The following is a 139,421-nucleotide window of genomic DNA, read 5'->3' as shown; positions in this document are numbered from 1 at the left end:
CGTAAAAAATAAAACTAATTTGACGAAAATAAATTTGTAAACTCGTGGACCCAATTTTTAGTTATTGTTATTGCACTTGACACGAACAGTTAAGCCAAACAAACAAAATAAAAATGACTTAGTACTATGATCTAGTAGTATTTATTTTCACTTGAAAATGAGATGTCTGATGTTCGAATCTCGTGAATGATGAATTCGACATCAAATTAGGCTACTCATTGTGTTGTTTAGTCGAACTATCTCTTCCTTTAGTATAAAAATATCAACGTACTTAAAAAAAAATTAAAAAAAAAAAAAAAACTAACAAAATAAGAAAGCGAAAAGTCGTTCCTTTTTGCCAACTTTTTATTTGCTGAAATCATCATCCCAGCAAAGAGGGCCAGAAATACAAAAATTAATTAGTTGACATGCTAGCAATAGTTTGAGTAAAGCAAGACTAATTTGATCCAGGCCATACCCTAATTTCTTAACCAAACTTAATCCAACTCGCACTGTGTATTAAGCAATAAGAACAAAGTAAAACATGGGAAATATTTTTGATTTCCTACCAAATTAATCCAATTTAATCCAACTAGCAGAGTTTAATACGCGATAACACGAAGTAAACTGGAAATTTTTTATTTCGGTAAAACAGTCGATGCAAGTGCTTCCTATCAACCATACAACTTAATTTATAGGATCCAAATATGATATCTCTTTGTAATAAATGGGGATTATGTCCTTCAGCTCATCCCATCCACCAGTCATTTTCAGGGTTAAGAAACAAAACCAGCTCTTTGTATGCATGCCGCAAGCAAGTTCAATGATTAAAGGAAGAGGCTTGAATCCCGGAAAAATTAACAAGAACTTAGCTGGCTCGAAAGTCAAGGAATAGACGCAGTTTCTGCACAAGAAGTTCGCGTGGTCCGAAAGGAGGCTTGCTGTTAATGATCCAATCCTTGTCGCCCTTTTTAGCACTGCTTGCCATCTGATCATGGAAAGCAGACACAATCTGGTAGATCGAGTTCCTCAGAACATCAGCAACAGCATATGCTTTTGAATGAAGCGGGCCGGCTCTCTTTTTGCTTGTGCCAGTATTAGCCATGCTCGAGTTTCTCAATTTAAAACCAGTTGACCCCATGAACTGATTAGCAGACTGCAAAGTGGTCTTCTTCCCCATGTATGTTTCAACAGCAAGAAGGCAAGAAATCAGTGTGGACATTACAGCAGCATTACTACCAGAGATCTGGGCAACCCCATATCTGTCCTCTTTGTGTGAGCATGCAGTCAGTGAGGCAGCTGTCCACGCACACCATGCATATAGCTGCATTAAAATATATATATATATATTAGGCTTTTTAGGCGACAACGTCCACTGTACCAATCTAAGAGCTATTGCCCTGGTCCATAACCAGAGAACAATACTAAAATGAATTGTTAGAATTTCAGATAGAAGTACTACTGGACAATGGTAGATTAATATTACTCCATAGATGATATGTTAGTTCACAGTTCGTCTAAACGAAGTAGTAAGACACACACAGACAGGTAAGATATATCCACGAGTATGGTTAAGAATTGATCTGTTTACCTGGAAGTTATTCAAAGCTTCAGAGTATTTTGAGTCTAGTCGGTTGTCAGTTGGGGACAGTAACTGATTGGATATTTGGGAGCCGTTTTCAATGGAACTTTCCAAGCCTTCACCTAGCTTTGATGCAAGCTGCTCCAGAGGCCGCAAGCATACAGATATAACTCTTTTGTACGTTTCACCAGTTTCCTCAAAAAATGCAGCTCTTCTCCAAGCATCCACATTATTCTCGCAAACCATACAGAGATCAAGATATGCAAGATACTGAAGAAGAGAATTAGGACTGCTCTCCTCCAGAGCTGCAAGGAGAATCTCACTTGGATTTGTTTCTGCTGCTGCTGATCCTTTAGGTGGCGCAAATATGAATCTCTTTGTGTGAAGCACCTACATTACAACACAATTTCAAACAATACAGATTTCAAATTAGATGGTTAACTATAAAAGGAAGGGGCATAGAATATGAACATGAAAACTGACTCAATTGATACAGAAATTTGTTATAGCAAACAAATAGCACCAAGTATTCAGATTCTTTAAAAAGAGATCAAGCTGTGCGGTTTATAAGTATGCCATATAGCATGGTATATGACCAAGTTGTAAGTTTTCTAGTGTCATTAAGCAGTTAAGTTCACATCCGAAAAGAAGAAAAAGTAGCTAAGTTGTATTAAATTCCATCAAATGCTACTAGCATTAAATACTCAAGCTGGCTATTAGGTTTAAATTGTATACAAAGCTTCTGCGACTGGTTCTAACATTTGGAAGAAATATTCTGCATCATTGAGCAGGTCCATGCTGCATGAGGCTCTAGTTTATTCCACTCATGACTTCTGGTACTTCTATGTTACATTCACTCTTATAACTGTACGGGGAGGGGAACCAATGAAGAGCACTTGAAGGGGTTACAAAACATTCACAAAAGTTCCACATACCAGGCACTCATTCAAATAATCATAAAGATAAGCTCACATGTACTATTGATGAAAAGGAGTGGGCATTTGATATCGCCAAGAACCGGCAAGAAAATGAACATTCAAATAGGTATTTTAGTTGATCTGCAAATGCAATGCTTCTTTCAACAACATGCAGTAGTATTAACAAAAATGAAAATTAACAACCATGTTAATATGTTTAAAGAACCAACCCGATGTAAATGGTGACTTAGTTCCCAGCAGAGAAACACTAAGAAACTCCCAATGTAAAACCTGATCTGCTCGGCAATAAACTTTCCAGTTGTAGTCTGGTTCTGAATGTGGTGGGGCAGAAACACTAGCAGTGCAGCTGAAAACAGGTACGCAACAAAGGAAAGCTGAAAGGATCGTGTGATAGCTGAAGGAAGCCCCATTTTGAAGCTGAAAAAAGGAGGACGCTGTTGACATAAACAATTAGAGTCAGAGCCATGATTTGTGTAAGCAGAAAGCAAAAGGCAACATGAGAATATCCAAACAAGGCAAACAATTTCTTATGAGAAAACTTAGTAAATGAGTGCAAACAGCAGTCTCGAATCTCCACCGGTGACATGCTTACACACAAAATGTATTGCAAACCAGCAAAAAAGAAGTAGAGAGAATTGGGCCAGGACCCTGATTCAAGATAACACGAATTATGATGAACAATTAACCCACCGTGGTGATTGGATCTCCTAAACAAAGAAGATGAATTCTATACACACACATACACATGCCCCGCTCACACCATATACACCATAAATGGAAAAACCAGAGAGCTCCAAGGACACAATGACAGACAGGGATTCATCATACTTCAACAGCGCTATTGACACGATTTAGAACTTATAGGAAAACTTCAATAGTTTCTTTTTCTTTTCTTTTCACCACCTTTGAGCTCTACATTTCAGAAACATCTGACTAATACCGTAACCAGCCTAGATGTCTAGGGTAGAACATAATCTATCGAAATATGATTGAACACTCGTGCGTAAAAGCAAAAACTGTACTTTCAATCAATTGACGAGGGGTTTCCTTCATTTGTAGGCTCCTACATATTTCAGCAATGCATTTCTCTTTTGCTAACACACAATACACATCATGTAACATCAAATTACACAGAGAAAGATTCAAACTTTGTACAAAGGTAGCCAAAAACTGACCTGAATAATGGGAAACTCCAAGACCCACCTGCGATTATACACATAGTACAGCCCAAAAAGCAAACCCATCATAAAACCCCTAAACCCTACTCTCCCAATCGCAGAAACCCCATCGCCAAACCCCCCACACAACGACGCCACCGAAACAAACCCCGACACCGCCGCCGCGCCCAAAAACATCAGGAAACGCACCGAAAGCTTAGCCCGGGCACGGGAATCGGCCGTCTCCGACGAATCGGAGCCACCCGGTACAAAAAGGAAGCGAACGAGCCCGAGAACGAGCTGGAGAAGAGAGGCGGGGCGGTGGGGGTGTGGCGAGGCGACGAGAGAGAGTGAGAAGGAGAAGAGGAGCTGGGAGAGGTGGAAGGTCAAAAACGTAATAAGGGCAAATATCGATGGGGCGAACGGGAATGTGAAAGGGGGCTTGTCGGTGGAGGGGGAAGCGGAGGAGACGACTGATGAGAGGGTTTTGAAGAGGAAGAAGATGACGGTGGAGGGGATGGATTGCCATATGAGGAACCCTAAGAAGCGGTTGTGGAGCGCCATCTCCGGCGGCGTCGCCGAAGCTGGAGGCGGCATTGATTAGTTGGCGGAGGGTTTCAGGTGGGTTTTTGGAGGTTCAGACAAAGGGAGGGGATTTGAAATGTTTCATGGGAGGGTTTTGGGGTTTTTGGTCTGAGGCGCCAACTGAGAACTACGAAGTTATGAACTGAGAGCAGAGCAATTTTCTGAGTCTGCCTTGCTTTTTTACTTTTATTTTCAAATTATATTTGATTTTTTTTCTCCCCATTGGGTTTTTTTTTTTTTTTTAATTTTTTTTTCTCAGTAATTTTCTATCAAAACAAATAATTGGTTAGTGGGAAGCGAATCCTCCCCATTGGAGTTCGAATTCAAGTTTGAACTTTTACTGATGTACTTTTTAGGGTCACCAGCTCTGTTTTGGCGTACCGTTTAATCAGAGACTAAAGTACGCTGCTGCCTCATGTGATATCAAATAAGGTACAAGCGGACTCTAAATTACATATTATTTAACAAATTTAACTTTTTGTTTTTTATTTCAATTAAATTTTAACCAACATCAAAGCTCCAAATTTGTTTGGAAAATGTATGAAAACACAAACAACTTGAGTCCGATTCTTCCACTAAACTTTCTGGTTTTCTAATGAGTCAATGAAAACAATAAGTTTTAGAGAGAGTAGGAATATTTGGGATTTTGGGTTCAAAAGAGAAGCGAAAAAGGAAGCGACAGAAAAAAAATGAGAATCTTTAAATCGGGTAACAAGTAGTAGACAAAAATATACTTGCGCTATATTTCTAAACTCATATCAAAAAGACTCTTTTCTTAAAGTTTCACCATTTTCAGTTAATTGTTAATAAACAAAAAGTAAGTCAATTGGAAGCAACATTGCATTAATAAACAAGGAAGAGCATGCATAGTTTGCAGAGTGGTAAATAAATAGGAAACAACAATTTAACAGATTAATTCATGAAATCCAAAGGACGAGACGGATCATCCGCAGTGCATACATATCTGCAATGTTCCTAATCACATGTTATATAAACAGATGACACTCCAAACCCAAACTAAATCACTTCTAACTGCACAAGACTGTCACACATTAGGCGAACGAGGCTGTTCTCGAAACACTAGATTGAGCGTCTTCAAATTGATCATCGTCTATCTTCTCGGAGCTCAGGCTTGGCGGGATGAAAGCTCTGTAAACTTGCTCCATGTTCGGAATTTCCTTGAGTTCGTGTGCAGCTACTTCAAGCGCGGTGTGTTGGAAAAAGCGGTAGAATTTCTTGCTGCAGATGAAACTGAAAAGCAAGGACATGATAGGAAGTGGAATTAAGAATGGTGCATAGTAGAATCTCTTCACCCCAAAGTAACCAAACATGGTAACTTGGTACAATATCAGAGATGCAATGATTCGAATTTGCATGTGCGGCCACATCCTTCCATAGCTTTCGTATGCTGGAATATAAACTTTGAGTGCCTGCTCAATGAAACAACAAAACCTTTAGTTTTCGATCGCATATGTTTACTTTGAGTCAGTAAAGTTTTTCGACTAGAAACTGGCAAGCTCGAAAAAGACTGGAGGATACCTGATTTCGAAGGATAAGCCATCCAAGACCAAAGTACAGCACACCAAATGGAAGAATCAGTGGAGCAATAACAGAGTAGCAGAGGACAATCGTAATGATGAGCAGATCACTAGGTACTCTAGTCCCGTATCCAAGATCACTGGGAAGCCAAGCTGCTTTCACCTCAGCTTCGGTCTTACAGAGGTACTTCCTCTTTATATGGAAAATGATCAGAGGAACTAGTCGGGACAGTTCAAGACCATATCCAACGAAAAACCTGTCATCAACGCGTATCACAAAAATCAGTTCAATAATAAAGACATGATTTAGATCGTGTGGACAAACGGTAAAGTATTTTGCAATCTTGTTTCGGTTCTTGGTAGGAAATGAAGAGCTAGAAGATGCAAACTGTTACTTACTTTAGGGCCACAAAGGTGAGGAAGTAAGTTGCATTGGCGGGGAGGCTAGTTGCGAGTAAGTCAACAAGAGAGTTAGGATCCTTCTCGATGGTCTTGAATGTACTGAATAAGGTTCCACCTACCGTAACTCCAAGAAAAACATTGAAGATAGTGAAGTAGAAGTATTTCCCGGAAGCAGCCCTTATTGCATGGCTCTGGGAAGGAATTCCCTCAGCCTTGGACAAAAACAGAAGGAACTTTGGCAACATAGCCAGAAAGACTATGAGTGCAATTTGAGGTAGATAAGCCTCCAGCACTGTCCTAATCGCATCTTGCTTCAAAATTGGCTTTAGAAATGGAAGAAGTTTCTTCAGGTTGTCCAGAGTTGTGAATGCAGAGATGGCAGCAATTGGAATCATATAAAACACTACAGTCAGAGCCACGATGATATACACAACATTCTGCCGCACCTGTCTCTGAAAAAACTTGATTTTGAGATTAGGCCAAAGTACTTGACGAGGCTCAGGAGCATCGGTGACTGTCCATGTGTCAACAAGTTGGGCATGTAGAGTCTGAGCTGCAGCAGCTGCAGTCACCCTACTGGTGAAAAAAACCAGAGCGGCATTTTGCTGCTTCTCTCTGAGAGTGGCTTTCTGTTCAGCCTCCAGTTTCGGGGTTAATTCATTAATCTTCTCAGTGTAGTACTCAATACTGTCTACTTTTGCCCCACAAAGACCAAGGAAACCGGTTTTGTTAGTGGGTCTTATTCCTTCTGAGTTGCCAGTTTTCTTCGATAATGCATAGACTGCTTCAGCGCGTACAAGCTTCTTCTTAAACCCTTCTAACTCTTCCCAAATTTTGTCCACCTATAAGAATTAACTTAACATGATTGGCAGATAAATAGAAATACTAAAAAAAAAGAAACACGCCGTCAAACAATCATATTACCTAAACAACGATTCCCTGTATACGTTAACAGTTAACAAGGGCACAAAATGTGGAGAAATGGGCGAAAAAACCATACCTCTTTGTTGTCTGTGACAACCAATGATCTGTAAAATGTATCAGGGTAGACGGTCTTGAAATAAGAATCGACCTGTTCCTTCCTAATTTGACCTTCGAGGGAGTTAGGTATGTCTCTCACAAGAATGGCAAATTGTTCAGGCTTCGCTTGAGGAGACATTAAAGCAGTGGCTCTCAGGTTGGAGGCATGTTTATATGCCTTCCACAGCAAGAAATACGTGACGAAAGAAACCCAGTAGACACCCAAGAGAAATGCCCACAACCTAGGACTCTTCTCCTGTACATACAGAAAGACAACACAAACGCAATCAGCACTCAGAAGACAATTCATTTGAGAGGATTATACGAAAAACCGCGGCAGCCACAGATCCATGGGAAAAGAAGAACAAAACCAAGACGCTTCATGAAAATGTTTCACAGCTTACCTTGAGATGTCCCATGGATAACTTGTCAAGGTCACTGAAAGTGCCATTGCTTATGGTTGCGTTGGTTAACTTCTGCCCGACTTCGGTGGCAGCAACTGGCAGAAGAATCGGTAGCAGAACAAGGCTAGACAAAACCAATATACCCAACACTGCCACATCAAATAGGAAAGTTAGAACCTCGAGGTTTCTGACTTTATAAATTAGGCCAAGCATTGCATACTGTTATACCAGAACAAGGAAACAAGATCATCACAAGAAGTAAAACTGGTAACACAGTCCTCGTTAAGATAAGTATTATTCGAAACGTCGAAATCATCCTAAAATCTCCAGAAATTCACTTCTCAAAGCTAGAAAGAAATTAACTTTTCCAATCCAATCTCAAGAAATTCCAACTATCCAAATTTACAGCAGTAAAAACTTAGAGATCTGAGAGTAGACTTCAAAATCGGACCATCCAGCAAAAACAACCACAAAGCTCTACCAATTCCGAACTTTTCAGCAAACAGAACAAACCCCAGAAACAGTAACATGGTAAAAAACAAAAGAGACAAAAATACCAAAAAGTAAACTCGAGAACAGTCAAAAAGCTAAAAGGACAGAGAGACAAACAAACCAGTGCTCAAGAACACGAAGTACACAGCAGTGTCGACCCCTGACATGGATATAACTTCCTGTTCAGTGGAAGACAGAGCTTCCTTGATCCAAGCAAACGGGTTCCGGGTCATGGACCCGCCCTCCCATGGATCCAACCCTCTCAAGATGCGATTCGGATAGTAAATCACAGTGTTTCCAGGCTTTCTCGAAAGCCATGAGAACAAAAGCATCAGAGCCACAAATATGAGGAAGGAGGTCCCCAAGGACGTCAAGAACGAAGCGAGATCCATCTGGGGTTTTCTCTAAACTCCCAAAGATTCAAGCTTTTTCTCTCTCTAAGCACTTTGGAGTGAAAGTTCTAGCGAGAGAGCATGCACTGATGCACAGAAGTAGTGGAAAATCAGATAGGAATGGAAATAAAACGAGAGAAAACGGAGGGTTAGAGAGAGAGAGAGAGCCGTTAGAGGGACATTGAATGGGAGGAAGGGGAAAGTAACCGTTGAAGGAGGAGGGAGAGAATTAAAGGAAGGAAGGCTGGTAGCTTTTGGTGGTTGTGAAGTTAACAGTCCATGACAAGTAATGCAAATGCCAAACCCAAATGAATGACAGAGGAAATGAAAATATCTGGAAGCATGATTAGCAAGTTTGTGTTTGTCACCCTTTTTTGATGGGTTGGCAGTTGGCACTTTGTTTTTGGGGACAAGGAGTTGGAGTGTTTCAGACAAAAAATAGACTGCATCACTGTCACGGTATTAATGTTCAATAAATTGGTATGGCTCTATCTTCTCTGAGTCCTGTCGGTAAAACAGTTATCGCGCCACTTATGTTGTTATTAACAACGTTACTAATATTATCGATGTAATTTGTTAAGCGCAACGATATCGACATAAAAAACGGATTGTCAGTTTTAGAGACAAACGCAAACTGTATACATGTATGTAATTATGTAGAGTAATTTCTCTTTGAATACGAGAGATTGGGAGACTGTTATTTCCAAAAGATGAAAATGTTGCTTGCAGGAAACATAAATGTGGTAAAATATGGAAAATGGCAAACGTGTGAAGGTTCAGTCATGGGATCCCATTTGATCGGATGTCCCAAGAAGGAAAGTCATGAGATCGCTTTAAATAGGAAAAAGAGAAAGTCAGTTATGTACTGACATGAACGTTTTTTAAAGTTGGAAAGTTAAATCGTCCATTGAAGGCAGCAAATAAAGAAGAATTGGCGGTTTCAAAAATTGTCATTAGTCTCGCTTTACTATTTAAAATTAGTTTGTCTCATTTTGTTCAATGAAAATTGTCATTTTCGTCTATTTCGTCAGATAAATGTTAAACTAAAGGTAATATAGACATTTTATTTTTAACATAATTCTTTGTATCCAACTTATCTGCTAAAACAATTCATATTCTATTTTTGATAACTCGGATTCATACCTCTCTCTTGCATATTGTTATGGAGTTTTAGTTGTAGCTGTTGGCAAAAGCAAACAATGAGCTATTGGCAAAAACGAACAATGAGTTCTGTTTTAAAAGTAAATAATGGGTTGTGCTTCAAAATCTAATTCAAGCCACTCGCTGAATCTCACGGCTGCAATTACATATACGCATCAATACACAATTGTTTTAGCAAGCAAAAATTGTGTGAAGAATAAAATGTCGATACTACCCTTAATCTAAATGAGACCAAAATGGCCAAAAATGACAATTTCATAGGACAAAGTGAGTTAAAACTAATTTCAGGAGGTAAAGTGATACTAAATGATAGTTTTATGGGCAAATTAATCAATATCAAATTACTTGTAGAACTCTGTTTGGCTCTTAAAACAAGAGGAAATTTTTGTTATGCAATAAACAGAAACTTAAAGCATACACTCAATTGACTTACAAGCCAAGTATTTTTCTTATTTCAATGTGCATTAGAGTTGAGATTTTAGCTAAATTATTTGGTAAGTAATTATATTACGATATCAAACTCGTCGGTCATAAGAATCAAATATGAAACTGTTCACTTATGAATAATAAATAAAAGATTATAAAGAGTTTTTGGTGAGTGATGTTGACCAAGCATTTTTTACTTAAAACACAATCTTTTGTGATTCTGTTTAACAATTATAGTAGTGAGATTTTCTTCATCAAAGTTTCACCAATAATTATTTGCTATTTTAAGTTATCTTTGACATTAAGGAAAACATGCACTCTTGTCACTACTGGCATTCATTCCCAATAAGATTAAATTATGTCAAATAGCTTTTGAACATGTATGTTTTGGGTTTATTTTAATCAAAGTTGTAAAGATTGGAAAGCCAAGTATATTTGTATTTCTTGGAAAAAAAGAAAAGCATAATGTTTGTGATCAAATCAACATATGCCTTATGGTACCCTTAATTTCACTCATTGAATATCTCTTACATTTATCAAGCAGGTCTTGGTTTTGTCAATTTAAATATTCCTCCTTGATGGATTAAAGCATCCTTTCATCAAATGCAAGTAGAGTTTAGGTTTTTTAGCCAAAATAGTCTATGAGATTGGCAAAACTCTTTACTTTGGTTGAAATTCGATAGAAACGGCTCCTGAGTTTGTCCACCGTCACTCATTTTAGTCATTTCCTGAGTTTGTCCAATCAACCCCTTCACTTGCTTTCTATTTAACAGAGATTTTTCACTGAATGACTTGACGGTGAACAAATTCAAGGATCACCTCTATCAATTTTCAATCTTAAGAAGCCTGAAATTTATCAAATGCAAATAATCAAAAGGTTGTTAATTGTTCCTTTTTATTGCACCGTTTCTTAGTTTTCTTTTTAAGAAAGGAAAAAAAAAAAAAAAAGATTGGGGATAACTAATTTTGGGGTGTCTAGAAAAGTACCCTTAACTCTAAATATGAAAGGGAAGAGATATAGGGAAATGTTATTGGTACTTTAAGAATCTTATTTTACATTCATCATAAGTGTATTTTTCTTTCAAAATATAGAAAATTTGGAATGTAAAATGAGATTTTTGAAGTGTCAATAATAATAATTCCCGAGATATATATGATTTGCAAAAGATCTTCTTTTCCCAATAATTTAGAGCCTGTTTGGTATCCTATTTGAAAATTTTTATCATTTCTCAAAACATTTTTTAAGAACATTTATTGAAAACAATTTTTTTTAAAACTCAAAAACTTGGTTGGTTTGTAATTTAAAATTTTTAAATCTTATTACTTAAAGTAGAACAAAGAGATCTAAAAAGCAGAGGGGTTGCAAGAGAGGTAGAAAGAGAAGAGATGAGGAAATAAAGTAAGAGATGATTGAAGGAAAAAGAAAGAAGAAAGGATCAGACGATATAGAGAGGAAGATCAGTGAAAAAAAGAACCTAAAGAATAAAGAGAGCGGATTGGAAGAGAGACGAAAAAGGTCAAAAAAAAAAAAAAAAAGAGAAAGAAGAAAAGAGAGATAGATTTGGAGTGAGAATGAACGAGGGAGAGAAAATAAATGAGTGAGTTTAAGTTTAAAAACTCTAAAAACTCACTTTTTATGTTTACAGGTAATAGACTATATTTTTGAGTTAGTCTTGAGTTCAGTTTTTAAAAATAATCCTACCAAACAAGTTTTTAAGATCTAAAACTTGAAAATTGTTTTTAAGTTTAAAAAGTTAGATTCAAAGTTACCAAACAGATCTTATATTTCTTTGCTAAATTAAACCAATTTATCCAGATTCTCCAATATCTTATAAAGCTGCGATTCAGAGGTAGGCCAGGAAATGTTAAAGTTGTCAAAGTCATAGCTTTATTGGGCTCTCCAACTTTGGTACTATACGCATCATCCTCTCAGGAAATGAAAACTGTTTTAGTGCCTGCCGACATTTGGACAATTCTCTTTTCCATTTGTAATTTCGACTTCGTTTTGTTCGGCTTATGGTTGTTTGAATTCGATTAGATTATTAGGGTTTTGTAAATTTTTGAATTTAGAGGTGTTTTAGTTAGTTACATGGACGGAGGCAATGAAGGTTCATTGGGGGCAAATGCTTTCACTCAAGTAATTCGTTTGTTTAGTTGTAAACTACAATTATATAATATACACAGTTATCTTTAAAGAAAATATACGTATATAATATTTAACATACATTCATTGTACTTACACTCTATATCAAATATTATATGAGCAATAGTGCTTTTGTTCTGTCATTCAAACCGAAAAAACCCTCTCCCACCTATCATGTACTTATATTTTTCTCATCACTTTGCGACTTTCCACTACTATATTGATATTTTTGTAACATTAAAATTGTGATATATCATCATTTGAAATCATCATTAATATCATATTGCGTATAACCATACTATAATAAGGTTTTCTTAGTTATTTTCGGTTGCCCCTCACTAGAAGAAATTTCTAGCTCTATCCCTGATCAGTTAGGGGCATTTTTATAGAAACTTTTGCAGATCGTTGATTCGATTATTAGGGTTTTGTAAATTTTCTAATTTTCGAATTTTAGAAATTTGATTGGAATTTCTGTTTTTTTTTTTTTTTTTTTTGGCTGTTGTAATTATGCTGTGGCTGATTGCATTTTCAACTAAAAGATGGTGTTTTTCGGTTCGAATATGAAAGTTGGTTTTTGATGGGGGGGACACGTGTCAGACATCCGGGCTGCCGGCTATCAGTGTACGTTGATTTTTGAGCGTTTGGGCGTTGGTATGGCAATCCATTGCAACGGCCCCAACTGACGTGGTAGGGCCCCATCCCGATAAGTTGGTTTATTGCCACTTTTGTCCGATACGAGTCAGTGTTGTTTTCGCGTTTAGTCCGATTTTGAAGGGCTTAAAGCCTTGTGATTGGAGGCCAGTGAGACTCGTGGGGCCATACACGTGGGAGCAGGCTGGAGGTTTGGAAAGAGCTTCTGTGTGAGAAGGACTGGACTGAAGCAGTGGGGACCCACGTATGACGTGGCCGCTTTTAATCTTATCGACACCAAAAAAAAGCTATGGACGAAATTCTTTCAAGATATTAAGAGAAGTTTAACAAAAATTTCAGTATTATTCACTTTAATTAAAAATCATATTGTTACATTAAAAAGCTGTTAAAACTCAAAGTTTTAAACCTTTTTCATTAGTTTTCCTAGATTCCTTATTTTTTTAGCTTTGGTTAAAAACAGTACAATATTATAGAGACCAATTTTCAACCGTAGCAACATACGAAAGTCACCTTATTGTGTTTTACAGAAAGTTGATCATGCGAGCGGCAGACGACTTTATTATGTTGCTACGGTTGGAATCACCAGCAAATCCTTCACCACATTAACGGTTCAACTCAATCGTTTTTGCATGCACTTAAATGGCTGTACTTAGCTAGTAGCCAAGTTTCCTTTTTCATATAGGATAATCACTATTTGGCTGATTTATTGCTTCCTCGAGGGTTAGCAAGCGGAATGGAAAAAGCTTTCCAATTATGATCCGACAGAACTCAATCAACACTGTGATTGCTTCATCTCAGATTATGTAAGCTCTTCTTCGTGGCTCAAACGATGACACACCTGGAAAACAAAAAAAAGTCGATGTCAAGCCTACAAGACTGTCATATTTGTAAGGGTTGAGGCAAACACCTATATACGCAGTTTTATCCTTATCTTGCATAGAAGTTTTTACAACTTGAACTTATAACTTTTTCGTCGAGCAACTTTTTCGATGTGCCTAAACTCCCCCTCAACACACTTGGAAACCATTCACATATATATATATATATATAGGCCCTTTATACAAAGAGATTCCCATTTTTTGAAAAAAATGGGGCTAAGGTGTGGGGTTCACTTCATATTGAATTTCAACGATCCGAACCGTCTATTTTGTAAGTCTCGATTCATAGATCATCCTTGCAAAAATTCAATTCAATCTCAAACCATTTGCCTATTTAATTATCAAGATCAAATTTCATCGTTTCTTATATAACAAAGTATTCGTTCATTTCTTTAAACCCAATTAGATGTCTTAAATATTTCCGATTTGGCTAATATTTTGCAAGAATGATTTATAAGGTACAACTTGAAAAATAGACGGTTCGGATCGTTAAAGTTTGATGTGATGTGGACCCAACAATTAATCCTCATTTTTATAAAAATAAAAAATAGAAATATCTTCCCATAAAAGCTTCCTAGATATGCATATGTATATATATTCTACTTTTTGAATGGTTTTCCCTTGATAAACTCTGTCGCATGACATCCATATGAAATTGGAGAAAGCCGTGTTCCAACAAAACCTGCAGATTTTGCTAGGTTATCAAATTCAACTGCTGTTCGCTCCTTTCCACCACTCAACAGACAACACGGCCATCATCGTTATGTCTAAATACGAGTGTCTTCCTTGTTTCCGGTGTATTTTCTAGTACTTCAGGTACTACAAATTCCGCAACTACCACCTTCCCAGTTTCCGGTAACGCATTCCAACAGTTTTTCAATAACTTAACGCACACATCATTGTTCCAACGCCCGGAATAGTATTTTTGATAAAGAGTAATGCTAGGGAGATGAAAACCGCATTGTGCTACTTTTCTAATACATGTAGAGTCTATCTCCTTCAACATTATCGACTGAGCAGGTGCCGTATGGTGCCACGGTGTACGGTGACGACTAATTTGATGATCAAGATAGGAGGTGCAATTGCTCAACCACAAATGTATAAGACATTGTAAATCTTCTGTTAAATCTCAAGATAACGAGCATAATGTACAATCAATGTCATGGTGGTGGGGAGAATTTGTCAAGCATCCCCATTTTACAACACAATCTATACTACTCTTCGATGATTCATTTTGACAGAAACCATTTCTCGCGATTCATAGTTAGGAGCTTGTACTTTCCATCGAAACTAATAGACAAGAATCGGCACAAGCGTGAGGATACCAGAAAGAAGGGTGAAGTACATTGCCTGGTGTCATCTGAAGTTACAGCATCGAGCTTGACCTCTAGCCAACTTGTCCCAAAGACAGATCATTTGCCTTGGAGATTGGTAATGTGCGGTGAAATAGTTATCCATGCACCCGTACTGACAAAACTTCCAGTTATGGGAGTATTGGACGACCGCTGTGGTACTGTTGAATTGCTCAACCCACATTCCCATGCTCACATCTTCCATCTTGAAGAGCTGCAACCAAATACACAGTATCTTTCAACAACCACATATATTATAACTTTTCTTTCGGCCAATGCATATTAATTTTGAACCGGAACTGAAGGAAAAAGAAAGAAACCATTCTCCGAAGAGAGGTAATAAGTCGGACAATTATTAACTTACCCTTAGGCTACGACTAACGTGCTGAGAAATGATGAATTTAGCAATGTCAATGGAAATTACATATCCAGGGCCATTGGCATATGGAGGATAAACTTCTTCTGGCCACTCCTGTCACAGTAGACAATAATGCTTCAGAGGTAGAGAGAGAGAAGAGTAGAAGAAAAAACCACAAACGTAAAGGGATTAACATGCATCCTCTTTGAAAACTTTTAATCCTCTCTGGAAAAATCAAAACAAATTAAAATTAGAAAACAGCGACAACGGTAGGTAAATCAGGAGCCGTATGCAGTGAAATTATTTCTTGTCCACCATATGATTCTAGCAGTACCATGGAGCTCCAATTGACAGGGGTCCAACCACTATATCCAATTTTCAGAATATACAATTAAGAAAAGTAGCTCCTAATAAACAGACGGATCGTTCATGACATTCCAAAAACCCACAAGACAGCTTATCAAAAGCAACTCTTAACAAAAACAGATAAATGGACGACTTGAAAACTAAGTAGAGATGCACGCAAACTTGCATACCTCATAGGTTACAGCCCATTTTCCACTTCTGAGAGGGCGATGCAAGAGGTTAAGATTGCCCATATAAAGGGATTTTTTAGAAGGGATGCCCTCAATTTCCTTTAAGACGGTGTCCACTCTAATAAATGTGTCATCGTCACATTTCATGATGTACGCAGCTGTCACGTTCTGAGCCTGCATTAATATGTTAAAGCTTTTAAGTACAAGAAGTACAAACTCGACAAAGACCCAGTTGAATGGTTTATCAAACTACAGATACACACAAACCTTTGATTTATAATAATATTCATATGTAATATATTAACTCAATGGAGAAATACTGGAGAATAAACTGAACTCACCCCAAACTCACAAATAGAAATGGTTTTCAGAACAACAAGCTCGTAGTGATCCATAAAGGGCAAAATAACAATATCACCAAAGTAAGCAGCCTCTTTCTTCAGCATTTGATTTACCTCCTTCCTTGGATTCTGCAAAACTTAATAATTAATATAACCAAATATTGAAGGAAGAGATTCATATAAAACAGAAACAGTTTCAAAGTTCAAACTAAGATTAAACTCATCAATCTACAAGTAACTGAGTTGCATAATTCAAATTCTTTTCTTTTCATTGCTAGGCAAATTTCAAAGGTTACAACCCTAACGCTAAAAATCCAGTCAATTCCCACTGAAGGGTGGGTCGCACTATCACTGTACTGCCCCTGAAGGAACTTTTTTCTAAAATAAATATTCGAAAATGATCCGGGTACTTTTCTTTCAGTCATTCCAAGCCAGCGTCCATTTAGAGCGAGTACTTTTCTTTCATCCAATCAATTTTACTAGGTACATGCCATATCAGGTAATTGAGCCCATACAATTCAAACACATATCTACATCAGCATCTACGCAATAAAATATAAACATCAATCTGGCCTGTCTGACATTATGGAAGGGAAACAGAATCAATCGAGAATTACTTTCTCTTTCAGTCAAAGATTCTTTTAACACAAACAAAATCCAAGCTAGGAAGGGGCAGATAAATTAGTACAAGCATAAACAGGGATTTACAATTGGAGCTAGAACTTCAAAATAAAAAACATACAGAAAACTTGAAGGACTGAATCACACACTTATGACCAATTAGAGCCACACTTATATCTTCTAACCAATTAGAGCCACACTTATATCTTCTCATGCAAGATTAGATATAACTACTCAAGGACGTTATACTTTAAAAAAAAAAAAAAAAAAAAAAAAAATATTTGTTCTCAAGCCTTATAAACGGAGAGGACTTCTTCTGTTCTGGCAATAGAAAGGACATAATCATGGAAAATATCTGCACACCAGATCCTTGGATCTGACTGCTCAACTCTTGATAAATCAATTATTGAATGACTAAAAGCAATAAACTTACCAATGCAACAAAGAAACGGACTACCACGTTGGAGGACTTAATTGATGATGATTGCATCCAAGTTTTTCTCACTGCCATGCGCTCTGCAAAGTGATTTGTAGCAGAAAGAACCCCAATAAACAGTCGAATAGGACTCTTGGGTAAAGGACGTGCTTTCCACTTCTCTGCCATCTCCAGTACTCTTTGAGGTGAGAAACTTGGATGAGAAGTGGGAAGAGAAGTAGCATAAACAGAATGAGCATCAACATCTCCTTTAATTGCTAATCCAGTTGCATCTTGAAGTGTAAAACCCTAAAATTAAAGCATAAAACTAATTATAAAAAAGTGCATTGTTATTGATAAGGAAGGAATTGGAAAACAATACAAGGAATAAAACTGAAATGACACAACCAGATGCTTAGGAACAGATATGATCAGTAATCATAATTATGGCCTTAGCATATTCGTCCAATGTCAGAGGCAAACATATGCAATATAAGTAAATTACCCATTTATGCAACATACCATTCGATATGGAAATGAAGTCAAATGCCTGCCCCCGACACTAACATGGAATCCATCCACACCAGCACGTATGGTCAGGATAAACAATCTACCCTCTGTAAAGGGAAATGGCCAGGTTACTTCTGGCTTCTGCTCGCGCCCTATGAATCGTTTGAACCATGAGGTAGTCTTGGTCTTGGACTCCTTTGAGTCTGCCATATCATTCCGCATCCACTTTTCACATCTCCCAAATCCATCAACTGCCACATATGTGCATTAACATTATATTACAACCCAAAAGGTATACCCAAAGGTTTATATCAACTGCAAGACAATAGAAAGAAGGTGGAAATTGGAGTCTAATAGCCTGGGAAGCATAAGAAAGTTCTGTATCCTTTCCTTCGAAATAACAACATGACTACATGATGGTCAGGACTGCTCAGGAAGAGCCAGCAAGTATAAGGAACCCACATAGTAAACAGCTAAGTTTACATATAATCCACATAACAAACAGCTACAGAATAGATAGAAGGGGAAATGAATTTTTACGATCTGAAAATGCAAACAAAATATCTACATCCCTAATCCTCATAATATACTTCCTATTTTGCACTATAAACAAACTTGTCCTTTTTAAGGGACTTATCCTTATAAAAAGCATTAGTATTGTTCACACAGAGGTATACACATGTTTTTTCTTTTATTTTTTACTTTCAGGAATCTTCATACAATTTTACAGATATCATGGCTGTAGAAATACCAGGGAAGGACTTTATCTTCTAAATCAACGGAATTTTTTTACCTAGCATGTCTTCATTGCTCTTATATGGTAAGCCGTCACACCTTTGAGCTGTTCCCCATTGCATCCTGTAACAGGTGTTGTGCTCAATGACTGGCCGCTGACTCCAATCACCTTTTAATCGTGGATTCAAGTGCAAAATCTTTGGCGGGTCCTCCCCATCTACGGATTTCAACCCTTGCAACTCAACCATGAACTGTGAGACCATAACTGTTCCATCACCTCTCCTCAACTTTGCAAGTTGGGGCACATACTCCTTATGAGCATAATGGGGTGTTCCCACCACCGTAATAGAAGAACCTGCAGCAAGCCCACAAGGAAGAAACATCAACTTATCTCCTGTTGCCAAGTCTTCCCCACTCATTGATAACCATGAAGGACATGACTCAGGTTTTCCCTCAATTATAGAACTCTCTCCAATCTCCTTCCCATCAAGTTGACGCACTTCTTCCCAAGCATTTAAACCCAATGTCCAAGCCTCATCTGCCATCCTCTCAAGCACCGAAAGTTCATTTGTTCTATTCCTTCGCCTCATAATCTCACCAGTAATCCGACCATATTGATGCTGTAGTGGCTTTATAGGCTTAGATCCACCTTTACTCTCTTCCAAAGGTTCCTTACTAGGCCTCACAGGCGCATCTTGGTTTTGGTCTTCCAGTTTGCGATGAAACGTATCCTTATAAGCAGAACTAAATAATGGTTTACTCAAATCCACATCTTCGACCAGTTTCAACCCAACATAACCATCATCACCACTCAACGTGTTTGCTATCTCCAGAAACTGGGGAAACTTAAAGGATATGAAGACCAAGTACAATGCCGCTATACCAAACAACAAATGCTGCAATTTGAACCTCCTCGCAACCGAAGGTTCAACTTTCAGCCTCTTCATCTTTACGAAACCAATACACAGACTACAATATACTCTACAACAACAACCACCAAACAGTTCCTCCAATACCCATTTCTTCAATCACCAAAAGAAACCCAATTCAAGCTCCAAACCCAAAAAAACACTCCCAAACCAAACCTTTCCCAAATCCGCAAGAAAAAACCCACATTCAAAATATACAATCCAAATCAACAGTGGCAAGAAATACAAAGCAACATACAGTAATGGGTTCAGAAAGATCGAGTTCAAGAATCCAATCAACGTCACAATTCAGCAACACAATGCAGAAAAAAGTAGAAAACCCATCAAAATTTCAACGCATAAAGGCTTCAAAACTCAACGTCTCACCGGCGTTCTGCAGAGAGTTCGATCCCGACCCAGATGAACAGAGCCCGCAGTGGAAATGCAGATGGGATTGGATTGGGAGATGGAGTTGGGCGAGAACCCTAATGCAGATTGCAAGATTGCAGAGCGGAGGAGCATAGGGAGGGAGGAAGTAGGGAGGTAAAGTTGTATAAAGATGGAAAATTTATTGGGAAAAGTTAAGAAGATATTTGACTGAAACGTGAAACCACAGAGAGAATAAGCGATGGGTGATTTCATTCCCCATTTCTTTTGGGTTTTTATTTTCTCTTGTCCCCCATTTCGTACAGGACGAAGGGTCAGGTGCCTTTTTTTTTGCTCCTTCTGCACTTTAAATCCTTTTTTTTTTTTAATTTAACAAATTCATCAAGTTGGACTCAAAGAAATAGTGGTTGCTCACCACCCACTACCCACGTCTAATGATACGAGAAATAATTTTGAGTCAATTTCAGTTTATTATTTTTAAATTTTGTAATTTTTAATATTTAATATATGAAGTCTTTTTTGTTCAGTGTTATGCTTAAATTATTAATTTTGGGACAATCTCATACATCCGTTAATCAAACTGTTAAGTCTTCCGTTAATTAATGATGTGATTGGGATTTATGTGGATATTAAGAAATTAAAAAAATTCTAAAACAATAAATAAATAAAATAAGGGCATATTTATCCCTCACCTCACCCACCCTAACCTTCCCCTTCCCCTTCCCTAATACCCACCTCGCCATCAAGCTTATTCCCCATCCCCTCAACTCAACCCCTTCCCCAAAATTCCTCCCTCCCGCCCACCCAACCCCCTCTCCCGCCCACTCAACCCTCCCTCCCTATTAAACTTGGATCCAATCTATATTTGAATGATTGATCTGCTGCAATTGCAGCAGAGTTTTTATACACAGTTTACTACATACGCATGCAAATAAACAAAGCAGCTGGAATAAGCATCCTTGCTGTCTATGATGCATCAGTCAGTATACACATGTAGTGGCCTTGCTATCCACTATGCATAATTATACATCCTTAACGTGGGAACCATATTCCAATCTGTAAAGCATAGCTTGAATCTGTAAAGCACAGTGCACTGCATGTGGAGCATCTTTGAATCTGTAAAGCACAGTGCACTGCATGTGGAGCATCTTTAACACTCCCCCTCAAGTCGGAGCGTGAATGTCAATGACGCCTAACTTGCCTAGATGCGTTTGAAAAATAGGCGCACGCAGTGGCTTAGTAAACAAGTCTGCGACTTGTTCTCCCGTTCCGACATAGGAAGTTTTAATTTCTCCCCTTTCAACCCTCTCACGAACAGTGTGGCAATCGATCTCAATATGCTTTGTGCGTTCATGATATACAGGATTTGCAGCTATGTGTAAAGCCGCTTGGTTGTCACAAAATAACTTTGCCGGTTGGGAATGCTCAACACGTAAATCTTTCAACAAATATTGTAGCCAACTTAATTCACAAGTAGCTGCAGCCATGGATCGATACTCCGCTTCAGCAGAGGAACGAGCTATTGTAACTTGTTTCTTGCTTTTCCAGAACACAAGTGACTTTCCAAGGAAGATACAATAACCTGTCACTGATCAACGGGTAATGGGGCAACGTGCCCAATCTGCATCACAGTAACCGATTAAATGTAATTCACTTTGGGAAGAGAACATTAAGCCTTGTCCGGGTGCTTCTTTCAGATATTGGAGAAGGCGATGTGCTGCCTTAAGATGGTGAAGTTTGGGTTCTTGCATGAACTGACTGAGATTATTTACTACATACGTAACGTCTGGCCTTGTAATGGTGAGATAGATCAGTTTACCAACCAAACATCGATATCGAGTCGGGTCCTTGAGAGCATCACTACCTGTTGCTGTCAACACTAAATCAGGTTCCATGGGTACCTTGTCAGGTCTTACTCCAAGCAAACCAGCTTCCTCCAATATATCCAAGGTATATTTACGTTGGCAAATGGAGATCCCAGCCTTGGACCGTGCAACTTCGACACCAAGAAAATATTTTAATGGTCCGAGATCTTTAATTCGGAAACAACCACTAAGAAACTTCTTGAGTCGACTAATGGCTTCCTCATCATTTCCTGCAATGATCATGTCATCAACGTAGAGTAATACCACAGTAATAGATTGTCCACAGACCTGAGTGAATAACGAGTAATCCGCACGGGACTGTTGGAAGCCAATTTCTTGAATGGCAGATGAAAAACGTTGGAACCAGCTGCGAGAAGCTTGCTTGAGTCCGTATAACGATTTGTGGAGTCGACAAACCATGGTCTCCCCCTGTCGATGATATCCAGGAGGCGGTATCATATAGACTTCTTCATGCAATGCACCGTGAAGGAAACCATTTTGGACATCCATTTGATGAAGAGACCAGCTGCGAACAGCAGCAACAGTCAAGAGACAGCGGACAGTAATGAGTTTAGCAACTGGAGCAAACGTCTCTTTGTAATCAATCCCTTCGCGCTGCGTGAACCCTTTGGCGACAAGGCGGGCCTTGTAGCGTTCGATGGTACCATCAGAATGGTACTTGATTGTGAAGACCCATTTACAGCCAATGGGTCGTTGGTGAGGAGGGAGGGGAACCATAGTCCAAGTGTGATTGGCTTCAAGGGCTTCAATCTCAGAGTTCATGGCTGCAAGCCAGTGAGGGTCATGACGGGCCTGCTCATAAGAGGCTGGTTCAACCAAGTGAGAGATGTTGTGGACAAAAAAGCAGTGAGCAGGAGAGAGATGAGAGTAAGAAACATACCGTTCAAGGGGATATCGGGTGCCGGACATGGTGGAAGGGATGACGCTGCGCTGAAGCAAAGCAGCATGATGTGTTTGGTAGTCACGAAGATGGGCAGGTGGGTGTTTAATGCGGTCGGAGCGGCAAAGAGAAGGAGGTTGCGAAGGTGAAGGAGCAGATGCTGGCGAGGGAGGGATGTCTGGCGAGGGAGGGATGTCTGGGGGTGAAGGAGTGATATCGGCAGTGAGAGGGAGGTCAGGAGTTGGATCGTCATGAGGGATAGGTAAGACAGGGAAGTCGAGGTCTTTTTCTGGTGGTGAGGTAGCAAGGGGGAAAATATGCTCATGAAAGATGACATCACGAGAGGAAAAAACGCGTTTGCTATCAAGGTCATAAACACGGTAGCCCTTTTGGCCAAGGGGATAACCCAGGAAGAGGCAGCGACGAGCACGAGCATTAAATTTGTGGGAGGGGGTAAGGTTGGTGGCATAGCATAAACACCCAAAAACCCGGAGATGAGAGTATGTAGGTAGTGTCCCATGCAAGAGTTCATAGGGAGATTTGTGGGAAAGTAAGGGTGCTGGAAGGCGATTGATAAGGTAACATGCAGTTTGTATACTCTCCCCCCAGAATTTTAAAGGTAGGTTAGCTTGAAATCGTAAGGCACGGGCAACGTTCAAAAGATGGCGATGTTTGCGTTCAACTACCCCGTTTTGTTGAGGGGTGTGTGCACAGGTGTGTTGAAAAAGGGTGCCATGAGTGTCTAAAAACGAACGCATAGATACAAATTCTCCCCCATTGTCTGCACGAAGGGTTTTAATGTCACGATGAAACTGGGTTTTGACCCAAGAAAAGAACGAGTGCAACAAGGTTTGTGTATCTGATTTAAATCGCATAAGATGAACCCATATGAAACGGGTAAAGTCATCTACAATGGTGAGGAAGTAACGTGCCCCAGAGTGTGTATGGATTTTATGTGGCCCCCAAATATCACAGTGGATCAAATCAAAAGGAGTAACTGATTTTATTGAACTGGAAACAAAGGATGAACGAGTTTGTTTTGCTAAAGGACAAACATCACAAACATGTGTAGAATCAAAGATAATTTCTGGGATAGTCTGGGATAAAGAGTGAATGGGAGCCGAGGATGGGTGCCCAAGACGTTGATGCCAAAGTGCCGAGGTACGTTTGACATGGTGAGAGAGATGGGGGTTTTGTGTTGGAGTGAGGTAGTAAAGTCCATCAAACTGCTTGCCCAGGCCAATCATCCTCTTCGTAGCCATGTCCTGCACAACACAAAAACCCGGGTAAAATATCACAATGCACTTCAATGCCCAGGTCAACTTACTCACAGATAACAAATTCACATGAAATTGTGGCACATGTAAAACTCCATCAAGAGTTATCTCGGGGGACAATTTAATGGACCCAATGGTTTCAATCGCAGCCTATCCGCCATTTGGTAAACCAACAAAATCATGTTGGGTTTTAGTGTGATTATGGCTGGGTGATAAGTGAGAAACATGATATGTGGCCCCGCTATCCACGATCCAATACAATGTTGGATCATAATGTGCAAAATTGTAGTTGGGTGTATAGATACCTGTTGCATGTGCAAGGGGCAGATCGGTACCATTCTTATTGCGAAGAAGAACCATGAGTTGGTTGTACTCCTCGGTTATGAACGTTGCATCAAATTTGTTGGAGGTTGTTGCTTTGGTAGCTGGCGACGGTAATGCTTCAACATTGTTGGAAGTTGGAGGTGCACGTCTATTTCTGGGCTGCACATTCTTCCCGTGCCATTTGTGTCCTTCAGGGAATCCAATAAGGAAAAAACAACGTTCGACTGGATGTCCTCCGTCACAGTAGCTGCATTTGAATATCTTCCGTGAATTAGGGTTGTTGGCACCATAACCTCGTTTTGGTGCTGTCGAATGACTGGTTTGCATTGCATGGGCGATAGGTTCACGTCGATTTACCACATCCAATTGGCGTTCATGTTGAAGAACAAATCCATGGACTCGTCGTGTATCTGGAAGTGGGCTCATCATCAAGATAGAACCTCGTATGATTGAGTAACTCTCGTTCAGACCCATTAAGAATTGCATGACTTTCTCTTTTTCTTCCCTGTCTGCATGTGCCTTGGATCCCTCGCATTCACAGGCAATGGGCCCATGATATGATGCTAATTCATCCCAGAGAGCTTTCAATTTTGTGTAATAATCTGAAACAGATAGTTGTCCTTGTCGGTGTTCGGCAATTTCTTGTCGAATTTGATAGATCCTGGAATCGTTTCCTTGCGAGAAACGATCCTCAAGATCTCTCCATGCTGCTGATGCAGTTTTGCAGTAGAGTATACTGTGGGCAATGTTGCCCTGCACGGATTGCCAAATCCAAGACAAGACCATGTCATTGCATCTCTGCCAAATTGGATACTTGGCATCAGTGGTTGCGGGATTCTTGATTGATCCATCAATGAACCCTAGTTTGTTTTTGGCGCTGAGGGCGATTCGCATAGAATGGCTCCACTGTCCATAGTTGTGTTCATCAAGAAGTTGTGAGACTAAGACAAGGCTTGGTGAGTCTGAATGATGTAGAATGAGAGGATCAGATACATGGGGTATCGTCTCAGTTGGTCTTTCGTCGCCCATGGTGGCTGTGTTTAATGAAGATGGACTGGTTGTGTTTGTGGCGGAAGCAGAATGAGCTTTCTAGAGTCACCAAGATCGGTGCTCTGATACCATATTAAACTTGGATCCAATCTATATTTGAATGATTGATCTGCTGCAATTGCAGCAGAGTTTTTATACACAGTTTACTACATACGCATGCAAATAAACAAAGCAGCTGGAATAAGCATCCTTGCTGTCTATGATGCATCAGTCAATATACACATGTAGTGGCCTTGCTGTCCACTATGCATAATCATACATCCTTAACGTGGGAACCATATTCCAATCTGTAAAGCATAGCTTGAATCTATAAAGCACAATGCACTGCATGTGGAGCATCTTTGAATCTGTAAAGCACAGTGCACTGCATGTGGAGCATCTTTAACACTCCCTTCTCTCTCTATGGCCGCCGCTCAGAATGCGAACCCGGATCGGGAAACCCGATATGCTGCAAGCTTTTGTTTGAGCCACCACTTGCGCTGTAGGTCTCTCCGGAGAAGATGACCGTGTTTCTTGGTATGGATGAGACCTCAGGCCAACCTGCAACCGGAGAAATTTGATTTCATAGTGCGGTCGAGGATCGACGGAACCGAGATGAATTTTTATGTTCGTAAGCGTCCCTAAGTGGACGAGTTGTTGGGGAAGTTAGGGATGAAGGGTGGGCGTAGAGGAGAGAAGAAAGGAAGGGAATTTTGGGGTTTTAGGGATGGGGAATAAGCTTGGTGGCGGAGTGGGTATCAGGGAAGAGGAAGGTGGGGTGGGTGAGGGGCGGGATAGATAGGCCTAGATTTTATTTTTAATTTCTTAATATCCACGTGGCTTCCAGTTCAAGTGTCACATTACTAGTTAACATCTGATTTAACAGCAATTTTTACGGATGTATGAAAAAAATTATGATTTTAGATACTACTTTGGGATAAAAAATATTCATGTACCAAATGCTGAAAAACCAATAAATTTTAAGGTAACAAACTGAGATTAGCCTCACAATATATTAGTAATAATGTGATTCAAATTTGTTTTTGACGATAATTGAACCTAAAATCTCTCACTTATAAGTGAAGATGAATATCACTAGACCATAATAATAAATGACTGAAGAATTATTTTTTAGATACCAAGGCTTTCATCACATCATTTGTAAAACATTTAAGTATTTGATTTTCGAAATTTTCATTACTACTCTCTCTACCGTCTCAGTTAAGACGAGAGTTGATTTATTAGTTAATTTTATTTAAGATCAAACAATAGGTTGAAAGTTTGTCCATTTGTTATAATGAAAGGCGAGGATGAAACTTTTAATTTGTTAAGACGAAAGTTGTTTAATTAGTTAATTTTATTCAAGATCACATAATAAGTTTGTCATTTGTTAAAATAAAAGGCGAGCATGAAACTATTAATTTGTTACAACTATTTACAAATGTTTTTATTGATCGTATTTGTGGTTTTTTTTTAATTTGTCAATTATTTCAAACAAAGTTTAACCGTTTAGACTCATTTTATATAACATCATATAATTAGAGTATTACATTTTTAAAATGAGCAATAAAGATTGAATAATAACACTATTACATTTGCAAAACTTTTGTTCCAAATTTAATCATCAAATAATGTTCCAGCATTTATGTTTTATTTTCCTACTTGTTTGGAAAGTAACGTTTAAAGTTAATTTAGTTATGTTCTCATTTTTGAAGTTAAAGTAGTTAAATAAACAAATGTAAAGCCCCTTGTCCAATTTTCCAAAAAGAAAACTAATAAAAATGGTTTAAAAATTTCGAATTTTAACGATAAATACAAAATAAAAAATAAAATAAATGATATCAGATTTGATTTTTTTAATGTAAAAATGTAATTTTTCAGCGCTGTCGGATTTTTGTTAAAACACCAATATTCCAAATCCCTCAGTCCCCCCCTCCCTCGGACTTTTGTTAAAACACCAATATTCCAAAACCCTCAGTCCCCCCCTCCCTCCTCGCTTCCCACTCTCGAGCCGGGTGACCCCAGAACCGAAAGCTCCGAACTTTAATCCCCAGCAGCAATTCAAACCTCCATATCCACCGAAAAGCAGGCCTACCCAGCGGCTGAACCAGCTCAGGAACTCCCTTTCCAACTCCAGTCTTCAAAATTTGGAAAATATAAAGGTTCATTTCATACCTTCAACCTTCAGTTTTACTGTTTTTCCAACTTTACGTTTTCTTTTGGTTGCAAATTGATTTTTACAGTGCAAGATTAGAACTTTTCAGTTTCTTTGCAATCACAACAGTTAGTAGTAAAATCTGCTCAATACCCAAATCGGGTTTTTTGTTTTTAACAAATAATGTTTGGTTTGGTTCCTATTTTTTTTCTTCAGACTTTGGTGATATTTATGCTGAGTTAAAAGTGAAATGGCATCTCTACCAGGAACTTGGCTGTATCAAGGTGTGCCCATTTGAGCTTATCTAATAACAAAGATAATTTCGAGTACAAGTTTTCGTTTTTTCAGTCTTTGGTGTGCTTGTGGTAGATAGAGGATTGGTAGGTACAGTCTCAGCACAGAGCCATGCTTCTGGGAACCCATGTTTCAATCATTTCAAGGTTTATCATCTTTCCAATTTTTTTCATTTTTACACACATATATATATACACATATGTATGTATTTATGCCTATCCAGTTGTTTTGGAATTTTCTTCTGTTTATTTTATTTTATTAGTTGTATTCCTTGAATTTGAGGCTTTCGTTATTCAAGTCTCTAGTTCTGTGTGAAGTGATTTCTGTAGTAATTAAACATGGGTGATTTTTTTGGTTGAATTTTTGTTTGGTTGTGGTAACAATGCCGGGACTAAACGGGCCATCCGCCTAAGTTGAGACTTGAGACGAGAACTTTTAGTTGGGGAATTTTGTAAAATTGTTTTGCAACTGGAACTTATAAGCATAGTTGTTTTGTTGCGTGGGGAAAGTGTTGAGTTTGGGCTGATGTTGTTTGAACCTAAGCATTAAAGCATGTCTATAGGTTGTAGTTTTCTGGAATCAACTGCATCCTTGCACACACATGCATGTCTATATGTCATGGACAGCTTTTTGGTGCTTCTGTTTTTTGTGTTACTATATTTGTTGACCTGGTTTTAAATTCCCGGCTCTGGTAATATAAATGACACTTCATTGCCACTAAACTTTTCCTTCTTAGTTTCATTGTTTTTTAGCCATTTATCGTTGTGCTAACTTAATCATATATAATTTTATGTGAATCGTACAGGCATCAACTGTAAGTTCATTTCCAGTTGGATTATTCCAAGTTAGAGTTGGCTCGAATGTATTACCACAGAGGGCACCTTTACTTCCTTGTATAAAGTGTGAGAAGGATGATGAGTCCTCCAAAGAGGTCTCTATTGAGCGTCCACCCTACGATAGTTATATGGACTCAACATCTGGGCAGCTTGAACCTGCATCTGGTGCTCGTGCCAGCATTCCAGGGCAGGATTATTGGCCTGAAGGCACAGCTAGTCGAGTTAGAGCTGCCAGGGCTCCTGAGCCCACTGGTAAATCAGTTGGATCACCATCTTATGGTAAAAATCCTGGAAGTAGGAGGAGGAAGAATAAAACATCAGTTGCTGCCGGTGAATCTATTGAACCAAGTGCAGAGTCAAGTGATACAGTGGCAGTGGAACTGCTGGAACCAGAAACTTCAGAGGACACACTAGAGGATCCTAAAGATTCCGCATCTGAATATGTTGTCTATCAGACTGAAGCTGAAAAAGAAGAAGAAACAGGATTTGACCTGGACAAGAAACTCGGACGTCCCCATCCCTTTATTGATCCAGAAACAAAGAAGCCATTAGGTGAGCCACTCACAAGTGATGAACTATGGTGGAACTGGAGAAAACCAGAGAAATAAAATTGGTCCAGATGGCAAAGGAGACAACCAGATTCTGAAACGGTTAGTGCTTTCGCATATATAATGGAGAAATATGAATATGTTGTATTTAATTTGAAAATTATGATTTGAGGCTCACAGCCATATACAAGGGATCTGTAAACAATTTTTTTGATGTCTAGGTGTTTTGAACCGTGCATTTCATTTTGGTGATATCAACATTTGGATCTTGGTTACATGGTTGGCATAAAAAGCAATGCTGCTTGTATTATATGTACGGATGAGATCAATGTACGCTCATTCCTTGTTAGAGCGCCCATGCAATTAATCCATAAACGAACTGTGGAACTGGAGTATAAGATGGAAAATGGTCGTTGACTTTGACTTTGATATTGTCTTTCAACTTCTTAAGGTTTTTCTCAAAGCAATGGCAGAGACTGGGCAGGTAAAGCTTTATGGTGAAAATCCAACATTGACTGAAACTTCACTTTACAGAGCAAGACAACATCTTTTCAAGGAAGAAAGGTACAATGGATGAGTAACGTAGTAATCTTTGGTTTAGGGTGAAAATCCAACATTGCCTTGTGACCTCTGACTATTCATTAAAAAGTTTTATGGAATTTTTTTTTTTCCTTACATGGATTTTCAAGTAACTGCTGATTTTGTAGGCTTCAAGCGGAACAAGAGAGACTGGATAGAACAGGTCCACTTGCATACCATTCAGAATGGGTTAAGGCTTGGAAAAGAGACACTTCTTGAGAAGCTGTTCTGAAACATTTTGAAGAGACTGGTGAAAATGAAACCACCCAACTAATAGAAATGTTTTCTCATCAAACTGATCGAGAGTATCGTATAATGATGGGGACTGATATCCGAATACGTAGGGATCCCTTAGCGATGCGTATGCAAGAGGATCAAATAAAGCAAAGTACTCACTCAAAAGCTGATAATCTTGTGCGTTATTTTCATGGATTACGTTCTTTATATCATTATTATTAATCATTCAACCCCTGAAAGAGTTCAGTTCATTTAAAAAAAAGTTTTTAAAATTCAGTTTATTTTAAATGGATAAGTGATGCATTCTTGTGCAGTTTTGATTCAGTACTTTAGGTTGCCATTGGTTATTTAATGATCTTGGTGCAATAACATCAGTATGAGTCATTTCCTCCTTCTAACTATTGGATCTTGAAGATGTGTCAATGTTGTTTTCGTAAAGAAAGAAATACAAAGTGCAGTTTAGTTTGTTGACTACTTTATTTGGCCTTTGCAGTATGGGGTGGAGATCCTGTTTACCCTACTGTGAACTATATTCAAGATCCAGATGAAGTGATCGATTACAGAGGCGCAGATTTTCATGAACCGACACCAGATATGCTGTCTTTTCTGAAGGAGGTCAGCACTTTGCACATTCCCCTCCCTTTTTCTTTTCCGGAACATTACTTTATAAGAATTTACGGTTATCATTATGAATTTTTTCATTTTACATTGCTCTGGTACCTGCTATATCAATTTTTCCTTTTTACTTAAGTTCTTACTTTCCTGCTTTCTGATCAGCACAAAAAAATCATATCAAGGGAGGAGCTTGAGAAAATTCTGTCAAAAGAGAAGACTCAAGAGCTTCAGGTAATCATTTAATGTGTACAATTTAGTTAGATGGATGGATTTTCTAGTCTAGCAGCTCGAATAACATAGAATATGCACACGGTTAACTATTTTTCATTAGCATATGAACACACTCTCTCGATTCTGCTCCATTGTTATACGAAGCTTTATTAGTTTTCTCCAAGTTGAGTTATCAATTTTCCAGAAGTTTGCTCTTCTCCTAGAGTGATATCATGGTTCCTCGATTTGACTTGCTTGGACAACTAATGCAAAAGTTCTTTTCAAGAGTGCATATTCCCTGAGTGGCAAACTCCCAGTAAGGGGCTGTGCAAGAACGGCTCATGCATGGTTGAACGGAATTAGGCACATTGATTGAACGGAATTAAAAGTTCAGCATCCATATGATATACCTATCCGGATTTCGGACAATGCCTTTCCTAATTTGTGTCAACCATTATCGTATCTAACCGCTATAGTGTAAAGAGCATATCATATGTGAGATCCTGTCATTTTCGTTAAAGCCTTGCCGCATAATCTGGTTACAACCCTTAGTAAAATGTAAACTTTATTTGGCGGGTACATTTGAATCATGGTAGAATGTGTGGGAACAAAACATCTAATCGACCTGCTCTTTGTTTAACTTAACTTGTTCTTTAAAGCAGGCACCTGATATAGAAGAAGCTATGGCACAAGCTGTTGACATCGGTGAAGATGTAAGTTTGATTGCTTCAGATACATTAGTTCCATAATTGCATGCTTGTTCGCTAAGACTGATGCGGCTTGGATGTAGCTATCCAACATCTAAATTTCTAATCCAGTTATGGTTGTTACGTATGAAATCTCATTTGACACTGTTTATAATAGGATGAAGGAGACGATAGTGAAACCGAGGTTGATGAACAAGGAGAGAAAATCACACGCAATTGGAGTGTTTTGAAAACTACTCCTGAGCTTATCAAGTCAAAGGTGATTCTCATTTCTCAGTATTCCGGCATGTTTTCGTTTTAATATTTGGTTGTTTGACATATCCAAATGTCTGGTTGCCCTACTATATTATTTCAATATCGGGTTTTATGATGTATGACGTACTTGACTTGTGGTAGATGATCTCGGGTCTGTTCACAGCAGCAAACGATTATCGAATGCTAGCTAGTTGAACTTGCATCACACAAGTTTGAATGCTTACCTCTATCCATTTCAAACAAATGCATTTTTAGCGTTTGTTCCTCTCTCAACCCTGCAGGGTAACCCGAAAAAGAACGACGGCATGTCCTTGGAAGAGGCTGTAGACAATGCAGAGAACTTAACTGATTTTCTGATGGACTTTGAGGAAGACGTGTAAATATTATTCTTAGGAAGATTTTCGTCTTTTGAGATTCACATAGAAATAGGCGATGAAGTGGAAGGTTGGTCACGAAGAATTGTGCTCGGAACTCTAAAAAAGTCATCGTGCATTTCTCAAAGTGAAACTTCTCTAACGCGATTTTACAATGAAAATGATTTTCTCAACCACTTTATTTCTCGCTGCGTACCCGTGTTTCTTGCATTTTTGGAATTAAACTCCTCTAATACTGTTTATAAGTGAAGTGATTTTTACACGCTCCTTTTCTTTCTCTTCGCATATGAAAAGTACGATTATTAATGCATGTGTTATAATATGAGCGGGTGGAAAACTCTTCTATTAGATTAAAAGTTCTCATAAAACAGGGGCTAATTGCATTTTTGGGGCCGAATACAAGTGCGGGCCTTACGAGATCCAACGGGGCCCCACATGCAAGTGGAACGTCCAACATTGTATAGAAAAGCCACCGATCGGGAAGAATCAGTTCATAATTTTGAGTAACAAAAACCAGAAAATCTTCAACAATTCCGTGCAAGAAGCACATAGAAAGATAAGGAGGAGAAACTTTTGACTAGCTTCGTAATGCTACTAATTGTTATTAATTCACGTATTATAATATGATACTACATTATAAATTAGTAACATACGAATGTTTGTGTTACGGCGTAAATGGACAAATAATAATGGTAGATTACTCTAGTTATTAGGGCTTTTCTCTTTCAATTTACTGTGTTTTATATTCAAACTCTCCGCCTCTCTATAAATTAGTTTAAAATAAAGATATTTAAAAAAGAGGTGGATCCGTGTCACCACTTTTTTATACAATTTTTTATACAAGTCCTTTTAGGCTTACTTTGTAAGATATTTTTTAACGATTTGAACCGTTTATCGTTTTGAACATTATTTATAGGTCATCCTTGCAAAAAATTAGACAAATCTAAAACCACTAAGACATTTATTAATAGTGAAAACATGGGCAAAACGTTTCTATAAAGAAACCCTAAACCCTAACCCAACAGTCATATGGTTTAGATTTAGATGATTTTTTAGGGAATACCTAAAAAAACGGTTAAAGTCGTTGAAATACATTACAAAGTAGACCTCACAAAACTTGTACTAAATTTTCGTAAAAGAAGTGATGTCACATATCCATCGCCATTTAAAAAATTAAAATATAGCGGAAGCCCTTTTGGGTTTTAACCTCAAGTAATATTCTTTTGTGTAAGCAAATTGCCCCACTTATTCGAAAAATTGAAAATGAGCAGAGACTTTCTTTTTGGAGCTTAGTGACTTCCAGAACACATTAAGTATTTGCTAATCAAGATGCCCAGGTGATTAGCTAACCTTAATTAATTAATTGATTTCCCTCTGGCCTACACTATCTGTCTGATGCCTCTGCAAGATCTTAAAAGTGCCTTTGATTATATTGTCCTATTGCTTCACATTAATACTTATCTTAAACTCACATTCATTATACCTTAAATATAAGATCCCATTATTCTGTTTAGGTTCAGCCATCAATATAAAAAGCCAAAGATTAAAGCTTTAAAATAAATTAATTAAAACCTAATCATGATTTTGTTCAAAGTTGATGGGTTTATGAAGTGGACCCTTTTAGTTATAAGCACAAATTCTTAGTTGGACCTCAAATTATCAAATATGTTAATAAATCATATATATATATAGATACATATGCTTTTTATAAACACTTCTTAATCCAATTTCCATGCAGAATTATTTAAAAAAAAATTATGTTTTTCAAAGTTTTGGCTTGCATAGACAGTAGTGAGAGCCAGCTTAAGGTCGATGGTTATTTATGACCCCAACAACTTCTTGACCCCATGTATATTTGTTTGTAGATTTATCGTTGACCCTAATTAAAGAGAGAGTGAACAACGTTGAATTACAACCTATTGTTGCTCCTTCCTTTCTCCAATCCTCTCCTCTCTTTTTTCCCGTGTCTTCCTTCTCCTTTTTCTTCTGTGCAACGCGATGGTACGCATCACATGCTCGACATAATGCTTCACTCAAAAGTCTTGGAAGGCAGGTCTTGACAATCTGCTAGCTTGTGCACACCTTGACAGACGTAGATGCTAAAATAACACAACCGCTATCAATAGATGTCATCACAAGCTTTTGTCAAATGTTCGGAAATTTTAATAGGTGCCCACCAGATGCTCGACGGAATGGTGCAATAAAAAAAAATTGGTCAAAATCATGACTTCATTAGTATAAAACCCTGGCTCCATCACTGTGCAGAGATAACTTATAATATTTGTGTTCAATTTAATTTCTAATTAAGAGTAACTCATATTGTGATCAAGTCTAATCTTTACCTTCCATTATTATTATTATTATTATTTATTTGTTACAACATGGAATGTTCATAATATTATTGTATTATATATGTTCATAAGGGCAAGGAATCAAACACAGTGGTCCATAATACAACTGAATATAAACCCTAAATCAATGATCACCCTTTATGCAGACATTAATCCTAAAAAGAAGGTACATTATCATAAGGGTTCTGCTTATGTCCCCAATTAGATTTGACTATTTGGGACACAAACCTTGATTACTGTAGATGATTATATATTTTGACTTGAAATTAAGAGATGATGGGGAAATGATTAGGAGTGCTGCTGGCAGCAAAACATCACAACTAATCAAAACAAATATTACTAATTAGGACAGTTTATGTCACCCAAAACATGGTCAAGAAAAAATCTCAAGTAATGCTGCCTTGCTTTCTTGCCTTGTATGCTGTTTATTTTAATTTGGTCAAATATGTTTGATTCTGTGTTTGTGTTTTCCCAGCATTGTATGCTGTTTGGATGGGATCATTTTTTCAGAAGGGTCACTACTCACTAGTGGCTCTAATCATTTTTAATTATGCTAATCGCCGTCGTTAATTAAGTGTCATTTCGATCTTTCATTTTCGTTAAGTAGTGTTTTGTTCTTAAAACCCACACTTAATCATGATTAACAGATGGGCTCCATGCTAATCATTTTCGTTAAGTAGTGTTTGCCTGTCCAGTAGCACGATATGCTCTTTATGTACTTTGTTCATATTCTTCATCTGCTTAGTGGAAACTTGAGTCTTGATTAGTTGTCCAAATAGGACCATATGCTCGGTAGTTTAATTGTGTCTTTTTTTATTTTTTTATTTTTATTTTATTTTTATTTTTTTGAAACAAGTAGTTTAATTGTGTCTTGTCTTTATTTCGTCGTGTCAGATTAAAGGCGTACTCAAACTCAACACAAATTCATCAGCTCGAAGTTGACTAATATATGCTTGACATGAAGTTGTAAATGACACAACTTTTTTGAACTAAAAACAATAAACAAATTAGGTCAATATGATATGGGAACAAGTAAAGGAGATTCCAATATATAGATGGATGAATGTTTCTTATTAGTGAAGAAATTAGGGATTTGAACCACCACATGTTGGCTCAGTGGTCAGGGATAATTCAAGTTCGTATTGTACACTGAACATCATGGGTTCGATTTCTGGTGCTCGTGATGGTGAATCACACGATGGTAGCCAATAAGAGGCTCGTGGGATTGACGTGAGGGGGTAGGGATGGTTATATTTCTAGGAGCGAACTCCAAGCGAATAGGAAGCGCATGGATACAAGTTATGCCTTGAAATGAAAGACAATTCTGAATCTGTTTTGTCTACGAACAAAGAAGCTATAAGTAATGCAACTATGAATCTCATGAAGAGTTTGATCATGGTTCAGGATGAACGTTGGCAGCATGCTTAACACATGCAAGTCGAACGGTTACCAAATTGACATTGTGCTTATCCCCAATTCACCACAAAATGTTTGGGCTTGATCAGTTGAGTCATCTCAATCCCAAATCTATTCGAGCATGGGCTATACTTTTTTTCAACATCAGGATTATTAGTCCAAAATCCATTTCCAGAAATAAGATTTGCATGCACACAAATGCCTTTTCTATTTTAGTTTAGAATTAGAATTGTGTAAGAAATTTGAGATGAAATTTTACCTTAATTATAAAGAAACAAAACAAGACTGCTTTAAAGGTCTCTCTACTAAATACTTGTTTCTTTGAGTATCCAATGAAGAAAGTTGCGGTTCCATTGTAAAACTAATTGACAGTATAGAAAGTAGTCCAACCTTTTATAAACTCTTGTAAGGTTTTCCTTTCATCGATGTGAGACTCTTTTACCTTTATATCTTCACAATATGCATCACATTTTTTTTTCTTTATGTCAATTTAAATATTCTTTATCTAATATCCATAGCATTCTCATGATGTAGAACTGCAACAACAAAACCGGCTTGGATTGCCCTTACTTAATACTACAGTATAGTAGTATCATATTCACTTATAAGTGAGAGATCTTAAGTTCGACTCATATTCTTTAGTGTAAATAATATTGTTTATGAAGGCAGATTGTCTGCCCTCCTGTTACCTTGCCCTTCTCATCCTCTTCTATTTGTGCGATCACGGTTAAGCCATGTCAACATTTTATATTTCTATTATTTTTTGTCTTATTATCTCTATTAAAAAATTAATATAAAATATTGACATAATTTAACCGTGATCGCACAAATAGAAGAAAATGAAAAAGGCACGGTAACATGAGGACAGACAATCTGCCTCCATTGTTTATATTCAAAAACCGGCTTAGATTGCAATGACATTCCACCACTCACGCTTTTGTATCCGAAGTGCTCCTTCCACAATATTAACACTCGGCTAGGTGCCTAGGTGCCTAGGAGATGATAGTCCTTCCCTCGTTTGAGATGACTGCCACTCGTTCATCAATATTCAGGAGCATACCATACCAGTACTCAATAAAAGGACGTCCAACCACTTGAAATCTACTATTTTTTTCAACTTGGAATATGAGGTCCTTTTCATGTTGTGCCTATCTTCATGTGTCTTGAGATAGCCCACATATTCTACAAAAATTATTATATCTTTTTTCTTTGAAAAATGATTAGTAATTTTGTTACGACAATCCATATTTTTGAAAGCCGAAAAGGTTTATAGAGGCATTTGAGTTTCCTTTTCCTGACCATTGTAGTATGATTCACATGTACTTGAAATCGAATTTATGACGTGCCTTGTAAAATAGAGCTTGGCATTCATTCGCAGGCACTGGGTCACTCCGTAATGGTTAATTTAATAAGGTATCTTATTTTGGTGAAAAGAGAATTTATTAAGGTAGGGGAGGAGGGAGAGGGGAATAATGCATATAATAATATAGATTAGCATGAATCATAGTACATTATGAATTATGATCGTGTGGGCACACGCGCGCGTGTGGGAGCCCAGCCCATATTCCAATCCAATGTCAAAAAGGTAAACGAGGAAATCTAGAGAGCGGAATTGCGCGGGACCCACAAATCTAAGAGGTGAGCTGTTGCTTTGACACCTATCGCTTTCGTCCTTTCCCCGCAATCACTCACTTTCCCCAAAGAGAGAGAGGGAGAGAGAGAGAGAGGGGCTGCTGGCATGATACTCTTTCACTCAAATATATATATATTTTTTAATTTTTTTGGAGGAAAATAATTTTTAGTTTATTATTTATTAACTTATTTTATACAAAGCAAGTGTTTTATTTTTTATTTTTTTGACAAAAAAGAGGTGTTTTATTTTTTACTTGTAAATAGTATGGGGACTGTGGAGGTATGACAACGTGACATGGTTATCTTTCCATTCAATTATGGCTTCGAAGAGAAGCAAAAAGTGCAATCGCAGGTAGACTCATTTTTTTAACCAAATTTGTAAATTAAATGATGTGGTTGTAGGTAATTAGATTATTAATTAAATATCGATTAATATGTTTGTTTCTTATTGGTGGCACGTCATTTGGTTTAAAAAATTTGATCTCCCTGGCATTACTCTATTTTTGTTATTCTCAGCAGAATTTCAAGATATTATGCTTTGAAATTTTTGGAATCATTTATCTATAAAGTATATGTTGTATATAACCACTGAATGTGAGATGAAGAATCAAAGGAAATCAAGCGAGTGTATATGAGTCACTTAAAAAACAATACATACTGTGTAACTGTAGGTAGGAAGATATACAAAAGACGGACTCGTTATGCTTTCCAGCGAATTATAGCAAGTTTCTTTCAATTTTGATTCCGCTGCTTTCCGGATTCTAACCCTAATTTCGAAAAAAAAATAACTGCTCTAATATTATCATAAAAGAGTCAGGACCCACGAATTTGTTGGGGTGTGATCTACCTGCAGGACACCTTTGGATCTTAAAATTTTGCAACTCTGGCCATACAATTTGGTCGTTAATTCGGCTGACTCAAAGGGACCCTACTGAAATCGTATCTATCGACCTCCATATTCTGGAGAAAAAGATCGATTGCATGTTTATATACAATGCAGTTGATAAGTAACATGAGTCGGTGGTGCTCCTGTTGTCCAAAATTTTTATAACTTCTCGTACTCATGATTTGACTGTTAGATAGGTGGGTGGTACTTAGGTTTTCAGATTGATGGCAACTAGTATGGTGCTTTGCTTCAAATTCTACACCATTATTCAATACAATCATAGTGTTAGGTTTTGAAATTCTTTTTATTAGTTTCGCTTTCAAGTAAGAGGGTTGTTTTCTTTGATAAATCAATACTTAGTTTGAATCCTGATACTTGCAATTTTTGTTGAACGGTCTGTAAAAATATAAAAAAAGTGGCTTCTTTATAAGTCCTCAAAGAAGACTTGTGGTATACTCTAGCACTGAAATGTGGAAGCCTCCCCTCTCTCTAAACTTTTTGTAATAAAAAGAAAAGAATAATTAATAAATTAAAAAACACCTCAACAATTTTAGGTTTTTTAAAATAAAATAAAAACACACTTTAAGAGATCAATCTAATAGTAATGCTGTAATCAATTCTCAGTTGCAAAAATCAAATGAATTAAAAAAAACTCGATAGCAAAAAATTAACAAAGATGTGTAGAAAGTAAAAATAGGTCTATGAATAGTACTATGAAAAAGATATGAGAAGGTAAACCAAAGTTTATGCCTTTAGCCTTGTGTAAGTGTAACTAAAGTTGAATGAGTTCTAAATATAATATACGAGCCATATTGATATTTGTATCTTGTTACATTTTGACTTTGATCATTATATCATACTAGCCTCTATACATGCACTAACATAAATGCGAGATGCTTTTTTTTAATTACGAGTGCTACGTGCGGTGAAGATGAGTTGCATAGATTGTTTGTCATTGCTATTTCTTAAGAGAGTGTTTTAACTAAAGAACAAACCAGTTTGGATAAGAGTTTTGAGTGGTGTAACCAAACGCAAACTGCAAGATTTTTTTGAACAAATCTCTTACTTTCAGAATAAAAGCGAGAAGAAACCCAAGCTCCAACAAATTACGCTCAAAAAGAGAGAATCAATCTCGAGATTTTGATTGTATCATGCAAGTTGAGGATGTCCTTAAACTTAAAAGTCCTGAGAAGAAAAATGAAAATTGAATCAAAACTAAGGAAAAGTAGTAAGACATACACTGGAAACCAACGCGCATTAACTCCATCAAAGTAAAAAAAAATTAACACCAAAATCAACTTCCCAATTTGATCGCAAAGGATATGATGGAGCACGTAAAAATTAAAACATTTGAATTGTATGTGGGAAGTAACCGCTTGGTAGTGGGCGATGAAATTAGAAGAATTTTTAAGAACAAACTCACTACTAATTAAGTTCCTTAATTTTTCTTATTGCTAATAATTTGAGAGGATGAAACAAAAAGAAAAACTTGAGATTCTGGTTTTGTTAATTAGCGTGTGTAATTGGTTTAATGGATATTAAAAGCTAAACAAGCTTTGATTAGGAATATGATTAAAGCTTGAAAGGGACGGTAATATTCTCCACTTGGACTTTTGGTCTTCAGATAGAATTCAAATTCGTATCACTTAATTTAAATGTTAGTGATTTGGTCTAAACCTTTGTGTTTATTACCTATTAGGCTGTACTACCATCTCTTTTAAGCAAATGCGCTCTCTTCTGAGATTCCTTTCTCGCTTTTGTGAATCACAAATAATAATATTTAATTCAATTTTTATTATTAAAATAATAATTAATAATAAGGGTTAAGTACGGATAGTTACCCAACATTTAGATGTGATTCCAAATTACTCTAAGCCTTTTAAACCATTTCAATTAACTACCTAACGTTTTAAAAATTAGATAGCCATTAGGTCCGCCTTTAAGTGATGATTTTACCAGCATTAAGTGACGATGTTTTTAGCATTAAATGATAAGGTGGACAAATACTAAAGTTAGTCTCTATTTTGTCGTCTTTGGAGCTCTAATTCCCTAAATCGACTCTTTTTAACCAAATTAAACCATAAATTTGTTTACCTAAACAACTTCAATTTAGAGATTCAAAGCTCCATAGGTGTGGTATACAGACCTGAGATATTTCATATTTATTGGTTACTGCTAGCTATACGACTTATCAGTCAATAAGGTTGCTAATGTACAACTACCTATGTGCCAAACTGAAAATGATGGGAATTAAATTTAAAATATGAGGTGCCAACTTATTGAGGGACGTCGTAAGTGGTCTTTTACTATAGTAGTGGAAAGGTATTAAGTCATTGCATGATTGAGTGGGTTTAAACTCTATCAGTGACTAATTTAACATTTAATTAAACAAAATTTATCATTTGACAAAAAAAAAAAAAAAAAAAGAAGAAACTTATTGATGGATGCCGGACATTAAACCTTTTTCTTTCAATACATACATAAATAAATAAAATACTAAAATATTTTGGTATATGAAGTGTGTGTGTATATATACCGGCCATTTATCCAAAGGGATCCTTATTTTTAGGTAAAAATGGAGACTAGTTGTAGTGCCCGCTTCACGTCGAATTTCAACTATCCGAATTGTATATTTTAGAAGTCTCGATTCATAGATCATCCTTGCAAAAATTCAATTAATCTGAAACCATTTTCTCATTCAATTATCACGTTTTCATTGTTTCTTAGAGAACAAAGTATTCATCAATTTCTTTGAACTCATTTAAATGCTTTAAATATTTTCGATTTGGCTATTTTGCAAGGACGATCTATGATGTGCAACTCGAAAAATAGACCGTTCAAATCGTTAAAGTTTGATGTTGTGTGGGTCCAACAACTATAAAAATGGGGATCCCTTCCCTTAAAAGCTTCGTATACATACATACATACATACATACATACATACATATATATATAGGAATACATATTGATAATTTCAAATCTAGATTCGGATATTTGTCCTAATATAAACAATAGTGGCACTATGTGTATTCGCACTTGCATGATTGGGATACATAATCATGAATATTACTACCACATGCAACCTTCATTTACAGAAACTAATCACGTTTTATACATGCAATTAGAAACTTTAGTGCAGCGAAGAACGCAGCCCATGTTCAGTGAATATGAAGCTCTCCCAATGTGCTTACCAAAATTGCATATATATAGCTGATATTTAGCTTTGGATTTATACCAAAACTAGAACAGTGGGTATTTGAGTTATAACTGAAAACGAAAGAATTAAAGGTGTTTCTTTTCTTTTCTATGAAGCTCGATCCACATGCACTAAGAATTTGGAGTTTCTTGAAGATGATGTATCCATCTCATATACATCTTTTGTTTTTCGTTCACATGGGAAGTCGATGGGAAATTTTGGTTGGTATATAACACTTATTTTTAGTAAATTATGATGTCACCTCTTTTGTTCATTTTATATGTCGTTTTTATTTTATTTTTTTGACAAATTTATTCAGCACTGGATCGATCACTAACTCGAAAACTAATTTACATGCATAATTGTTGTGTGAAATACGTACCGTGATAATGATTTCCTTCATGCATATAGGTTAATCATATGTATATTTTTGGTATTGCAACTCTGACAAGCAAGTCTTCCGTTTTCTGTATAGATGCATGGGTTTTCATCCTTTTCATGATCCAATTGGCTGCTGAATTACTGCAACATTATGGAAGAGTGTGAAATAATAGCTAACCCGTTTGCTTTTACACCATGGGTAAGAAAGGTAAAATAAATAGGAGAATTTTCAAGAGGGAGTAAATCCGCATTCATGGAGGGACGAGTTCAATGAAAAGGGTGGGCAGCTATTCACCCAGACTTCGAATGATCTCCTTACCGACAAGATTTGCCCACAATTGAGAATGGTGGGGTGGTGTGGGGATCAAATCTCCTTTTCTACTCAAAATCATCAATCATTATTTGCTTTTCTCATCCATTTCTCCCAAAATCAATCATTTTACTCAATTTCTCCATCCGGACTTCTCTCTTCAATCCTTTCAGTGCCACTATCGCTAAGATCCATCACTAAGCTACTACATAATAACTACCATGTTTTGACTGAATTTTATGGACTCTCAAACTAAAAATCCAAATTATAACCAAAACTAGAATATTGATCAATTCATACACACGTACAGGAGATGTATTAATACATGTAAAGATTTCAGTTTATTATATCAAGTTGCTTCGAAGTAGTTAGATTACATTTGTTTTATGGTACTCCATCAACAAGAAAAATATATACTTCTCTTCTACTATACCTTTGAAATCTAAAACAAGAAATGAGAATTCAATCTCGACGACCAAACGAAGTGAAGGGGAAGAGAGTGACGACCAATCAATTGCATGGTAAAGGTCCCCTCCATCTATCCAAGGGATGGAAACCAGAGGTTTTTAATTGTTGTCTCCTCCAGTCAACAATTTGGGTCTCACATCATTAACCAATATGTTTTCCTCTCATGTTTTACTTAGTTCGTAGTTCAATATTCTGGTTTTCTAGACGTAGAGGAACCACAACATGAATATATATATATATATATATATATATATTTCTCTACTACTATAACTTTGAAATCCAAAACTAGAGATGAGAATTCAATCTCGACCGACCAAAAGAAATGAAGGAAAACAGTGACGACCAGTTCCATTGCATGGTGAAGGTATTACATATATGCCATTGACGTCGCTTGTTCTCGTAAACTTGTAGTAATAATAACGTGTGGGGGTAATGTACTGTGTGCGGTATAGTTCAGGGTACCGTTGACAGCGACCAATAGGAAGGGCAATAATGTTTTAGGTCATGTCACGTCCTAATCCCTTGAAACCCATTTTTCTCCTAACTCCTCAGCGAAAGGTTAGGATTCGTCCTTTTGTCTCGGTTGGTGTTTGTCTCCATACTTCTCTATATATTGTTCCGTACAATGGCCAGATTGCGTTAATGGTGGTGGAGTCAAGTTTTATGTGAGGAAGGGTTCTTTCATATGTGTATGGACTCGGATCACTTTGGTTCCTTAATAGTTCCGCTCTTATGTGTTATTATATCATTTGTGTTGAAGTGCAATGTTGATTAAGAAAAAAATTGAAAAAAAAAAAAAAGTTTCGGTGCAAGCAATATAGAAGGGAAAGGAATTGTATACGGTATTAGTGTAAAAAGAATTGGTCTTACCAAATATCTTAGAAAGTAAAAAAAAGAAAAAGAAAAAAAGGTTAAAATCGACTCTAACTATTTACTATTTTTTCTATAAAATGAATTCTTATTTCCCATTATTGCAAGCATTTTGTTTTGCATTCCTCCCTCCCTTCTCCTTATTTGCGATGGTTTAAGGTTGCCTATATTTTTTTTTAAGGCAACTTTTTAAAAATGAAGTTTTAATAAAAAAATCCGTTTTATTATTCACTTTAATGAAAAACTATATTTTTGCACTAAAAAGTCAAACTTGGTACTATTCATTTTATCCTTATCGTTAAAACTCAAAGTTTTCAAGTCTTTTTCATTAGCTTTTCTTTTAAAAAAAAAAATTTGAACTAAAATTGAAAAAAAAAGTTTTTTTTATCTTCAAAATCATGGATGCAAAATAAAAGCAAAAGCAACTTTACACATGCTTCTCTAAAAAGTATTTATTATATAGGGGCGTGGGTGAATAGTACCAATTAATGAAATTTTTTTATTACCAATTGTGACGACATGTCTCAAATTATTATATATTTTTCTCCCCGAGTGTGTAAAGTGACGAATATGCCCTCATTGGCTTGGTAACGTGGATGCACATATGTAGTTTTAAATTATTTTCTCGCCATCATAATTAAATCGTACTTGGCGTCACGAGCGCGTTAACACGAGTTAGGGTCGAGTCGGTTTTCTAACGAAAAAGTTATGACGATTAAAGAACGAGAATGGGTAGAATTATATTTTAGGGTGGATTATATCTATTCTTGTCCACCAATCACCTTAATTCCTACTTTTTTGGGTTTGATTTCACTTTTCTTTGGGCCACTTAACATAACTCTCTTTCCCTTTCTCACGGAACCCCAATCAGGGCCATGATATTTTTCTTTATGGCTAATCCCGTACACGCGCGCACACACACGTACGCATACCCTTACCCTCTCACCTCTTCTTGATCCTTCTCATTCGTCCGTACACCCGAGAGCATTCCCACACTCAAACTATACCAAAACTTCACATATCGACTTTACTGAGGCTACCATCACGCTTCTCTTGACTTCATAAACCTAACCCTACCCTTAGTTTATAGAACGGAAGTCGGAAACATGAAGAACCAGAGCTCCGATGAAGAGCTGATTTCCTCTGACGCGATCGTGGGCATTTCACAGGGTTTTAAGGTTTAAGTAAGCCTCTAATCGACTCCATAGAGACCTGAGAGTAGGTTTAGGGTGGAGTTGTCATCGAGAAAAGAGGATTCACATAGTTGTAGACTTAGTTGAAGGTTTCGAAGGTTTTTCTGACCACTTTCCATTGGTTTTTGGACCTCTAATAAGTATGGTTGTGTTCTACTCTTTAAGAGCTTCAAATCCGTATAAATTTTATGGATTTTGGTTGAGAAATGAAGAGGATATTAAACTTTGAAATTTTTCTAGAGACCGGCGAGTATAGATAGCGGCCGGTGGTGGATTCTGGCAAGTCACCGGAGAAGAAGGGGCATATTTCGTTAACTTTAACGGAATCTTCTAACGGTGTCGGTTAATTTTAACGGAATATTCCCTAACATCGTTAGGGGTTCCATCAGTGTGCCAGGCATATGCCTGCGTGTGGTCGGCGCGTGAGGGCGTGTGTGACATCCAAAAATTATTCTAAAAATATGGGTGTGTTCGTGTTGTCGAGGAGATCATTTTGGTATATTCAAATACCCTATTTCGAGCAACGTATGAGAAGTTATTCCTCGGGTTTTTGTATGTGCTTTAAAATTAACGAAAAATTAGTTATTTCGCATATAGGTGAAACGTACCCCAAGGACGAGCGTGGACAAGCGAGATTGGGGGCTACGATCCTGCTACTTATCAGTGAGTGGGCATTTGTTTTATATATATATATATATATATATATGTCATGGTTTCCAGAACATTTTTTTAAAATGATTTATGCTTTAAATGTCATGTCAAAAATGAGTTACATTTTAAGTATTTCATTATTATCAATTGTGAATTATATTGTTTGATGCTGCAGAGGCTTATGTAAGCTTCATGTGAGTATATTGTGATGGTATTGGTTGCATTGCACATCGTTATGCATAGAGGCATTTAGAGCTCATTATTGCTGCACCCTGGTGTTAGTGCTCCCGTCCAAGGTTAGGGCACAGTCATTCACGTGATGTTCACCTCCCGCACCGCACGCTCACCTTGGATCCAAGTTTGGTGCCAACTCTGTCGTACATACCACAATATATGGTTCCGACTCGTAGGTGACCCGCGATTATTCGCAAAGCCTTCACATGATCATATCACTTAAGCATACATATTTACACCAAGCCCTGTCATACAGACCACAATAGGTGGTTCCGACTAGTGTGCTAGCATATACTGATGAGCTATGGGTCCAATCGTACAGGTCACATTAGGTGACTCTGACTGACATGTTACTTTATATTGATTTCACCTAACTTACATTTTTTAGTGCGGAAACGTTATGACATGGCATATTTCAGTTTTTACTGGCCTTGTGCATTGGTATTCGTATGTGTATACGTAGTATTATTTTATGGAAGCTATACGGGTTTTACAGCGAGGGGTTATTATGTTGAGAAAAGATAAATGTGTTTTCAAACGTTTTGTTTTTACCCACTCACCTTTCTGTTTTGCGCCCCTCCAAGTCCTAGGTAGTTGTACATCTTGGTGGCTCTCAAGGACTTCTCGGCTTTATGACGATCTACTAAATAAATGTAGGGATCTTCTTCCTATTTTGTATAATTAGCACTTAGTTGGTTTGACTGCACTGTTGGATTACCAATGCTCTGAATACTTGTATTTGGTACTTGATCCCTTTCACACACTTAATTTTATCACTAGTTAAATAAGCTTAGGTTAGTTTTTATTTTTTCGTATTTACTTATTACTATCATCACTTCTGTTGCACATTTGGCTACGTAACCCTCACATGACGGCCAACACGTCTCGACTTCGGTCGGGATGTGTCACCAATCCTATTCCTAACTTTTTTTTTATAGCTAAAATAACATTTTTAGCACTATAGTTTACAAAACACTTTTTTTTTTTTTTTTTTTTTATCTCACAACACAATAAAAACAATTTAATAATAAAAAAGAAAAAAAAAAGAAAAAAAAAAAGCTCTTGGTCTCTTCAAGCTGACAACCTTTTAATGGAAAACCCTAGTAGCGTCGCGGCCATTGTCTATGGTTGGTATCGTACGTTTTTCTGTTATATGAAAAAAAATTAAGAATTAAATTTAAGACATCTTATAATATTAAATTAAAATAAATAAAAATGGAAAATTGAACATACCACTTAATATTACAGTTTAGTGATATTCTTCTTTACTTGTAAGTGAGAAGTGTTATGTTTGATTATCGTCAAAGATGAGTTTAAACCACATTATTGCCAGTCTATTGTGAGATTAAGATCACCCCCTTCCTTTATGTGGATAATATCATTTGTATACAAAAAAAGAAAAAAAAAAGAAAAGGAACATTAACTTTGAGCCATCCGACCTCTTGTTAAAGGATGGTAATAACTTTAAGTGTGCGACACTTCCTTCGATCGGGCTCAAAAGCTCTCCACATAATAATAAGTACCTTATCCCCATTTTATGCTATTCTTATCACTATTAATTAATAATAAATATCATTCTTTCTTTTGAAAACTTTGAACAATAATCTTATTAATTTTAGCAATACAAATAGGTTTTACAAAAATGTTAGTATAGGAGAAGTCCGTTAGGATTCTGTTAAGATTAGGTTTTTGTAAACTTCTATGGACTTATGTTTACTGTGCCATAAGTCGTTTAATTAGTATATATTTATACTATTGTGATATCAATGAACCAATACCATTACAATTCTACGTACTATCAGAGCATGTTATTCTTATATAGACCATGTTAAAAGAAGGAATCTAGTTATATATACGGTCTCATGTATTTATTTATTACTTTTTTTAACAAACAATATTATTCATACTAAGACCATCTCCAATGGTTGGGCTAAAAGTCAAATTATTTAGCCCGAAAAATTTACCTTTTACCCCAAAAACAGCTTTTCTACTCCAACCATTCTACCCTAAAATTTTAGTCCGAGATTATTAAAGAATGAATTTAGGTTATTTTTTTTTTGTTAAATTAAATTTAAAAAAAAAAATATGTAGACTATCGTAAATTAATTTTATGAACATTTTAATCTAAAAAAATTTAAATTCCGATAAATATTGGGTAGAGTCCACCCCGATTTCTGGGCTAAATTTCGGGAGGAATTTGGCATTGGTTTAGCATTTAGCATTTAGCTCAAAATTTCCCCTTGGGTTGGAGTGCGTTTGGGAGGAAATTTTGGGGGGTAATTTAGCTTTTAGCCCACCATTGAAGTTGGTGGGGGAAAAAGTGGGCTAAGCTTCACAATGGATTAACAATAATATGGTTCAAATTCGCCTTTTACGAGAATCGAACCTTAGACGAAGAATACCACTAGACCGTAATACTAAGTGGCATTTACGGTCCCATAGATTAGTTGTATGAATTAAATGAGATGGGGACTATGATCTGAATATATCTCTACTTGGCCATCCGTATATCCATGGATCGGGTGGACCTAAAGAAAGGAAAATAGCAAACTATGTCCCTTATCATCTCTAAAAAATCTTGATTGATGCTTCTCTAAACACACATTTTCTCTCACATTTTTCTCCACAAATAACCATCAATTATTTACTAGCTATGATTTACGTTATCGGTGAGAGAGAAACAAAGATTTTCATAATAAAATTATTTTATTGAATAAGCTAATGTAGTAACAGACTAAAAAAAATCAAATATTGTTCATGTGTAAATTTGAATCAAGAGAAGCTAACGAGGATTGATTGAGTTGGTAAGAATTATTCTCTTCGCTAGACCAATGCTTAGATTCAATTCTTGATGCCAGCAAATCCTTTTTGTGGGCGATCTGTAAAAACAAAAAATATGCTAAGACCTTCTCTGTAGGTTCTCAAAGAAGCTTGTGGTATATCTTAACCCTGGAATGTGGTAACCTCCTCTTCTCCTAAACTTTTGCTAATCGAAAATTTTGAATTAAGTGAAGATAATTGTTTCCCGTGTTTCTTTTTCATAGCTTTTATTGTAAATCGTTTTATATTTTTTCGTAACTAAGATTTTAGTTTCTTAGTTGGTTGTCGTCCTTCCTATATATGGCTGAGCCCTACTAGTTTAGCCTGAATATGAGAGAGATCAAAGGCAAAAGCCATGTAAGAGGTATTGCCAAACATTGAACGACGGTAAACCAAACCAACCTCCTTATCCTTGCAGACCTTATTTTAAAGAAAAAGTCACAAATGATCACAGCTGCCCACTCCTATAATTTTTATTATTTTTTCCTTAAAAGGCTCTGATCTATGAATATTTTTGGAGAGACATTGTGTAGCCTGTAGGTCGGGCAAATGCTTCATCCCATGCTTTGACTTGTATCATATACCAATCTCGTGTTAGATCGCACGTATAACTTGGAAATTCCACAATTAGACGCATAGTGTATATAATATATATATATATATATATATATATATATATATAGATCTTGTTAGATTGTAGCAAAAATGGAATAGGGATAAGATTATCTGTAACGCCCCGTCTCGAAATATTTATTTTGGAAAATAATATCGGTGATAGGCCTAAACTAAACTCTTGTTTATTTAACTATCCATAGTCACTATTCTTTATCCATATTTTAGTTACCAAAATATACGATTAAATTCTCAAATTGAATCCCCAATTCCTTCTCTTATGTCAACTTCCCAACAAAAGATAAATCTCGATTATTTAAGGCTGCATCTAACCCTTGTTAGGCTGCCTACGTACCCTTGAGCGGCATCAAGTCTTTCGTAGTTCACCTTCCATTCTTTTATTCATTTCCGAAAATAGTCTAGTAACGGAAATTGGAGCCTTCTAGAGTGAAGATTAAATTTACAAAAATATCCATAACTTCAAATGTTAATAACTCTTTCTTTATAATTCCGTTTTACGAACGGTTTGCGCCTACACGTTCGTGAAGTCGAGCTCTATCCAAACATATCAAGAAATACAATAAAATATATGAGGATAAAATACGTTCTCGTATAATAACGTTACGCCAACTAGGGGCATTTTCATCTTTTTCACTTATCGATACAAATATCCACCGTAATTATAAATACGTTGTAATTACGAATACGACTACAAAATACTTATTTTAATATTCAAATCCAAGAACGGATTTTCACATTTTTCCCACTGAAATTTCCTTAACCATTTATTGATTTATTTTCCTATTTCCTTCACATATTCATAAACATAAATAATTAATTTATATATTTAAAAATTTCAGGATATTACATTATCATAAACGGACGGCATATAAACTTTCTTTAACGAAGGCGACCTGAACTTCAAGTTATACTTGAGAAAAAAATTTATGGTAGTAGAATATCTCCTATAATTTCATTGCATTTCATCAAGCCACAACTTGTAGATATTTTTTTTTAACAATGATGCTTACAGAAGGAGCAAAGAACATGTGTACCATATTATTCGTGTTTCTTCAAATGAAATATAAAGTGAAAGACACATGATTTGTTTAGGAAGTGATTTTAAATCCTTGGTAAAAATCCAAGTTAATTTTAAAAAACGTTGGTAGTGCTTCTTGGAAGAATATAATATCCATATACAATTACTACACACGATCCTTACAAGAATGATCGTCTGGTTTTTGTTAAATTGAAATGAGATTCCTTATGAGAAGGAGCTCGTGCTCCATTCTTGGTGGGAGAAACATCTCACAGAACAGTCCATAAATGAAATAAAAAACGCTGTTAAAAAAGATGAAGAAGGAATACCAATCTTTGATGAGCATATTGGTCAAGGAGTCCCATATGCAGTCAATACATTGTTATTCACAATTATAGAACATTTCATAGAAACACTTAGTAATGTCATCTTCAGGATCCATGATCAACTCAGCAATCTGAGATGTCCTACTCTAAGCGACTTTAGATGGTATAAAGATGTGTTCATGTCTAGAGTAATGCTCAGAGAAGACAGTAATCAACCATTTTGGAAAGAAAAATTTATATATATATATATATATGTCTACTATTTTTTCAACACACGAATAATTTTTTTTTTTTTTTTTTTTAAGAATAACATCTAAAGCCAGACTATTCCTTGAAATGCTTGGAATTTCATATGCTAGGTGTTACATCTTGGCCTGAGCCCCCATCACATCCATGGCTCAACTTCACCGTAGGACGATATTATTCGCTTTGGGCCCCGACCACGTCCTCACAGTTTTGTTTCTGGGAACTCACACGAGAACTTCCCAGTTGGTCACCTATCCAGGTATTGCTCTGGCCCCGTACTCGCTTAACTTTGGAGTTCCTACGGAACCCGAAGCCAATGAGCTCCCAAAAGGCCTGGTGCTAGGTAGAGATGAGAATATACATATAAGGCTTACATGATCCACTCCCCTGGGCGATGTGGGATGTTACAATCCACCCCTCTTAGGGGCCCAATATCCTCGTCGGCACATTTCCGACCAGGGATTAGCTCTGATACCAAATTGTCACATCCCAACCTGGGCTCCCATCACATCTCGGGCTCGACTTTACCGTAACACGATATTGTCCGCTTTGGACCCCGATCACGCCCTTACAGTTTTGTTTCTGGGAACTCACACGAGAACTTCCCAGTGGACCACCTATCCTGGGATTGCTCTGGCCCTGTACTCGCTTAACTTCGGAGTTCTTACGGAACCCGAAGCCAATGAGCTCCCAAAAAACCTCATGCTAGGTAGAGATGAGAATATACATATAAAGCATACATAATCCACTTCCCTAGACGATGTGAAATGTTACAATAGAACTATTATTGCAATTCACTTTGCAGCCAAAATTGAAGTTTGGTAGTAGACATAATATGGGAAGAATCAAATTAAAGCACTTTCATAATTTCATGTGTAGATGGAATCCGTGTTGGCCCATCTCGACCGTGCATGAATCCTGGGTGGATGAGCAATATTATGAAACCCTATCACCATTCTTTAAATGTATGGTGCCATCTAATCAATCCATGCATTGTATACCAATTTCAAACCGCTTTCTTACCGCCATAGGTAGTGGAATTTTAGGCGTGGGAAATCCCAAATTTTAACTTCTTATTTTTAATTATTTATCTATACGTATGATTAGACATTTTTTTTCTTTCTAATAGTAAGGAACCTACAATTTCCATCCCCAATTTTATAAATTGTTAAACTTTTATATTTCTTTGATTTTTTTTCGCTAACAATTTTGGAATTAGTTTTTGTATAATGTACGAACATTTTGATGTAAAATAATTTGAATTCCGAGAAAAATATTTGGTAGTGAAATATGAGAAAATTGGATTTTTATGGATTAGTGAACAAATGGATGAGTATTTATAGAGTTTTGGAGGAGTTTTGATCTGATTTGAATTAATTAATAATATTACTTTGACTGTTGGATTTAAATTTGAGCCATTGAATCTTTTTATTACCGTTAATATTGATTAAATTGGATGTAAGTCGTTGAATAGGATGTAGTTGGGCTAGCCGCATTGGATCAAAACTCAAGAGGCACACCAACCTTTGGGTGCTAGCAACGCTTTAATATGGGTTGTAGAAAACATACTTTCTGTGCGCTTGCTCGCAGACAATTCGTCTGCCCTATTGCATCTGTTGCGCGAGCCGCTGAGCTGGTCTTCAAGTGCTGCAGCAGATAAGCTGCGGGCCTCAACCTACTTGTTTCCTTATCCATCTGAGGGGCCTCAACATTTAGGCCATCTCAAACTGAAGGGTCCAGAGGGTCAGAGGGCCGAAAATAGGCCGAAAACTGTCTCCAACCAAGGGCTAGGCTAGATGGCTCTGGAATCTGAGAGGGCCCCATGGAATCGGAGAGGGCTAGAAGGCTGGCCAGAAATACTGAGAATCTTATCGGTTATAACCGACATGAATGCTTAAGAAAAAAATTAGTTGACGTCAGCTAGCCGTTGCATTTGAATTTTTTTTTTATAGTTTTATTATTATTTTTTATTTACAAAATTTTCCCTATAACTTCTATTTTTAATATTTTTTTTTAAATTCTATTTTTTTCTATAACTTTTATTTTACAAAATTTGTTTCATTTTTTTTAAATTCCATTTTTTCCTATAACTTCTATTTCACATAGTTGCTTTATTTTATTTTAAATTCTATTTTTATCCTATAACTTCTATTTCACAAAATTTGTTTCATATTTTTTTTTAAATTATATTTTTTTCCTATAACTTCCTAAGCCATTATACAACATTAAATTAAATTAAGTAACATGAAACAACATTAAACAATATGAAATAACATTAAATAACATTAACCAACATACAAATTATACAACATAAAAAAAAAACATTTAACAACATGAAACTTAAACAACATTTTAAAAAACATTTAATAACATAAAACTTAAACGCCTACTCCATGCTTCTTTTGGCCCAAAGATGTGCAACAAGATCATGTTGTAGGTACTTATTTGTGGTACGAGAATGTATCATTCTATAGCCTCATGTACTCATTTATAGAGATACTACAAGTTCTTGGATTAAAAGGCAAATTAGGCCCATCATATATTTTTGCACGAGCCCTTCTTGACCTATTTGGATCTTCTTGGTTGTCATCGGACTCTCCATCAATATACTCATCTCGCTCATCCTCCACTATTATATTGTGTAATATGATGTAAGACATCATGATGGAGTCCAAATTTTCTCGACTCCACCCTCTTGCCGGTTCGTTAATAATCTTCCACCGTGCTTGTAGAATACCGAAAGCTCTCTCAACATCTTTCCGGTATGCTTCTTGGTGTAAGGTAAACAACTTTTCTGCATCATTCCTAGGGTTTGGAATTGTTTGGACAAGTGTCGCCCACTTTGAGTAGATGTCATCTGCCAAGTAATACCCCATATTGTATTGACGGTTGTTGATGTAGTAGTGAAGTTGCGGTGCTTTACCTTCCGTCAAGTTATTGAAGAGGGGTGAACGCCCAAGAACTGTAATGTCATTTTGGGATCCAGGGACTCTAAAGAAAGCATTCCAAATCTATGTGTCATATGAGGCAATCGCCTCTAACATAACAGTTGGCTTTCTCGACCTTCCGTTAAAGCCTACTTGCCATCCGGTAGGACAGTTCTTCCAATCCCAATGCATGCAGTCTAATGACCCTATCATGCCCGGAAACCCATGGTCTTCAGCTTTGCGAATGAGCCAATTCAGATCTTCTTGATTTGGCTCGCGGAGGTACTCTTCTTTGTGAACCTGAACAATTGTGTCACAAAATTGTTGAAGAGTATCAAGGCATGTAGACTCAGACATACCATGGGTTTCATCCATAGAATCAGTTGGGGAGCCATAAGCCATCATTCAAAGTGCAACAGTAACCTTCTGATGAAGTGAGAAACCAAGGCGGCCTGCTCTGTCCAGCTTCTGTCGAAAGTATGGATTGACTTGCTGGACATCACGAAGTAAACGCTCGAAGACATGACGTCTCATCCGGAAGCGACGTCTGAAATCCTCTTCTGTGTACACCGAGTTAGGGTTGAAGTAGTTGTTCATCAGATAGGCATGCGACATCGCTCTGTTTCGTGATTTGTAAGAGCGACCAGCAATAGAGCCACCTCATTGAGGTTGTTCCTCAGTTGGCTGACACACCATGGTTGCTGCCATGTTTTGTTTGTTGCGCCTTACTTGAACTTCTTCATCACACTCCTCATCTTCTAGTCTCATTTGCGCCCATTTTGCTTCCAATTTGGAATTGGATGAGGACCCCCAGTTGGAATCCGAAGAAGATCCAAAGTTGGAATTCATTGCAAACTTGAATTGAAAAAGATTGAATTGAAAGAGATTGAATTGAAAGAGATTGAATTGAAATAGATTGAATTCAAAGTTGTGTGAATTATAGCCCAATATCCACCCTATTTATAGCAAAAGAAAAATTCAAATCCAACGGCTAGCTGACGTCACTTAGCTGTTGGATTTGAATTTAAGTTGTAGTTTTTAAATAATAAATTATGTTTGGCCCTTGGTTGGAGACTGTTTTTTGTGGCAGGGCTAAAACGAGCCATCTGGCCCTCGGTTGGAGACGGAGGCAAATATGGCATTGTACTGTTCATTAAAATATTAATATCTTGAAGAATCTTGGAGGGCCAGAGGGCTAAAACGAGCCCTCTGGCCAGCCATTGGTTGGAGATGGCCTTACGTGAGAAATCTTACAGTGTAATAAGTTACACATATATTTTTCTTTTTCTATTTCTCACATCACATGAAAAATTTTACCATGCAACTAGTCGTACATTTTTATCTTTTTATCTCCACATGAGGGATTCTTGCGTTTAACGAATCATATTTCTTTATATTTTTATCTTCCACATCAAGTGAGGGATTTAACTAGTTTTACATTGTCTTTTTTCTATCTCTTGTATAACCTGAGAGATTTTATTGTGTAAATAGTTATACATTTATTTTTTTCTTTCTATTTCACAAATCATGCAAGAAATTTCACCATGCAAACGGTTGCATATGTGAGGAATTCTACCGTTTAACTAGTCATACATCTTTATATTTTTATCCATCACTCAAGCGAGGGCTTTGCCATGCAACTGGTTATGACTACAAGTCAGGATAGTTGAGAAAGGCTATGTAACCGTTCCTTATAGATAAGTTCAAATTTTTATCCCGTCAATAACAGTATATTAGAAACATGCTATTATTAACACTCTAAAAAATTTATTGTATACTCTAAATTTTTATATTTAAGAAAGAAAAAAAACACTTCTAAGCGTCGATAACAATACCATTACTTTTAAAAACAACTTATTTTCTTATTACCCTGCTCTATAGTTCTTCCCCATTAGCACTCTCTACTTTATAAGGGCATTTCTGCAATAATCATCACCATTGTGTCCATTGTTCTTTCATTTCAAGACTCAAAAGCTAAAAAAAAAGCAGGAAAACCCAGTTAATCAAAAAAGAAAAATGAAAAAGGAAAATTTGCAAAACCTTCTCGTCTAAAAATTAAAAATCTGACACTTTCTCTCTCATACTGTCCCTAAAGTCTTTCATAAATTACTTGTTCCCTTGGTATAAAAAAGACAGCCAAAAATAATGGCGGTTGTGCTTTTGATTGATTGAAGCTGAGAGAGAGAGAGAGAGAGGTAAAGCAATACTGGCAAAGCGAGCAAGCACTAGTGGTGTACTAGAACAATCACTACCACCACCACCGCTTACCACACACAGCAGCAAACCTTGTGTTTCCATTAGTGGAAAGTTTGGAAGCAAACCCAACTCTTGGATTCTCCATCTGTGCATATATTCTTCCTCAACAGTCTCTGTTTCTGTCATCTGTTAGCCTATTTTGTGCAGAGTTGATCATCGCGTACCTTTCAGTTTCCTCTCAGAATAATGCACAGGCCATTTGATTGCATCTTGCTTTTACTTGGGCTCCTTGCTGTTTGAGATCTGGTCCTTTCCTGCTTTCATGGTGGCACAAGCAACTTTGTGTTCTGAGGCTGAGATCTGGGGATTCTGTTAGCACAGTTGGGGTTTTAGGCTTCTGGGTTTTGCCGGGTTATTGCTCTAATTGCTCGGTTTCTGAGATTGGACTATCTGGGAGTGTACAATCTGTGACTTTGAAGCTCTGTTAGTCACAAATGGTGATGTGGGTTTGTTGAAGATTGTGGCATGAAGTCTTTAGTTGCAGATTGGACATTTTGGGTGGTTTGATTGAGGCTGGCTAAGTGCGAATGAGGCTGAAATTGATCGTTCTTATCAGCGAAACCAGTTTCATTTGAAGTTTCAGGACTTGGGGAATTGAGGGTTCTTTTGTTTAACTTTGCATGAATGTGAAGCTTCATGCTTTTGTGATTTCCTGGTAAAGTTTTGCATGAAAGTTTGTTTCTTTGGGGGGTTTGAATGTGTGATGGTGAAATATGATATTTTGCAGTAAAAAAAAAAAGAGGGGAAGAAAAGGATTGTCCTGTAATTTGGGTGAATTTTGGTGTTAAATTGTTGTGATTGTGACTGGGGTTGAATAACTTTTTGTGGAGTCAATTTTTAGGCTTCCAGTGTTTTTGAATCTCTGCGAATAATGAGGCTCTCTTCTGCTGGTTTCAGTCCTCAATCCCAGGAAGGTATGGTCAATTAATGTTGCTTGCAGAATTGTTCTGTGTGTATTTTTAATTTTTGCCAGGATTTTAAACTGAGATGTAGATATAGTTGTAATATGTTGTATGGATTTAGGATGTTGATAGTTCTGTTTGGTTGCCAAGAAATTTTGGGGAAAAATTAGATTTTAGAATTTTCATAACCCAAGTTAGCAGTTGTGTTAAGCTCTCTTCTCTCTCTCTCTCTCCCTCTCTCCCTCTCTGTTTTCTACTTTTCCTTTGCTCCTGGAGACCCAAATCCCAGAAAGCTTCTTATTTATTGTTTGGTTTCTTCTCTTTCCACCATTTTCTCAGCTGGCAGGGGCTTGATTTGGCTTTCTTTCTAAATTTGGAAGATAAAAATTAGTGTGAAATTTGAAAGTTAACCATAATTTCCAGAAGTCCATATACGGATGGAAAATTTATTTCCCTCCATAATAAGGCCCTCGGATGACATTTTAGTATTTATTTGTATTCTTTAATTGGTGGATTTGTAATCAAATTCTGAAACCAAGTGTTGGCTTTAATTGGTCTTTGTTTTCTTGAATTCCATTTTGTAGGGGAGAAGAAAGTTTTGAATTCTGAACTTTGGCATGCTTGTGCCGGTCCCCTTGTTTCTTTGCCCGCTGTTGGGAGCCGTGTAGTTTATTTTCCTCAAGGTCACAGCGAACAGGTTTGTATAAATAATTTGTCAGTTCTTCCTTGCAAATTTAGTGGCGTGTCGTTTTATTTGTCAATTTATGTTTGCGAAAGGATGAATTTGTTTCTGCCAACTTTTTATGCAACAGATGTGATATTCTGTGTGATCAATCTTCTGTAAATGTTCTACTTTTTATTCATTTTCCTTCTATGCAAACTGTAATGCTTCATAATGTAGGTTGCGGCATCAACCAACAAGGAAGTGGACGCTCATATTCCCAACCATCCAAGCTTGCCCCCGCAGCTTATCTGTCAACTCCACAATGTGACAATGCATGTAAGGCTTGTTTGGTTTGGTTAGTTCTGGTTCTTAATATTCCTATATGCTGGTTTCTAAAAGATCGATGTTGGTAACTGCAGGCAGATGTTGAGACAGATGAAGTGTATGCACAAATGACTTTGCAACCGCTAAATCTGGTATGCCACTTTGCCTTGATTGGCTTTGAAATTTTTGTTCTTTATCCTTTGCTCTCATGCTGTATATAACCTTCATCTGCAGCAAGAGCAAAAGGATGGCTACCTTCCAGCAGGGTTGGGCAGCCCAAACAAACAGCCAACAAATTATTTTTGTAAAACCTTGACAGCCAGTGACACAAGTACCCATGGTGGTTTCTCTGTTCCTCGCCGGGCAGCTGAAAAAGTGTTTCCTCCATTGGTAAATTCTCTAATTAACTATATGCAGTATGACCTTCACTTTTGAGCTAGTTACTAGGGTTTGTACAATAGTTCTGGCACTTTGTCTCAGGGAAAAATGACGGTTAATGGTTCTGTCTGAATATTATAGTATTTTCCATGTTTTTAATCTCTATTTTGTTTCTGAATATATATTTTTTGACATGCAGGATTTCTCCCAACAACCACCAGCGCAAGAGTTAATTGCAAGGGATTTGCATGATAATGAATGGAAGTTTAGACACATTTTTCGGGGTGAGTTTGCTAAGGAGAATTTTCATGAAAAGTGGAGAAAATATTAAACCTCTCTTCGTATCTTGAATGAGTGAAGTAGACTGAGAATTAAGTTTGACTTTAGATGAGTACTTTCCCGCCATTGCAACTTCTTTTAGTTTCCCGACTTGAATAGTGAGAATATCATGTTACAAGGCCTTTCATTCCATGAAGTGATTATTGACATGTTTGTTGATTTTTTTTCTATTTTAGGCCAGCCCAAAAGGCACCTTCTTACAACGGGTTGGAGTGTGTTTGTAAGTGCTAAAAGACTTGTTGCTGGAGACTCGGTCCTTTTCATCTGGTAGGCTGTTCACCCGTTCTCTGCTGTGTTGTTTTGTTTTGGTCATATAAACAATGTGATCTTTTGCAATGTTCATACTATTTTTTTGCCTGCTTGCAGGAATGAAAAGAATCAACTACTCCTTGGCATCCGGAGAGCTAACCGACAACAAACTGTGATGCCTTCATCAGTTTTATCAAGCGATAGCATGCACTTGGGACTTCTTGCTGCTGCAGCTCACGCAGCTGCAACAAGTAGTCCTTTCACCATATTTTATAATCCAAGGTATGAGTCTATGTAGGCTGATGATACCAGGTCTTTTAGGTTTATCACTTCCCCTGAAACTTACGCACCTTTCATGCAGGGCTAGCCCATCTGAGTTTGTCATTCCCCTGGCCAAGTACATTAAAGCGGTCTATCATACCTGCATTTCTGTTGGCATGCGTTTTCGGATGTTGTTTGAAACAGAAGAATCAAGTGTCCGCCGGTAGGTCCTAAACTTTTATTTCGTTAAGGATGTTATAGACGATTACTAGATAATTCCGAATGCTTCTTCTCTCCTTTCAATAAGTCTTGGATGCCTGTAATCTCGTTACGAAAAAACCCATAAATTTATGGGTTGGGTGTTGGTACATTGAACACTGCTAGCCTCCTTCATATTATTTTTATTCTAGAAGTTGCAAGTTTTATTGGTTGGTATCTGACAATTATACATTATCAGCTACATGGGAACAATAACTGGCATAAGTGACCTAGATCCAGCTCGGTGGCCTAATTCACATTGGCGTTCAGTCAAGGTTTGTTGTATAATTATTAATAATTATACATATACATCTATATATATAAGTAGATCTGTATTGCATATCGTAAACTGAATATTTTTTTTTGGATAGATCCGGGTTAAGTTCCTTAAGAATAATTTTTTTTTTTTACATCTTTTGCAACTTTGCTGGAACATTCATGGATAATCTTAACTTAATTCAGGTGGGTTGGGATGAATCCACAGCAGGGGAGAGACAGCCACGAGTCTCACTGTGGGAGGTTGAACCATTAACAACATTTCCCTTGTATCCATCTCCTTTCCAGCTTAGGCTTAAGCGACCATGGACACCTGGACTACCCTCTTTCAATGGTATGCTCATTTACTGCTAGATCTAGGCTATTTAACTCCCGATTTTATATCTTCTAGAATTGCGGCAGTAAGAAAATCTTTATTCTCTCAGGTATGAGGGACGACGACCTTGGCATGAATTCTCAACTCGTGTGGCTTCAAGGAAACAATGGAGACCGTGGAATGCAATCACTGAACTTTCCTGGCATGGGGGTCACACCATGGACGCAGCCAAGACTTGATGCTTCTATGATGGGCTTACAATCAGACATGTACCAAGCTATGGCTGCAGCCGCACTTCAAGAGATGAGGGCTGTAGATCCTTCCAGACCGCTACCTACATCCCTTCTGCAGTTCCAGCAGCCGCAAAGCCTCCCTAATAGTAATAGGTCTGCTGCCTTGATGCAGCCCCAGATGGTGCAAGAATCTCATTCTCAACAAGCCTTTCTCCAAGGTGTTCAAGAGAACCATCGCCAGTCACAGCCTCAGGTGCAAACTCAGTCTCACCTTCTTCAGCAGCAATTGCAGCATCAGAATTCTTTCAGTAATCAGCAGCAGCAGCAATTAGTTGATCATCAGCAGATTCCAAGTGCTGTCTCTTCCATGACTCAGTTTGCTTCCGCCTCTCAATCCCAGTCGCCATCTTTGCAAGTTGTCACAACGCTATGCCATCAACGGAGTTTTTCTGATTCTAATGGGAACCCTGCTACCAGCACTGTTATATCTCCCTTGCACAATCTCATGGGTTCATTTCCACAGGATGAATCATCCCACCTGCTTAACCTGCCTAGAACCAATCAATTAATATCTTCTGATGGCTGGCCATCAAAGCGAGCAGCGATTGACCCTCTTCTTTCCTCTGGAGTTTCTCAATGTGTTCTGCCCCGGGTGGAACAGTTTGGACCTCCCCACACTCCTATGTCTCAGAATTCTATTTCGTTGCCACCTTTTCCAGGGAGAGAGTGCTCATTAGACCAAGAAGGTGGTACCGATCCTCAAGGCCATCTTTTATTCGGTGTCAATATAGAGTCCTCACCTCTTATAATGCAAGGCGGGATGTCAAATCTTAGAGGAGTTGGTGGCGATTGTGGTTCTACAACCATGCATTTTCCTTCTAATTACATGAGCACTGCAGGCTCTGATTTTTCACTTAATCCAGCAGGTACACCTTCTAGTTGTATTCATGAATCGGGTTTCCCGCAGTCTTCAGAAAATGCAGACAATGGAGACCTGCTAAACAGAAATTTTGTTAAGGTAAGTTGCAATGGCCTGTTTAAGGTTATATTATTTTGTAAAGTTAAATTTTCAACTAGACCTCAAGTGATATGATAGTGGCCTTAAAATGTTGTCGTCTTCTAAACAAAACCATAATTATTTGCAGGTTTATAAGTCAGGGTCCTTTGGGAGGTCACTTGACATTACCAAGTTCAGCAGCTACCAAGAGCTACGTAACGAGCTTGCTCGTATGTTTGGCCTTGAAGGCGAGTTGGACGACCCTGTGAGATCAGGCTGGCAGCTTGTATTTGTTGACCGGGAGAATGATGTTCTTCTCCTCGGGGATGACCCCTGGCCGTGAGTTCCCACTACTATAATTTAATTTTTTTTCCTAGCTATGAATTGTAGGATAAAAAAATGCATGAGTCCACTTGAGTCTGAACTTTCGGAGACTTAAAACAAGAGTTCCTCTAGCTGTAAGTTGTGCAGAGTTAAGACTGGGCGTTGCTGAGAAAACTTGTTTAGTATTTTTGTCATTGCTTAAATGTTCTAAGTAGGAACGAGTTAATTTCCATGTGGACTAGGTTTCCAATTTTGTAGCGAATGACTTGCATATATTTAGGCTCGATTGAAATATTGACCGCTTGGCAGTAAACTTTCCGGTACACCCCAAAATTTCTTTCGTCTGAATTCTGTTATTGATTGTCTGACTCTAGATTCGTTGTGTTTATGCTGATACCAGGGAGTTTGTAAATAGCGTGTGGTGTATCAAAATACTCTCACCACAAGAAGTTCAGCAAATGGGAAAACGAGGCCTCGAACTTCTAAAGTCAGTCCCAAATCAGAGGCTCTCAGACAATAGTTGCGACGACTATGGAAGCCGGCAGGACTCAAGAAACTTGAGCAGCGGGATAACGTCCGTGGGGTCACTCGAGTATTGAACAACTTAACCGGTTAAGATACCATTCTCTTATGTAATATTTGCAGCTCCTCCCAACTTCTCCAACCCTTTTTGAAGAGTTGGGAGGGCGGCTTAATACTGTAGCTTTAAGGCTTAGTTTAATGCTGTAATTAAACGATGCGTATCTCTTTTCGTTATTTCCTTGTATTCAAATACGTACAACGCATATGTAGTAGGAGACTTGAATGTTTGTGAAAATAGCCTTAAAAAGGTGTATTGCAGCATGTTCGTGACTGTATGGCTTTCTCTAAATTGTATATGAACCGTCATGTATGCATGGCTTTTTCTAAGCAATATTGGAGGAGGGGGAAATGAACTCGGAATTTCGGCTGCAAGAGTGAATGCTCTACACACTACATGCATATCAAAATTCCTGATTTTCTCATGTTTCATGTACACATGATTCATGGTTCATTTGAATGTTCATATATACACATGATTCATGATTCATGGTTCATTTGAATGTTCATATATACACATGATTCATGGTTCATTTGAATGTTCATATATACACATGATTCATGATTCATGGTTCATTTGAATGTTCATATATACACATGATTCATGGTTCATATGTGCATTCAAAAGCAGAATATCATGATTACTTTTCTTGATCTCAAAAGTCTAAACCAATGACACTTATGTTTTTATCAAAACCTTCATTCACAATTATTTGAGGTCCCATGCTGTGTCGGCATGCATGTTCTCAAAATTAAACGCTATTTTTTTTATTTTTTATTCGAGTAATGTTACACTTGTCATTTATTTATACCATCTATCTAGTAGAGGTAACGTCCACTAGCATATATAGGTTTTCTCTCTATTAGAGATGTGGTACAAATAGACATTAAGAATATCATTTTATTAAATAAATTGTCGAGCATGTATATTTATAGCGTCAAGTAAAGGGTCGAACAAATGAGTTCAAATCTTTTGCACCGAAAATCCTCAGTGGCCTCTCTGTGTCCTATCTACTTCAGTGACACGTGTTCTTTGAACTTAATTTATCTTTAGTTTTTAATATTTTTGTTGAACAAATAAGTTGAAGAGCTAACACTGTTAAGTGTCATTCAAATGAAGGAACAGATGTCAACAAATGAGATAAGTCACAAAGAGTGCATTTTGGTTTTAAAGATGGTCAAAGAATATAACTTGGTTATAGCATTTACTTATCAGATGGTGTATGTATTAAGTAAATGTATGTATCGTAACTAACGTTTAACTTAAAAGTTTGATGGTCAAAAAAGTATACCACTAAAGTGATTAGTGGACCTGATGGTGAATGAGTAAAGGTTAAATTGATAGCGAAAGTCTGGGTTTTCTGATGCATGTTGTGGGGCTATCTACACAGAGGGGACTTTTAAGAGGGATGGAATGGTGACAGAGGTAGGGCACCCTCTTCAGCAATGATAGGACCCAGCCCTTGGAAAAGGTTGGTTGGCCATACAATTGTACGAAGGGGCAGCGACTCAGCAACCTTTTCCTTGAACGAGTATTGTAATTTGCATGGTCAATTTTCTGCAAGACCCCACCTGCTCTGTCATCCACAGCAGCATCACTGAACCAAAGTCTCCATCTTTGTGTAAACAGACAAGATGAGCATCCACGCTTTAAGTCACCTTTATTGTGTCTACCTGAATGAAGCTCGGTCCAAAGCCTTTGGAGAAAATAAATTATATATGATCTCAACATTTTAAGCAAACTAACATGGAAAAGTTCTCAAAAACTTTAGTTTTAATAAAAAAATAAAATAAAGGTGTAAGTAAATAATACCAGAAATGACTTTTGAAGATAAAAATGTCCTTAACGTTAAAAATGAACAGTACCAGAAGTGTTTCATTAAGATTTCTAACATTTTATTGTTAAGAGTTTTTTTTTATTATTTTTTATTTTTTATTTAAATTTCTTCCAAATGTTGTGTCCTAGACTCCTAGTTGATGCTTTAATCTTGATTTCGAAGGGGGAAAAACATAATGGAATTTATTCTTGATTCTTTAGGCATCTGATTACAAATTTCAAAATGAAACTTTCATTTTTTTCTCAATTTTATATGCGTTAATAAACGCACGAAGACGTTAAGAATCAAATAATTTTGATACCTAATTTTATCAACTGCAAGAAAGTAAAGAATCAGGATGATTATACAATTTCAATACCTAATTTTAGTAAACATATCACGAGTGGCACGAATAAAAATTTCTTTGCTTGCAAGGATTGTTAATGTAAACATAAGCAACCCAGAAGGTATGATTATGGAGGGAATTATTATTTAGTTTATCAGAAAAACAAGTTCCAAAAAGTGGATGCTGAAAATTGTATGTTTAGCCATGATTGAAGCATGCCTAGAGGTGTCTAGGTTGAAACTTTCTTTAGGTGCTATGGATTATTCAGTACTCATAATGTTTTAGCCGTTAAATTTAACAATAAAACATCCAAATTACCGAATACTCTGGAGCATAAATAAAGCTTTGGTCTACATTATGTGGCCTGGCCTAGGGCATTGTTGGCCTCGGTCATAATGTTTTAACTGTTAAATTTAACAGTAAAACACCCAAATTACCAAATACTTCAAAGCATCAATAAAGTTTTGGTCTAGATTATGTGGCTCGGTCTAGGGCATTGTTGGCCTAGAGCATAATGTTTTAACCATTAAATTTAACAATAAAACATCTAAATTACATCAATAAAGTTTTGGTCTAGATTATGTGGCCTGGCCTATGGCATTGTTGGTGCCAAATATAAAAGAGCCCTCCAACTCTCGGGGTGTGCACAAGCATGTGGGTTTGATTAAACAATACACAAAGGGGAAAGCTTTTTGTCATTGAGGTAGGAAGACTGACTTGGGAATTGAAAGGTGTCCTATTGAATTTCAAGTGGGACTGGGCACACCTATATCCAGGTATCTTAGGGCTAGGATCCCAGGATTTTCTAGACTGCTCTTCCTTTTGGGTTGAAATAGGTTCAAGAATTTGATGGTAGTGGGCCTTAATTTAAGGTAAAGTGACCTTCACCTTGAGGTAGTCTCTTATGCAGATCATAGTTGTGCGCATGTAAGTGCGGCTGTGAGAGGCCAGTCAAGGACTCAATATTGTTGGTCGACCGACGACTCAGTACTGTTGGTCGACCGGCCACTCACATTCCCTACATGATGCGCACCGTTGAGAGTTCGAAAGAGAGAATTTCCGCTTTCGGTGGTACCAGTCTAGCGACAAAGACAATCATCTCTAGAAAAGGATTATGATAATTTAGCTTAACCCCATAAAATTTTAAGAAAAACTAATGAAAAAAAACTTGAAAACTTTGAGTTTTAATGATAAGGACAAAATACAAGATAAAGTGAATAGTATGAGTGATTTTTTTAGTGTAAATATATGATTTTTCGTTTAAATGAACAGTAATTTTTCTTTAAAACTCCCAAAATTTTACTCTCAAATGGCTTTTAGATTTTTCTCTCAACAGTTCCTATTTATTCTCTTCTTTTCCTCCAATCTCAGATAGTTGGGGGTAGAGAGGATGCAAACAATGTTGGAACATAGATACCTCAACATTCATATGCATCTACTGAAAAATCTACTAAATCTAACAACACTGGTTGCTCTGTGGATATAAAGTTTGTATATCATACACAAACTCCTTCAATCATAATGTGTACTGAAAACATACGCGCTCCTCGTACGAAGCTTTTCTTCTATATTTTGTTTCAGGTTTTATCACAACCAACCGCAACAAATGTAATGAGATGATGGCATTCGTCCAGTCTGGCGGATGTATTCTGCTTGAGCTGCAGTTTTCTCTGCACTCTGATTCTTTCTAGCTTCAGCTGCCGCCCGTTTCTCTTCGGATATTTGCCTTGCTAGTGCTATCTTCTTCATTATCTTGGATTGAGCTTGCGCTCTCATTTGTTCAACTTGAGCCTGAAAAGTAGTCCTGAATTAGTCAAGACAAACAAAAGTTTCCAACCACAAAATCCTCCGTATCATATCCATATCGTTACGAAGTACCAACGCATTTACTTGAGAGTCAAGAAAAGCATAAATCACAATACTTCCCAATCGCCAGGTATAAAGTTAATAACTGGAGCTCACTGAACCAGTTCAATACAATTCAAAAGAAATATCGGCCAAGGTTTCAGACTCGAAAATAGAACACTTCTTCTGGCTAGAGATGCGAAATGAAAAGAACTTTAAATACCTCTATTCTCCGCATCTCTGCTTCGAGTTTTGCCTTCTGCTGACTTTCCCATGCTTGGATTTGGATTTCATCGCGCTTGTATCTGAGAAATGTTAGCATTCTCTAGTCATGTTAGGATGGCAGAACATACATACATGGTTTCAAGTAGAAATGCATAGCAGTACTCTATTACAAAGCAACGCAAAAAGGTGATCCAAACGAAGTTCTAAAAGAATGGGGGTTATTGGGTTGAAGCAGAAACCTTGCTGTATGTCTACATTTTTCAGCTTCCTCCCAGGCCGCTGCTCGTTTTTCAAACTCAATCCGCTCAAGTTCGGTCGCATCAGCTTTTTCAGCAGAAAGTTTCTTCTCCTGCTCCTCTTTACTTGCCCAAGCGGCAATGTTCATCTTACCAAGCTGAACACCAAGTTCTACAATCTCCCTTCTTGTCTTGAGCTTTAATTCTTCTTCTGACAATTGTCTTTTGTTGTTTTCAAATCGTGGCTGTGATTCGCCATCCGTGGTAGGTGTGGGAGCCGGTGCACCTCCTCGGGGAGTTGACGGCACTGAAGAAGTTGGGCTGCGGCGTGGGGTTGTTGCCCCTTCAGGAGTAGCAGTCCTTGAAGGCTCTTGACTCGGGATCGGTGTCATTTCCGTTCCCATATCTCTCATTGAGACTGATCTTATGGCAGCAGTGCCTGCACAAACCGAAAGCAAATGGTCAATTTCCTCTGCCTCTGCTATACACATTTAAGTCTACGAACAAGGAAGCTAAAAGTAATGCAACCACAAGACGTACAAATCCTACATAACATAACAAAGTACCACATGAAGTTCTTAAAGCCAATGAAAGCGTACCTGCAGCGTTTTCCACAGTACTTTTAGAACACATAGCATTCCCCTCGCAAGCTTGACCTGAACTCATGTGAGACTCCGATGGGACAAAAGAGAACTTATCGAATCCAATCTGCGATGCAGGCTGACAGAAATCGACCCGCTTTGTGTCTGCTCCTCTGCCATTTGGCTTATAATCGTGGTTAGCAGACTCCGGAGCCACCCTCACCATACATGTCACCGGCAAACGAATTGTTTGGTTTTGTAAATTACTCTTTCTGGGAAAATTTGCTTGTACAATTTGCTTGTTCATTATCCATTTCTCGGCGTCGTTCCACTTCGATGGCATAGTTCTTGAAAGCGTTCTCGAAAGGTGCTTATGTACCGACTTCTCCCCTTTATGAAACTCGAAACTGGATGAACTAGCATTACTATCATAGTCAAGGTTCTCGTCATCCATCATTCTCACGGGGTGAATTGCGCATGAATTACCGCTCTCACCCTTTGAATAATGCTGCAATTTAACACGACCGCGATCGCCATTTTCTCGCGGCAACGACTCCTTTGGTTGACAAGAAGGTTGATCACTTTGTCCAAGGTCCAATGCCGCTGCACTCGACAAATTCATGGACACAACTTCCAAACTGGACGATTGAACTGGACAGCATAAGACTTAATCAGTAAACGGTTTAGCATTTGCGCAACGCATGGGAAATCCATTGGAGAACTAAGCTGGGATTAATCGATGCTCGTGTTACGAATTTTTGAATCAAAAGAGGAGAGACAAACCTTCCTCATCTCCATTCATGGGGTCTAACAAGCTATTCTTCACGAACTCGGAATCGGCAAGCTTCGAGGGCGAAGTTCTGGAGGAGTTACTGTTTGATCCATCCTTCGTTTTATGATGGTGAGGCCCTATGAGCTTCATCCTCAATTTACTGGGAGAAATTATACCAGTCTGAAAGAGGAAAGAAAAACGAGACAGTAAAAGTAATTACCCTTTCAGTCCACTACTCAAAAAATGCTAAAAGCTATCATCTTTGTGAACAAAACCAACTAATTAAACAAACCCAATTAATCAAATTACTAAAATCATATCCAAATTTGATTAAGCACGTATATATTGCAGCAGAAGCCAGTCCAAGGGTTTTTTTTTTTTTTTGATATACAAGTTTCAACCAAATTCATGCAATTTGGAAACAACCCCTGAAAGTAAAATTCGTTCACACAAAGTTCCACAACCAAAGAGAATAAAGCTCCATTCATCTCCAAAAGAACATAAAAAAGGAGTTAGAAAAAACAGACATGGGTTTTTGTTAAATTTACCTGAGCTTTGTGTATCCTCTCGTACTCCATTAGATCTCTCTCTCTAACTTTCTCTCTCTAAAAGAACCTTCTTTTCTCTCTACAATATCATTCTGAGGAACAACAACAAAGAAAGAAGAAACCTTTAAATGGGTAGAATCCTCTCTCTCTCCTCTCTCTCTCTCTCTCCGTATTTTTTTGGTAGGCAGACAGAGACACGGGTGTTTTCAAAGTTCCTAGTTATAAACTTACAAGATAGGATAATTTTCGTTTAGTTCGGCTCCTCTGCAGCATAAGGCCGTGCTGTACTTCTTTCTGATCCTGACACGTCATTACTTGGACCCACATTCACCGGGACCATATGACGTGGCACAAATCTGCAGACCAGCCTCTTAAATTGTGGCCGGCGGGCTTCCTAACCAGAGGCAACGAGGAATTGCCGATTTTTAAGAGACCCAATTATTATTATTTTTTCTTTTATATTATATATATATTTGAATGTTCGAAATTTTCTTGTAAGAAGAATCCTTCGTGAATTTATTTCTATTTTATTTTTTAACATAATATTTTATAAAATTAACGTAGAAAATAACGTTGAATTGTGATGTATCAAAAAATTCAAATAGAAATTTACTTCGAGAAAGCTCCTTTTTCTGTAATTTCCCTTGTCATTTAGCAAGAGGACAAAGTAAATTATGTAAATGGAACAAATGATTAAAGTCAGAGGGGTTTCGAACAGTGGCAATGATGAAAAGTGGGATTTCAGTTTGCTCTGCATAGAAACTGAACTGTGCATGTGGGTCAAAAATCAATCAATCAATCACAAAAATTTACTATAAAAAGAATTTTACCCTTCTGCTTTAAGAAAATCACAGTGAAAAATAAAAATTACTGGCCAATCTAATCTAATCACCTAATTTGTGACCCCTAATCTTTGATTATCTTCAATCAAGCTTATCTTAATGGATGATCACCTTCGTATTTAGACTAATTGTCTGATTCAACATCTTCATGGCCCCCCACCACACTTTGGAAAGTTTCTTTTAGTCGCAATTCCACTATATGAAGTTTTGAACAACTACTGGATTTCGCAAGATCACTTTTCCAAATTTTTACATTTCGTTTCATCTCAAACTCAACCGTGTAGTTGGAGGGATGAATCCGGATTCTCGTCGGATCCTATTTGTGAGGATTCTGAAAATCCGTAAATCATATATGTTCATCGTATATTATGCGATTAGAAATCATTTTAAATATTTTTATTTAAAATTAAATACAAACAGTATATGACAAAAACTGACCGCACGATGTATGAAGAATGAACACAATTTACGAATCCCTAAAATCCTCACAAAAAAATCCAAAAAAGATCTTGTTAGGAGGCATAATCCTGTTTATCTATAATTTTCATCACGTAGCTTGATCATAGATTGAACGAGTAATCCAACAATTTCTGCATAATAAAACAAGAATAAGAAAAATGAGTGAACCATATAATGTATGATTGAATATACGTGAGAATAATCTCAGATTTATTTAGCACTAGTCTTAACTAATTATTGTCATTAAGAGTTTGGACAAAATATATTAATAATCACAATTGACATTTGGGTTTATATTTGAGAGGAGGATTCTCTCCTTTATTAATATTTCTTATTTTTCCTCATTTCTTATTTAAATAATCACGATTAAATTACGTTAATATCTTATATTATTTTTTTTATAAAGATAATAAGATAAAAAAGTCAAGGAGTGAAAATCCCTCTCCTTATATTTGAACCTTGATGGTGACAGCATGGTGTCTACATCCGTACAATTCATAATTGGATGGCCAGTCTTAGCTTCTTGTTCTACCTTCCTCAGATTATGTGTATATTTAGCAAAAGATTTTCTACAGAAATGTAAGACTTTCTGCCACTGTTTTTTCAAACTTATATCCTAAATTATTATATGTCCTTTTTTAAATTAAAAAAAATAGTATTTCATAAAAAATTTCTCCTTATTTTATAAGATTTTTGAAGAAAAACGAAGAGAGAATTTGTTTGGAATTAAATTTCCCATATTAGCGGCATAAAATAGTGGATATTAAAAGAAATGTGTTTTTTGAGAAAGGACCGCGTTTGTCGGGTTAAATATTTAATGTGAGCGACTGAGAAGGTTAAACTCTCATTAAAAGATAATGATAGAAGGATCAAACTACTAATAGAAAATAAACATATTAATTAACATTTAAATATTCAATTATCATCAATTACATCTTTTAGTCTACACAATTATGTTAAATTTCTTTTAAAATGTATAATATTATTACTTTCGCCATCGCAATTAGCTAATAATAAGAAAATTAGGGTGAGAGGTGAGGTCAGCAGTCAAAGTGTCAAAAGATACTTTTGGTAAACACATGCACCAAAGCAGGACCCATTATTATAATTTGGACGAGGAACGATGAACAGCCCCAGTTAGATCAGATGGGTCATTGCATTGGGGTTGTTTGTAGGGTTCAGAATTCTATAACCCTATCACAAACCCTATTCTTTTTGTTGTTGTTTTCTATGTACCTAATGCCACTACAAACGGTTTGTTTTCATTTCTTTATAACAAATTTGGACTTCTTCAATTAAATTTTAGCAAAATTAACGGAAAATATTTGAAAATTTTGAATTTGAGTTTTACGAAAATGATAAAATAAAATGTTAAATATATAGTACAATGATTAATTTTTTAATGTAAAAATATAATTTTTCATTAAAATAAACAATATTAAGAACTTTTCATTAAAGTTTCCTTTAATTTTCAATCAAGAGCAATAGCGAACTACTTCTACTTCTGTTTCATAAGCGTAACATTTAAATCAATAACTCAATGATGCGTTGTTATTTGGAAATGATGGAGCATTGTGTTATTGATATAAAGATAATATTAAAGAGATCAAAATTTTAAATTAAATTTATAAATCAAATGATATGTCATCAATAATAAATAAGCACGTTAATCGATACTTAATTAATAATTCAATCATCTACAATCATATTATTTTTTTTGTAAATTTCATTTAAAAAATCTAATTTCCCTAACATTACCCTCGATATAATACGTTATTCAAGAGGTCTAAATCCTTTCTAAATCCTTCCTCACTAAAGTATCTCTTAATATTTCGTTAAATGATATTAGCTTTCATTTTTTGAAAAATATTTTGAGATTTTTAGTTCTAATTAAGAGTATTTATCCTTACATGTTAATGCCGCATGTTTAATTCTTTATTTTTTTTAACTTATAAGGCTCTACTTCCTGACACTATACGCTTCTTCTCTCTTCATGCTCTAAAACAAGCTTACACTTGATATTTCATATTTTTTTTCAATCTCTTATAATATGAATAAATATATAATGAGCGAAAAAAAAAGAATACGAAACATATTGCGTGAAATTTTACTCCCTTAACACTTCTTACTTAACAAAAAATAATAATAATAATAATAATAATAATAATAATAATTTAGTTCTCAAAGTCCCATGAGGCAAAATAAGGGGGTCCTCCCTTACTTTATTTTATATTCACGGGTTCCGACGCCTACGATTGTAACTCATCAAGAAAATATTTTGAAGCAAGAAACATTCTCCACGCAGAGTTTGTAATTGGCATTACTCTTCGCAATTTGCTCGATCCATGGATTGTGACTTGTAACCCTACTCACATGTTGTGTTTTCCTTGTCAACTGGTCCAATGCAAGCATCCATGGATGGAATATGAACACTTGGCATTTACAATATGTTTGAAAGATTAGAATAAAAGTGTTGCTTAATTAGTAGCCTACTTCTCTGACCACATTCTCCACATGCCAAGTCAACAGAAAATGAGTCGGCTCCCACCGTTTTTGTCTTCTTTCTTCTGCTCATATATCAAACTACAAACCCAGATCATGTGTTTGATATTCTTAGTTGTGATTGTAAATTTCATAGGTTTTTAACTGAAAAGTTTGAGCTTTTTTCACTTTTTATATTTTGTATGAGCTTCAGTGGCGTTCTAGGATTTACACAGCAGACTTAATTTAGTGGGATATGATTTTATTGTTGTTTTCGTTATATTTTGTACCAACTAGCAACAATATTTGATGTTCATATTGGATGTGATTGTGCAGAATTACAATAATTATATATAGTTTAGTTCTAACTAGTTAGATACTTTTTTTTATTTTTTTATTCAAGCGATATTCAATTCAAATTTGAAAAATTTGCGTGCATTTCGCCATTTCTTACCGCTTCCTTTTCTATCTATCTCCTTGTATATCTTTGTACATGCAGAAACGAGCGTATATCATTTTGTTTGATCGGGCCTTGAGTATGTCTTTGACAGAGAGCTAGCTAGAGAGGAATATGAAGCGGGTGTAGCTAAGAAGGGTTAGGGAAAGGCTGAACCTTTCAAGCTAGCAAAGGATACTTGATTGCATCACTGCAATTTGTTATTCAATATTGTGGACAAGCCAACCGTCCATATTAAAACTCCGACGAGGGTCAGGCAAGACAACTTGCTATCACCCCCTCTTGTCGGCACCTTTTATCGTCCGACGATGCTGTAATTTTTATGCTCGTGATTTTTTATCGTGGTATATTTTTGGGGAGTTTAATTCTGGTAACCATAATTAAGCACACAAAATGGTAAGCGTGTGCGTGGTTATTAGGTCTTTCCCCTAATAACCTAAGGGGGCGTTTGTTTGCCCTCACTAAGTTGGACTGGACTGGACTGGACTAGCTGTTAGTCCAATACTGTGTTTGTTCCATGCTGGGACTAACATTAATGAGACTAAAGGGGACTAGCATGGACAAAACCCTTCACTAAGAGGTCTTAGCGAGACCCCCCAATAACCATGGGACTAGCTAAGACTATCCTCTCTTTCTCATCTTCGTCATGCTCAACGACCACTCCCAACAGACTCCTCGTCATCTCCGATCACCTAGATCAATCATTAACTTTCCGACTCTCTTTCAGATCCATTTCACAACCAACTTTCATATAAAATATACCAAATTGAAGCTGGGAGTGACAAGATTACAATTTTACCTGAATTGAGGCTAAAATGTGGTCGAATGTGGCCGGAAAATGGCCTGGAAGTCTCGGCCTGTTTGGGCTTCTTCAAATCCATGACAGATTCGAGCATTCAAAGCTAAGATCTCGGTCCAGGGATGGTGATGAATTTTTTGGCAGTGCTAACTTCATCCAATTTAACGAGGGTTGGCCAGAAAACACATCGGGAAAATTGAAGCCGTGAGGTTCCGTTCGAACAATGCATAGCTAGAGAGGGAGGGAGGACAGAGAAATAGAGACTAGAATCAATAAGGAGTTTGACCAGGAATGAGAAAGAAACATGAATTGAGGGGTCTAAGAGGAAAAAAAGAGGGAGAGGGTGGGACAATGAGAGAAGAGGAAAAGAGTGGGATGGAAATGGTAGGAAAAGATAGAGAAAAAGATAAGATCATAATAAAATATTAATAATTTATATATTAAATAATATAATATTAGAATTTATTATTATCCAGCTTCTTAGTCCAATACTGCACCAAACGCTTCACTAAGTTAGTCCAGTTTAGTCTAGTCTAAGCCAGTCCAGCTTAGTCTTTGAAGCTAATCCAGTCCGAGATAGTCCGGCGCAACAAACGCCCCCTAAAGCTTTTTCTATGGACTCCTGTGTCGTGTGTGGGGGTTCTTAGGTCTTCGGCCTGGCCTACAAGTTCTACAACAAAAAGTTGGAAAAAGAGTTTGAATTAGGTGGCTGAAGGAAACTGGGATGTAATATAAAAATTGACTACCACTGCTAGTACTCGGGTCTTTTGCCTATATTTAGAATATGAAATAGGGAGTTTTAACAAAAAACTTACGGTAGTGTTCATTTTAACGAAAAATCATATTTTTACACTAAAAAGTCAATCATAGTACTATTCCCTTTACCCTTTATTTTGTCATTATCATTAAAACTCAAAGTTTTCAAGTCATTTTCATTAGTTTTTCTTATGAAATATGGATAATAGCTCAAAGTTAAAAGAGAAATGCTAATTAGACTCTCTTAACAGTGAGACTAATCACAAATTATTTCACACTTCACAGTTTAAAGTTAATTATTGTGGCAATATTATAAAATATTATGTTTCAATATGGTAGCAGAGGCCAAAGAATCTAAAAAGTTTCATTTTTTAAAATCTCCTTAATTTGCATTTCTCTTTTTTAACTTTGGGCTAGAAAAATAAACCATATGAAAGGCAAAAGACCCGAGTAGTAGGTTTCCTTTAGTCATAATTCAAACTTCTTTCCAACTTTTTGTTGTAGAACTTAAAAGACCAGGGCAAAGACATAATAAGCACCCACACACAAGACATGGGAGTCCATAGAAAATAAGGGCATCAATAGTTGCACATATTGCGGTATGAATGATTTAATAGTAAAAAGAACAAACTAGCGAGGGAGTGTGTTGGACCTGTTGTAGCAGAGAATACTATGTTTGTTTTGACCCTATTTGAATCAAAAGGCACAATGACCCCTTTGCTTTATTATATTTTGGTCCCTATGTAATTGCCACTTTTTTCTCCACGTTGTAGGGGAATGTTTTTGTTTTGATATGTAAAGCACTTTGTTTAGGGGACGGGCTTCTGGGTGCAACAATCCTTTTTTCTTTGGATGAGGTTTGATGCCTCGCACATAATTATCGACGAATAGCTAATCTTGCCTAATATTTCTGTACAAAAAAAAAAGCACTTTGTTTGATTAATCTAATTCTAATTCGATCCCTTTTTTCTTGACACAAGGATAAGGTTGGTTTAACGTTAATTTATTTATAGTCATTGATAGTTGCAACTAATGAACCGTTTGAGACTACTTCTAAAAGTAGTAAAATAGCTTTCTGACAGCAGAAAGTGTTTATATCTGCGTTTAAAAGTCTTAGAAGTGTTTTTGGCTATTAGAAGTGATTTTTGGTTGAAGAAGCACTTGCCAAATGCTTCCACCTTCAAGTATACTCTTTCATGAAACATTTAAATTTTTAATAGAAAAACTTAACATGTTTATATTAAAAGTACTTCTAGTTGTGCTTACGAGCATAAGCATTTCAAAGCAATTATTATTTTGATCGTAAAGTTGGATGTGGTTCTCGTTGAAGATGGAAAAGAAAAAAGGTGCTTTTCTTTTCTAAGTTTATAACCATGCACTGGGGGCCTTTGCAGTTCATTGCACGCATTAGCTTCTTGAAGATGGATAGAGAAAGCAAGGGACATGATACCTAATAAAGGTGATTTGCCTTGGAAAGTTTGACAAGTTGTTAGTTTGATCATGCTTCAAGAGATTTGCCAGTAGGGTCCTAAACTGATTGAAAAGTCACGAACTAGCTTGGTAGTTTTGACTATCCCAGCTAAGAGCATCAAATGCAGATTTAACACAATGTAATATGCATACCAGATCCAAACCAGACTTGTTACTACCTTTAAATTGGCAGGCTAGGCCTTTTAATTGGGTCCCTAATTAAACAGTTTTCACATTGATGTCAAATGACTCTTCAAATATGTGAAAATTGTACTATGCTTGTAGTATGATCTCTTCAAATATGTGAAAATTGTACTATGCTTGTAGTATGATCGATGACACGTAATTACATGTAAGAAGCTGAAAATTTTTCTTTATTACATTGGAATGAATCAAACGCTATACTTACCATAATCTTAACTCATTGTCCCCACCTTTTCCTCACCACTTGAGCTAACCTAAGAGCGAGAGCATTAAGAAGCCAAATATTGTTCTTCCAGATAGCATAGCTGTGTTAATAAGCTCGTGCTTGTGAAAATTAGTTATGGTATCCATCTTCAATATATGTATTGCTTGCCTTGCAAGTGAAAGAGAAAAGGGTTCGTAACAATCGTGTATATATATTATTTATATATAAATATGTAGATTTACAAAAAAAAAAAAAAAAAAAGAAAAAAAAAAAGAAAAAGAAAAGGATATGATCGATGCCCAGATAATACACTCACGATAAATTAATTCAGTTCAGTCGTAATTAAATTATGGAAGTACTTTGCATGAGCTGCCCTTCTTCTTTGCTTTCGCCTCCAGCTTGTTCTAACATCTGATGACGAGGATATAAGACCTGCAAGTCGATATCACTGTCGCCGCTGACATAGACTACTCGAAAAATGTCGTACTTAATCTCAATCGAGACGCTTTCGAGATAGGGCGACAATGCTTTTCTTTGGTCGGAATTTAGAATCCATGAGTAGCAATATTGCAGAGACTTCCACACGAAGAGAGAAGCAGTTCTTTGCCCCGTTTGGCATTTCAAACAAACACCGGCTGTCGCGCCTTGCATCCTTTGAAAACCGGACTTGAACAACGCTAAGCATGCGTAAGAGACGTTGTTTATGTCACCACCGTTGATGAGGGCAGTGCTCAGTGATACCGTGTCACCTCTTCGAAATTTCGCTGCAGAAGAACCGTCTCTCGATTCTCCAGCATACGCGTCGAAGAATGAGTGATCGACTAAGATAGCCATGTTTGATATATTCGCTAACATTGAGAGCTGCATGGGAACATTAAACCTCCAATAAAGGGTTCTGCAATTGGATCTGTAAATTTTTTTATTTATTTTTTGATAAAGCATTGGTAGTTTTAACCTCAGGTTCAGTACTTGACACATCATTTATATACAAAGGTGACCGCATGCTAACAAGACTCCGTGCTTTGTCAGGATTACGGATTGTAAGCAGTTTTATCCTTACTTTGCAAAAAGATTGTTTCTACGACTCGAACCTTTAACTTTTCAGTCACAAAGGAACAGTCTTTGTGAGCTAAGAAAGTACATATCAATTATTGTAATCTTTGTTTCGAAAAATATGGAGGTTTAGAAAGTTTAGTTCAAGGGAAGGAGCTTAATTTCTGGAGGAGGCTTGTGCCATATAGTGGAAATCAAGCACCGTTGTGGCCCTCCTCATCCGGATTCAAGACTCCCCCACCCCCTTAAAACCTCCTAGCTATTGACAAAAAAAGAGAGCTTAATTTCTGTTTCGATGAGATAAGGAATAAAATGAAAATAAAAAGAAAAGAAAGGAGAGAATATATAGGAGCAAGAAGTGAATAATTAACAGGAATTAGACTTACAAGCCTTGCTGTCAATGAATCTTTGTTTTCACATGATCTCTTCAGCCACGCTCCAAACCATATGAACTGATGATCAAGGAGAAAGAACAACCCGATTAATTAAGATCGAATTATCGCTATAAATATAAGCAAGTATTTTATATTTAAAATATATACGTACCATATTTCCATGGATGCTCTGCAAGATGGAACTTTGAACACAACCAAGAGACTCGGTGCACAAAGAGAATTGCTTGAGAGCATTAAGAAGGTCATCGACCAACACAATTGTTGGTCTGAACACAAGGATGCTTATGTCTAAATTTTTACTGTTGAAAGGCACAAAGCATGCCATTTCTAATCTCTCTCTTTTTTTTCTTTTTCTCTGTAAGCTTATTTTCTGTTTGGTTTGCGAGGAAAAGCAGAAAGCTAAGAGGCGACTAGAAAGTAGAAAGCTCGCCGAGAAAGTGTGAGAAAATGTGGTGTTAACAATAAAATAAAAATATGGAGGTGGTTGGAAAGCTTGGAAGAGATATGAAACTTGATCAACGGGGCATCGCAGTCTGTGTTTGGTCTTCTTTGGCTTGTTTTGAAACGGAGATGAGGATGGCTATCAGTAAATAATAACAATAAAATAAAAATAAAAAATAAAAAAAGACTTGGAATTTGGAATTTGGAAGTATATAGCAAACATGCAGTTGTTGGTCTTGTGCATGCTTTGACTATTTCTAGATGATTGTACAAATTGAAATTTTGTGGTCTCTAACATACAAAATAAGATAAAAGATATGTCACATATTTATATATATATATATATATATAATAAATCCTTTTTGTAATTAAATGTAGTTCGATCACCACCGTTAATAAAAAGACATGCGTAAGATCTTGTTTATATTAATAATATTATTGAGAAAATAATTGGTAATTTGGTATTGGTGGGTCAACAAATTCCAGGATCTTGTTGTTGGAAGAACTAGTGAGCTTATGTTCTTTCAACAAACTTTATATACTACTGATGCCGTGTTCCTTGACCCAATTCAAGCACAAGTGGCACGTTTTGATTGGGCTAACAAAATGCGTCGTTGCAGGATATTTTAGTGTCCAATCAATTGTTAATTTTTTTTTTTCAGGTATCCATACAATTGTACCACTTATTATTATAATATAGTGCTATTATTCTTTATTTATAAGTGAAAAATTTTAGTTTCGATTTATTATTACTAATTTTCATTATGAGATTTAATTTAAAACCCACCAGTATAACGTAAATGATATCATTTATTTAAAAAAAAAATCAACCTCTTTATTTTATGACAGTTATTGTTACTTGTTTTTGGGATATTGAAAAATCTTAGGGGTTTTTTGAAATGGGTCCAAATTAATTAAAAATTAGACCTATTTTAAAAATCAAAAGTCACTAAAAATTAGACCTATTTTAAAAGGTAGTCTATAAAATTGAACCTGTTTCAAATTTTCCCAAAATCTTAAGGCTGTCATAACTTCCGGTAGTCCTTCCATTCCTCCTTCCCCCGTCATCAATGAAAATTTTGATTGGTTCGAGAAGTTTGGCAGTCAATGGTTTGACTGGTCAACTAGAAGATTTAATTTGAAATGATCAAGATTCAAAACCACCGTCAATCCTTCGAAGGGTTGGTTTGGTATTGCTGTACTTTGAAAAAAAACTAATTTTGTTGTGATGTGAGAATAAGCGGTTGTGAAATAAAGCAGCAGAGTGTTTGGTAAACTTTTTTGTAAAAGTGCTTTTGAAAAAAAAAAACAGTATTATAATGTTTGGTAAATTTTTATGTAAAACAGATGTGAAAAAAAGCCTATTTTTCAAAGTTGAGTTTTGCAGCTTCTTGTTTTTTGCTTTTTTCACCCAAAACTGTGAAAAAAAGCTGAAGCTGAATGTTTACCAAACACAAAAATAGCTCCTAGCTTTTTTTTATACCAGTTTTTTTCAGAATCAAGTCAATACCAAATCAGGTCGTAGTAAATTAAGAAGAAAAAGGAGATGTCAATTGCCTGCCAAGGACAATTCTCACCGGTCCAGATTCCAGAAAGCCCTTGCTTCCGGTACTACTACTCCTGCTTTGAGAAAAATCAAGGAAGTTTTAACGAAAAACTATCGGTATTGTTTATTTTAATAAAAACTTACATTTTTATATTAAAAAGTTAATTCCGATACTATTCATTTTACTTTTTATTTTATTTTTATCGTTAAAACTTAAAGTTTTCAAGTATTTTTCATTAGTTTTCTTAAAAACCAATGGGAAAATGGATCAGCTCTGGATCTTTTCCACCAAATCCTACCAATCAACAAATCCAGACTCTTGAAATTTGATCCAAAGGTTAAAAACAGGAGGCCTTTTACAAGTGATAATAATTTTAGCAGTTGGATCAAATTTCAAGAGCCCAAATTTGTTGATTGGTAGGATTTAGTGGAAGGGATCCGGAGATGATCCCTTTCCAACCAATGGCATTGAAAATAAATCATTTGGCTCGAGTTTGAAAACCTAAACCAAACGAGAAGACTTTCATACAACGGATTTCATGTCAATTACACGTTGTCATGCGAGAAAGTTAAAACGCATAACAATGCGGAAGTGACTTGAATTATTACATGCTAGCACCCAGTAGTAGCTAGGTTTGTTATTCAATTATATAAGATATGCTCTAACATCACACTGTTTTAACGTAAAAATACAAATTTGGTGAGCGTAAATTTTCCATCTTCCGTCGAAGTAAAGTGTCCTAAAATCCTTGTAAGATTGTTTTACCTCTTCAGAGACACCGGTTGATACAATCAACAAATATGGACTTCAAGAATATCACATGCATCTGCTTTCCTCCCATCAACATGGGGATGAAAACTGTGTATGGTGTATTCATTTTAACACACAACAACATTAATCTGCACCTAAAACATAACAAAGAATGAGCGTTTTTGTGTATCTTCCAATTCTATTAATCCATTAGTTCAAAAGATTTTTACGCTGTTCAGTTTGAATCCCACTATCCTGTGTTCTCTCATTTCAACTCACTTGTAGACTCGAAGATTCACAAATTCACAAATTCCCCGGCTAAACAAAAGAGTTAAAAGATTGCGCTCACACCTTATCATAGGTCTATGGACACTCTCAAACCATCATGCGCAAGCTGCACTTGAATCCCTTCCCTATTTGAAAACAACAGAAAAGTTGAAAGCATAAGTTTCTTTAAGTAACGATATTTCTTACCTGTGCAGAAAGTGAATTACAAAAGTAGTACCATAGCTCAATTTAGTCTTAACTCTAAGGCTAGAAGATTAATGCCACAGAACACTGGGACTGTTATCCAATTTAATAAAGGAATGCGATCAAAATTCTTACCTCTCAGACCATTCCATAAGAAACTTATTGTCTACGTGGTAATCAAACTGATGAGCCATTCCAATTAAAAGGGCTTTTTTTGGACAAATCCTCTTCGAAGAGTCTGCAAAACATTATAGTTCGTTGCCATGAACATTTCGCTATAAGAAATGCACATATTTTTTTGTGTATAAAACCAACCTGTGGGAGGCAAAGGTGAACATTATGGGATCCGGTCTGCGATGAAACAAAAGGAAAAGCAGATAATGAAGAATATGCCTTAATAATAACAGGAAACACAAGATGAGCGAACAGACTTTCTGCTGACCCTGTATAGTGTGTCCAAGATAAGAAGATCCAACTGTCCAGCTCCATCTTTTGAAATAACTGCAATATTCAAACACAAGGTAAGAAGATCCAAGAGACGCAGAGAATGCTTTGTAAATGACACGGAAGATCAAGAATTACAAATTTACAAGGGACAAAAACAACGATGAAACCAGTAAGGTGGCATGTTCAAACGATGAGATGTCTTGAGAAGGCGTTTTATGCCAAGAACTGATTTTTCCTACTACAAGATAAGAAAGTTTCTACACAATGCTTCTCCATAAGGAACAATCTCCAAACAGATTCACCTAAAAAAACAAAATTTCTTATAAAAGGTGACAGACGGTCATCCTTCCCACTGCATAAGTTTCCAATTTCATTGACAAAGTATAATCTAAATGGAAATGATAAAATGTCAGAGAGTATAATCTCCTCTGCAAAGGGTCTTCCCAGTGCTTTGGTGGTGAATTCAAGAGTGCAACGGTCAAAACCAACTCAGCTAATAGGAAGGTGTTCTAAGAAGGCAATCTCAAAAATCTCATCATCAAATAATCTAACAAAGCTAATCACAATTGAGCCCCATCATTTGGGAAATTATTTCTACCTATAAAATTCCTAACTAAGTAAACAGAAATAACACTCTAAGATGTTCACAAAATGCACTGAAAGTATAGGAAATATCCATAAAGTACAAGGACCTAGGCTCACCATGTTCTGTGCTTGCAGGAAAGCGTGAAACATCAGATATATAAGCTATTCTACATCTTCCCCATGCATTACCTACATATGAGGAATAGCAGTAAGAAACTCGGAAGAATTACAAGGAATAGGATATTCGTATCATGACAAACAGACTAAGAAAGGTTTGATGAGCGTAACCGGCAAAGGAACAAATTGTAGGCCTGACGCAAGAAACGGTGTTTCAATACTCTCCTCAATTATCCTCCAGTCAAGTTGTGCTACCCGTCTCACTTCTTGTCCTTCAGCAAGTTTTTTCTTAACCAAGTAAGGAAATTTCACTGCAATGCTATTCAAAGGCACAGCAGGCACAACAAGTTGCATTATACATAAACTGAAAGACACAAATATCAGATATAATGCCTAGAGTAATTTCATTTAACTATTTCCTCACCAATGACATCCAGAGTTACATTTTTACTTATGCAAATCCTAGGTTTTAAGTCTATAATGTAAGCAGACTAAGGATTTATTTCTATCAAATGAGATGGAGCAACAAAATACCAAGAGCACGTCAGAATCATACGGTCACAAGTATTGCACTAATTGAAACAGTATCCAGATAACGCAAAAAAGCAAACACACTTTGCTTTTGGACCAAACGATTTAACAATTAACAGAACAGTATCCAACTTCAACCCAAAATATAGTAACTCTCCATGGCATAATGACTTAGGTAGATGGGAGTAGGATCAATGTCATTTGTGGTCTAAATGGTTGAACGGCACGTATATCATCCAGACCAAGAACTGCATCAGCATGTTCATGAGTCAAAATAATCTGCAGTTGACGAAGAATAGCTCTGCAGGCGACGTATTGCACCTGCAACACACAAATCACTCAAATGCTGATTTTCCACCCACTTTCCTTCACTTTCTCGGGAAACAAACAAGCAGATAATGGAAGATCTAAGGCTCAATTTTACCGGTTATTAGGGTTTTAGTCCGGGGGGATGGAGAGCGCCTGAGCGCAGACGTGGCAAGGATCGGAGGGCTGGATCAGGCACATTGCGTTGGGGACGGCGCTCGAGCGCCCGGTGCCGAGGAAGACCAGCCCCGATCGACCGCCGTGGTGGTTCTCGGCCGCCATTGGGGTCTCCTAAGGGTTTCAGTCTTTGAGAGAGAGAGAGAGAGAGAGAGAGAGAGAGAGAGAGAGAGGGAGGGAGGGAGGGAGGGAGGGAGGGAGAGCGAGAGACGTAGTGTAGAAGAGAATGAAGAAAAGAATGGAAATATTTGGAGACGACAAGGCCCGGGAAATGTTGGCGGTTTTGTCGGTTGGGCATTTGTCTACGTGGCCGGAATCTATTGGTTCCTAGGTTGTTAGAAAAATATGACTGGAATAATTAATTTCTCAGTAGTAAGGTTTAGTGTTATCTCTACTAATCTCTACTAATTAATAAAACACTTATGGTTAATCAAAATCCTATAAAATTTTCAGTTTAACCATCTAATTAAAACAGAACATGAATATGATATATGGGACAGAAATGTAATTTCACACAACCAAATTTTACTATTTTTTTTTCAAAACCTCATTTATATCTAATCTTAACATATCTCTAAATAAATAAATAAATAAACTTCCCACCCCCACATTCTCTATCACTTTCTTCCTCTCTCTCCTTGTATTTCAAAAACAAAAATAAAAAAAGTTCTCACACTTTGTGTATGCCCAAATGCTAGTTTAATTTAATTTTTTGCCAAAACATAAGGTATTCGGCGCTCTGAAGGGTAAGACTAATTCTCATCTGGCCACAGTCAAATGACCCGGCTCTTTTTAATTCTTTCAACTAGAAAGTCACACATGTTTTTGTGGGCTTTGCGTCTCGAACTCATGATCGGAGAGCAAATCTAACTTAAAATTCTACTGCAATTCTATTGGACCACTAGCCGTCGTTTTTATTTAGTTTTAGTATGAGCGAGAGCTTTTATATTCAATTTTTATGATGGTGGGTTCGATAATTATTATTATTGAAGGAGATTAAGAGATTTTAATCTTAAATACTGCAACAAAAATCACAAATAACGTGGTGTAGGTTGAGATTAGTGGGCTCAAAACAATACGGATGTTGTTGCAGACGGGCCTGGGTTGAGAATATTACCCAATATCAATACGCCGTCGTCTCTGCCGTCCCGCCGTTTTCACTTTTCTTCGTCCCATCTCCTTCAGTTAACAAAAACACCCAAATGAAACACCATTTTCTAGTCGCATTCAGGCTTTCAGTGACCAAATCTTTCGTCTCAGATTGTTTCCGTTCATATTTTCTTCACATTTCAGTGCTTCTGCAGCAACTGCAATGCTCTGTAGTCGTGGCCGTTGCGTTAGAACTGTTGGAACTCTCGTCGGACCTCATAATTCCACCGGGAAAGCACTTGCCTGTGAGCCCACCAGCCATTCTTCTGTGCACCCATTAACCTCTTCCGAGCTCGCTACATTTTTCTCATCGTTTTCCTCAAGAAACTCCAACCCAGGTTCTGATTTAAGCTCTGAATTCAAAGCTCGTTCTTTTGACGATGATGGTTTTGATGATTCGAATAATGGGTATGATAGAGAAAGGAAAATGGGTTCTGAAATTTTGGGGTATTTGAGTTTCTTGGGAGGTAGGAAGAGTGATTGTGAGAGTGATGACAGCAAAAAGTTTGGTATTTTTTATGACAGTGAAAGGTCTGGTGGTGGAGAAGAAGAGGGTAGTGATCAGAGTGATGATGGGGATTTAACGGTGTTGGATTCGTCGAGTCGGGTTCACGAGAAAGGCGAAAACTTTGGGAGTGTTGAAGGAGATGAATTAGGCACCCATTGGTGAGAGAGGTTTGTAGGTTGATTGAGTTTAGGTCAGGTTGGAACCCTAAGCTTGAAGGGGAATTAAAGAACTTGTTAAGAAGCTTGAAGCCGAGGCAAGTTTGCGCCCTGTTGAAGTCTCGGAGTGATGAGAGAGCTGCTTTGAAGTTTTTCTATTGGGCTGATAGGCAGTGGTTGTGTACTATGCAATGCTTGAGGTGCTTAGCAAGACTAAGTTGTGTCAAGGTGCTAAGAGGGTTCTCTCGCTCATGGCACGCTGGGGAAATGAGCGTAGCCCTGAGGCTTTTGGTTATGTGATGGTGTCGTATAGCAGGGCGGGCAAGCTGAGGCATGCATTGCGTGTGTTGACGTTGATGCAGAAAGCCGGGGTTGAGCTTGATGTGTCAATGTCCAACACTGCGATTCGTGTTTTGGTGATGGGGAATAAGTTGGAGAAGGCTTTGAGAGTGTTGGAAAGGATGCAACTTATTGGGATTACACCAAACGTTGTCACTTATAATTGCTTGACAAAGGGGTATTGTGATGTGCATCGTGTTGTGGATGCATTGGAGCTGATTGATGAAATGCCGAAAAGTCGTTACGCACCGTATAAAGTTAGTTACTATGCTGTGATGGGTTCTCCTTTGTAAGGAGAAGAGGGTCAAAGAAGTGAGGGATTTGATGGAGAAAATGATCAAGGACGGTGAATTGTTACCAGACCAGGTCACTTATAATAATCTTGTCCGTATGCTTTCTAAGCATGGTTATGGAGACGAGGCTCTTGAGTTTTTAAGGGAAGCTGAAGAGAGGGGATATCGGTTTGATAAGGTTGGGTATAGTGCAATAGTTCATTCATTCTGTAAGGACGGGATTGACAAGGCAAAAGAAATTGTGAATGAAATGTTCTAAAAAGGTTGCACTCCGGATGTTGTAACATACACTGCTGTTCTTGATTGGTATTGCCGACTGGGGAAGGTGGATCAAGCTAAAAAGATGCTTCAACACATGTACAAGCATGGTTGCAGGCCAAATACCGTCTCTTATACAGCCCTATTAAATGGGCTTTGTTGTAGTCAGAACTCATTAGAGGCAAGAGAGATGATGAGCAAGAGCAAGGAAGAATGGTGGACTCCGAATGCCATCACTTATAGTGTTGTGATGCATGGTCTCCGGAGGCAAGGGAAATTGGTTGAGGCCTGTGATATCATCAGAGAGATGGTTAATAAGGGTTTTTTCCCTAACCCAGTTGAAATTAATTTACTAATTCAGTCTCTCTGCCGAGAAGGGAAGATAAATGGGGCTAAACGTTTCATGGAGGAATGTCTAAGCAAGGGATGTGCTGTTAAGGTTGTAAATTTTACAACTGTGATTCATGGATATTGTCAAAAGGATGACTTGGACACTGCTTTGTCATTGCTTGATGACATGTATCTCAGCAACAAACACCCAGACACGGTCACTTATACAACAGTGATCAATGTGTTGGGAAAGAATGGTCGAATACAAGAGGCAACCGAACTTATGAAGAAGATGCTGAGTAAAGGGTTGGATCCGACTCCAGTAACATACAGGACAATCATCCACTGGTATTGTCAAATGCGTAGGGTGGACGAGTTATTGCAATTATTGGAGAAGATGTTCTTAAGGCAAAATTGCAAAACAGCATATAATCAAGTGATTGAGAAGCTTTGTAGTTTTAGGAACCTTGAGGAGGCTGATAAACTGGTGGGTAAGGTGTTGAGAACGGCTTCAAGAGTTGATGCCAAGACATGCCATTCTCTTATGGATGGTTATTTGAGAAAAGGGAATCCTCTGTCAGCATATAAAGTGGCTTGTTGAATGTTCAATCGGAACCTTATTCCTGATTTAAAGTTATGTGAGAAGGTGACCAAGAGAATGATGTTAGACGGAAACTCCAAAGAGGCTGACAACCTAATGTTACGTTTTGTTGAGCGTGGATGCATATCAAACCAACATCAGGAACATTTGCAAAGCTAATGAGAACTGTTCTGAGATCAGACTGCAAAAAGTATCGTTTCTATCCATACAGCATCATCTGCTGCTAATATTCTGTCTTGAAGGGCTTTAATATGGTAAGGCCTTCTTTTCTTTATTGATTTCTCAATCGTATTTTGTCTCCGCATTTTCCTAGTGTTCTTCTCTATTTGGATAAAGTGAACTTATAAAGTAGATTCATGAAATGTACATGTGATAGGTTTGTTTTGATACATATACTGTCTTCTTTGTGTATACTATCAGTTTTACTTATATTCGGTTGCAGACGAGCAGGGAACACTTATCTTCATTTGAAAATTGTTTAGATGGACATTGGCCTAGCAAAATTTATTTGGCTTCTATAAAATTTCCTCTTAAGTACTATTATTTTTATACACATGATAGAATGTGGATTGGGGTTTAAGGAAAGGATAGTTGTAACGCCTTTTGAGTAGTCGATCCGTTGGACCCAAAATGGTCTCTTTACAGAATAAAAACCAACAGAGATGTTGGCAAATATGAAATAAAGAATCTGGCCTTGGATAGGGAAGCCGTTTACTTGACCCCGGTGAACTAGTCATGAGAGCTGTATTTACTAACCATAGAGCCTCTATGTAATATAGATCTCTTGACATGTTTTACGGTATATAGTATAGCATTTTGACAATGTAGCCCAGCCAAGTAACTAGAATATGTGGTTTCTACACTTTGAGTTGGCTATTATTACACAAAATTCATACTTTACCACAAATGTTTTGTTTTCCCTTCTTGTATTCAGAATGAAGGAAGCTGACATAATGCATGTTAAAAAGGGTGTGATCAGCTGCAGTGAGTCAGAGATTCGGCTCGTATTAGAGTTTTTAATCTGTAATTAATTCCTTGTGCCATTTGAAATGCCAAGAACTAATCCTGGCTATTGTTCCTTTAATACTGTCATTTCTAGTCATTATTTAATCTGCTTGCTGCAGCTGATCGGTGGTTCTGAATTTCCTGCAGCTAGGTATTTATAGTGGCTTTAGAACTCGTTAGTTCTTTCATTAACATCAAGTATGCAATTCCTTTTTTCTTGCAGACCTCTGTTTCAAAGGCATCAGGATGAGGATGTCTACACTTCATTGAGCCTGACTGTTGATTCCAAGACCTTGGTACTGCTTTGAGGGTGCATGCTTGACAGAACCAGCTGTGCCTTCGTACAGAGCTTAGAGGTTTGCTTTCAGACATGCTTTTGTGAGCTTTCGGTTAATGGTTTCATACAAGGATTTATTTCACACCAGCTGTGCCTTCGTACAGAGGTCAGAGGTTTGCTTTCAGAGTCGTGCTTTTGTGAGCTTTTGGTGAATGGCTTCATATGAGTGTTTAATCTACTTTGAACAACTTCGAGCACCTAGCAAATAGAAACTACAAGTTTGACAGGTGTAGGCCTAGTCGCTTGAATTATTATCAATTAGCGCAAAAAAATAATAATGAAAAAGCGGAAGGAAAAAGGAAATAAAAGCATGGTTTTGCTGGTGACTGCTTAGGAAGTATCCCTTGGGGAATGCCTCTTCCAGACGCAATCCATGTGACAACTTTTGATTTTGTCTCCTCCATTATTGGTCAGATGAGAGCCAAAATGTATGGACTTCAATGTTTTGAGTACTGCAGTTCCTCTCGCTAAGCGGTTTGGAAATAAAGGAAACTTATGCAGTTAAAAGTTGATGCAGATCTTTTTCCAGTGCATGGAATATGAGATTCCACAGGAAATGGAGCCACAATTTCTTTCAATGGTGCACTCGTAAGAGCTGATTACCAGAGATTCAGCGTTACGTGACTTAATTTTGAAGAGGGATCCGTTGCTTTTCCTGTCTCAATCAAGCAAAAGGGCTTCCCCGTTGCAACAAAAATATGGTTTGTTCTTTCCTGTGACCCATCAAATGCTTATCGACATTCAGTGCTACTTTGTTGTGGGGCTTCACTTTTGCATTATTTGAAGAGATAAAAGGGGTGTCTTTGTGTTTAAAGCCACCGTATGGAGCCTTCTAAAATGTCTCCTTCATTGGGGAGAACCCATTTGCAGCCAAAGATTCTACTGTTGCAATGCATAAACAGCTTTAGTATCTCATTCATCTCTGTGAGCAATCTTTGTTTACCCCTGGTGTATGTTGCTAAATTTCTGTAGCATTACTGTGTTGATTAGTGCATTATTTGAGGCACCTGATGAAACATGTGGAACTTAAACACTTGCTTGGCGTCTAGTTTCTGCCGACGTCGACTCCTGCCATGTAAAATATCTAAGACTGAGTGAGCCCTTTCGTCTTGGAAGTATGCCTGTTTTTTGGATTCTGCTGTGAAACCTTTCTGGTCTTTACTGTATATCGTCCCTTGAATACTGCTTGCATTGGGGAACAAGTTTGAATATACTGCTACAAAAAGTCCATATGTTCCGTGCATATTGCATGAAATTAATCAGAGCATAGCTTTTGTTTTTTTTTCCATTTTTCCAACGTAACACTAGCTTCGCTTCTTTGTCGTCTTCTTCCTTTTTCTCAAGATGTTTCTCTTGGATTGATGAAGTTACTTATGACATTTCATATTTGTCGGGACTTCAAGATAACTCCTACAGTACACCGGTGCATTGTAGAATTTTCATAGCAAGATTGACGAGCATACGCGTGATCCAGTTGATTTGAGCAACATAGCCAGTTGTTTACAATGAGCACTGGGACAATTAAGGGGCACATTATTGTATCTCCAATATTAAAATGGATTGAAGGTGGCCATTCAAAGGACCTCAGATGATTGTACCTCGCCATATGGGATATACCCGTTTATGTGTCTTCTCGCTCCTCGCGAGATGACACACAGAGAGGTATACATCTCTGTTGCAGGCAAGTTCCACTGCATTAAGAGATACTAAAAAACCAATTTGTTTCCTTTCTGGCTGCCATCAATCACTTCTTCAAGTTACTGAGATGATTGTACCTCGTGAGACGGAATATACCATTTACATGTCTTCTCCCTTCTGACGAGACGACACAAAAAAGGGTATATATCTTCGTTGCAGGCAAGTTCCTCTGCATTCAAAGATGCTAACCAAATAACCAATTTGTTTCCTTTTTCGCTGCCATCTCATCAGGGCATGTTGCCTAACCCCACCATACATCAACTGCCGTATGGCAGCTCCATAACCCTTTGTCTCTGGGATATGTCCAGGACCACATCACAAAAACAGCAGACAAAGTCCGTGGTTTGAGTAAGGTGGAGTATTCTTTTGAGTTTGTGATCACGAAATATTAATTTATTTATGTTCATTATTTTATTTTTCTAACATAGATATATTAAATTTATCTAAATTATCAGTAAAAATATTCAAACTTGAGTGCAGAAGGCGAAACACAGTATTTTTTTAAAAATAAAATCCAACTGATTTTGTGATTGGGGAAGAGCACCAAAAAAATTTCTTAGTTAAGAATTAGCAAGAGCGTATAAGTGGATATTGTGGAGTTTTTTTTCTTTCTCCAATTGAGTGCTAGAGTTGTAAAATTTCCTTAATTATAAGTTACCTTTCTCCTGATGCACTACTTTCATATTTTTTTAGTCTCTGAACCACATAAGCTAAATAAGAATCAAGAAACCGAATTTGTAAGAACCGATAGTTTGTAGAGTTTTTTTCCTTCTCTAATTGAGTGTAAGAGTTGTCTAATTTATGTACTTATATAAGTTATTTTTTCTCCTCATGCATTCTTTTTAGTATCTTTAGTCTTTAAACTGAATAAACTAAATAAGAATTAAGAAATCGAAAGAAAAAAAATGAAGAACGCATAAAAAGAAAACGGGAGTAAAAATCATTACCCGTGGGCCATGATTAATCTCACTACTGGTGTTGTAAAAACTGTAAAGTAGAGAGAGGTAGAGGCATAAAGCTTTTCATACATCAATCAAGTTGTGGCATGCTAGTGTCCCCTTTGGAGCTATCAACCATCCTTTCCCTCACCTGCCCTCCTTACACTTTGTCAGTACACAGCTAAATTAGTATCCTACCATACCATATGTTACCGTATGCAGCAAGAATCATGAGCTACATAATAATTTCTTTCCTTACTGAGAAATTAAAACTATATAAATATATTTGAAATGTTCAGACAAACATTTTTTATGCAGATTGGAAAGATTGTTCTTTGTGGTCGAAAAGTTACGGATTTGAGCAATAGAAACAACTTATTTGTAAAGTAAAGGTAAGGCTGAGTATGATAGATGTATCTTTCCGGTTACTTCCCTCCACCCCTTCGGGATCCTCACAAAGCAAGAAGTCCTGTTAGTTTGTGGTCGCTCTTTTTTGGATTTGTCTGGTTTTCTTGGTTATCATTATGCATTATGTTAATCTAGTGTAATCACAAGAGGTTACAACTTACAACATAGTTAACTTGTTCCTAATTGCGTAATTCTGTAGCATTTAAGGTAACTAAGTGCCTCCTACTTCCCCAACACAGCATGAAAATCATACACCTATATTTTTTTAGATGGTAAACGAGAAAATAGATTTTTCGGTGTCATCAATTATAATGCTAAACAGACAAATTGTGAACGCGTATCAAATTATGAGATGCCTGCGATCATATCAATTACCGATTGATAACTGTAAGTTTGCAGTATGAATTGTCAACGATATTAATAATATCAATGATACGTATGCATTAAATAAAATACGATAAACTGCATTGTAGAAAAAGTCTATTTTCAATCATATATGTAGACTATAGTTCTTATCAAATTAAACAAACAAAAGTCTCTCATGAGGCCAAAAGTCTAATTTTGCAAAGATTCTCAGGCCAAGGAAATCAATTTGGAATATTTCGCAGGAAATGCACACCACTACAAGAACCAAGAATTATTAGTTTGAAGGCCTACGTAATGCAAAAGGGGAAAAAGAGGTAAAAGAAGGGACATCAAAAGTGCTTTTCATGATTTATTTCCTTCGATTATTTTATTCCGTTATATCCACTGTTACTGATATTTTTTTAATCATACATGACAACAAATCTTTGATGTTGAAATTGATGCATTCTCACACGTCACGTTCTGAATTCGATTTTTTATATTAAAATTACACAATAGGCTAAAATACTTCTATAAGTCTTTCGACTTCCAAAATGATAGATTGTAGTGGTGAACTCACTATTTGATTCTTTTTCATAAGAAAAACAAAAATATTAGTCAATAATTATTCACACTTGAAACTTTTTTCTTTTTGCATGAGATCTAGTGGATAGGATATTGGATTTTTATTCCTGCGTCCCCTCTTTTATATTATTGTAATAGTTTTGAATCATTCTCACTTCCTTTAATAAATTATGTTTTAAAAATCCTTTTTTCCTTTTAAATTTCCCTTCTCTTCCTCTCTTGAGTGGTAATTTTTTTTTTTAACAAACGATATTATTTGCACTAAAAGGATGAGGAAGTGAGTTAAGTCTCACTCTAAGCTAGCCATAATAATGTGGTTCAAATTCATCTTTGGCGAGAACCAAACTTAATATCTCTCACTTCTAAATGAAGAGAAATATTATTAGTCACAGTATTGAGTGACTCTCTTGAGTGGTAATTAACTTTGAAATTAATCCTTTGTTTAATTATCAGCATAAAGCATATAAGCCACATAGTACTAAATGCAGTTCATTTTTTGGGGTCAAATAGTAGCAATAGTAGTTCAACCTTTTAAGAAGAAAGTAGTATGATATGATTGGGTTTTGTTCACTCTTCACACACCGAATTGAGACTTTGACATTGCCACTTTTAGGACCTTGGCGCATGCATGGGCTATAATATACTACCAAGTTTTGTACTAGCTTAGTCAAAAGTGTTCTTTCCACCATGCATGTATTCTCAACTACTATTGCCCTCGGTATGACTTTTTAACTGGGATACTTCTCACATTCAGTAGGGTTGTGTGGAATCGGTTGAAACCATAATATATGAAATCTTATTATTTCTTTGGTGAGATGTGTTTTATAAATGACGTAAACAGACAATTCCTACTTAAATTTTTATTTCTAAGCTAGATAGCTACCTATGTCAACAAACCCAAATCCTAAATTTTCACTTACTTAATATTAATTAGTTAGAAATTAATTTATTTTAGCAAAGGGAATTACTTACCAACTAGATGTTTTTGGTTAGGGAAAGTACAAAAATAGTGAGATTCAACAAACACAAGGATAAACTCACCCACAATCCAAAAAGAAAAAGTTTGGTAAAAAATGATCTTGCACGATACTTGTGGGGACAAATTAAGCAATGAATTGCAAACCCCATAAGAAGTGACTTTTGCATTTTTTTAATTTAATTTTATTGTTTCCCTTCTTTTTAACCTATTTATTTTCTACTTTTAAGTTGTATAATTTAAAGAAAAAACAATAAATATGTACAAATATATATATATAAGTGGAAATTATTTTTCTCTACGAAATCAACCAAACTCTACTCTGATTTCTAAAGAAGCAATGAGCATGTGTTATGCGTGAGATTTTTCAGTGTTGGAATACGGTCCGGTACAAAATGTTATAATATAAGTGGTTCAATATTAAAAAAAAAAATTTACAATTATTTTTATTATGATATTTATGTATCGAATTGTGTTCCCAACAAACTGAAAAATTTATATGCTTTACACATTACATTCCATCATCAACATTTCAAATCATCACAAAAACTTATCACATTAATCAAATAAAGAAATTAGTGGGCGCCACCCAACCCCTTTCAAAAAATAAAAAAAAGTTGATAACTTTGTTACAAAGTTCCTTTTGTTCATATGATATCATATCATATGATCTCTCCTTCCTTCTTCTATACACACACAATACTTCTCCAAGTTTCTCCCATTAATCCGTCGGAAAAAGATGGACGAGTCCTGGCGCATGCGCATGGGATTAATGCCGGGACTCCCGCGGCGGCGCTCCGCGGAGCATGCCTCCACTCGCTCTGTATTTGCGGCCGCAGCAGCCAAAGACTCCCATATGACGCTTGAACCCGATGACTTTGCGGATGTATTCGGCGGGCCGCCGCGGAGCGTCCTCCCGCGCCAATTCCCGGGGGGCTCGACTTCCTTCTACGAGGAGATCTTCCGGCCGCCGGAGTTCTGCTTTACGGCGGAGAACAGAGACCGAAGCTTGCCTGCGTTTAGGATTCCGTCGAGGAGCGAGCGGTTTTATAGTGATATTTTTGGATCGGACGACGACGGACGCCAGCGGATGTCGAGAGAGCGGTCGAGGCCGAACTCGAAGACGAAGTCAAAGTCGAACTCGTCGTCGGTGCTGAGCTCGGAGGAGCTGAGTCCTCTCCGGCCGGTCATCGGCGATGACGTGGCATTCTCCTCCTTCGCTTCAAAGCTCAGGTAGTTTACTGCAGTTACTGTGTCCTTTCGCGGTATGGCCAACTGTTTTTGCCGCTGTTATTTAGCTTGACGATTATACCCTTAACATTGCTTTATATTTGCGTTCATTCTGCCTTCAATTTGGTTATATTCGAAGGGTATGGAAGCCTTCTGAATTTTCTTTCCAAATTTTTTGAGTTTTTTCCCATAGTTTCCATTCTAATATTTTGAATTAAATCCTGTGTTTGGCCAAAACATTTGGAATTTAAATATTATTATATTTTTTTCCAGAATCATTATTAGTATTGTAATTTAATTTTTCCCTTGTTGATAAAAGTGCTTTAGTGGAAAGCGCTTGGACATCACTACTAATTGTTTTGTAAAAAGCACTTTGCTTACTCAAAAGGAAAATAATAAAGACAGTATATTTTCGTGTTATATTTCCATATTATTTGATCTATTAATCGATGTGTATTTACCATGTTAATAAAATTTTACTAATTTTTTCGTATTAGATGTTAGTTATATGCATAATTTAGTATTCAGAAGTAGTACAAAAACGCGGCATTTCTGGCATTACTCAGTCATAAGATTAAGATTAGATTCATCTTTCAAAAATTTTAGCAATCCAATTATTAATGAGTTTCTCAACTCAACAAATTCTGGGTTGCCACAGACCACTAAATGTGCCATGTAGATGGAACTCATCAACCATGAAGCCAACCAAGGAACATCCAAAGAAACAAGGCACGACAGCTCTGCGTTGCAATCCTCTTTCCTTCACTGAAAACCAAGTCCTGGAGAAATTATATGATGAAAAGTTCAGAAGCTCCAGTAATTTCGGATTCACAAGGAAGGTCTCGTCCCCAGAAACCATGAGTCCTGGACCCAGTTCGTGTCGAAGCGTCAAGCAATTTGCGGATGATCTGGAGCTCCTCTCACCATCTTCAGCAGTCTCTTCGCTCTGCCAAGAACATGAGATTAAATCCGGGATTTGGGATCGGGTTTTGCGAGAGAAAGAAGTGGGAGTATTGGAACAAGAAGAAAAAGAAGAAGATAATAATGACGATGAAGTGATGAGCTCTTATGTGATTGAGATCAATTCTGATCAGCAAAGAGAAGAAGCAGTTGGTATTGAAGAAGCGATTGCATGGGCTAAAGAGAAGTTCCAAACACATAGTAATTCCGAGAAAGAAGGGACCAATCAGCAGTCTGTTGAAATGGATGAAGGTGATTTTTGTTAGTCTCTAAAGTGAACCCGAAACCCTAAACCCTAAACCTTGAAACTTTTATGCATGAGTAATAACTGTACTGTGTGCGTTTGATATGAATCATTTAGGTAGGCCTAATGTGGATGAGTACTCATATCACCAGCAAAGAGATGAACTACTGCTTGAAACGACTCCATCTCCAGAGGTAAATTTTGAAGGCATGCAGCCCAAAATGTTCTACGTGTGTGTGTGTGTGTATTATATATATCGTCATTTTCCGATATCGACTTGTTTGGCAGGAAGAAGAGGAAAGGACAGGGATAACTGAAGAGGAAAAGAAACCTTCAGAAAAAGATGTAAGCTTTCTCTTCTTGCATGCATAAATTTTGTACGAATAATTATAACAAAATAAGTTTGAGCAATGCCTTCTCTATATATATACAGATGGACTTGGAGCTCTTGGATGAAGACATAAGGTTATGGTCGGCTGGCAAGGAATCCAACATTCGTATGCTGCTTTCGACACTACACCATGTAAGTAAAAATCTTGAGGTTTTTACTTCGACGAATGCTGCTTGGCTTCTTATCGACAAAGATTTTATTTCTCCCTCCATGCAAATACGTAACTTATTGAAAGCGCATAAGTTTTTTCATGCGGATCGAATGTGATTGGTCTGCAAGGAGGATCAAGTTCGCATAATTAATGTTACACGGTTTGTTTTGGTTTTATGTGGTGTTGGCTGGTGATCAGATTGTATGGCCCAAGAGTGGATGGTATGCAGTTCCTTTGACAAGCCTAATAGAAAGTTCACAGGTGAAGAAAGCGTATCAGAAAGCAAGGCTGTGCCTCCATCCAGACAAACTGCAACAAAGAGGAGCAACACCTGCTCACAAATATATTGCTGAAAGGGCCTTCGCCATCCTCCAGGTAAATAAATGTTTTTGTTATCTATGGGAAATTGTTATTGACACTACAAAGGAAGTCGTCACACCTTCCTTTGTACTTCTTGAAAAGCAATAAAGTTCCATTGCATTCCAAATTACTAAACCTAATGATTAACAAAGAATTTAGGGTTTCTTTGGAAGTGTTTTTAAAATGATTGAAAACTCTTTAAGAGAAAATGTTTTTAAGTTCCAAAAGTACTTGAATGGCTTCTTGGAAGAAGCACCAATTATGTGCTTCTTCCAAGAAGCACTTTAAGTGTTTTTACAAGATTCACTTTTATTTTTACTAAGAATTGGTTCCAAAAACATTTTCATCAAAAGCGATTTCAATCATTTTAAAAACTTTCAAAAAGTTATGAATTAATTAACTCCAATCATTCTGACAAGTAATTAATCATGTGGAATTGTAGGATGCATGGGCCGTGTTTATCTCCCAAGATGTATTCAATATTTAGTGGATGTGTGAATTATTCTTGCCTTTTGAACTCATTTTTTGACTCCAAGGTTGCAAGTGAAGAATAAGCATATGAACAACTTTGTAAGATAGCTCGGCTAGTATTCTTGTGGAAATATGTACATTAGTTTGCTCGATTAACTGTGCTTGGTTTTTTATCTGTATATTTATTTTCGAGTGTTGAAACAAATTTTTGGAATATAATTTTGAATCCTAAACAGTCCCCTTGTATCTGTATATTTTATTTTTGAGTGCAGAAACAAAATTTTTGGAATATAATTTTGAATCCTAAACGGCCCCTTTTGACTTTCATTCAAACTCCAGTCTGTAACGGAGGTTAAGACATGTTGAGAAAATCGCACTCCTATTCAATTTTCTTCAACAGCAGACGGACCTTGTTTATAACTACACACGAATCCCCCTGTATGGAGGAATTAGCTATTTGACATGAGTACACCGCTACTAACGTATGCGCATGCATTGTGGTGGTTGGCCGGCGGGCATTTTACTCCGTTTGTGTAACACCATTTTCTCATAGCCTTAGGTGATGTCGTCATGTCCCTTTTCCCTTAATTTTCTACCTATTCTGCATGCCATTTTCGTTCGGTACTCTGAGAGGCAATGCAAACAGTACGAGCATCCTCCGAACAGCCGAAATCAGAGATGAAAGTCACTACTAGCTTCACTCTTGAAGCCAAGCGAATACGATCCAATTACATCATTTGACCAGAATCCGGCGGAGTTATGTGTGATGTCTTCAATTACTCCAGAGTTTAATGTACACAATGAAGGATGTGTGTCAAAATTTTACTAAACGAAATGTAGTCTACGGGAAATTTTTTGGAAAAGAAAACGAAATGGTTGAAAGAATATGACGAAGAAAATGGACTCGTCCCTCGTATTACAGGGACAATGAAGTTCAATAACTGAACTTCAACACATTATTAAGTCAATATGGTGCAGATATTCTCCATCATTTGGTTCTGGTAATGACTACCTGGGTGAGATCTAGGAGTGCCCTCCTTGATTTTCTGACATTCTCGTCTTCGCTCTCGGGCAGAGATTCGATTGCTGCTGCAGCAAGGTTTGCATGTTTTGTGGCTAGCTCCCTTGTCATATGTATTCCACGGCTCCTACCTAGGTAGTCGAGAGCCTGTAGATTTATACCATGAAAACCAATAACAAGAATTGAATCTAATAAAACTGAGATGACTGCATTAAACTATTTATACTCGCTTAAAAACCGTTTCTATTTTCTGTTTTTCACCTCTCGTTAATGAAATTTCATGAACAATATTCGTTAAGAGTTGGACATTTAATGAGAGGCGAAAAATATAAAACAGAAACATTTTTCAAAGCTGGATGGCAGAAACGGGTTTAGATGGGAGTTTTCTTTGGAACAATGCCAAAGTAGCCCAGACCGGCACTTAATGAAACAATGCAAACTTACGAGTTCAATATTTGCAGGGTTGTTATCAAGGCCCTGTTCAACAACTGTACGCAACTGAGGAAACTCTTCCATGGCAAACAATATTGGAGCAGTTATGATGCCCTACAAAACGATTATATGGTTTCAAAAAATTATGGCAATAACCGAAAAAGTAAGTGGGCTCTTAATCATGAAAGTTGAAAACATAGCAGCATGGGATTAGAATAGTTGAGGATTTCTCTCAACTTACTATGAATTGAAAAGTGAGACTTGGTTTCAACACGCTAAACAGAGAAATGCTGGCCATGAACTACATAATTTCTTAAGGTCAAGTATACCGTGCATTTTTTTCATAGCAAATGCAAGCAAGCTTGTTGAGCATGCCAATATGGAAAGAAACGAAAGAATGATAATAAAAAAATGAACTGTGTTATAGGAAAATTAGAGCAACCAAAACCAACTTTGAGGCTGACAGACACAGATAATACTCTCACTTTAAGCTACCAAACTCAGCCATGAGATGCACCTAGATCAGTAACGGACAAGAGAGACAAATCTCATGTGTTCAAACATAGAAATATCCCATTACCAACCAACACTTACATGGCGGATGTCAGATAAAGAGCCCTTTCCAAGTGAAGCTGATGTGCCCATAAAATCAAGAACGTCATCTATTAATTGAAATGCCAATCCCTGAGGGAAAAAAATTAGTCAGCTTGATACACATGCAAGCACATTGACTCATCAATCCTACATGCATGTAAAAAAACCATCAGAAAGTGTCCATTGTTTGAGCTCTAGCAGGAAAGTTATATAATTCTTGTTATCGTTATTTTTATTTCTCTATATGTGCTTCTGTTTGGAACCTGACTATTAAACTCATAAAAATATCTTAGAATTAAGCTTGCTCGTCAAGAGTATTAGACAAAAGAATTCCAAGAGTTTACAAACCAGATTTTTTCCATACTCATAAGCCAACATAGCAACTTCGGTTGTATGCCCAGCAAGAATGGCAATTGCTTTGCAACTATTTGAAATCAATGATGCAGTCTTGTAATAAGTCTTTTGTATATAATATTCCATGCTGCAATGAATACCAAATTTTATCATAATTAGAAAACCTTAAATCTTAAAGAAACCCTAATCAAGATATCAAATAACAAAAAAACTGTGCGCTTATTTACATAATATCAACAATGATTTGCTCACACTCAACTAAATGAAGCTTTTGAAAATGGAAGATTTGAGTATTTTGAGTATGAGTTATGCATGCGTAATTCGTTTCTCACACTTCCGCTCTCTTTTCAATACAACACATTTCGTTGTAAGTTGTAACAACCCCCAACTTGTTTCTTCTCTATATAATCCCCAATTCCCATCCCTACGTGGCATTATTAAAGAAATACTCTATGTAAAAAAAGAGATATAAAGACGAGCCCTACTATATACAAGACGAGACAAGCCAAATCCCAACCTAATATATACTTTTATAACATAGTAGTTTACTAACTAAAACAAAAATGTACACATATGACAGAAGCAGCAGAGCAGTGTACCTACAACGTTGATCAGATGTGGTAGTCATTTGCATGGTTTCACCTGTCACAAGATGCTCAACAACTGTTGACAGTAATGATACAACCTACAAATGCACAAAAATGATGCAAAAATATGTTAAAACAACTAAAGTGAAAGCACATCCTTCTGTCTGTGATACTTGGGAATATAACTATGAATAGGTATGGGATCCACGTCCTGACTTGCTAAAATTTCAGGCAGATCACCTTCATACTTTACTGATGGATGATGATGGTGATGAATGATGATTGTCATGTTTGGTGATGAAAAAATTGATTCGGTACTTTATCCACAAGAGTAAAAGTGCACAAGAAGGAAGGGGGAGGCAAAAACAAAATTAACTGACTTGCTTGACAAGATAAGGAGCTGGCACATTTGATTGAATAAAATCTATCAGGGGTTTTGCTCTCTTGTATTACTTGGTTGGCCTTAAGATACTTTATTTTTGCTCCATCATCCTTCATAGTAGCCTACATGACGTGGAACATTGCAACGTACTAAAAGTAATAAGTAGGTGCTTCGTGGTGGACCCAGAAGATAGTATGGACTCTGGTAATATACAATTGCAAAGTGAACCCCAAATCCCTGTCATGAAGAGACTTACAACACTCCCTCCCCACCCCCACCCCTCTGCAGCCTGACCCCACCAAAGAAACTTCCTAGTCAAGATGCATTAAATATAATTAACACACTTTTGATATGAGGATGAAATACAACTACTCTAATAGGGTCCCAGCACAGCATATCGAATATGTGGACTTTTGTGGCCAAGTCTCTCACATCCCTAATACTAAAAACAAGATGAGCCAGAAAGCATGAAATATACTCCCACGTGCTATTTGCTCATCTCAGTACACTAGTGCATAATAATTCATTCGTACCTCTGTGTTTCTCAAGGAGGCAAGTGCGACACATGCTCGGGAAAGCAGAAAATCCCCTGCTAAAACAGCTAACTGCATTCAATAATGGAAAGAAGAGTAACTATCATATCATATTTCATAACTCTGTATGTTCCCAATGCAGAATCATTAGTAATAACGGAAAGAAAAAATGGGAAAAATTGATATAATACGGCACTCCATCTCACATTCTATTAAAATGTTCAATACTTGGCAAGAATTAATATCATTCAGCGGGAGGGGTATCAGCAGCAGCCATGTACGGTAACTATCTGCATAGGGTGGAAAGTAATGAACAAATTATTTAGCCACCCTTCCCCAGTCCCTTTTAGGCATCAAAATAAGCTCTAATAGGAACATATCATGTTGTCCCGTGTTGCATAAAAATAGGGGTTAGTAGGAAACACACTGTTCTCTCATGTTCTAAGCCTTTATCGTATTAATTGTTTGATTTTCATCCAACGACTAGAACATGATACATGCCTTGTTTAAATGCTTAATGTGATGCATATGGAAACTCTCTGAAACTCCAACAAACACATTCATCCCTATACTTTTGATTAAAATATAAATAACTTTTGAAAAGATAAGAAGAGAAGCGTCAAAATAAATTATATTCTTATAAGCAAAAAGGCAATTTGACCAATTTAAAGGAACCAAAAGCACACCTTATTTCCCATTATACAATTTAATGAACCAACACCACGCCTTGTGTCTGCATCATCCAATACATCATCATGTAGAAGGCTTGCCACCTGACAAATGAAAATAATTACGTTAGAACCTTTTTTAGGCTTCAAATCCTGAGAGAAATATCATATCCTCAATGTCAACAATTTACTCATGAAGCATTATAAGACATTTCATTCCTATCAAGTGTAACTAGATTCTTAATAGAAATTTACTGATAAGTACATGCTAACTTAATAATATTACTGTAGATAAGTTGCAGGGGTGGAAAGGTAAGATAATACATGTAATGCTTATGCCACAAATTTTGGAGGAAAAAGGAGTTATAATTCAAGCAAATGCACCTCAGAGAGAATTTTAAACAAGCCATTAAAAAACAGTTTTGGAACGACACGAATAAATTGGTCTAGGGAATCCCTACAGGCAATGAATGTTATTAGTACATTACAAATGATATTTTTCCAATAATATGTAGCATATAATAAAATAAAGCGATAGCAACAAAATCATTAAGAATGATACAACTAACATGAATCATCTCTGTCACTTCTGCTATACATTGTTGCCTTGCGCGTAGCTCTGTTGACAAAGCCTCTTGCAGTTCCGTAGGAGGTTCAGGTACAGTGATATTCAAAGCGGTTGACATCAACAATAAGACCTGCATATAGAAATAATAGAATAAATCTACTGAGCAACTTTTAACCTTGACGACAATCATAATTCTTGAAAATATAAGGTTGGAATGACGAATTACATATATATTCCACTGACTTCTCCAAACAGCATGATGTGCAAATATTGAATTTAGAGACGGAAGGCAAATTACTAAATGATATATACAAGAAAATATCCAGTATACAGCATCTTTGCGAAACAGAGAAAGTGAAATAATGAATTGGATTAGTACTAATATATTACCGTGGGACGAAACCTCTTTCCTTCCACTCCCATTTTAAAGAAGTGCTCAGCAGCAGAGGCAAGCTTAGGGACCTGGGAATAGAAAACAAATCTGATCTATGATCAATGATATAACATTTGAATCTTACGAGACCATTAGGATCAAATCTCAGTTTCTAACATGTATGTCCTCAGAGTAATATCAATTAAATCCAATGAGACAGAAAATAGATATACCTCAGCAACTACCATTGCCCGCAACCTGTTTGCAATAATCGACAGCTCATCGGAAACAAGCGAGAATGGGTCAAGCGGTTCCTGCAAGGCAGTATGTAAGCACATTATAGAGGTGGACAAACAAAATTATCTATTACAAAAGAAAACTAAAGTCCCTAAGAGAAGGGTACATGAAATTTTGAGCCTTGACTACGACGACAAGTTAAACTTACTCCCATCTTTGCATTTGTGCCATAAGCAACAATAAACAACTCGTACATTTTGATCCAGAGGCTGATCTCACATAAACAAACTAAAAACAAACGAACGAACACTCGGGTAACTCGAAATTTTCGTGCTTTCATACATTTGGCATTGAAATATCAAATGAGCATGTGGGAAAACAAAAAAATAACCAAAAATGTGAATACCCAAAAACCTCACCTCAACCATGGAGCTGCTTTGATGGTGAATTTGGTGCCTGGAACCATAGAAAACCAGCGGCAATCCCCACGAAATAAATTCTCTGCAACCCATAATCTACCAACACACAACCAATCAAAACCCTGAAACATAACATAATACAAACACATTCACAAAACTTTCAATCTCTAAGAGATTTATAGAGCAAAATTACCTTCTGGGTCGAATCACTCAGCAATTGAGAGTAAGCGCTGGCGGCGACGAACTGTTGCGGGTCCCGGCGATGGGAAAGCAAACACCGACACAACCCATTGAAGCTGCTTCTTTGAATCCGAGAAAATCCCCGAGAAAATAACATACTTTTTCCCTTGCTTCTCTCTCAATAAAACTGATAGCGATTTAAAGGAACGAACTTTAACACAGAGAGAGGGAGATTCAGAGTGGGTTTTGGGAGGTTGGGAGAGGAGTGTCAAAGTGGAAGAAGAAGAAGGAAATAATAGGGGTTATGTGTAAGCGCCACAGCCATGTTCTCTCTCTCTAAAGAAGTAAGGAAAATGACGAAATGACGACGGCCAAACGCAGAGGCAGCCATGTACTAAAAACGCGCACTCTCGCTTTCTAATTGCTACTTGAGGGTTTGGTCATACGTAATTGCTAAATAATTGAATATTTCTTTAGAGGTTTTAAGTGCTAAGTCAGCAAAAATTGCAATTATTTTGAAAGGATTGTATCAGGGTTTAAGGAAAAGGGTTGAAGAAGGGTTGTTTCCATAAATAGAAATTAATGAAAATGACTTCAAAACGTTAAATTTTAATCAAAAGCACTTTAATAATTTTATTTTATGGTTAGGACAAAATTCTTTCATTTTCTTCCTTCCAATCATAGATTCTTCGTAAATCTCTCATATGGTTACGAATTCACACAAAGTTAAAGGTCATGAGTTCGTATCGACACCCTCTTTCTTGTAATACAAGAACCACATTTTGAAACTCAATGTTCAGGGAGATCAAGCTCTTCAAAGGTGGTGTTTTTCGGTTACTTTTGCCTATTTTTTACTTATCTGACATAATTGGGCCTCGACCCAAGAGAGAAGTTTAATCCTCTCCTCATGGGTTTTCTTTCCATGTAAGTGCTCCCTGAAAATTGATACTTTTAGATTTTATTCTAAAAATAGGGCAGTATGCAATTCTATAAATAGTGGCACTGTCCAATTCTATAAATAGTTGTAGTGGCAATGTTCAGTTTTATAAATAGTTGTAGTGGCAATGTTCAGTTCTAGAAATGATTGCAGTGGTAATGTTCAGTTCTAGAAATGGTTGTTGTGACAGTGTTCAGTTCTAGAAATGGTTGCAATGACAGTGTTCAGGTCAAGAAATAGTTGGAGTGTTTAGTTCTATATTGACAATGTTCAGTTTTAGAAATAGTGACATTGTTTAGTTGTAGGAATAGCGAAATTGCTCACTTCTAGAAATAGTTACAGCAGTTTGGAGAAGCCCTTCTCATCGAAACTTTGTGTCATTTTCATTAAATGAAGTTATTACTATGACTCGTGATCGATTTCCATTACTCCGCAAAAGTCAATCGAATAGTTCGATTTTCAATTACTAGCTACTCAAAACGTGTATAGCTTTTGGTTAGTTGCTACCAACTGCTAAGACTTGTGCGAAAAGAAATCAGATATTTTGAGGATTTTCAGTTTCTCGCTACTAAACCATTGTACAATTTTCCACTCGTTACTATTGAATGCTCAGACTCATGACGATCCCAGTAAACATGAATAAAATTTTAGCAAATGCCTTCATTATAATAACAAGCGATGTCAAGAAGGGAGAATCAAACACATTATCTTAGGTGCATGATAACTGCTCTTAACCAAACGATTTACAGAAGAAACTATATATTTGAGATAACCTTGTACAATAAAATGTACAGAGTCGGAAACTTAATAGCAAACAAAGAAAGTGAGAGATTAAATTGGCAGTGCTCAGTGCTCATCCCCCACCCCCTAATTCCCTGAGCAGCTCCCTAAACTCCTCATCAGTGCTCTTAAGCATCAATGGCAAAGGCACTTCCACTCCCCTCTCCACAACCTCCATGTGGCTCGGCCTTATCCTCTTCTCCAAACTAAACGTAAAATGATGTGGAAACCCTTCAACTCCTCCAAACCTTTCCCCATCTCTACCGAAAAGTACTCGAATTTTGGCTTGAAGTTGTTCTTAATGCTGAAGGTCAGCAATCCAGGGCACCTGAGCACCATCCCCAGAGTCTCCTCCCTTAGGAATCCCAGACCCTCCAAGTACTCCAACTTGGGAACCAATGTCGTCTCTACATTGGAAACCGGCAGCACAGGGTCATGGTAGGCCAGGGAAATTAGGTCGTTGAACCCAAGTCTCTGGAGGTGAAGAAGTGCTGGTCTGAGCTGGTCTTTCCCACTTGAAGTAAGCAATCTAGTAGGAAGGAGCTAATCTTGAGTTGGATTGAAAAACTACCACGGGTGGATGAAAATCTAAAAGGAAACAATTCCCGCACATCATTTTGTCCCCAAGCACGCCCATGTTTATTTATCAGTGTTTCAAAAGGCTCGCCTCGGGGAGCGTCTAGACGGCCTCGAAGGCTGGGCGGGTAGCTTGCCGCCTCTATTGTCCAGGTGTGCACAAGGCGTCGCTGGAGAGCACCTCAGGGCATCCAGGCGTTCTTTTTTTCTTATTTTTTGTTTTTTATTTGGTAAAAATACCCAAACCAAAGTTGTGCCCAAAAGCTGACTTCCAACGAGGAGGGCTTTCTTTTCTCCTGACTTTTCTTTTTTCAATATTTTTTTTCTCTTTAAAATTTAAATAGTCCCCACTTTGCTTGACATTTATTATCCCACTATCTTTTTTTATTCACCTTTATTTTTTATATTATTTATTAGATAGATAGATAGATAAACATCTTTTTGTTTCTTTTTGTGTTTATTATTTATAGATAAGCATATTTTTATGGATATTCTCATAACATTCCAACAAAATTCAGCCTTTATTCCCTAGAATTGCTCCACTCAGCATTTATTTCCTTTGAGTTGCCTATAATTGCAAAATTTAGCCTTTATTTTCATTGAAATTCCCTATAATTGTGACCACCCAGTCTTATTTCCCTTGAAGTTCTCTATAATTGCTTACAATAAAATAAAATAATTACAACATTTTAAGACTATATGACATAGTTTCTAAGTAATGAAGAAGATGATATTATATTTGATTTAGTTATAATTATATTTGTTTTACAAAGTATTATATTTTATAAATATAATTATATATAATATATAATAAAATCTTAGGTACCATGAGGCTTCGCCTCATGCCTCATGCCTAGATGGGACTATCCATGAGACGCCTCACATTTTCCTATGCCTTCGCCTTTTAATACATTGCTTTGAATGAATCAAGAAGGGGCGTCCCTTTTCTTGGTTCCTGTAATGACTACCTGGGTGAGATCTATGAGTGCCGTCCTCGATTTTCTGACATTCTCGTCTTCGCTCTTGGGCAGAGATTTGATTGCTGCTGCGGCAAGGTTTGCATGTTTTGTGGCTAGCTCCCTTGTCTTACGTATTCCACGGCTCCTACCGAGGTAGTTGAGAGCCTGTAGAAATATACCATGAAAACCAATAATAATAATAATTGAATCTAATAAAACTGTGACAACTGCATTAAACTATTTATATTCACTTAAAAAAAAAAAAAAAAAACTGTTTCTACTTTCTGTTGTTCACCTCTCATTGATGAAATTTCATGAACAATATTGGTTAGAGTCGGACATTTAGTGAGAGGCTAAACATAGAAAACAGAAACATTTTCTAAAGATGACAGAAACATTTAGACGGGCATTTTCTTTGAAACAATGCCAAAGTGGCCCAGACCGGCACTTAATGAAACAATACATACTTACGAGTTCAATATTTGCAGGGTTGTTATCAAGGCCCTGTTCAACAACTGTACGCAACTGAGGAAACTCTTCCATGGCAAACAACATTGGAGCAGTTACAATGCCCTACAAAACGATTATATGGTTGCAAAAAATTATGACGAATGAAAATCGAAAACATAGCGGCATGGGATTAGAATAGTGAGCATCTTTCTCAATTTACTATGAATTGAAATATCCCGTTGTCAATCAACACTTACATGGCGGATGTCAGATAAAGATCCCTTTCCAAGTGAAGCTGATGTGCCCGTAAAATCAAGGACATCATCTATTAATTGAAATGCCAATCCCTGAGAGAAAAAAATTAGTCAGCTTGATACACACGCATGCACATCGACCCATCAATCCATACATGCACGTAAAAAAACCATCAGAAAGTATCCATTGTTTGAGCTCTAGCAGGAAAGTCATATAATTATTGTTGTCATTATTTTTTCTTTCTCTATGTGTGCTTCTGTTTGGAACATGAATATTAAACATCTTAGAGTTCCAAGAATATTAGACAAAAGAATTCCAAGAGTTTACGAACCAGATTTTTTCCATATTCATAAGCTAACGCAGCAACTTCGGTTGGATGCCCAGCTAGAACGGCAACTGATTTGCAACTATTTGAAATCAGTGATGCAGTCTTGTAATAAGTCTTTTGCATATAATATTCCATGCTACAATGAATACCAAATTTTCTCATAATTAGAAAAACTTAAATCTTAAGGAAACCCGGAACAAGACATCATAAGAAAAAAAATGCGTGTAAATACATAACATCAACAAATATTTTCCCACACTCAACTAATTGAAGCTTTTGAAAATGGAAGATTGAGAATTTCGAGTATGAGTTATGCATGCCTAGTTTGTTTCTCACACTTCCACTCTCTTTCACGACAACACACTTCGTTGTAAGTTGTAAGGACATCTCCAACCGAATGAGGGTCAGAGGGCTCCCTTTAGCCCTATAGCCTTTCAAGAAATTAATATTTTAATGAGCAGTGCTATGTGATATTTCTTACCATCTCCAACCGAGGGGCCAAAGGGTCATATAGCCCTATGACAAAAATCCATTTCCAACCGAGAGGGCCAAAGGGTCATAGGCCAAACATAATTTATTATTTCAATTTAAAGACTACAACAACTTAAATTTAAAAACTATGTGAGAAATGGTGTATGAATGACTTAGGTATTTATAGGTAAAAATGGGAATTTTTAAATAATTTTTTTTGAAATTTTGCCTGGAAAAAAAAAATTTCAAATCCAACGGTCACCTGCCGTCATGTTGACTCTAGGTAGCTGTTGGGGTTCAAAAAATGGGCTGGTTCGGGGCTAGCTGGTTGGCTCCTTTGGGCCAGCCGGTTGGCCGAATTTGGTGTTTTTGGCCCGGTGGGGCCCACGAGCCCTTTGGCCTAGCCCTCAGTTGAAGACTGTTTTCATGTCATTTTTGGCTATTTTTAGCCCTATGGCCGGATCGGTTAGAGATGCCCTAAGGCCATCTCCAACCAAGAGTTGGCCAGATGGCTCGTTTTAGCCCTCTAGCCCTCCAAGAAATTAATATTTTAATAAACAGTACAGGGCCGTATTTGCCTCCGTCTTCAACTAAGGGCCAAAGGGTCATAGGGCTCGTTTTAGCCCTGTCACAAAAAACCGTCTCCAACCGAGGGCCAAAGGGCCACAAGGCCAAACATAATTTATTATTTAAAAACTACAACTTAAATTCAAATTCAACGCCTAAGTAACATCAGCTAGCCGTTGGATTTGAATTTTTCTTTTAATGTTGTTTCATGTTACTTAATTTAATTTAATGTTGTATAATGGCTTAGGAAGTTATAGAAAAAAAAAATATAATTTAAAAAAAATATGAAACAAATTTTGTGAAATAAAAGTTATAGGAAAAAAAAATAGAATTTAAAATAAAATGAAACAAATTTTGTGAAATAGAAGTTATAGGAAAAATTTTGTAAATAAAAAATAATAATAAAACTGTAAAAAAAAAAAAAAAAAATCAAATGGAACGGCTAGCTGACGTCAGCTAGCCGTTGCATTTGAATTTTAGCTTAAGGATTCCTGTTGGATATAACCGACAAGAATATGATTTTTCTGGTCAGCCCTTTCAGATTCCGTGGGACCCTCTCAGATTCCACGAGCCCTCTGACCCTCTGGACCGTTCGCTTGGAAATGGCCTAACTACCCCCAACTTGTTTCTTCTCTATATAATCCGCTTCTCATCCCTATATAGCATTATTCAAGAAATACTTTTATGTTAAAAAGAGCTATAAAGATAAGCCTTACCATATACAAGCCAAGAGGCAAGACAAGCCAAATCCCAACCTAATAATGCCACGCCTATAGCTATAATTTTATAACAAAAAGTAGTTTACTACGTCAAACAAAAAATGTACACATGACAGAAGCAGCAGAGCAGTGTACCTAAAGCGTTGATCAGATGTGGTAGTCATTTGCATGGTTTCACCTGTCACAAGATGCTCAACCACCCTTGACATTAATGATACAACCTACAAATGCACAAAAATGATACAAAAACATGTTAAAACAACTTGAGTGAACCCACATTCAACTGTTTGTGATAATTGGGATCACAGCTATGAATATGTATGGGAACCCTGTCCTGACTTGCTGAAATTTCAGGCAGATCACTTTTATACTTCACTGGTGGATGATAATGGTGATCATTGTCAGAGTGTAAGTGCACAAGAAGGAAGGGGGAGGCAAAAACAAAACTAACTCACTTGCTTGATAAGATAAGGAGCTGGAAATTTTGATTGAATAAAATATATCAGGGGTTTTGCTCTCTCGTATTTGGTCTTAAGATACTTTATTTTTGCTCCGTCATCCTTCATTGTAGCTCAAATGACATGGAACATTGAAACGTGCTAAAAGTAATAAGCCATTACAAAGCCCCAAATCCCTGTCATTAAGGGACTTAGAGCACATCCAGTGTAGGAAGATCCCTTGGGCAATACGCAATTCAATCCCTTTAAATGAACAGCAACTGCTCAAGTGCATCTCCATCCCTAAACTTAATAGCCCAAACAATTCATATTAAAATATTAGTATTTTCTTATTTTATAAAATAATAAAAGAGAATCTTATTTTTAATTTTGGATAATAATAATAAAAGATTGGTTAAAAATAATTAAAAATATTGAAATGTAGTTTTTTTGTAATTTCAATATTTTTTTAATAATTTAAATTGTGAATGACGTCACATAAGCAGGATGTTGAGTTAGACGATTATTGCTTGACTTCTCCATCGGGTTTGCCCTGGGTCCAATTGCCCGAGGGGGCTGCAGTGCTATTGCTCATCTCAGTACACTAGTGCATAATAATTCATCCGTACCTCTGTGCTTCTCAAGGAGGCAAGTGCGACACAGGCTCGGGAAAGCAGAAAATCCCCTGCTAAAACAGCCAACTGCATTCAACGATAGAAAGAAGAGTAACTATCATATAATACAAAACCCTTTCCTAACTCTGTATGTTCCCAGTGCAGAATCATTATTAATACCGGAAAGAAAACAAGGGAAAAAATTGACCAATTTAAAGGAACCAAAAGCACACCTTATTTCCCATTTCACGATTTACTGAACCAACACCACGCCTTGTGTCTGCATCATCCAATACATCATCGTGTAGAAGGCTTGCCACCTTATAGGCAATGAACGTTATTAGTACATTAGAAATGATATTTTTCTAATATTATGTAGTATATAATAAAATAAAGCGACAGCAACAAGATCATTAGCAAAGATATAACTAACATGAAACATCTCTGTGATTTCTGCTATACGTTGTTGCCTTGCGCGTAGCTCTGTTGACAAAGCCTCCTGCAGTTCCGTAGGAGGTTCAGGTACAGTGGTATGCCTTGCACGTAGCTCTGTTGACAAAGCCTCTTGCAGCTCCGTAGGAGGTTCAGGTACAGTTATATGCATTGCGCGTAGCTCTGTTGACAAAGCCTCTTGCAGCTCCGTAGGCGGTTCAGGTACAGTTACATGCATTGCGCGTAGCTCTGTTGACAAAGCCTCTTGCAGCTCCGTAGGAGGTTCAGGTACAGTGATATTCAACGCGGTTGACATCAGCAATAAGACCTGCGGCATGTAGAATAAACCTATTGAGCAACTTTTAACCTTGACGACAATCACAAGAAAGTACAAGGTTGGGACTAAATATCCGTTTATATTACCGTGGAACGAAACCTCTTTCCTTCCACTCCCATTTTAAAGAAGTACTCGGCAGCGGAGCTAAGCTTAGGGACCTAGGAATAAAAAACAAATCTGATCTGTGATCACATGATATAACATTTGAATATTACAAAACCATTAGGATTAAATCTCCGTTCTAACATGTACGTCCTTAGAGTAATATCAATTAAATCCAAAAAGACAGAAAATACATATACCTCAGAAACTACCATCGCCCGCAGCCTGTTAGCAATGATCGACAGCTCATCGGAAACAAGTGAGGATGGGTCAAGCGGTTCCTGCAAAGCAGTATGTAAGCACATTAGTAGAGGTGGACAAACAAAATTATCTATTACAGAAGAAAACTGAAGTCCCTAAGAGAAGGGTACGTGAAATATTGAGCCGTGACAATGACGACAAGTTAAACTTACTCCCATCTTTTCTCTCAATAAAACTGATGGTGATTTAAAGAGAACAACTTTAAGAGAGAGAGAGATTCAGAGTGGGTTTTGGGGGATTGGGAGAGGAGGGTCAATGTGGAGGAAGAAGAAGAAGAAGAAGAAGAACGAGTAAGAGAGGTCAGACTCACAGAGTATGGGGGTTATGTATAAGCGCAGAGCCAGGCATGCAAAAAAGCGCGCACTTTCGCTTTCTAATTGCTACTCAACAAAAATAGTAGTTAGATCATTTAATTCACACCGTCGGGAAGAAAGAAGATTAAAATACTGAAACGCAGTAGGTTGGACATGCATGCCGTCACTGTTAGGATAATTCGCCACACGCTAAATTTGTGAACTCTAGGTTGATTTTCGATAGACAACAATATTTTTACATTATTGCTAATTAGTATTATGGTCTACTAGTATTCATTTTCACTCGTAAGTAAGAAGTTTTAAATTCAATTTTCGCCAAAAACGAATTTGAACCACATTATTGTTGATCCAATGTGAGGCTAAGCCCACATCTCCCCTTTAATGTAGATAGAAAAGTTAGATTTTGGGCTAATCACACAATAAGCTAGTCACAATAATATCATATTAAATCTTATTTTCCATTAAGTGTTCCATAAATAAGTGATTTGTGTTTGGGGTTATTTCGGACATTTCAATACTTGACTTCCATTTAATGAGTTGCCTTTGACAAAATAAAAAATAAAAAAATTAGGGTTTCTAAAAGAATCCAAAATAGAGGTTGATCTGCCATTTAGGGTTATAGTTTAGTGGTATTCCTCATATAGATAATATGAAGGTTTCCCATGTAAAAAAGGGGAACAAACCACATTCACTTTATCGTGTTTTGAAGTGAAGATGGCTCAAAAATACAGGGTCATTGGGGATCCTCCAATCTATGGTAGAGTTGGATGATAATCTTTATGTTAAAATGTCTGAATTAATCTCATCCTAAACACATATCATATCTCGCCTATAAGCTCCTAAAATTTCATATATGTTGCGAGTTTAACGTCTAATTTACCCTCCAAAGTTAACTTACACTATTTCTTATGAAAAACTACCAATTTACCCTCCAAAGTTAACTTCGTACACTATTTCTTTACAAAAAACTATCAATCTACCCTCCAATGTATATCACATGCAAGTAACATGACTTAAATTGACGGAATATTGAATATATTAGCTTTTAATATAACATTAGGGATGTAATTGACAAATTTTTATAATTCAATGACTGATTTTTTTTTAAACAATAGTTTAGTGACCCAATTTTCACTGAGATGATCATTGAGGGAATAAATTAGCATTTCACCCAGATAATATGAGGGGTTCCCGTTTGAAAAAGGGGAACGACCTGCATTCACTTCATTGTGTTTCGAAGTGAAGATGGCTCAAAAATACAGTCATTGGGGATCCTCCAATCTATGGTTGAGTTGGATGATATAACTTTTATGTTAAAATGTCCGAATTAATCCTGAACATAAGTCATATGATTTATTTTGGATGAAAAAAACTTAACAGAGTTAGTGTGAGATGATAAATCTTGAAATCGCAATGGCTTATGATGATGATGGTGCTAGGTACCGAGTACCAACTATCGAGCTTGTATTCAGCATAAGCAACCGAAAATTTCCACCTCTTGCGATTGCTAGCTACCGAACATCTGCTCAATTTTTCGATTTGTTGCTACTCATTACTATGACTCATGATGGATTTCCATTACTCCCCAAAAATCAATCGAATAGTTCGATTTTCAATTTTTAGCTACTCAAAAACGTGTATAGCTTTTGGTTAGTTGCTACCAACTACTAAGACTTGTGCAAAAAGAAATCAAATATTTTGAGGATTTTCAGTTTCTCGCTACCAAATTGTTACAGAATTTTCGGCTAGTTGTTATTGAATACTGAGACTCACAACGATCCTATTAAACATGAGTAAAAATTTAGTGAGTGCCTTCACTAAATTGACAAGCGATGTCAAGAAGGGAGAATCAAACACATTATCTCGGGTGCATGATAACTGCTCTTAACCAAACGATTTACAAGCTTAGAAGAAACTATATACATGAGATAACCTTGTACAACAAAATGTAGAGAGTCAGAAGAGTGCTCAATGCTCATCCTCCATCCCCTAATTCCCTGAGCAACTCCCTAAACTCCTCATCAGTGCTCTTAAGCATCAATGGCAAAGGCAATTCCACTCCCCTCTCCACAACTTCCATGTGCCTCGGCTTTATCCTCTTCTCCAAACTAAACGTAAAATACTGCGGAAACCCCTTCAATTCCTCCAACCCTTTTCCCATCTCCACCGAAAAGTAGTCGAATTTTGGCTTGAAGTTGTTCTCAATGCTGAAGGTCAGCAGTCCAGGGCACCTCAGCACCATCCCCAGAGTCTCCTCCCTTGGGAATCCCAAACCCTCCAAGTACTCCAGCTTGGGAATCAATGTCCTCTCCACATTGGAAACCAGCAGCACAGGGTCATGGTAGGCTAGTGCATTTAGGTCTTTGAACCCAAGGCTCTGGAGGTAAAGAAGTGCCGGTTTGAGCTGGTCCTTCACACTTGAAGCAAGCAATCTGGGGCACTTGTTGATGACCCTTCTGAAGTAGCAATCCGGGACTTTTAGGTCTTGGGAGAGGAAGGCGAAAACTGGGTGGAGGTCGGACTTGATGCTGGAGGTGAGGATGCTGGGGCACATCCCAAAGATCTTGGCCAGGTCCTTTTGGTGGATGCCTTTGGAGTGGAGGAAGGAGATTATGGAGTGGATGGAGTCGAGAGTCGCTGAGTGGAGATTGGGGTTTTGGGAGAGGGCTTTGCCTGCATCGACTCCCATGATTTCAAGGCAGAGGATCTTCTCTTTGAATTGGAGGGAGAGTTTGGTGTGGGTGGGTGTGTAGAGAGGATGCTTGTGGAGCAGGCTTTTGGGTTTTGCAGCCAATTGGGTGTCCAAATCAGAAGAAGATGAGGGATTGTTAGAAGAGAAGCAGAGAGATGACTGCAGAGCTGCAGCTGCTGAAACTGGCATGGTTTTTTGGAGAGAGCGAGAGAGAGAGGTTTTTCTCTGTTGGAATATCATCTGCGAAGTTTGTAATGGTATTGGTGGAGAAGGAGTCACAGCTGGCAGTTTGGTTGAACCTGATTGGTTGAGGTTGGATTTCAAAGATTTGTTTGGGGATTAAATCCGGACCGGACCGGACCGGACCACCATGGAAACAGAGTGAAAGTGAGAGCTATGGAGATGGATTTCTAACTACCCCGGGTGGATGAAAATATAAAAGGAATCAATTTCCTCACACCATTTTTTCGGAACCAGATCCCCTCCGAACCCAAAAGGAATTGAGTCCAGGGATCAAATGATCCGGACCATTGAAATTTGATCCAACAATTACAAACAGAAAACCCCTTAAAAGTTATAATAATTGTAATTGTTGGATCGAATTTCAATAGCCCAAATTATTTGATCCTTGAGCTCAGTTCCTTTGGGTCCGGAGGGGATATTATTTCCCATACCTAGCCTCCCCTAATTATTAGTGGTGTTTGAGTACAACATTTGCAAAGATAACAAAACGCTTCAAAACGTCGAAATTGGGACAAACGTGGAATAAAATTTATTCATCGGTCGAGCAGAGGAAGGGTTCCCATCACTGCCCATAAGAAATCTCACTTGACAATATCACAGTTCACCATAATCCGCAGTCTTAAGACGTTATGACAACATTATTAGCAAAATGCAGGAAATTACAAATGTTCAAACATGTCCGATCCGATTAGTCCATCACATCACTGATTTCCTAAATAGTAGTAAACAAAAACCGTCAAAGGGAAGTACAGACAAGCAGTTAACTCCTGCATGAGAATGCATCTAAAATTTGTACCAAAACAAAAACTCATCTAAAATTCCGGCGATTGTATAAATTACACCACCGTAAAGTGGGGGAATAGGAGGAGCGGCTCCAGTTGCAACTAGTGAAACTTTGCTCTCAATTTCCTTTCAACACTGAATGAGTTTTCTGATCCTGCGAAGAATGCATAAACAGATATATTAAAATACAAGGCGCCATTGAAAACGATTGTTACAGTTTATCTGGGCAGTTGGCACCGACATAACTGTAATAAAACTGTAATGGTTATCCTACTTAACAGTTAGCACCAACAGAAACTGAGTTTCCTAACCACCATATTCGCCCCCTCATGCGTGCCTATGCATGCTGGTGCGTAGTTATAATCATTTCAGAAACTGTAACTTCTTGATGCAGTATTACAGAAATATAAAACCAGGTGTTTGATAATGAAATATGACTATGAATCCTTTCAAAGGTAGCAAAAATGCTTCGTTCTAGTGAAACGTTTACCTTTAACTGGAAATACCTCCATTGTTCATCTCAATATTGCCCCTGGCTTCGACTTATAGAGTGGTCGTGAAGGAGTTTCTGGCTAGGGGTTTGGTGATCATCCTGCAGGTACAAATGCAATCAAAGCGTATAGCGCAGCGAGAAGATTTTGTTCAAATGATATGAGGTTATTTTCATGCATTCATCTGACTCATATGAAGCACTTGATTAGCATCAGAGGACGTACAACACCATGCATAAATGTAGGATCTAAAACACAAAAGAAATAGTGTAAAAGAAACTAACCTTGTATAAAGATGCCGCTGACTCGGACTGTAATGTCTGAATAGCATCCTGCCCCAGTGAACGCAGAGCATCAAGGGCATCTAAGGTTAGCTGCCAACCACAAAGTGCAACAGCATCAGCACTGGTACCAGAACCACAGCCACTACCGCCAGCGGCAGCAACATTCCCATTGACCCAGGGGCAGAATTGGTTGTGATGGCCAATTGGATCAAATTCCATAGGTTCTTCATAATTGCTTTCACCTTTTGGAGGTCCTGGATAACCATATAGAGTTAACAAAAAAAATAATAAGAGAAAATATATGAATACAAATGAGTAGACCCTTCATTCTCCTTTACAGGTATAACCAAACACAAGTGTAGGAGTTGCTGGATGCAAACTATGCAGCAAAAGTGGGTTTTTTTTTTTTTTTTTTTGGTAGGATGGAGTCATTCACAATATCACATTACAATCTTAAACTGCCGCCCGCAAATATGCCCTTAAAGTCTTAAATCATCATAATACTTAAAACTAAAAATAAGAACGAATAGAAGTCTGTATTCATATTTGTAAACGGTTTTGTTAGAGGAACAGGGAGGTAAGAAGTGGACAAATGTGCATAATCGCCCAAAATGGAAATTTTACCTAGCCCGTTGGCAACAGCATACTCTGATTCTTGGTACACACAATTGTTCGTAAATGAAGATTTGCCAGCATTTTTAACCTCCTTCTTGGTTGTTCTATAATTGGAGAAGACATTAGCATTGCATGAAAGAGAAGGGCGGGCACTGTTCTCTAGCTTGAAGCTTTGACTAATCTTTTCACCACTTTCCACAGATTCAGCCTTAGTAGAACCATCAATCTTTGAGCCACTATCAGCCCTCCCCACAGATCGAGACAGCATCTCCTGGCTATCACCATGGGGATCTTCCCTATTTATTTCATCAGGGACAATTTCATCCATTAGTCCAGGATCTGGGGCAGATTCACCTGTCTGGCCCTGATTTTCAGCATCTTCTGTTCTAGGTTCCACATCGCCAACTACACTATCTGCTCTATGGACAGATACATCAGCACCATGAATCTCTGCTTCATGACTAGCACACATTCCGACACTTCCGCCACTAATCCCGAAACTAATACCATCCCTGGCCTGAGCAGTCACAGTTTCTGTGTTAAAAATTTCCTCCCCATCATTTGTACTACTAACACCCATTTCCCCAAGAACTGCATCAGCCACAGGTTGAAAACCAACGCTCTGCTGAGCTTGATTACTGTAATTCAATTCTGATGTATCATTCATGTCCAGATTTCCATATGTACTAGAAGTGGGGAAATGAACATCATCAACATCTCCTGGATAATTTTCAACACTTTCCATAGAGTCGTCATCTGTGCCATGACAGATTGTATCCATTGCAATGACTGAAGATGCACGTGCTGAATCGATATGTGAATGGATTCCAAATTGGTCGCTACCTTGCGGAAACGAAGCAACTCTATTAGCATCAGCATAAATATCAATACCCATTGAATGACTGGGACCAGCACCAGAGGAACAGTATGTATCGAACATATCTGAATCACGAGCACGTTTTGAAGGCCCAGCTGAGTATTGTCCGCCATCTGTAACTTCATCACCATCACGATCAATGACAGTTCCTTCAACACTATCAGTGTGCTGCGTCCTTAAATGAGGCCTATCAACAGAACTGCCTCCTATTTCCAAACTCCGCTTACGAGAACTGGGACCCCTTGATTCATATGAAGCGGCTCGATCACCAACCTCGCTGCCTGCAGGTTGCCCAATCATCAGATCCCTCCCCATATCTCCATCCTGAATGTTTTCAGACATTTCTGGTCTGCCAAACCGATTAAAAGTAAAACCCCCTCCCATTGTAAGATTCAAATCAACATCTGTTTTCCCCTCAGTTGTTGTTGCTACTTCATCACGGTCTTCAGTTTGGTCTTTCTCAGCATCATCAGCAGAAACCCAACCACTAATTCCACTGGCTGCACTTGCGCCACGTGTAAATCCCAATTTTTTGCTTGTGTCGGGAAGATCAATGTTATTAGGAGTAAATCGTGTAGGTCGAGGAATGGTTAAGAAATCCAATATTCTAACTGTAGCTCCACATAAGCTGCAATCTAGTAAAGGTGATCTGGGATCACGTCTCGATTCCTTAACCAACACTTTGCTCTTTCCAGCATCTTTTCTAGCAGAAGCAGAGACTGCTTTCTTGCTTGGTCCAGGTTCTTGTGAAAGATGGACCTGGGCATACGTCGGCCCAAGAGAATATCCATTTCTAGCTGATTGGGCAGAATGTTCTTCACAGTCTTGCACATTTAAAAGCCATCTTGGTTCCCATCCACAAAGACTTATAAGTTTCTGAGCCTGATAATGGAAAGGTACTGGGTTAGAAGAACATATGCTTCAGTAATTTGACCAATACAACAAACCACCAACAGGGAGAAGTTTATAATTAACTCTTACACGAGAATATAAACAGATTGATCCATCTCGGGAGCTTTCCTGTTCTGGTATACTTTCTGGTTTAAAATCTACTTCCCCTGCCATAAGAAAGCGATCAACCTGCGGACCCCGAGAAACCAACATTTGCTCAATTGCAGATGCAGCTACCTTAGGTAGAGAGTGGAATTGCAAAAGTCCATCACATCTATCCTTGTACCCCCCAATTAAAGCGGACTGAGGGGTAGGAGGGAATTGCACCAGGCTTTCGGGGCAGCTGTTTCCTCTCCAAGGACAAGCAACTTTGTGACCGGAATCCAGCTGCTTTACAAAGGCATCCCCCGCATTTTGAACTTCACATTAAAATGAAAAGGACAGAACAAAAAAAATTAAAAAGTAGGAATAGAAAAGCTTATGCAGATACCATAGAATTCTTAACACAATTTCTGATTATACAAAAAAGAGAAGAAATAGCGTATTCTAAAGCTGAAGGTTAGCATCATTGTACTTTAATTTATAAGAAACAAGAATTTATTAACAGGTTAAAAGTGATGTGCAGAGCAAGATGTGCAAGAAGTCCAGCAGGAAAATCCAACTAAAAGCACCAGCAAGACCACACTAAAACAAACAAACACTTAGCCCAAAACAGAAAACAATCCAGTTGGATCAATCCAAAGGGTGCATCCTTCAGATTTTTAGACTGGGCCACAAGGAAGCCTAACCAGAAGGAAGGAATATAACTCCGCCCACAGTTTGGACAACAGCTACTCATTTCGATTTTAATTTTGCAACTGAAACAAATATAGATGTAGTAGACTAAAAGACAACTTTCAACCAAATAATATAATGCCTTAATAACATAAGAAGTCACTCTAAGCCGACTGTAGCAATTTTTTGTACTTTTTTTAAAAGAATTTTTTGGGTATAATGAACATGCCAAAAGCGACACCGCAGCATTTTATATGTGAAATCAGAAATAAAACGTCTATCATGCACATGATATGTAGCTGAAAAGAATCAGAAGCTGTCCAGGAAAGTCTTCTCAGAAATATTTAGGGAGTTGCGATGTAATCCGCATAATAAAACAGAGGCTGTGTAAGTTTATAAATTATAAACATGTATTTTGAAAGACATTGTTTTAAACGTAAATCACTAGAAATCCCCTAAGACAGCTACAGCCAACCTTCATCAGGAGTCCAAGATGGCAACAAAGCAAAACCAAGGGATGCGCCGCATGATTCACATGCAATTTTATCAACATCAACATTCACCCAACCTCTCCGAGCACATGCCAGTGAACTGATGACCTGAAAGAAATGACATAAGCAAAAGTTAGATACTTTGATACTGTCATAAGCCTATTGTAGGAAGGAAATGAAAGATTTGTGGCAGGAAGTTCAACTGCTTACAGTTGAACGTTTAAAAGTTGTCCAAGAATATCATATTTCACTTCTAAGGATAACATTTATGGGAATCGTAATGTACAAAAAAATTTAGCTGAAATTTACTAAACAATGAGCCCACAAATGGGTACTTCATTTATGTAACATAATAATATTTATTATGGACAGACAACTTAATTATACTATCTATATGTGTGTGTGTTCTAAATGACTTAAAATGGAAGTAAAGACTTCAGATTTGAAAGACTTAAGTTTATGGATATATAGCAGCTAAAGTACAAACCTTGGGCTTCGAAAACCAATTTGACGGTTTAAAAGTAGCCAAGCGGCGCAGTAAGTCCCCTCTTTCCCAAGGTCTACACGACAGTCTTGATGATCCGAAAACAGAGCTACCCCCACCACCTCCTCCAGCACTGGTGCTCAAAGAAGTCATCGGGGGTTGCGAACCAACACAAGATATAGATGCTCCTTTAGAGCCTTGTCCATGAATAGACCCATCCACACTGCCCACGTTTGCCGGAACAGTAGGCGATGATGCCCCCGCCGAACTAACAAGCGCAAAGCAGACATATTTAGCCAAAATTGAACATTACTACACACAACAAAATCTAATTAACCAAAGTTTAATTCTTTACAGCAGGTTTAATCGAATTAAGCTGAAAATCATGCAACATTAGGAAATGAAGCTGAAGTTCCAGCACCCCACTATCCGAGCAACCAAGTTACCAAACAGAGGAACAAATCGACCAATTCGACACATAAATTAACCAAATCCTAACACTAACTGCACAAATTGGAACACTACAGTCGCAGCTCGAACCAAACAGCAATCAAATGCAAAACCCTAATTGGATCAGCAGCAGAAATTGGAGGAAGGCGAAGACCTCCGAGAAGCTTGACAAAGACGGAGGTTTAGAGAGAGAAAGAGGAGAGAGAGAGAGAGAAAGGAAGGGGTACCTGGCAGCAGGAGCAGGATCAATGTTCCCTCCGGAGCTGATGACCTCCTCCCTCATAGCTTCGGTTGATTTTCCCCCACAATATTTTCTTTTTCGAAAGCAGAGAATACGAAAGAGTGCGTGCGTTTTTATAGCGAGTACCGAACGCGTGTGGTATGGCGCGTAAAGGGTACTCTCACTCCTTTTCGGTGGAACTGTGGGTCGGTTCGATGGGCGGGCGGGGATGCTAGTGGTTCGGGTTTTGAATTTCATTGGAGTCAGGGCGTTGAGTTGGACCCACCCACTCCCTTTATGCTGAGAGAGGATTCTCCTGATCCTAATCCTTACTTTTCAGAAATCCTTCAATCATATCGGTTAATCGTACATTATGCGATCAGTTTTTATCATGTACCATTTATATTCAATTTTAAATAAAAAAATTTATAATAATTTATGACCGTATAATGTACGATGAACAGATGTAATTGGAGGATCTCCAGAATCCTCACAAAGAGAATCCAGCGAAGATTCTCCTGACTCTATTCTGGATGGACAACATGAAAAAACCGAGATTTTTCAGTGTGAGTATAGCACATGGTGATACATCACATGTTATTATAAAATTGGTCAGATAATTATGTAAAAAATTAACAACTTAAAAAATAATTTTTTTCTCTATCTTTATATTAACACGCTTTTCGCACAATAAAAACTTTCTAACTAGATCAGCCCAGTTTTTTATTGCCTGGTTATCTTATTGATCTTTTAAATATGATTTGCCTTTTTTTTTTTTTTGTCACAAAATATGATACTTTTAGCGAGTGATTTTCAATTAAGAGTGGTTTGACACCGTGATTAGACCATTTTACGATCATTAATTAAGGGTGGTTTGACATCATGATTAGACCCTTTTATGGTCGTTTGATAACAATTATGTTTTTAATTTTTAGTTTAAAAAGTGCTAGCAACATTTGCTCTAACCTTCACATTTAAACGTTATCACTTAAATAAATGATATGTGACATTTTTTACACACAAAAAATAAGTTTATGTATATTTTCTATTTAATTTCTAGAAAAAAAAAAACCATTAAAGTTCTAGTGGGAAAAAAAAAATATCACAACTCACTTCAAGACCTTAGGTACAGAGGACTCTATAGACTCTCTCTTACCTCACAATTTAACGTCAATTCCCATGACAACATTATAAAATATTGTGTTATAAACATGAATGATAAAAAATGCACGAAAAGTCCAGCTTTAAAAGATACTTCTTACCTTTTTCTCGTAAAAAAGTAAGACACCCCAAATGCCTATTACCTTTGCCTATACCCCAACGGAGGATTTAAACACTTTCCAAAAGTGATACAAATTTACATCTCTTTATTTTTATTTTTATATATATTGTCACCATAAAATGTAGTTGTATTTGGATACAAACCCTAACAAGTACATAACGCATTCTGAATGACAGGGTCACTACAAGGATATAACCCCAAGTGCTGCTTATAAGTTACAACAACAAACACATGACAACGTTCACCCAAAAATTTGAAGAGAGAAACAGAATATAGCTATAAAACCCCATCAACATGTTCGCCCGAGGCCCGAGGAAGTCAATCATCTAGATGGCACAACACCGGTACCAACACCAGCACCAGCGCCAGCGCCAGCACCAGCACCTGCACCTGCACCAGCACCAGCACCAGCACCAGCACCTGCACTTGCACCTGCACCTGAGGGAGAAAAGAAGTGTCCGAAGGTTTCACTTTAAAAGGGATTGTTGGGGAAGACAGCAAGATATGCTCTGTGAATAATCTTAGAATTTAGACAGATTAGAAGGTGATGCTTACCGCCATCTGCTTCCTTCCTTGATTCATCTGCTGATTTCCAGACTATATCCTTCAGCCCCGTCGACAGGTTTTTGTAGAACTGTAAATACAAGACAATCGAGTATATATATGCCAAGGACAAAAATTCGCAACACAGCACACATAATGGTGCAAGATATGTGCAATTTCAAAAGTTGTGTGATTGCCCAAGCTGCAGCTAGATATGCAATAACCCTACTGCTGCAAGGGATTAATAACACGTCCAATCCATTAGGGACACTCTTCTGTGGTGTAGTTATCCCTAATTTCTCTTAATTAGATGAATATGAAATACTTGTTAGATCAATTAGTGCATCAACGTTAACATACATTGTGAAATTCCAGAGTGTCTCCCCCGGACTTGCGAACCTCAACCATGTACAGTGAGGGGGCCACCTCAAAAATCTGGAAAGAAAGTCATTTTGTAATATCCATTGTCAAAGGGAATGTCAAATGAACAGATGAAGAAAATTTGAAAGAAAAAAAAAAAGTGAAAGCCTAACAAAAAATGAAAATGAAAGAGGCGAACCTCTGTTGCAACGGATAAATGGCCTTTACGTCCAGTTTTTTCACCTTGCAGCTTCAACTGAGATATAAATAATGGCATGGAGATGCGTCACATAACGACGCATTTTCCCCAGCTTTAAAGTCTACTTTCCCCAGTAAAATAGTGAAAGAAAATCGAAATGCAAGAGAATAGCCATTTACCTTGAAGTTATTTTTCTTCACACCAAATCCCAAAGGTGCCGCAGCTTCCTCAATTTTAGAAATTATCTCATTAGCAGGACGTTTGGATGTGAACCTTGTTTCTCGTTTAACAAGATCCTGGTTTGTTAAAGAAACGTCAGCTGTTTCCTTAAACTTTATGTTTACGAATAAACTAAATAATCAGAACTAGAGAGGAAAGGTTAAGACTTGCCAATTAAGCAAAGAAAAACAACAGCATGATATAGAACAATCACAATTTAACGTTTGTTTTTCAAAATTAACCATACCATTTGTTTCTCAAAGAGACTATTGAGATTCAGGCCCTGGGATGTAGAGATAAGCTCAAAGGCATTCATTGTGACAGGCGCCACATTCCGCTCTTCTCGCCTCTCCACTACAAGGTTCTGAGAATCCTGTGCTTGGGAAGAATAGAGTACAAAGTCAAGCCCTGGCATCATGAACCAAGATAAATCTTAATACGTAATGTCTCGCCCTTACCCCTGATTCATTGAATATAGAATCCACATCATCAAGACTGACATCAACTTGTTCAAAACTAGGTGGCTTATATCCTTTCTTAAACCACTCATTCTCAATGACCTCAGCAATTGTAATTCTCTGTTGCATGAAATTAGCTTGTGCAGTAAATGCAAGATATAAATAACAGACAAATCTAATTTATATAGTAAAAAAAAGGACAGGAGACCGGGACATACTGTCACGGGGTTAGGATCCAAGATCCTCTTGATTAGCTTCTTTGCACTCGAGGAGAACCATGGAGGACTTTTGAACTCGGCCTTAAATATCTGGTGGTCACATAAAAAAGATGGATGTAATCATGTAAAACATGAATAACAGAGACATAGATTGATCAAATCTGGTGATGAGAAAAGAGAGAGATGCACCTTTTTGTATAATGACATGAGGTTGGAATCTTCAAAAGGCAAAAACCCAGCCATTAAGACGAAAAGAATCACACCACAAGACCATAAATCTGCTTTCGCTCCATCATACCCTTTGTTTTTGATTACCTAGGAAAAAAAAAAGTATCATTAAGTGGAACACGGTAATAAGATAAGAAGAATAGTTAGTTTAACAAAAAAGTTTATACACCTCAGGGGCAACGTAATTTGGTGTTCCACATGTTGTGTGAAGCAATCCATCTTCCTGAATGAAAGAAATAAGATAATGAATCGTACATTCAGTATTGCTAAAAGAAGCTGTCCATTCCTGACTATCAAATTTTGAATGGTTACACGAAAGCGTAATACTCACTCGCACTTGCTGAGGTAGAGCACTCAGTCCAAAATCTGAAACCTTAAGAGTCCCGCTAACATCTAGCAGCAAATTCTCTGGCTGCAAAAAATTGACAACCGCAAGAACAGGTTAGTCTTACATTATAATATAGATACATCAAAGGGGGCAACGAAAGATCTGAACTCCCTACAAACTACAGATCTGAAATTATTACGCTAAAATAACAAATAGCTACATATTTACATATATAGATACAACAAATGGGGCAACGATAATTCAAACCTTTAGGTCCCTATGAAAAACACCTCTGCTATGACAGTAATCAACAGCATTTATAAGCTGCTGAAAATACTTTCTTGCTTCATCTTCTTTCAATCTTCCTTTACTTGCCTAACAAATGAAAATGGCGAGAGGATTCTGATTATATATATCATCAGAAGTAAAAAGAATGTCCAGCAAATCAATTGAATAAGCACCATCTTACAATTTTGTCAAATAGTTCTCCACCAGTCACAAATTCCAAAACAATGTATATTTTCGTCTTGCTAGCCATCACCTACACCAAAAATGCATCCAGAAGTAATTTGTAAGTACCAAACAAATCACGGTTTTAAAACTCTGCCTGCACCACGCACCAACAATATTGACAGTGGACATTGTACTATTGCCATGCCACCAACCAAAAAGCAAAACAAGAAATGGAAACAAATCCAACTGCCATGACCACCACCTCATCGTAAAATTTTGTTCTCGTAACGATTAAACACATGTAATTCATCTTCGGTAGTGAGTGAAAAAGAGAAAACGTACAAAAAGCAATAACGACCAGATTTGACTAACCTCATACATGCGAATGACATTCGGATGTCTAATTAATTTCATCGTTGATATTTCTCGTTTGATCTGCAAAAGGAGAGGAAATGACAGCAATTCATATTAATTTTACAAACCAGGGTGATGCTTGTGCCCTAAAACAAAAACGATTGTGAAAAATGATCATTTCCTTATTTTAATTTGACAAGTAAGTATGGATGTTAAATAAATTGGCAAGGCCAGGTGAGGGTGACGAGCGTATCCATCAAGTTAGACCATGTGATCAGCTTGTTTCTTTTCAGTTGAAAGTAATATCTTGACCTTTAAACATTCTAGCGGGTACATAACATCTACTAACAGGGTATGCCAATAGCAAATTATGTCTATTCAATTCTGATGTCCGTCAAGGTTAGTTCGATTCTGATAATATCCTATGCAAATTGTCGAACTTAAACTCAAACATGTTTACAGAAAACCATAATTTCCGTAATCTTGCTTTGCTTGTGTAACTGATGATATCAAAAACAATAAACTTCTTCAGAGTCAAGAAAGTCAATAAATTTCTTCAGAGTCAGAAAGTCAATAAAAGAGTAGCAATCAAACAGTAAAATGCTTAGGTCATCAAACGATAAACCCTACCCGCTCTTTTCAAAGTTGATTTTTTATCCCTTCAACTTTATGTAAACAATAAACAATAAAACATTTTCATTTTCCGTGGTTCTTCCCCAACTTTCAAACCAACCAAACAACGGGCCATCCAATATGTCCAGAGAATAACTCAATTAACATGCAAGCGAAACGCGAAATAAAATACATAATGATTAAACTAAAAAAATTTGACAAAAATTCAAACCTGGCCTATCATCTTGTGCTTGAGGACCTTCTCCTTGTCGAGAATTTTGATCGCGAAGTTCTCCCCTGTCTCGACGTTGCGAGCGAACTTGACCTTGGCGAAATTGCCCTCCCCGAGAGTCCGACCCAGCTCGTACCGCCCGACCCGCGTCCTGCTTCCGGTGTTCGACCTCGACGCCATCTCCAACCTCTCTCTCTCTCCCTCTCCTCTCCCTTCCCTCTCTAGAATCTTCCAAATTTTCTCTCTCAAAATTCCACTTCCAATACCTCTTTCTCTTTCTCTCTCTCTCTCTCTCTCTCTCTCTCTCTCTCTCTCTCTCTCTCTAAAACTACCTCTTCTTCTTGCAGGGCTGCCAAACCTGAGACTTCGTCACGCTCATTCTTCCTGAATTTGAATCCGAAAAAAGCACGAAACCCTTAATCCGCAGAGACAGCCGAATCCCGGAGACGCGATTTGGAGGTTCAAATCGGGAAAGAAGACGGAGATTTGGAGGTAAAAGCGAAAGAAAAGGTTGAAAAGACGTTGACCGTCCGATCCGACAAGAAACCCATCAATTCGGATTTCCTAATTATACAGAAGATCGAACGGATTGCGACGACGATGATGCTGCATGCAGAAAAACCGAAAGCTTTTGTTTTGGAGCGAAACAAATCAGAGATCTCCAGGAGATTGAATCTTTTTTCGTGGGGGAGTTTTTTTTGGGGGGGGGGGGGGGGGTTGATTTTTGCTTTTGTGCTTTTTTGGGTGAGAAATTGGAAATAATTAACTGAAAAAACCGATATGATTGGGGGGGGAGACGTCACACGCTGGACGGCTCGTTTCTATACGAGGAGGGTGAAGTACGAGGATATATATTTAAAAATACTTTTTCCACCTCGGAAGTTGGGATCCGGTGTTTTGCATGAAAAGGTCTTGAGTGCGGCCACAGCTGCGATTACTTTTAAAACTAGCATTTGTTTACATATTTTATGCTTATGAACATATATTTTTTTTTAAATTGGAAGGAGAGAGGGAGAGAGAGAATGTAGAGGAAAGTGGGAGGCTTTTGTTTTTTATTTTTTTTTAATTTTAAATATTGGAGATATTTTTTAAAATCATCTGTATGTGAGGTTTTAATAAAAACAGTAAATTTTAGACATGTGAAATTACATTATTGCTCATCATTTTTTTTGTGTGATAGAAGATTAAATAGTATTTTCACTCTCTTTTGATTGACAAAAAGAATTTCATTAATGTAATTTTAGATAAAGCAGCTTTTGGTTGTACTATTTCTACGTTCATGGTATTTTTTTTAATAAATTATTATTGTCGTTTTAAAATTTTTAACTTGAATTTCAAATTTTTTATATTAAAAATAATACACGCAGAATAAAATTTAAAGTATCAATTTTATTTTATATTATATTTGACATTTATGATTTTAAAGTAGTTTCAATGCGCGTGTTCTTTAGTAGCTTAATTTTATTATTATTATTTTTGTTCTTCGAGAGGAGTAGCTTGATATTCAAGCAAATGACGTGTGGATTAAGTTTAAAATTATAGTAAACAAGTGAATAAATAATGTAACTACAAATATAATTTAATTAACAAATAAACAAAACTGAAAACTGTGGACTATTTTGGTTGATTTGTTTCTCATACTAAATTATAAGCTTAATATGTAAAATAGCAAAAATATCTAAACAAATTATATTTTTAATGTCCATTTATTCCACAATTTTCAGTTTGTAAGCATGTATGTTTACCATGAAAATGTGTTTTTCCTTTGCTTTTATTTGTAAGCATGTATGTTTGCAAATCGTCAATAAGAAAATGTGTTTTTCACTAAAAAGGTAATAAGATATGTTTTTAATGTCCATATATTATGTGGATAGGATAAAGTACGATACTACCACATGCAGTACCAAATTGCATAAAAACAAGTGCTATCAATGTGTGATGGATTAACTACTATATTCTAAAAAAAAAAAAAAGGAAAAAGAAAAGACACGGGCATCTTTTGCGTTTAAGGAAAAATAGTTGGAATGAGTTTGAACCAGAGTGATAGTTTAACACTCTGACATTTGATGTAAATATTTGAATTTGAATTTAATCAAAGTTTCTATCGTTTTGAAAAATAAAAAAATTAAAAACAAACATTTAAAGACCAAATTTGATATATGGACTTATGGGCCGGTTAAAACACAACCGCAAACTTTCATCCATTTTGTAAATCCAATATCTTGGGCCTTGGGGTTGGGCTTGGTTCAAGCTCAATGTCAAATCCCATTTTCATCCCTGCCCCATTTTGTATTGACTAATAAGTCCCTGTCACTGAAACTTGTTTCTAAAACCCTAGTGGAAGCCGTTGAAGCTTGAAGCTAGGGTTTTAGTAACCAGAACCTGGTCTTTTTTTTTTCTTCAGATTTTAACCGAAGCTTCAAAATTTGTTCATAATTTAGGAAAATGGGCGCCGAAGAAGAAGATAATCAGAAGAGCATACCAGTTCTGCCATGGATGCGAAGCCCAATCGATGTCAGTGCCGTCCACGAATGCCCTCTCTCTCTCCTCCCCTGCATTGATCCCAGGTAAAAATACCAACCCGATTCACCAAAACTCTCTGAGAAACTTACCCACGATTCAAAATGCTAACTTTCTTGTTCTGCTTTGTGTTATGGACAAACCCAATTCACTATTTTTTGTTTTACTGTGAATTAGGTTGAAGGTGGCGTTGGAGAAGATGGGAATCTCTTCACTTTTCCCAGTTCAGCTTGCAGTTTGGCAGGAGACTGTTGGCCCGGGAGGTTTCGAGCGCGATTTGTGTGTTAATTCTCCAACTGGAAGTGGGAAGACTTTAGCTTATGCATTGCCAATTGTACAAATGCTGTCGAAGCGCTCTGTGAAATGTCTTCGTGCGCTCGTGGTGCTGCCGACTCGGGATTTAGCATTGCAGGTTTCATTGACTTCCTATGCTTACTTCTTTTTTATCATGTCAATCTGTCTTAAGTGAATTAATTGTTTAAAAGTGATGCTATGGAAACTTTATGTGGATTTTGGGTGAAATATTAACTAAATTTGCAATTTTCATCTACCGCTGGGTCAGGTGAAAGAGGTTTTTGCTGCAATTGCACCTGCAGTGGGGTTATCTGTTGGTCTTGCAGTTGGCCAATCTTCTATAGCTGATGAAATTTCAGAGCTTATCAATAGGCCTAAGCTTGAACTGGGTGTTAGATTTGACCCTGATGATGTTTTGCCCGAGTTACGAAGTTCTGTGGACATATTGGTGGCTACCCCAGGAAGGCTAATGGACCATATAAATAACACTAAAGGATTTACACTTGAGCATCTCTGTTATCTTGTAAGTGGCAGATTTGGTACTTCAATTTTCATCCATGTGTTGTGATACTGGAATTATAGAAGCAACATGCACTACAGTATATCTTTTTGCAAACTGGAAAACTTGATGATGCATGTTAAATTTCAAAATCAGTTTCAGAGTTTTGCGTCTGATGCGAGTTGAAACAATGTTACACAATTTCTGGTAGTCACTAATATGGCAAAGCATATGATGATTTATAGGTTGTTGATGAAACAGATCGATTGCTAAGGGAGGCATACCAGTCTTGGCTACCCACTGTGCTTCAAATCACTCGCCCTGACGATGAAAGTTTCCTTCCCTGTGCTCAAAATTTTCTACCTTCCCCATTTGGTTCCTTAAAAACCATAAGGAGATCGTGAGTTCTATGTCCATTTTCTCTTCCTCTGTCAATTTTTATTTTTCAGATCATTGTCATGACACAGAATGAGCAATATTAATTCCTCTTGTCATTTTGAAATAGAACTACATTTTATTTTTCCCACATCACTACCATTCTCATTTTCTAACGTACTTTTCAAACAAGGTTTTATATTCTTGTCTTAGTTTACGAGAGTGCAATAAGTTAATACCATGTTATCACTGACACTGATTATCAAATGCTGGCTTTCGAATTTTTAGGATTCTTGGCACATACAACCAGCCTATTTCATGGGTTTGCCGGCTAGGGTTATAATTCTTACTTGCAGAAACTGAAACTCATATTCTGGCCACTACTAAAACTTGACTCTACCTGCAAGGGGATCTTGAATACCGATGGAAATGATAACTTGTGTTTAGTTAAAAATTTAAAGCATGATACATGCCTTGCTTTTGAATGTTATCTCAAATTTGTTTCAGTGGTCTTGAGAGGGGGTTTAAGGGTAAATCTTACCCCAGGCTTGTGAAGATGGTTCTGTCAGCCACGCTAACCCAGGATCCAAGCAAACTTGCTCAGCTAGATCTGCATCATCCTTTGTTCTTGACAACTGGACAAAAGCGTTATCAGCTTCCAGAAAAGTTAGAGTCCTACAAACTGGTATTCTATCTGCACTCTATTGGTAAACACATGAGATTGGCTCTGTTTCTTTTTTATACATAAGGGAGACTTGTGAAGTTCATATTATGCATACTTTCTTGTTTGCCTTGCAAGTGTGGGATGATGGTGACGCTAGATTCATTTAGTCCCTTGGTAGCATAAATAAAGTGAAAAATCTGTGTATTATGTTTTGATAAATTTTTAATATTTTGATGTCTAAAGGGAACACTGTGTCTCTCCTAAATTTTTATTCCGTCTTATTTACAGTTATGCGAATCAAAATACAAGCCATTATATTTGGTTGGGCTCCTACAAAGTTTAGGAGCAGAGAAGTGCCTTGTTTTCACATCCTCTGTGGAGTCAACTCATCGTCTATGCACCTTATTGAACTCTTTTGATCATCTGCCTTTCAAGATTAAGGAGTATTCAAGCCTTCAACGTCAATCTGTTCGAAGGTAATTTCTGGGATATTTATATAAATTGAATGGATAAAATTTTGAATTTGTGATTTACTTATGGCAGCAAGACATTGAAGGCATTTCGGAAAGGGGAGATTCAAGTACTCGTTTCATCTGATGCAATGACTCGTGGAATGGATGTTGAAGGGGTGAGGAATGTCATTAATTATGATATGCCTCCATACATAAAGACATACATACACCGTGCAGGTCGGACAGCAAGAGCAGGCCAAAATGGTTGTTGCTTCACACTGTTGCGTAAAGAAGAGGTATGTATTGTCTTGTTAGTCTCCACCCCAACGTGCATTTCAGATCAAGGTTATGGGGAATAGAAATATTGTTACCCTATACCCATGTTTTTCTTTTTTCTCTTATTTTAGTATTTCCATCTTTCTTCTACGCCCTGGTGCAACTTAAATGGGCTGGTAAGCATCAATTCGTTATGAGCTTGTCATGTAAAGTAGATATTTTCTTTAAGTTTGGAACAAATTTATTTATCCACTGAGGTCTATCTGAAAACTGGGATTATTATTTACCTTGGTTTTGCCCGTGTGAATAATCAGTTTCCCAATGAACAGATATATTTTAGCTTTCATTTATATCGGGCTTGAGCTCAAATAAGCAAAATCATCAAAGGACAACCTGCTCAGAGTTTGGGTTTGTTTGGCTCACTTTGCAGCGCTTTTGAGTCCTATTACTTGATCGAATATCTTAACTCATGAAAATTACTCGCTGATCTTGCTCATCAGCATGTGGTTGGAATGAAAGTCATTTACGTGTTAATTATCATTCATTGTTCAGATTAAGCTACACTCACATCATTTACTTTAACTATCGATTATAAGTTGGGATATTTGCAATTTTCTCCTTTCGTTGCAGGTTAAGCGTTTCAACAAGCTATTACGCAAAGCTGAGAATAACTCTTGCTCTAAATACTCTGTTCCTTCTAGTTACATTGAACCACTCCACTCTATCTATGAATCTGGTAATTGCTTTGCTTATTTGTCATGTCAATAAAGATTAATGTTCACTCTGATGGCTTCCACCATTACGATGTTTGGCCTCCATCGAATTTACATGTTATCTCTAGCGGTTTTAAGCTTACACCAGCTAGATGTAGTCGAATGACTTTAGATGCTTAAACCAACAATGCTCCTTATCATATCTTTTCTTTTCTCAATGTGACAGCACTGGAGAAATTGAAAGAGACTGTTGAAATGGAAACATCCCGGAAGAGAAAGCGGTGAAAGGAAACAAAACAGAGCAGCCGCGAAAAGAGAGTAATTACTGAAGCAAGTTCCGCGTAAGAGTTAAGGTTTGTGGAGGGGTAAATGTAAAAGTGAACTCCCCTCAGTGTACATGCTTCATAGTTGGTGTAACAACTAGTATGTTAGCAACCATTTATAAACTTTTTACTACCAAAGCATTTTGCTACCTTCTTAGACGTAAATGGTTGGCTCAGATGATCTAGCAGCAGGACCTTGCAGGCGATCGGACGTTTAGTTTGGTACAGAGCTCAGGTCGAGGTCGTATCGCAAGAAGACATTAATCTGTATACCGTTGAACTAGCTCATGTTCTTAAAACTTCAGTGACCAAACAATCTGATGGATTACGTCACAACTATCATAGATACGAATACGACAATAATGGAATTAAGCTTAAGATATATACACAAACTATTATTACTGTCGCATCATTTGGTGTACGAAAATTGAAATATTCTTCGTAATACTATATCGCATTAAAATCCATATTTATACGATCTCTAATTTTCATTAATGTAATGTTTGTTATAATATAAAGAGTATCGATTTATCAGATCTCTCTTACTGCTGTTTGAAGGGTTCTTGTTTTTGTGATGAAGAATATATATGCGACTGCTATCAGGCTACGATATTTTTCTGTTTTAACATATATAGCCATCCTATATAAAAAACACACACACACACACACACACATATATAGCCATATCTCCTTAATTATAAAGAATATGCAATTGCTAGGATTCGAGTTTGATAATCCGATTATAAATGGATCTATATAAATCAAGGCTAATTCAGTCTGACTTGATATAGTTATGACTTAATATAACATATTATTTGATTTTTATATGCTTATTGTTAGATTCCACGTCGTTTATGGGAGAGGATCTTATATGCTTTATATGTACATGCCTACTTCCATATAGCACGAGACATTTTAGGAGCTCACCGGCTTTGAGTTCCATCGGAACTCCGAAGTTAAATTAGTTCGCGCGAGAGCAATCCTAGGATGGGTGACCCACTGGGAAGTTCTCGTCTGAGTTCTCAGAAACAAAAAAACGTAAGGGTGTGGTAGTCGAGCCCGGGATGTGGTGGGGATCCGGACCGGGATGTGACACTTATGTTTTTCTATAGTGGTAGTTTAAAATTGGAAAAATGTACACCTCTACGCACTTTTCTTATTATTCAACATGAAACTTTTAATTTTCGACAAAAAAAAAAAAATGAAACTTTTAATTAAAATCGAAAAATATAATAAGAATGAGGTCGCTAATTAATGATATTTTAATATTTTCTAGGTTTTAAATTAACTTCGATCTATCCAAATCCGATGTCCATAGGATCTGAATCAATAAATAAGATTTGATGATCCGAATAGGATTCAAATCCGTTAATACGATTTTAAGTGAATCCACATATGGATCAAGGCTAGTCCAATCCGAACCCGACTCGTTTACATCTAGTTTAAAATCCCTCAATCAAAATTGAACTTATGTCAGAAACTTGAGAATCAAAGGGTTGAAATGTATATCCCTTGAATGTATTGAATCAAGAATTGTCTAAAACGAAAAACAGGCTTTTTTTTTTCTTTTGTTTTTTGGTGTTCTAGTGTAACGATGGTAAATTGATAAACTTATAAAGGGTTACAAAAGCCAATTAAGGCAGTACAGAATCCTCGACAAATCATGAAAACCCCTAACTGACGACCAAACCAAGAGAGCGCAGAGAGCCATAGCTTCCGCAAGAAGAGGAGAGCATACATGCAGGAAATGACCACATTAGCCGCTACAAAACAGCCACGATCGTCACGAACAACTCCGCCGTGGCCGCCTAATTTCCTTTCCGCATCCCACGCACCATCGACATTCAATTTCAGTTTGCCGGATGGAGGTGAAACAGGCATTGAAAGTATTGAATCAAGAACTTCTTGTTCGGCATTCGCACTCTGTGCCAAACAAACATTACTGAATTTTCAGTATGGCTCAACATCTCAGATGGTGCAGGTTGAGCCGCTCATATGATCTATGTACATTGAGTTCCGGATCTTTGCACAATTTGTGACAATGGTCACGAGTACTAGTGCCTATTGATGGTAAAAGACACGAATCTCGTTCATGCTTCAGCCCAGTTTTTGTGTAGTGATGGCTACATTAACATTACATATAGAATTGCAATGTGATCATGTGAAGCTTTCAAAAATTGCAGTAAGAAGTTACGCACCAGATATTCCAAACCAAATCAAGACGTTGACTCAATAATTTATATTTTTGAAGCGAAACCAAATCCAAGAAATCAAAGGTATCTTTGAAGCATGAAAGGGCCGGGGAGCTTCTCTCTCCCATTGCTAGGATGGGGACAAGAGTGGTTTGCTTGAAAGGATACCTATCGACAATTTGAGCCCTGGTGTGTGGTTTTGCTCGTCTTATTTTCTAATCAATCGGGCAATTTTAAATTATAAACTTTTTCTTCCAAAAATGAAAGCACTAAATAAATAATTACAAATTTACAAACAAGATTCGGAAGTTTGGAATCGAAAGGACATTTTGGTCAGTCATTGGACATAAATCGAAATGCAATAAGATCAGACGAAAGTAGGATTTTTGGCATGCATTTGGTGGGATTTTTTTCAGATACTTATTTCTATGTACATAGAGATACCTTTATATATCCATCTAAACCTACCCACATTTAAGCCTATAAATACAATGCTACGAGAGTGACAATAGTACGTATAGAGTTATTTGTAAAATGGTTAAAATCATTGTGGCTTGTCAGTGTTTTTATTATTTTTGTTTTTCTTGGTTCATGTAATGAATCTCCCTACATCCAACTTCAAGTAATCTATGCATACCAATAGGTTGAACAAGCTCACCGATCATATGATCTCCAATTTTCATTTATGTCCGTAGCTACTAGTATGATGTCTATGAGACCCATAGATAAACAGTTCTGCAACTCGGTGATAGAAAATGTGACGTGCACAGCTGCAGGAACGGATTAAGCGTGTGTTGATGCATGTGTAGGCAAATACAATGGGTTATCCGAACCGATATGCGAAGATATCCTTGGCGAGTCGAGTGCATTATCTTGCATATGCAGACATCATCCATGCTAGATAGGTGCTCATGTCCTCTCTTGTGTGTTATCTTCGTGGATTATCAGTAACAAGGAAATAAAAGAATGTTTGTTATAATTATTGTAAGGAATATCAATTTATCAGACTGGTTGAAGAAAATTCAATTGCTACCAGGCTACGATACTTTTCTGTTTTAACATATATGGCCATACCTTTTTAAGTTCGATCTATTGGTTGGGGGGAAGAAGGGCAAAGCTGTAGCAATATTTTCCAAGCCATGCATATATTAGTCCTCATATTTCCCAGAACTAATTAAGAGTAGCAAATAGATATGAAACATTGATTGATGGAAAAGCAATAGTTAGTGATTCTGTACTCTGTACAGCATAATATTGCCTCTCACTTTCCATATTATATATACATATATGTACACATATATATTTCCTCCATTCGCCTAATAGAAAAAGTCCCTTCACAGTCTTTCATTAGCTCAACTGATTTGGTCATCTCACTAATTCTCCATGACCATGCATGCATGTTTGTTGAACCAAAAACAGAAAAAAAAGGAGAACACATAAAATAGGGCCTAAAAAAGACGGCTGCAACTCAAATACTTCGTCACAAATTAACGCCTTCAAGGCTAGATAACGAGTTTCCCAGTTTATTTGCTTGGCCTTCAAAGGCGTAGTCTTAGACTCTTAGTGTCCCAACACCAAGAAAGACCTACGAACTTTCCTGAGAAAGTACTTTGACTCGGCACCGGAGGCAGAACCAGAAGCGAAACTTGGTGCCGACGATGACGATGAGGAGGAACGAGCAAACCTGTTGGATGATGATGAAGGGAGAGAATCATTTGGGGTATGAACATGTTCTCTCTCCTCCTCATTAATTGTATCCAACACCTTTGAAGTTCCTTGCCTCATCACACTCACAAATTGTGGCGGTGCAACTTCTGTGATGAACCTTGCTAGCCGCGCATTCGCCATTTTCTTCACTACAAGTTGAAGAAAACTAGTAACAATTGAGAATTTAGAAGCGATCAGGAAAGAGAAAAAAGAAGAAATCTGAGAGAGAAATGTACTTGAAGAAAAGGGTTTGCTTGTCAAACCGAGTATATGAACACAAACTTATATAGATGGAATTTGTTTGGGTTTATGGTAATTAAGCCACGGGTCCTAGTCCAGGAATGTTAAATCATGTTTTAATAGCTAGTGCCGCCTCTTACTTTTAACATTGATTGCTAGGGCTGACGTGGGACACACTTATTGGTAGGTGTCTATCCTTGGGTGGAAGTCAGATATCCGCGAGAGATATGATTTTTGTTGGGAACGATGGCTTCCAAATTTGTACTTTTCCAGCCGCACTGGGAATAGGCATGGCCATGCCACGTTTCAGTTTAGTTTGCTTGATCTGGGCGGTGATGCTGACAAAAACTTTCTCGAGAAAATTTCGTTCCAAGAAAATAATGGTTGGCTCAAATCCATTTGGGATACATGTTAGGAAAATATCCCAATCACGGTTTACTAGCACGTGATACCTACCGTGTTTGTTAGGTTGACAATTACTAGGATAATTGGTTTAGTTAGCTCGTCAAATTATGTAACACCATGCTTTTAACACATGATTAATTAGTGATTTGAGAGTTGCACTAGCTCACACTTGCAAAGAAAATTTGAGAAATGTGTTTTACTTAGTCATTCGTTATGTTTTAATACTAATTTGTGTGTGCTCCAACATCCAATCGATCGTCAGAAATGCTAAGTGAGGTAGACAATCTTTCTTTACATTAGAAGGATTGGCTTTGTTTGTTGGTGGGATAGATCTTTTCCAATTCTTTTATCATTAGTAAGAAGATTTGAGTTTGGAACTTTTTTCAACATTTATTTTTTGTAAATTAACTTTGATAGTTTTGCTTTGAGTGAAACCCTAACTCTTGAATGTAGAAATTCTTGTACTCGACTATGGTTGGATGACATTGCTAATGGTTGATCTAGTGTTGGTGTGACTAACTAATTATATCATAGTTCTCAAATTTTTATTGCAAACGATGAGAGCTTGATTGATTGCTCAGCCTGCTTAGATTTTGCTAGGTGTATACCGCCACGTCGAGATTATCTTTCGAAAGTGAGATCACCACCGGCTTGTTGAAGAGGGAAAGATCACTCCTAAATGCAGTCGTGATCTTATATACGATACCATCAGACGCGCCCCTCGCAGTCAAAACTCTCCTCTCCAGTGGGACCAGCCGGGCCGAAAGCCTCGTTTCCTTCAACTAAAAAAAGCGATTTGGTCAGTAGGAAAGCCTTGGAGAAAATTGCAGAGCACAAAGGCATACAGATGAACTTTTACATGGTCCTACAAATGCTAAAAAGTGCAAATTTGGACTAGAATGCTCAAAGAAGGGATCGATGCGGATGGTTGCCCAAGCATAATCGGCCATATCATCATCTTCATTTATTCAACTTGATCGTCCATATATTGGTCAAAATTCATACATTATTCCTCTTCCATGCTTTATGAATTGCTTCTTATCCGTGGCATGAACAGTGTCAAATGGTCCACACTCATATTCTTGCCCTAACAATTTCCATGCTCTTTCCCCATCCGTCTGCATCTTATCAGACATTTAGGGCCTTTTCTGGTTCTTTCCAATTATTTTTTTTCTGGGCGTGGCATTTGCCATTTTGATCGTGATAAAACAAAGGAATGATCGCCTAAGACGGCTTGAATAGTGAACACTGCATTGTATGCATAGTAGAAAGGTTTACTAGTGTACCTCAAACCCTGCCTTAATATGTCCGCCGCCGGATCAGTAACAGATCAACTAGTGCTGACCGATGATCATTTTATCTTAAGAATATGTTCGTGAAGTAATTTGATAATAATGATAAAGGGACCATATTATAGTTAACGATCCGTGATGTTCCAACACCAACATATCGTAATAAGACGTTGTTAGTCGCACAATGTGGTTCACTAATGCGGTCTAGAAATGCAGTGCATATATCTAGCTATTTGGATAATTTTTCTTCATAAATATAGTGGGCATGCACATATACAATATATTTAGTAACAATAACTATAGGGTGTTGTTATTGGCACTCCACAACACTCATTGTGCACTTTTCAAAGTGTATTTTTATTTTCAAATATAGAAAGTTTGGAATGAACAATGAGTTTTTCAGAAGTGAATATCTTATTGTATATATTGGATAACATGTTTTGTATAACATCCTATATTGCATCATCAATAACTAAGGGTGTAAATGAGCTCAAGTTACGTTCAAGCTCGATAAAAGCTTGCAAATGTATGCTCAAGCTCGGTTCAAGTGATTGTTTCAACCTCAAGTTAGGCTTGACACAACTCATTTAAAAACGAATACGAGCTTTTAGATGGCTTGGCTCAAATCGTTTTACAAAAGAGAGATTGAACTTGTATTTAACTCAACTCAATGAAAACTAAAAACGAATAAAATGAAATAAAGATAAACATAACTTATTATAAGATATTCACTTCCAAACCTTATGCAAAACATATTTTTCTTTAAAATTACATCACACTTTTGGAAAGTTTCTCCAAAAAAACGATTGATGGGCAGGTAATAAAAATAAATTAAGTAAAATTCATTAGCAAAAGCTTTAATTAACGATGAGCTAAGCTCAAACCAAATTAAACCTCAGTTGTATCATAAAAAGATATGATCGGGTTGTTCTCATGTTTTATGAGCCGAACATACATAAACTCAATCTCCGCTCATTTTTATAATGACTGTGAATAATTTGTTCAAGCTCAAATAATTTGACTTGTGAATCGAGATTAAACAAGCCGTGAACCAAACGTGAACCGTTCGAACTAATTTACAGTTGTATCAATAACACATAGCCACCGAATCCATCCATGAATGCCATGCATTGTTTGCTTTGTTCGAATGGAGCTGTCTCAATGCAAACTGAGGC

General features: G+C 37.2%; 15 protein-coding genes and 2 pseudogenes across 19 annotated transcripts; 5 read left to right on the top strand and 12 right to left on the bottom strand.

Annotated features, from left to right (window-relative positions):
- Positions 1–602: 602 nt before the first annotated feature.
- LOC137725700 (uncharacterized) lies at positions 603–4,399 on the bottom strand. Its single transcript, XM_068464474.1, has 4 exons — positions 3,675–4,399; positions 2,709–2,933; positions 1,571–1,951; positions 603–1,303 (listed from the first exon to the last, which is right to left on the bottom strand). Exons 1-4 carry the CDS (start codon positions 4,251–4,253, stop codon positions 848–850), a joined length of 1,641 nt encoding a protein of 546 aa, XP_068320575.1. The 5' UTR covers positions 4,254–4,399; the 3' UTR covers positions 603–847.
- Positions 4,400–5,063: 664 nt separating this feature from the next.
- LOC137725773 (CSC1-like protein ERD4) lies at positions 5,064–8,844 on the bottom strand. 2 transcript variants are annotated; one of them, XM_068464553.1, is made up of 6 exons: positions 8,219–8,844; positions 7,606–7,754; positions 7,182–7,457; positions 6,179–7,023; positions 5,781–6,036; positions 5,064–5,671 (listed from the first exon to the last, which is right to left on the bottom strand). In XM_068464553.1, exons 1-6 carry the CDS (start codon positions 8,487–8,489, stop codon positions 5,294–5,296), a joined length of 2,175 nt encoding a protein of 724 aa, XP_068320654.1. In that variant the 5' UTR covers positions 8,490–8,844; the 3' UTR covers positions 5,064–5,293. The 2 variants fall into 2 exon arrangements, with proteins under 2 accessions (XP_068320654.1, XP_068320656.1); XM_068464555.1 differs by lacking the exon at positions 8,219–8,844 and adding an exon at positions 7,834–8,094.
- Positions 8,845–14,834: 5,990 nt separating this feature from the next.
- On the bottom strand, positions 14,835–20,263 carry LOC137725267 (hydroxyproline O-galactosyltransferase GALT2-like). The gene is made up of 7 exons (XM_068463897.1): positions 18,675–20,263; positions 17,894–18,132; positions 17,390–17,680; positions 16,336–16,464; positions 15,995–16,168; positions 15,465–15,572; positions 14,835–15,314 (listed from the first exon to the last, which is right to left on the bottom strand). Exons 1-7 carry the CDS (start codon positions 19,561–19,563, stop codon positions 15,105–15,107), a joined length of 2,040 nt encoding a protein of 679 aa, XP_068319998.1. The 5' UTR covers positions 19,564–20,263; the 3' UTR covers positions 14,835–15,104.
- Positions 20,264–27,304: 7,041 nt separating this feature from the next.
- Positions 27,305–32,280, top strand: LOC137726749 (protein PLASTID TRANSCRIPTIONALLY ACTIVE 12, chloroplastic-like). 3 transcript variants are annotated; one of them, XM_068465698.1, is made up of 11 exons: positions 27,305–27,469; positions 27,679–27,746; positions 27,832–27,902; positions 28,562–29,242; positions 29,592–29,704; positions 29,848–30,107; positions 30,450–30,571; positions 30,734–30,802; positions 31,444–31,494; positions 31,646–31,747; positions 32,025–32,280. In XM_068465698.1, exons 6-11 carry the CDS (start codon positions 29,999–30,001, stop codon positions 32,121–32,123), a joined length of 552 nt encoding a protein of 183 aa, XP_068321799.1. In that variant the 5' UTR covers positions 27,305–27,469; positions 27,679–27,746; positions 27,832–27,902; positions 28,562–29,242; positions 29,592–29,704; positions 29,848–29,998; the 3' UTR covers positions 32,124–32,280. The 3 variants fall into 3 exon arrangements, 2 of the variants coding, with proteins under 2 accessions (XP_068321799.1, XP_068321800.1); XM_068465699.1 differs by lacking the exon at positions 31,444–31,494; XR_011067690.1 differs by lacking the exons at positions 30,734–30,802; positions 31,444–31,494; positions 31,646–31,747; positions 32,025–32,280 and having other exon boundaries at positions 29,848–30,133.
- A 21,479-nt stretch (positions 32,281–53,759) lies between these two features.
- LOC137724599 (uncharacterized) lies at positions 53,760–54,290 on the bottom strand. Its single transcript, XM_068463360.1, has 2 exons — positions 54,099–54,290; positions 53,760–53,975 (listed from the first exon to the last, which is right to left on the bottom strand). Exons 1-2 carry the CDS (start codon positions 54,288–54,290, stop codon positions 53,760–53,762), a joined length of 408 nt encoding a protein of 135 aa, XP_068319461.1.
- A 1,461-nt stretch (positions 54,291–55,751) lies between these two features.
- Positions 55,752–62,394, top strand: LOC137726567 (auxin response factor 6-like). The gene is made up of 15 exons (XM_068465503.1): positions 55,752–56,586; positions 56,773–56,845; positions 57,418–57,530; positions 57,735–57,833; positions 57,917–57,973; positions 58,056–58,211; positions 58,399–58,483; positions 58,715–58,805; positions 58,905–59,069; positions 59,149–59,271; positions 59,506–59,581; positions 59,769–59,916; positions 60,008–61,149; positions 61,277–61,467; positions 61,853–62,394. Exons 2-15 carry the CDS (start codon positions 56,803–56,805, stop codon positions 62,049–62,051), a joined length of 2,688 nt encoding a protein of 895 aa, XP_068321604.1. The 5' UTR covers positions 55,752–56,586; positions 56,773–56,802; the 3' UTR covers positions 62,052–62,394.
- Positions 62,395–65,594: 3,200 nt separating this feature from the next.
- Positions 65,595–68,563, bottom strand: LOC137726883 (uncharacterized). The gene is made up of 6 exons (XM_068465835.1): positions 68,402–68,563; positions 67,865–68,033; positions 67,100–67,732; positions 66,504–66,939; positions 66,263–66,344; positions 65,595–65,985 (listed from the first exon to the last, which is right to left on the bottom strand). The coding sequence occupies exons 1-6, from the start codon at positions 68,429–68,431 to the stop codon at positions 65,782–65,784; spliced, it is 1,554 nt and encodes a 517-aa protein (XP_068321936.1). The 5' UTR covers positions 68,432–68,563; the 3' UTR covers positions 65,595–65,781.
- A 7,791-nt stretch (positions 68,564–76,354) lies between these two features.
- Positions 76,355–78,024, bottom strand: LOC137721679 (uncharacterized). Its single transcript, XM_068460707.1, has 3 exons — positions 77,674–78,024; positions 77,514–77,579; positions 76,355–76,935 (listed from the first exon to the last, which is right to left on the bottom strand). Exons 1-3 carry the CDS (start codon positions 77,845–77,847, stop codon positions 76,417–76,419), a joined length of 759 nt encoding a protein of 252 aa, XP_068316808.1. The 5' UTR covers positions 77,848–78,024; the 3' UTR covers positions 76,355–76,416.
- A 2,591-nt stretch (positions 78,025–80,615) lies between these two features.
- On the bottom strand, positions 80,616–82,999 carry LOC137723452 (putative hydrolase C777.06c; annotated as a pseudogene).
- Positions 83,000–84,077: 1,078 nt separating this feature from the next.
- On the top strand, positions 84,078–89,158 carry LOC137726685 (pentatricopeptide repeat-containing protein At1g09900-like; annotated as a pseudogene).
- A 4,310-nt stretch (positions 89,159–93,468) lies between these two features.
- LOC137726115 (uncharacterized) lies at positions 93,469–97,008 on the top strand. The gene is made up of 7 exons (XM_068464986.1): positions 93,469–94,052; positions 94,708–95,261; positions 95,371–95,447; positions 95,542–95,598; positions 95,687–95,776; positions 95,994–96,170; positions 96,598–97,008. Exons 1-7 carry the CDS (start codon positions 93,559–93,561, stop codon positions 96,640–96,642), a joined length of 1,494 nt encoding a protein of 497 aa, XP_068321087.1. The 5' UTR covers positions 93,469–93,558; the 3' UTR covers positions 96,643–97,008.
- Positions 97,009–97,515: 507 nt separating this feature from the next.
- LOC137726116 (solanesyl diphosphate synthase 3, chloroplastic/mitochondrial-like) lies at positions 97,516–103,381 on the bottom strand. Of its 2 annotated transcripts, none has more exons than XM_068464987.1 (12): positions 102,988–103,381; positions 102,795–102,890; positions 102,372–102,452; positions 102,156–102,227; positions 101,767–101,895; positions 101,216–101,302; positions 100,530–100,601; positions 99,627–99,712; positions 99,022–99,154; positions 98,674–98,763; positions 98,092–98,193; positions 97,516–97,794 (listed from the first exon to the last, which is right to left on the bottom strand). In XM_068464987.1, exons 1-12 carry the CDS (start codon positions 103,129–103,131, stop codon positions 97,615–97,617), a joined length of 1,272 nt encoding a protein of 423 aa, XP_068321088.1. In that variant the 5' UTR covers positions 103,132–103,381; the 3' UTR covers positions 97,516–97,614. The 2 variants fall into 2 exon arrangements, with proteins under 2 accessions (XP_068321088.1, XP_068321089.1); XM_068464988.1 differs by having other exon boundaries at positions 102,795–102,916; positions 102,988–103,116.
- A 1,499-nt stretch (positions 103,382–104,880) lies between these two features.
- LOC137724598 (transcription termination factor MTEF1, chloroplastic-like) lies at positions 104,881–105,328 on the bottom strand. Its single transcript, XM_068463359.1, has 2 exons — positions 105,303–105,328; positions 104,881–105,220 (listed from the first exon to the last, which is right to left on the bottom strand). The coding sequence occupies exons 1-2, from the start codon at positions 105,326–105,328 to the stop codon at positions 104,881–104,883; spliced, it is 366 nt and encodes a 121-aa protein (XP_068319460.1).
- Positions 105,329–106,193: 865 nt separating this feature from the next.
- Positions 106,194–111,357, bottom strand: LOC137724597 (solanesyl diphosphate synthase 3, chloroplastic/mitochondrial-like). Its single transcript, XM_068463358.1, has 12 exons — positions 111,352–111,357; positions 111,139–111,219; positions 110,923–110,994; positions 110,762–110,827; positions 110,501–110,695; positions 110,301–110,387; positions 110,083–110,154; positions 109,152–109,237; positions 107,263–107,395; positions 106,934–107,023; positions 106,698–106,799; positions 106,194–106,391 (listed from the first exon to the last, which is right to left on the bottom strand). The coding sequence occupies exons 1-12, from the start codon at positions 111,355–111,357 to the stop codon at positions 106,194–106,196; spliced, it is 1,188 nt and encodes a 395-aa protein (XP_068319459.1).
- A 1,889-nt stretch (positions 111,358–113,246) lies between these two features.
- LOC137726418 (transcription termination factor MTEF1, chloroplastic-like) lies at positions 113,247–114,440 on the bottom strand. Its single transcript, XM_068465345.1, has one exon. It carries the CDS (start codon positions 114,392–114,394, stop codon positions 113,489–113,491), a length of 906 nt encoding a protein of 301 aa, XP_068321446.1. The 5' UTR covers positions 114,395–114,440; the 3' UTR covers positions 113,247–113,488.
- A 615-nt stretch (positions 114,441–115,055) lies between these two features.
- Positions 115,056–126,985, bottom strand: LOC137724596 (uncharacterized). Its single transcript, XM_068463357.1, has 23 exons — positions 126,295–126,985; positions 125,469–125,531; positions 125,113–125,184; positions 124,911–125,018; positions 124,647–124,727; positions 124,485–124,538; positions 124,277–124,402; positions 124,088–124,177; positions 123,870–123,989; positions 123,659–123,784; positions 123,372–123,488; positions 123,193–123,249; positions 122,994–123,068; positions 122,646–122,724; positions 122,433–122,528; positions 120,816–121,140; positions 120,142–120,406; positions 119,639–119,762; positions 118,480–118,808; positions 116,631–118,380; positions 116,007–116,260; positions 115,722–115,823; positions 115,056–115,385 (listed from the first exon to the last, which is right to left on the bottom strand). The coding sequence occupies exons 1-22, from the start codon at positions 126,472–126,474 to the stop codon at positions 115,752–115,754; spliced, it is 4,563 nt and encodes a 1,520-aa protein (XP_068319458.1). The 5' UTR covers positions 126,475–126,985; the 3' UTR covers positions 115,056–115,385; positions 115,722–115,751.
- Positions 126,986–128,653: 1,668 nt separating this feature from the next.
- Positions 128,654–132,994, top strand: LOC137726456 (DEAD-box ATP-dependent RNA helicase 1). The gene is made up of 9 exons (XM_068465390.1): positions 128,654–128,861; positions 128,992–129,226; positions 129,377–129,631; positions 129,853–130,007; positions 130,490–130,667; positions 130,935–131,122; positions 131,190–131,394; positions 132,005–132,110; positions 132,314–132,994. The coding sequence occupies exons 1-9, from the start codon at positions 128,740–128,742 to the stop codon at positions 132,370–132,372; spliced, it is 1,503 nt and encodes a 500-aa protein (XP_068321491.1). The 5' UTR covers positions 128,654–128,739; the 3' UTR covers positions 132,373–132,994.
- The last annotated feature ends 6,427 nt before the right edge of the window (positions 132,995–139,421 follow it).

This window comes from Pyrus communis, chromosome 2 (genome assembly GCF_963583255.1).
Source record: "Pyrus communis chromosome 2, drPyrComm1.1, whole genome shotgun sequence".
In the NCBI taxonomy this organism is placed as follows: Eukaryota; Viridiplantae; Streptophyta; class Magnoliopsida; order Rosales; family Rosaceae; genus Pyrus; species Pyrus communis.
This window is presented reverse-complemented; position numbering and strand designations above follow the sequence as displayed.

What these genes read in the sequence shown, in the direction of transcription:
- LOC137725700 (XM_068464474.1), bottom strand. Translation starts at nt 4,253, where the DNA reads ATGCCGCCTCCAGCTTCGGCGACGCCGCCGGAGATGGCGCTCCACAAC. An exon ending in TGGAGTTTCCCATTATTCAG is followed by an intron (nt 2,934 to 3,674) that starts GTCAGTTTTTGG and finishes TTATGTCAACAG; the next exon opens with CGTCCTCCTTTTTTCAGCTT. An exon ending in AAGCTTTGAATAACTTCCAG is followed by an intron (nt 1,304 to 1,570) that starts GTAAACAGATCA and finishes ATTTTAATGCAG; the next exon opens with CTATATGCATGGTGTGCGTG.
- LOC137725773 (XM_068464553.1), bottom strand. Translation starts at nt 8,489, where the DNA reads ATGGATCTCGCTTCGTTCTTGACGTCCTTGGGGACCTCCTTCCTCATA. An exon ending in TATCCATGGGACATCTCAAG is followed by an intron (nt 7,458 to 7,605) that starts GTAAGCTGTGAA and finishes CTGTATGTACAG; the next exon opens with GAGAAGAGTCCTAGGTTGTG. An exon ending in CTCACCTTTGTGGCCCTAAA is followed by an intron (nt 6,037 to 6,178) that starts GTAAGTAACAGT and finishes CGTTGATGACAG; the next exon opens with GTTTTTCGTTGGATATGGTC.
- LOC137725267 (XM_068463897.1), bottom strand. Translation starts at nt 19,563, where the DNA reads ATGAAGAGGCTGAAAGTTGAACCTTCGGTTGCGAGGAGGTTCAAATTG. An exon ending in CTTCATTTCCATATCGAATG is followed by an intron (nt 17,681 to 17,893) that starts GTATGTTGCATA and finishes CTTTAATTTTAG; the next exon opens with GGTTTTACACTTCAAGATGC. An exon ending in TTTCTATTTGTGAGTTTGGG is followed by an intron (nt 16,169 to 16,335) that starts GTGAGTTCAGTT and finishes ATATTAATGCAG; the next exon opens with GCTCAGAACGTGACAGCTGC.
- LOC137726749 (XM_068465698.1), top strand. Translation starts at nt 29,999, where the DNA reads ATGTTTTCTCATCAAACTGATCGAGAGTATCGTATAATGATGGGGACT. An exon ending in AGAGGATCAAATAAAGCAAA is followed by an intron (nt 30,108 to 30,449) that starts GTACTCACTCAA and finishes TGGCCTTTGCAG; the next exon opens with TATGGGGTGGAGATCCTGTT. An exon ending in CTGAGCTTATCAAGTCAAAG is followed by an intron (nt 31,748 to 32,024) that starts GTGATTCTCATT and finishes TCAACCCTGCAG; the next exon opens with GGTAACCCGAAAAAGAACGA.
- LOC137724599 (XM_068463360.1), bottom strand. Translation starts at nt 54,290, where the DNA reads ATGTCGCATGCCTATCTGATGAACAACTACTTCAACCCTAACTCGGTG. An exon ending in GTTTCTCACTTCATCAGAAG is followed by an intron (nt 53,976 to 54,098) that starts GTTACTGTTGCA and finishes ACAATTGTTCAG; the next exon opens with GTTCACAAAGAAGAGTACCT.
- LOC137726567 (XM_068465503.1), top strand. Translation starts at nt 56,803, where the DNA reads ATGAGGCTCTCTTCTGCTGGTTTCAGTCCTCAATCCCAGGAAG. An exon ending in ACCATATTTTATAATCCAAG is followed by an intron (nt 59,070 to 59,148) that starts GTATGAGTCTAT and finishes CCTTTCATGCAG; the next exon opens with GGCTAGCCCATCTGAGTTTG. An exon ending in CACATTGGCGTTCAGTCAAG is followed by an intron (nt 59,582 to 59,768) that starts GTTTGTTGTATA and finishes AACTTAATTCAG; the next exon opens with GTGGGTTGGGATGAATCCAC.
- LOC137726883 (XM_068465835.1), bottom strand. Translation starts at nt 68,431, where the DNA reads ATGGAGTACGAGAGGATACACAAAGCTCAG. An exon ending in TACTGTGGAAAACGCTGCAG is followed by an intron (nt 66,940 to 67,099) that starts GTACGCTTTCAT and finishes CGGTTTGTGCAG; the next exon opens with GCACTGCTGCCATAAGATCA. An exon ending in AAATGTAGACATACAGCAAG is followed by an intron (nt 66,345 to 66,503) that starts GTTTCTGCTTCA and finishes AACATTTCTCAG; the next exon opens with ATACAAGCGCGATGAAATCC.
- LOC137721679 (XM_068460707.1), bottom strand. Translation starts at nt 77,847, where the DNA reads ATGGCATGCTTTGTGCCTTTCAACAGTAAAAATTTAGACATAAGCATC. An exon ending in AGAGCATCCATGGAAATATG is followed by an intron (nt 77,580 to 77,673) that starts GTACGTATATAT and finishes CTTGATCATCAG; the next exon opens with TTCATATGGTTTGGAGCGTG. An exon ending in ATTCATTGACAGCAAGGCTT is followed by an intron (nt 76,936 to 77,513) that starts GTAAGTCTAATT and finishes GTTCCCATGCAG; the next exon opens with CTCTCAATGTTAGCGAATAT.
- LOC137726115 (XM_068464986.1), top strand. Translation starts at nt 93,559, where the DNA reads ATGGACGAGTCCTGGCGCATGCGCATGGGATTAATGCCGGGACTCCCG. An exon ending in TCCTTCGCTTCAAAGCTCAG is followed by an intron (nt 94,053 to 94,707) that starts GTAGTTTACTGC and finishes GGGTTGCCACAG; the next exon opens with ACCACTAAATGTGCCATGTA. An exon ending in AGAAACCTTCAGAAAAAGAT is followed by an intron (nt 95,599 to 95,686) that starts GTAAGCTTTCTC and finishes ATATATATACAG; the next exon opens with ATGGACTTGGAGCTCTTGGA.
- LOC137726116 (XM_068464987.1), bottom strand. Translation starts at nt 103,131, where the DNA reads ATGTTATTTTCTCGGGGATTTTCTCGGATTCAAAGAAGCAGCTTCAAT. An exon ending in GGGCAATGGTAGTTGCTGAG is followed by an intron (nt 102,228 to 102,371) that starts GTATATCTATTT and finishes TTCTATTCCCAG; the next exon opens with GTCCCTAAGCTTGCCTCTGC. An exon ending in CCTCCTTGAGAAACACAGAG is followed by an intron (nt 99,713 to 100,529) that starts GTACGAATGAAT and finishes GTGCATTTGTAG; the next exon opens with GTTGTATCATTACTGTCAAC.
- LOC137724598 (XM_068463359.1), bottom strand. Translation starts at nt 105,328, where the DNA reads ATGGGCGTGCTTGGGGACAAAATGAT. An exon ending in GTGCTTGGGGACAAAATGAT is followed by an intron (nt 105,221 to 105,302) that starts GTGCGGGAATTG and finishes CCTTCCTACTAG; the next exon opens with ATTGCTTACTTCAAGTGGGA.
- LOC137724597 (XM_068463358.1), bottom strand. An exon ending in ATCGTGAAATGGGAAATAAG is followed by an intron (nt 110,155 to 110,300) that starts GTGTGCTTTTGG and finishes CGTTGAATGCAG; the next exon opens with TTGGCTGTTTTAGCAGGGGA. An exon ending in ATGAATATGGAAAAAATCTG is followed by an intron (nt 107,024 to 107,262) that starts GTTCGTAAACTC and finishes TTTTTCTCTCAG; the next exon opens with GGATTGGCATTTCAATTAAT.
- LOC137726418 (XM_068465345.1), bottom strand. Translation starts at nt 114,394, where the DNA reads ATGCCAGTTTCAGCAGCTGCAGCTCTGCAGTCATCTCTCTGCTTCTCT.
- LOC137724596 (XM_068463357.1), bottom strand. Translation starts at nt 126,474, where the DNA reads ATGGCGTCGAGGTCGAACACCGGAAGCAGGACGCGGGTCGGGCGGTAC. An exon ending in AGCACAAGATGATAGGCCAG is followed by an intron (nt 125,532 to 126,294) that starts GTTTGAATTTTT and finishes CTCCTTTTGCAG; the next exon opens with ATCAAACGAGAAATATCAAC. An exon ending in GTCTCTTTGAGAAACAAATG is followed by an intron (nt 123,489 to 123,658) that starts GTATGGTTAATT and finishes TTAACAAACCAG; the next exon opens with GATCTTGTTAAACGAGAAAC.
- LOC137726456 (XM_068465390.1), top strand. Translation starts at nt 128,740, where the DNA reads ATGGGCGCCGAAGAAGAAGATAATCAGAAGAGCATACCAGTTCTGCCA. An exon ending in CACTGTTGCGTAAAGAAGAG is followed by an intron (nt 131,395 to 132,004) that starts GTATGTATTGTC and finishes CTTTCGTTGCAG; the next exon opens with GTTAAGCGTTTCAACAAGCT. An exon ending in CCACTCTATCTATGAATCTG is followed by an intron (nt 132,111 to 132,313) that starts GTAATTGCTTTG and finishes TCAATGTGACAG; the next exon opens with CACTGGAGAAATTGAAAGAG.